General features: G+C 41.5%; 3 protein-coding genes across 4 annotated transcripts; 1 reads left to right on the top strand and 2 right to left on the bottom strand.

The window, feature by feature from the left end:
- Positions 1 to 22,139: 22,139 nt before the first annotated feature.
- On the bottom strand, positions 22,140 to 88,933 carry STXBP4 (syntaxin binding protein 4). 2 transcript variants are annotated; one of them, XM_086473677.1, is made up of 22 exons: positions 88,866 to 88,933; positions 85,340 to 85,413; positions 85,077 to 85,172; positions 84,012 to 84,081; positions 83,063 to 83,137; positions 80,735 to 80,820; positions 79,902 to 80,031; positions 79,201 to 79,333; positions 77,037 to 77,143; positions 76,428 to 76,611; positions 75,217 to 75,295; positions 72,343 to 72,425; positions 71,731 to 71,827; positions 70,175 to 70,287; positions 69,425 to 69,511; positions 67,822 to 67,887; positions 62,064 to 62,240; positions 59,882 to 59,998; positions 59,305 to 59,354; positions 58,061 to 58,194; positions 38,084 to 38,141; positions 22,140 to 22,251 (listed from the first exon to the last, which is right to left on the bottom strand). In XM_086473677.1, exons 1-22 carry the CDS (start codon positions 88,931 to 88,933, stop codon positions 22,140 to 22,142), a joined length of 2,196 nt encoding a protein of 731 aa, XP_086329803.1. The 2 variants fall into 2 exon arrangements, with proteins under 2 accessions (XP_086329803.1, XP_086329804.1); XM_086473678.1 differs by lacking the exons at positions 67,822 to 67,887; positions 71,731 to 71,827; positions 72,343 to 72,425.
- A 6,235-nt stretch (positions 88,934 to 95,168) lies between these two features.
- COX11 (cytochrome c oxidase copper chaperone COX11) lies at positions 95,169 to 97,534 on the top strand. The gene is made up of 4 exons (XM_086473468.1): positions 95,169 to 95,534; positions 95,644 to 95,799; positions 96,571 to 96,696; positions 97,208 to 97,534. Exons 1-4 carry the CDS (start codon positions 95,169 to 95,171, stop codon positions 97,388 to 97,390), a joined length of 831 nt encoding a protein of 276 aa, XP_086329594.1. The 3' UTR covers positions 97,391 to 97,534.
- Positions 97,535 to 100,709: 3,175 nt separating this feature from the next.
- Positions 100,710 to 125,169, bottom strand: TOM1L1 (target of myb1 like 1 membrane trafficking protein). The gene is made up of 15 exons (XM_086473467.1): positions 125,112 to 125,169; positions 124,822 to 124,906; positions 122,464 to 122,542; positions 115,134 to 115,283; positions 114,603 to 114,722; positions 113,031 to 113,138; positions 112,230 to 112,346; positions 108,577 to 108,710; positions 106,093 to 106,153; positions 104,552 to 104,669; positions 103,590 to 103,686; positions 103,024 to 103,084; positions 102,089 to 102,176; positions 101,729 to 101,801; positions 100,710 to 100,773 (listed from the first exon to the last, which is right to left on the bottom strand). The coding sequence occupies exons 1-15, from the start codon at positions 125,167 to 125,169 to the stop codon at positions 100,710 to 100,712; spliced, it is 1,413 nt and encodes a 470-aa protein (XP_086329593.1).
- Between the last annotated feature and the right edge of the window lie 1,822 nt (positions 125,170 to 126,991).

Below are 126,991 nucleotides of genomic sequence, written 5' to 3'. Positions count from 1 at the left end.
GAGTGCTCAGTGTTTAGAAGTAAAAGCTGCCTGAGGAACAGTTATGTTCCCCCCCTTACGTATCTGTCTACGATTATGTGCCCTGACTGGCACCTGGTCAAATGACCTGACTAAACCAAGCAACTAAAGTCCCAAGTACATTTAATTCAGTAAAATTGCGCTGGCACAACCAAAACCTGAAGACTGGCAACTGTAAGGGTCGGGCCCTTCAGAACCAGAGGCAGCCCGACGTTAACGTATGGGTGGCACTGAGCGGGGGGTCTGGAAGAGCCCTCCGGTCCTCCGGAGGCGGCAGGGTTCACGACTGGAGGGGCTGCAAGCGGGAATATGACAGTAGCAGCGCAGGAGTTCTGAAGTCACCTAACCAGAAGAAAGCACTAGATTATTAAATAATTGTACATGCAGCAACGTTGCCTCAGACGGCCAAATTGCTAGTTACTGGAAACCTTTAATTACAGAGGTACAGGGTGAGTGACATAAAGATGAGGGCAACAATTGGCAGTCCGCATGCAGATGTGGTACGGAATGTTTCTCTATGCGGTATAAAGAAAAAAAAAAGGATAGATTTAGGAGATTTGGTAAGCCACAAAGAAGACTAAACAGAATAGAAGATGTAGAAGTAATGGGGATATTGGGAAACACCACCAACAAACGGGATTAGCCAGGGATGTAATGAAAGCTCAGCTTGAGCAGAACTACTCATTTTTTTATGGTTATTGACCATTACAGACAAAATATTCTTGCCAGAAAGAAACAGCAATTTCAATGCAACAGAACGACAGGAAAACCACACTTTCACCACTTGACACCGAGTAGGATAAATTACATGTCAGTCTGTGCAAGCGTGGAACAAAATGAAGCCCCCAGCCACGGAGGCCTGCACAGCTACAGACCCTGCGTTCCCAGCACGCAGGAGCTGGGAATGTTCTGGGTGAGAAAGGCAAAACAACTCTTCCCAATACAAGGACCAGCCAGAAAAGCTGAGCAAAATACCTGGGTCCGGTGCTCGAGCTGTTGTTTTCCGTCTCGCCCTACAGCAGGAGCAGTGATTTAACTCCCCACTGAGGGGTTCCACACCAAGTGGGCTAAACTGCTGTCAGGGCACGGCGTTGTTTCGGAACACGTGTGCCGTGTGGGCCTATGAGTTACCCATTGCCGCTGGCTGCTCTTCCAGAGGTGCCCCCTGACTCCTTCCTGCTGGTTTGACCACTGCCTGGCCCCACACGCTACGCTCCCGGTAAGGCCGACACAACCGAAACAGAGCTGATGATACGCTTACTGGATTTCTATGTTTTCCAACCAAAATACTGTTTGTTGGCATGTATTCTTAGCTTAGCATTCGCCCATAAAATGTTTATTTTATGGCTTACGAAGGGCTATGACAGCTACTTAGTTTTTGTAGAGAAAATATCTTGATTGTTCCACAATTAAAAAAAAAAAAAAAATCTCAGCCAATGTTTCTGTTTCTGCCCCTGGTGTTTTCATCACAGAAATGTGATCAGTTCCATGGCCCAAAGATCCAATTTTTTTCAAACCACGTACACCGACGTTAACGTACCATTTTCCAAGATTTTTTTTTTTTAATGTTATTCTTTTCTTTAACAAAGACAATTTGAAAAGGCAATTTTAAACTCCAAAAGTCTTTACACTTTTAAGGGGTCCTTCTACCTACAGGCCAAGCATGCCAGGACGAGACGCCCCCGCTGCCGTCCAGAGCGCGGGGGCCTGCACAGCCGAGCCCCGGGGGCCACCCGAGCGGGGCAGGTGTTGCGGCGGTGGCTGACCGTCGGCGGGCACCCATGAATCGTAGAATCCCAGACTGGTTTGGGCTGGGAGGCCCCTGAGGGCCATCCAGTTCCACCCCCGCCATGGGCAGGGACACCTTCCCCGCGGGAGCGGGTCGCCCCAGGCCCCGTCCAGCCTGGCCTGGAGCTGCCAGGGAGGGGGCACCCACCGCTGCCCGCTATGCCCGCCCTCCCGCTTTGCTCCCCGCCAGCTTGCCCCGGAGGACCCCACCGGCAACCGGGGCCGACCCCCCGGCGGCAGCTGCGGAGGGCTGGCCGCGGCACCGACGGCAGCAGGCGCGGAGTGACGGCGGGCCTGAGGGCTCCTCCCCGCTGCCCGCCCCTGCGGGGCTGAGGAGGGCTCGCACGGCGGGCGGGGGAGCGCGGGGGGAGCGGCGGGCGCCACAGCGGCCCCGAGCACCGGTCACCGCCGGCCGCTCCCGCCGGCCCCGGAGCCGCCGCGCCGCGCCCGCGCGCCGCTGCCGTCACGCGGAGCTGGCGCGGGGGAAGGCGCGCGCGGGCTGACCTACTTTGGGCCAATGGCGAGGCCTGGGCGGCGGCGCGCTCCCGCGGGCAGCCCCCGCGCGTGGCCCGCTGCGCGGCGGGAGCGCTCGTGCCGGGGCGGGCGGCGGCCGGTGCCGCGCGGCGAAACCCGCCGCCGCCGCCGCCGCCGCCCGTTTCACCTCCCGTGACCCCCCGCTTGGGCGCGGGAGCGGCCCGGCCCGTGCGCCGGCACCGCCCGCTGCGGCTGAGGCCCGCGCGGAACGGCCCGACCGACGCCGCACCCGGCCCCGTGCTCCGGTTGCCCGGCGGCTGCTCCCGCACGGCTGCTCGCAGGGCGGGGGGCTGGGACCCGCCGGGCCGCGCGTTGGGCGCCTCCCGTGCGGGGATCTCCCCGCATCGGGTCTCCCGGCTGGGGAGGCGCGGGCGTCGCTCCCGGCCCGGTTCCGCAGCCGCCGGCAGGGCTCGCCGCTGGTCGGGCCTTGCGGCTGCGTCTGCCCACAGCCGTGCTTGTAGAACGGGACGAAGGTTTTATTTCCTCCACTGAAGTTATTTTTTACAGAGGAGGCACTGCTGTTTTAAGTAAAAAAGAAATAATCTTGAGCGCAGTTGGTCAGAAAGGTGTTTTCTCCCCTGTTTTGCTGCAGTTCCCTTTCTCTTGCCTGCTGCCGTGGCGCAGCTGGTGACGGCAGTCGGGAATCCTGTTCTGAAGTGATCTGGAAACAGGGTTGCAGGTTTTCCTCCCCACACAGAAAGCCTGAGTGGAAGGTTTCTTTAGGGATCCGCCTAACCAGTACCTCCTTCCTTGTATCTTCTCCGTAAACACGGATAAAAGCGGGCCAGGAGGCCTGTGCGATCATCCCAGCTCAGCATAAATGTCGATACCGATGGATGGGAGGAGACCCGCCCCCGTGCTGGAAGGCAGGTGTCTCCCAGCCGACTGGTGCGTACGTAACCACAGAAGGGTCTGACGACTCCAGTTCTTTCCTCTCACCACCTCGTTCCGTCTCAGGGTTAAAGAGGAGCCAGCGCTGTACGTGCAGTTTGAGAAATCTCTTGAGCTTGAGCAAAACTTCCCCTGATCGGGTCTGCATACGGTCAGAGCTGGACTTAATTCCTCTGTTGGGTTGCTTGCTTTTAAATATGTTCTGTCTGGAGAAAAGAATTGCAGAAGTAGGGGGGAGTTGAGGAGAGAGGATGAATAATGCAGGAGAAGAGGCTTTTGGATCAAGGCACAGGACAGATTGGAAAAGCAAATGGTTTGCAGTACCTTAAATGCCTCCCAGCTAATGCATAGAGCAATCCCCACCACAGCCCTTTAGGAGCCAAAACAATGGATGAAAGGGTCGAGTGAGATACATGAAAAACCAGAGGGGAGGACTTGAAGGGACTCAAGATTCAGCCTTTGTTTTGTTTCTCATTTGTGCTAACCCAGTGGAACGTCCCCAGGTGGTTGGGGATAGCAGGACATTTCCAGCTATGTTGAGTGACACATAACTTGGACGTGCGTAAAAAGCCACTTGAGTACGTTCAGCCACCCAGCCCTAACTGGGGCTAAAAAGCAGCAGCTTTTGGGGAGAGGGTTGAGAAGCACCAAGGAGCACAGCCTGCCCCCCACTTCCTTCGCCACGGTAGAGGCTCTGGCAGCCCCTTGGCTTGCCTTGCCAAGTGAAAGCCACTACCAACAGCACGGAATTACTTAAAAATCGATGTTTATTGTCCACATGGTGTGCAGCTGAGCGAGCTGCTGTGGCTCCTCGCAAGAGGAAAAATGCTTGAATGCTCGTTGAATGAACCATGAGCTGCCCCTGGGTTTTTTTGTTGTTGTTGGTTTTTTTTTGTTTTGTTTGGTTGGTTTTGTTTAACTGAATGTGGGAGAGACAGGTTTGGAACTGCTTTTGGATGATGGCAGAGGAACTTCTCTTAAGTAATCTGGGGTGGTTCCAAAAGGCATTCCAGTTCGCAGAAAAATAGGTATTACTAGTCATTGCTTATATGCTAGGAGCTGAAAGATTAATAATTTTCTCTGCCAAAGTTTACAGTCAGCCTTTACCATGACAGTAGATCAAATACATGGACTCGCCTGGGCAGCTGACCTGGTTTGAACCCAGCAAGTGTTACTCTCGAGGATGACGACATGTTTGGAACAAATGCTCTGCTATGCTTTTTAAAGCAACCTTAGCCTTGTAAAGCATTAACCGGCCCCCTCAAGCCCATTTCAAGCACCCTTGGTGAATCAGTTCGACCCCACAGGTATAGGCAGCCAGATGACCAAACTGTCCCGAGACAAGCGATAAGGGAGTGTTTGCAGCCAGACCTTCCCCGAACAGGGACAACTCCCAGCCAGTGCCAGTGGGAGAAACAACTCGATCCTTCCATTTATTCCTCTGCGCTCCATTCCTCTTCCTTTCTCGCTTCTGGCTCGCATGCTGCAGAAAGACAGTTAGAAATAGCTGTTCTTACATGCTCAGGCTGTTTGATTTTGGAAGCTGGCATTGGTTTTACTGGAGATGGAAGAGCACCCACGAGCGCCAAATAAAACAGCCCATCCCCAGGCAGAGCTGTAACAGAAGGGACGAGTGAAAGGTGCAGGAGCTGAGCATCTCCTCCTCGTTCAGAGTTTCTATTGAAGTCAATGACCCAGATTTCTCTGACTTCAAATGGCTGCTTTCAGAGAGCTTGCCGGAGGCATGGCGCTGGGGAAGGTCAGGCAGGATTTAGCCTGAAGTATTCTGCGTGCATGGGCTTATCACATCTGGATCTATAGAGCTTGATACTGAAACCCCGTGTTCTTCAATGAAAGAAGAACCCACGTTCTTATGTCAAAGTCACTGGATTGGCTGGTACCCTGGGCTTCAGGCTTGCAAGGCTAAGCTTGGGGTTTCTTTCTGTCCTGTACTTCTGCAGTCAGTTCTGCAACATCCACCTTGCTCCCAGGTTTCCCCTCTTAAAAAAAAAAAAAAAAAAAAAAATTGCAGAAAACTCAAACTAGTTTTTAATCCCGTGGTCTTAGATTATTAAAAACTCAGAAATGTGATAAAAACCTCTCTTCTCTTTGGCAAGAAAGCCTGACCTTCTGGGGAAAACTGGGAGAATTCCTACAGACAAAAATCAGGCCTCTAAGGATAAAGGCATTAAAGTCATGCTCTGGCTCTTTATAGAAGAATCGTTGTAACTGCACGTATTTGCAAAGAGCGGCAAGTAGTGCAGAAACGCACCTTGTTGATCTGGGTGCGGTTTCTCCCGTAGGTTCAGATCCATTAAGTCTTGCAGATGAGACCGGTTTGGGTTTGTTCCCCTGCCACCTGCCGCTTTTTTTCACTGTATCCCACTTCCAGTGGCGTGCAGCAGCAGAACAGGTTCCCCATACGCACGTCGGCCCGCAGCGCCCTTCCTTAGCCCGGCCTGGGGGGTTCTGCCAAATTATCCTCTCCCTTACGGCCCGTTTCATTCTCTTTAAATCTCTCATCAGTAATTTCAGTTGGAAACTAGTTGCGATGTCGGCACCAGAATATGCACCTCGGCTGTGTTAAACACCAGCGTACCAGGCTGCCCGGGGTTTGGGGGGACCACTCATGCACATACCGTAACGCAACGTAGAGACAGCAGCGATGAACCCTGCGTAAGAGGCAAAGGCACCCTGGATTCCGTGCGCGTATCTCCCTGCTCTGGTACAGAAAGTCTGATTAGATCGCTGAAGATTATGGTTTGAAAGGGCTTGGAGAAAATAGAGTATTAGTAACTTGGATTTTTTTAATGCATGTTCGAACATAGAATCAGCTTTTCTGACACAGAGCATCCCAAAGCTGGATTTCAGTCGCACGGCTCTGTGTTCATCAAAAGGAGAAGGAGGTGTTTTCCCGTCGTCATCTGTTGGCTCTGTCTGGCGCAGGGTCCAGGGCCGCCGCGCGCCGTGCCGCAGGACGGAGCAGCTGGACGCTGGGGACTGTGCTCCGAGGGAAGGGACAGATCTGAGTGTTCAAACCGCGGGTCCTCCTGCCTCTGCTTTCCACTGGGGTCAGCCGCTCTGCAGAAGTCCCGCTCCCCGTTTTATCTTCTGAAAGACTAAATAATTGCTAACGTCTCCTGCGAGGACAGCTGGGCACAGAAAAGGTGGACGCTGAAAGACACATAACGTTTGCCATTTGAAACAGTTGTTGTAAAGTTGGTTTTATGCATCACAGTGGAACGGGTAAGTTAATGGAGATGAATACAACGAGAGCTGGCAGCTCTGCCACAATAACCCTCCGACAGACGTACAGACACAAGGAAGCATAAAAGCACTGCTATTGTTTGTTGCTTTCTGCTGCCTTTGACTTTTTTTTTTTTTTTTTAATGCCATGATTTCTTTTAAAGTTATGTGCTCTGATCTGCAGTAGTGTGGGTGCATAATTGGCTGTGTTTGGACTAAAGAGGTTCTTGCCTGCGTGTTTTCCTGGCTGGGCATTTGGACTATAAGCTATATTGAAACCATCAGGCAGAAAGTTATACTGAGAACATCAGACATAACTAGTGGAATATTAAACTAGCTCTGTATTATTTTGATTCCCATTCATTTTTAAAGCCTTTAAAAAAGAAAATCTTTAATTAATTGCCTTGCAGAGTAAGTTGTTTTGAAGGCTCACAGCTAGCACTTTCATAGGCAGTTTTTTGGGTTTTGGTTCTTTCAGACTGCCAAAGGGCATAGGCATACTTAGAGTTTTCTGTAGCCATCTGACACGGATGCCAGGACAGAAGGATGCCCTCCTCCTTTTTGCCTTAAATGGTTTTGACCTGGAGAATACGTTACGCTGACTAGCATGAGAAAGAAGGCTGTGATCTTATTTTTGCTGTTTGTTATAGCGGTTTCAAACTTATCAAAGGAAGAAATAGAGGCTTTTCAGATGGCTGCTTGCCAACACCACTAATCAGAATTTTAATGAGATTCTTCTTTTCAAGGCCTAAATTAGGTCTAATTAGCAATATGTAAAGCAAATGTATAATGCCATAGAAGGGATGCAGCCTACTGCATATGGAACGTGTTTCAATCTCTTTACAAATAGAAATGTTGAACAAAACACACATTCTTTGCTGTTTTAAATATACTCAGCTTTTTTTTTTTTTTTTTTTTTACTGTTATGCCTTAATTAACAAATTGCCTTTATTGTGGTCCTAGACTTCTGTAAGAAGCTGACGCCTCTGAAGGGGAATCACGTGGGTGCTCTCAGCCGAACGCCCCGGTACGGTTCCGTTCACTTTGACGCAGGCTCCCGGGCCCCCAGCGCGACACCCGCCGCGGCCGCCGGGACGGCGCGAGCTGGGCCCGGTTACCTCCCCCGAGGGCTCCATCGCACCTTCGGACGGACCGTGTTCCTGTTGTTTGGGGGCTGGGTAACCAGCCTGCAGCCCCCATTTCCCAGCTGTCATAAAAGGCGTGGTTATATTTAGTCAACACACACAGAGTTTTCCTCCAAGCGTTTAAGACAGAAAATGGTTAACAACCACAAAACACCATCCTCCAAACACAGCATTGTTTCTTCCCCCAAAGTGTATTTTGTGCAAAGAGGGATAAAGCAAAAGGACTTTTCTCTTTCCCCCTTGCAAGATTTTGTTGTTATTTATGGTACCACAGTTTAGTTCTCTCCACGTCTGGCTTATCTGTTACATATGAAATATTTCAAAAAAGGAAAGCATCTTTAACCAGAGTTGCTCAGATGCAGCTTAATGCAACTAAACACCTAAAAGTACAGAACTGCAGCTTCTGCCTAAACAGACCATTTTATTCACATGCTGCTACCTTTAACCAGGAAGCCTCTTGCAAAGCCTTCTTCCAAATTTCCTGTTTAGTAAATAAATCTCATTTCTTTATTCCAGCTACATCAATATCTCTTCTGATCCCTTTAGCTCATGAAACTAAAGATGAATAGCAGCAGCCACAATGGGGGTAAAAGCCCGCTGAAGCACACCAGAACAGAACAAATATAACCCCCAAAATAAATACTCCCCCTTGCACAAACTCCGTCATCGTTTCTAGCAGTATTGGGCTGAAGGGTTCAGCACACTTGAGCAGGACTTTAAGTGTTGCTCTAGACCAGGTTTATCTGGAAAGCTGTAACTAGAGTTTATGCTAATTGCAACATCTGCAGTTAACAGGCTAGTCTGTCAGCTGACCGTTGGCTTTGAGCTGACATCAGGCCTACTCTAAATAAGCTGAAATAGCCATTTCAAATGTGTGTTTCTTGAAGCGTGTAAATAAATATATTCACAGTAATTTTAAGAAAAGAGCCAAACCACAGAGCAGAGTGAGCCAGAACCGTTTTGCATCTGTTACAACACTCAGGATAATGTTTTGGTTGATTTATAGTGGAAATATTTGTTTTTCAGCTGGAATTCGGGTAACTCGGAGCAGATGTTCACAGCAATGTTGGAATACTGTCTACCCATGCTTTGCTGTTAAAGCAAGTGCTGTTACACATTTAAACTAATCTAGGAAAAAATTAATATACTGTGAAATTACTGACCTTACGGAAGGTACAGATAATGGGATGCCAATTTAATTATCTTTCCGTTTTATCATCATCTCAAGACATACAATAACACATGCAAAATCTACCAAAGCTGCTAAATTTCAACAGGTTTGTGACCCTGGATGGAGAAGAAGTGCTCGCCTATCAGTATTTTTTTCAAAGCCTTCTAGTGTTGAACCAACTCAGCTTCCCGACTGTTTTCCACCTTCACCAAGCTGAGGAGTACTTAAACACGGGGAGAGAAGAAGGTTCTTCTGCTCTATAATGAGAAAGTTATTCGTATCACCTAAAACCCATTAAGAATTCAGTATATTAGTTTTAAAAAGTCCTATTTGTATCACTTGCAGACCTCTGACTACAGAGCAGCCACAAATGCCGCCCTCTCTTCCCCACTGCTTTGCTCGTGTCCCTCCACATTTAGGCAGAAAAGGAGAGGGGTGTATCTCCCCGCTCTTTAAATTAGCCGGGCGAGCGACCCGTTCTGAAATCCAGAGGCGGCTTTGCCCTCACTTCAGCGGCACCGAGCTCCTGAGCTCAGCAGCGAAGGGCACTTCTGTCCGTGGGGAGAGGCTGCCCTTTGCTCTTTTTCCTTTTTTCCTTAGGGGAGGCAAGTTACTGTCTCCTCTCCCAGCCCCAACATCCAAAGCTATTTGCTGATGCGAATTCCAGACGGTCAGTGGAGCTCTGCCTGATGTCTTTACCTTATGAGGGCTGTTGGTTCTTCTAGGAACTTTCAGACGCTCTTGCTGCAATGTTCTCGCTTCCCAGGAAAGATCCAAGGAAGCTGGCATGCAGCTGGTTATCCCACTTGCAGCTACCCGTCTTTCCAGGTGGCCTCGCTATATTCTTAATGGCTGGAGGCACCGACAAGGTCAGAGAGGAGCCACCGACTTGTTCCTGCGCGAAGCAAACATTTGGAATTGCAGTGACTGCATTAAGCTCTTGAAGACGTACACGGCAATGTTTACTCCATGCACTCATACTAACGCTTGGTAACGTGCTCAGGCTGGGGAGGACCGCCTAAGGTCAGTCCTTCGCGCTGTCAGCTCAGAAAAGGAGAGGCAGAGCGCGCGGAGCACAGCTTCTCTGTGGGCCCCAGCTGTCGCGCAGCAGCATCCCACCCCGAGAGGTGCGCTGTTAATGCTGGAAGAAGCGGAGCCTCAGTACAAGCTTGTTGTGCAGCTGCAGTACGAGCGCAGGGTTGACTGGAGTATATTCTTCGCAAGCGAGTTGGTATTTATAGCGGTGACATGAGTCACCTCCTTAGATACCATGGATACAGCATTTCAGCCGCTACCTCCATTAAGTACAATCAGCTTTTCACAATATTTTGCGCTTGCACTTGTACAGCCCAACGATTGTTTTGCTCCTTCGGGGCGCTCCTTCCTCTCAGCCCTGGCGAGAACCGGAGCCAACGGGCATTTGAAATCCCTCTACGGCCAAGAAGCTTCCACGCAACGGAAACAAAACTTCGGCTGCTGCAGGCTTTTAGACGAACTTTTCAGAGCATTTCTCTGATGCTTTCCTCAGACATCCAGCACCGTTATTTTATCTCAGTCATTATCGAACTGACTTGTCAACTGTTACATTACGTGAATTCTTCCTTGGAAAAGCTGTCCCTGCTGCCAGCAGGGCCATAGCATCTCCTTGTTTGAATTTCCTTGAGCAGCAGGCGTTAGACCCAGGCACCCCTGAGATACTGGAGTGCTGGGCTGCCGGCATCCCGTACTCCTTATCCTGGGTTTGAGAAATGGATTCACTCTTGGTCTGTTTACAGTCCCTCGTGTTTGGGTTTTTTAGCTACAGGGCACTTCTAGACTGAGGCCCCAGCTGGGTGGGAAGAGCTGTGCCACAGCACTGAAAGGCGCAGAGCTAAATCTGATGTTCATCTTACATGCAGTCCAGGAGTTTTCATTGCTGGAAATGATCTTCCGTGTGTTATCAGATAGAAAGTTCAGAACCATTTTTTTTTAATACTCGAAGAATAAAATTTTCTTCTAACTTAAACCTTTACACCTGATCTGCAGTCTGCTGTTATCAAGACGGTTCAGTACAGGGGTTAAAGCACTAGGCTGGTGCTCAGCTCTCCAGCCCCTGCCACCACTTGCTGTGTGACCTTGGACAACTCATTCCATTTCTGTCAGTGTTGTCCTGCTTATTTTTGTCTCTGTTTCCTGTAGGAGCAGGCAGGAGGATCTTAAGAGAGTATCGTCTGTATCCCAGGTGAATATTTGCAGCAGTTAACTATGTGATTTCGTATATGAATAAGGTAACAAGGTCTAATACGACGCTGACAGATTGCAAGCCTTTTGTACGCTACAGCTGGGTACTTGTTTCCAATGTGCTGTGTGTAGCAGCACATTGTATTTCTCTGAATCTCACACTAATATCCTCTTGTTGCTTTCCCAAGCCCTGTTAATGAGCTGCTCAGGGGCTGGGAGATGACATCTGCTTAGTAACAAAGTCAGTATTGATCTTGGTTATTGCAGATTTCTGCACTTTGGTAGCACAGACAAACAGTCTAATGATTGCCCGTTGTAGGGAATCCGAACTGCCTGGATCCCAGTTAGATCCTGAGGGTTTGATCCTGCCGGGTGCTGAACGCTTGTTGAGAGCTGAGCCATCCTCAGCCTGCCAGAGTGGGTAAAGGCACCCTGCGTGCTGCAGGTCCAGCCTGGCTCGGACAGGGAACTTGTGCAAGACACTGTCCCACAAGAAAACACCTTGATTACTTTGGGCTACCAGTAGACGAGACGAGTTTACTTGCGAGCTGCACTGAGGTCCTTTGGAAGTCAGTCAACGGCTTTATTATGCCAAGATTAGTAGCTCAGGAGTACTCCCTACTAGAACAATTCACCCTCACTAGGCTGTTGGTATTTCTGAGGTGCTGTATCTCACTGCCACATAGAGTGGCTTTTAAAACCAAGGAAATCTGTGGAAACATCGTATTTCTGGCATAAAGGTCAGAAAAGGGTCCGTGATGGTCCATGCCACTGTCTTTTCTGAAAAGGTAACGCTGGCTTTATTATGAACGTATAGGATCTGCTGTCATGGTGCTCGTAAAATTTAACAAAAAGTAAAACATGCGTGAGTGCACGGGAGAGGATTGATTCTGTACCTCTAACACTCATTGCAGCTACAGACACAAAATGTCACACTTTTTGGTTCATTTAGAGAATACACATTTCAGCACTCAGAGACACCCTTATGAAAGGCACCAGCACAGACAGCGCTAAGGAGAGCGTGCAAATCATCTGAGAAGAAAAAAAAAAAAGCTTTCCAGTTGTAAAAGACCACAGGAGATGCGATTTCTTTTCAATATTTATAACAGTTCCCCTTGAAATTAAAAAATCAGCCTGATTTAGCTTTTTTTTCCAGGTTGCTCCAGGAGAGTAACTTCTATTCTTTAGCAAGGGGACGTTGCACACAGGGAGCTGAGGGAGCCCTGGCAGCCTTTTCCTGGCCATCCCCGCTCACGGAGCGAGGGTGTAACAAAGGATGGCGGCAGCTATTCCGAGCTGGTGCCGCCCCAAAGTCTCTTTGCTTTCCTTCAGGCGTGTGGGCTTTTTTCTGCTCCAATAGCTGCCATCCCCTGTTGCAAAAAAAGATGTCAGCCAGGTTTCCTGCAGCAGAATTTTGCTCTGCTAGAGCCCTGCGTGAAAGCAGCCCACGTTTCCCTGTCCCTTGGGTTTTAGGCGCAGTTTTACAGCTGGTCACCTGGCTGCCGCAAAGACCAGCCCGGCGCCGAGCAAATCCATTGCAATATCACCAGAGGGGTAAAATTTCCTCTAGCTCTGGGTCTTACCAGCGTAGATGAGGCTTAGGGACTTCTCCTTGTGCCTCAGTGTTTGGACAATAAGGAGAATGTTTGCTTGCCTTGAGAACTACAGAGGAACCACGGCGTTCCCGGGAGCATCAGCTCTGCAGGAGAGCAGGCGAGGCTTCCCTGGAACTGTGGTACCACGTCGAGCGGTGACTCCAGGGAGAGGTCTGCCAGCAGCCTTTTCATCTTCTCTGCACCCCGGCTCATGAATAAACATAGGGGAAGAGGGAGCGAGATGAAAAGCAGCTAGGACCCATGTTGCTGTAGAGCTGTGGATCTTCCCAGGCATCAGCTGTAACTGGCTCCTCTCTTTCTGGGCTGGCCGGCGGTTTAGCAGGCGTTTCCGTGTCTCCCTGAAGGGAGGCAGAGCAGCCCATCGCGCCAGCGTGCTCAAGCAATCAACCTAAAATCCGGCTGATTTTAGGTCACACGAAGAGCAAATCAGAGGGAAGAGGCAGCCTGGGAGGGAGAGCTCTGCCCCTTCTACCTCGACTCCAGACATCAGCCCGCCTGGGATGTGGCTTCGAGAGAGGCTTGAATCTATTTGAATCCCATGGTTATCTATAATTTTAACGTGTACCCCACCTCCCAAAATTGTGTGAACTGGCACAGGGCTATCACAGCCCAGGTTCTTATCCAGCATCTGCATGTAGATTTGCAATAGTCTTAAAAATCTTGACAATCTTTCAAGAAAATCTGTTGTTAGGCAGCAGTCACTACTAGCAATTACCCTGCTTTTATCTGTAGCTGTCAATGCACTGTAAAAAATGGCTGTTACTCCCATTTTATAGAAGAAACAGATGTTCTAGGGACGTCTGAACAGATTTAATACAGAAATTGCATGCCTAAAAGGTGTTCTAGAAAATCCCATCATTATCACATGACTGATTTTATTCAGTACACCCAGGAATTCAGCAGATCTGCTGGTTGTGCTTTGCTTCTCTTCTTGTTTTAAAGCAATAGTTTTGGTTTGATGCTTTCATTTTACTCCCCTTCTGGGGCAGAGGAGAAGCTCAAATGAGACTATCCTAATTTTCTTTTGGAGGCAAACTTTCAGGTAGGGATTTATTCAAAACTTCTTGAGGTTTAACTTGGTTTTATGATCAGGAGACACAGAAGTCACATTTGTGCAATCCAATTAGGCTCCAGCCCTGGCGGGGACACATGACATAAGGCACGTACGTCCATCTGACTCCCTGTCCTTCCCTGCTCTTAAAGCCTTCAGCCTCCATGGCAGAGCCATGCTTCTTATCTCAGGTATTTGGGATTACCACAAACTCAATTTACCCGCTTGGGAGTGGTCAGAGCTGGAGGCTTTCCCTTGGAAACGAGGTAGACGACAGGGAAAAGGCAGCGAGAACCGCTTCACTCTAGGGAGTGATAGAACTGGGATGGGCAGGAGGAGAGCTACAGATGGATGTTGTCCTGGCATCAGTACCGTGAACAACTGCTGAAGGCAGTCAGTACAGAAAGAGGCGGGAGGCTGTGCTGTGGCCATGGTTTTCACAAGGCATTCCAGCCACTTCTGCGCACATCCCTACTCGTGTAACCTTCCTGCCTGGAGCTGGAGTTTGTCAGTACCTTTACAGAGCAAACGTATTTTTCGGATTGAGGACTTTCCGCTACAATGAGCTAAAAGTTGTTAGAGCAAAGGAGAGCTTACCTGGCAGCGATCCTTTCCCAGGAACCAGCTCTCACGCGCCCTGGATTCAAGGACGTGACGACGCGGCCGACGGGGTGCCGCTGCCTTCACCCCCAGCTGCAGCCCCGTGGCTTGCCTTGCCCTCCCGGCTGCAGCAAAGACGGGCCCTAGATACTCCTCCCTCCTTGGAGAGCAGCCCTTTCGGTCAGTCACATCAGAAACCAAACAGCCAATTACCCTGCTGTGCTGCTCCCCTCTCTGGGCGACAGTTGTCCTTTGCCTGGGGAAGTCTCTTGTAGCCCCCGCCTTGTGCCACAGCACAACTTCATTCCCGATGGCTAACGGGTTTTCTTAGAAGAGGGAATCTAGATTTTTATGAATGTGGTGAAGTAACTAAGGCCTTTTTCTTCGCTTCCCTGAAACTGTATTCACCTGGAAGTAGGTTAATTGGTGTATACATAACAGCCAGGGCAAGTGATAATAACAAATCCGGACTGAACCAGACTTCGGAGTTTTGTACCAAACAACCTCTGAGCACAGCAGTAAACCAGACTTTTCTGTCTCTTCAGCCAGCCACAGGACTTTCCTGTTAGTGTACATTTACTATTGATTTCATTTTTGGCTTTTATATTATCCACTGCGGGACTCTACATGGTTACTGGAACACCACAGCCTGTATTACCATGCTGCTTCAGCACCTGCAATCGGAATGGGCTAAGGACATACGTAGAGAGTTTAGGCTCAAGTGACTAGACTACATTCCCAAAGACGAGCAGACAGAGAAACGAGTAATATAGGATTAATTGCATTTACACATTTTCCTTTAAGAATAAAATGATTCCTTTTGGTTGCAGCTTTCAAAGAGCCAAAGAACAAGACAGTCAAACCGTAATGCTGTTGACATCCTCTTTCCTGTTCCTCTGCATCTTTATTATTTACCACACTTTGGTATTTAATTTGAAGGAATATATGATCTGAGAGTGACAGACAGCTTTCTTAATGGGCTTCTCCGCTCCTGCTCATCCCATGACATCAATTATGTACAGTTGTCTTTGACTTGGAACGTGTAACCCCCATGGTGACTAATTACAGTACCTAACGTTAGGGTCCCCAATGGCACAGACTGGAGATTAAAAACTGCAGTTCAGCCTGCTGCTCGGGGACCGCAAGCTTCACCATCCCTGGGGAGCTCAGTGCTCTTGGTTTTCTCAGGCCGTTGGGGTGGGAACAGAATGGTGATGCGTTACCAGGCTTTGGAGTAAAAATGAAAACTTTAGAAGGAGCCCCAATGCTTTGCCTTTCCCAAGATCCTTGCTCTTTCTCATACCAGTGCTATTGGTGTTATATTTTTATTTTAAGCCACAAACATACTTTTATTTCTTTTTCCATTTTAATCATAGGTTTTAACGAGTTCTCTTCACGTACAAGCGCAAGGATTGTTCTTGATGATAATAATAGTAATTGGGCCATAGGGAAATATTGACTGCTCCATAGCTAAAGAGCACGGTACTTAGAAAGAGATTAAGACATTTCTGATCGGTGTGTGGCTTTTGGGGGGGCAGGGTGAATTTGTGACTTATCCAAAGCGTCAGCAAAACTACTGATTTTTCATGCTTTGCTTTTAGCCCAGAACCCTAGCAATCAAACTGATATTCCCCACAATGACTGTCTTGAGAAACTGGACTCTTCCTCATCAAGAAAAGTGATCATTTCAGCAAACTCCCTCGTTTGCTGCCCCCCCCCCCCCCCCAGTGAATAACAAGGCATCGTACAGTTGCACTTCTGCATCTCTATCCTTCAAGTTACGGAGGAAGAACATCGCTTCTGTATGTTTTGGAAAAGATGCTGGACTAACTTCTGTGAGTCTTGAGTGCCATTGTCACTGCTAAACAGATCATCCTCCTTGCTGCTTCGCTGAGAATAGCTGAACCTAGAAGATATAAATGCTCTCATGCAAGAAAATATCCTTAGACAGTAGTTAACACTGTACATATTTACGTCCAGCTAATCCTGGAAGTTTTAAATGGAGATCCTTGCCATATACATCTGATCAAACATGGTCTTACGGCTTCAGAGACAGAACTTGCAGGGGACACACGAATCTGCCAAAACACAACTGGGAGCAGGAGGGATAAAGAATTCTTTTCATCGACTCTCTTTAAATGAACAGTTTTAACTAGTTTGAGTTTGACTCAGATACTGTACTATGGGGGCAGAAACAGTATTGGTTACTAGATTTCAACTCCCCATCCTCATACGTGGGAACATGATGCTCTATTTCTAGCAGATTTTGGCCCATTCGATTTTTTTCAACTGTATGACTTAGAAGAATGATACAAAACTCATCGCATCTTTGTGGGAAAAGAATGAAATACTATTATCTTCTAATAAAATAACTTATCTTAAAAGAGTGTTATGAAAATATCAGCCTATTAAATCTATGGCAACATCAGCCACTGTTTGGGGAAAAAATCTAGAATGAGCAACAAATAATCAAGCCACCCAAAAATACGAACAGAATCCGGATGGTACCAGCTGTGAGATGGCTGGTGTTTTCAGTATTACACAAAAACAATCCCCAGGGAAAGGCAAAGCTGGTTACAGAGGGCAAAGGTTAGGCTTTATTAATTAGTATTTGAGTTTTGGTACGCTATCATTGCAAGCAGTAAGGGGAAAGATTTAGTAAGGTATTTAGGTACCTAAACATGCCTAGCAGCATTTATAGCAGCATCTAAGTAGGTTAGGTGCCTAATTCCCATTAACTCCATCAACATCTTTAAGCTGCTAAACATCTTTGCAAAGCTGGCCTCAGCGCCCGAGCTGACCAGTGTCTCCACTGGAACTGGTGTGGCCGTGCCCATCTGCAGCAGCTGAAGCTCAGGCAGGTGCTCCCTGGAGCAGGGCAGTGAACCAAAGCTCCTGAGCTGACTTAAAAGTTTTGCTGCTGACTTAGGGCAGAGCCAAACAAAAGTCGCTCAGAGCAGTATTTGCAAAAAGGCCACTGAGTTTTGGTGATTGGTTTGGGGCAAGCATTAATGTTTCTGACTCGGTGAGTTTCTGGAGCTGAGTGTTAAGAATCCCATCAGCTGCCAGAAAAGCCAAGATTTCACAGTCTGAGTCACAACAGCATTTGCTGAGCTTCAGAAGAGCCTTTCCCACTAGCCCTGCACAGCCAGGCCTGTTCCACAACCACCACCATTTTTCCTAAAGGATTTTCCTTGCCTTAACTCAATGCCAGTAGACACCCTCCTGCATGGCAGAAACAGACTTCAAGAAGTCGACCAAAGCATTTGTTTCAGGTTCATTAAGCAGCCTGTCATGAGAAGCATTTAAGGAGATGGTGAACGTTACGTGGGATAGAACCCCTGCGTGAAGCCCTGCTTGACTGAACCCGTCTTGCTCTCGGCACTCCCGCTTGTCAGGTTTATCTTCCACAGCAAAACACGTGGTGAAACCCGGCGCTCTCTGGCAGCGGGTGCTTGAGGTAACTCCACTTCGTCCGAGGAGCAGATGAGGCCACCCAACAGATAGTGTCCATGAAGCAAATACATTCTGGAGTAAACCAGCCAGTTAAAAGGATAAATTACAGGAATTACGTCTGTTTTATATTGTATTTCTTATTTTAGTGTAAGCAATTTCCCTTAATTTACAGCAGAGGCTAAAGCCTCCAACTGATTTCTAGACTGGAGAACTTTACCTTCTCTTCCGTAAACCACAACCGTGGGGAGCGTAAGTAAAGCAGGTGAGGCTCCCCAGAGCCCGGCACAGGGATGGCAGCAAGCCTGATTTGCCTTTTTAGCTTCCTTTCAAAGTTGGGGTTTGGTAATTCTGAAAAAATTTATGTTAGAGCAGGAGAAGTGGGATTCCTTCTCGCTCTCTCCTTGGCTGACTGCTTGCCCCATCACAGGCCTACAACAGCTCTAGAAAGTAAGCACGAGCCGATTCAGCAACGTGCATAGCCCAGGCAGATGAAGCAGCGATTTGTGCTGTTTAATTGCACAGGAAGGCAGTGCTGTCCATCACTGACAGCTGTACTCTGAACTGCACAAGAGATTTCCACCACCACAAACGCTTCCGAGGAGAAGGAGGAAGGGCAGCCTGCATCAGCTACGGGTTTGAAGGGGATGCTGTTAAACAGGGGGCTTTCTAGCCCAAGGCCGAGTAGGATCGCCCTTTGAGAGTAACGCTGCTGGAGAACTTGAGTGCAATTCTCCGTACGGAGTCTGGCACCACTGCAAACCCGCCTGAGTCCTTAAGGCTCCAAATGAAACCGCTGTCAGAGCAGATGCGGTGCTGTGAGGTTGCGCCCAAGGTGGTTCTCGCTGTGCGTTCAACATCTGTGTGCGAACAGCAACTGTTGTTTTCCGCCTCCCCCCCCGACTGATCATAAAAATCTAGAGAGGCTTTATGCATCTGCTTACACAAGAGACGGAGCTTTTCTACAGACCTGACTGCAGAAACCCACAGCACCCGGCCGCTGCGCACCCTGACCGCTGGGGAACGTTTAAGCGATGGTTATGGAATGGCCAGCTCACACGTCTACACGTGCTCGTATTTAGCTGGTGGGGTTGACGAAAGGATCATCTAATTTATCGAGACACTGAGTAGTGTGACAAGGACGTTATTTAGCACCTGCGAAGCTGAGCATCTAACATGCCTGTGTAGGTATTTGCGTTGAGCCATTTGCTTTGATGGGAGAACGTGCCATTTTAAATTTACTGGAATATCTGCAGTATTTGAAGGGCAGTGTGGGGCAAGTATTCAGGTAAAGATTAACACCAGTGTGTACCAGAACAGTATTTTTCACACTGTCACCTCTACATGGAGAACAAAGAGGTACGGAAATCACTTATGGCCCCACGGCCACTCCCTTATAAAGCTGTGGTTTCATTATTTTAAAGGATGTAACACGTCTTTTCCACTTCATTTTTTTTTATTCGGGAATAAAAATGAAAAGTTGTTGTTTACAGTGTTGCATATTGTGACAACTGCTCTTTACAAACTCCTTTCAAGTTATCCTAGAACCATTTTCTCAACATACACAGTTCAGCTTAATCAAAGTAATTTCACAAACTATTTCACAGAAAGGAAGAGACAAGGGGAGATCGAGAGAAATAACCTAGGAAACAAGTATGCCAGCGTACAAAAATAGATTAGAACATTTGGAGATCGTAGGTATGAAAATGTAGTCTCAATAACGGAGAATTTGAACTAGTGGATGATCTGAAGAGGTAATGCTTACCGGAGAAGGAGCCAGATAGTTGCAGAGATCTATTTCTAACGTCTTTAATTTCTAGGCAAATTTATAAGAGAGGGGGAGAAACAGTCTCCAAGTTTCTGACATGTTCTCATCTGTGGGTGGAGACAGTAAGCAGAGCAGGCAGATTGCCAACATTTTGTCTCAATTTCTCCCCCTCTCGTGCGCAGCAGGCTGGGCACTGCATGCTCAGAGCCAGAGATCATTACCAGCTCCCCAGGAAGGACAAGCAGTATGTGCATAGCTGTCCTCCTCCCGCTGCTCTAGCAGGAGGACAGCTTTAAATTGCTCTCTGTAAAGTGTCTCTGCTCATGCAGCCTGCCCGATCCACAGGCTGTCCCTAAATAGCTTCTCCAAGTTGAAACACCCAGCTCGCTGTCACAAAGCCACTAGCAGAATAAATCAAGACTGCAAGGGTCAAGGGGAGATTCACACCTCTCCTCAGCACCCCTGGGGAACTCGAATCTAGATGCAACCCGGACAGCATGGCCGTGTGAACTGAAAGCGCCTGCCGTAAAGCACCCAAACAGCTCCTAAGGCTGCCGCAAACACCGCGAGGAATCAGAACGTTATCTGTCCTCTACGGGCCACGAGTCCGTGCCATTTTGAGCAAGGGGGGTTAAATAAAAATGCTTCTGCAGCGTCCAACCCTGAAAGTGAAGCACACGCTCGGTCCCTTCAGACTGGTCTCCAGGAACACAAAGGAGGCTGTGAAGCCCGTAGGAGCCACTGGAGCAAAACAGGGCTAAAGCATTTGCGTGTTATTGCTATGAGAAGTTTTCTTAGAAATGTAAGTTACTGTGGGTCTGCTGAGCAAGCGCTTCTTCCTAATCCACACCACCTGTGTCGATTCATGGATAATTTGGTTCTGACCTAGTTAAAAGTAGAAAACAATTTTTCCTGCTTGCTTATTCAATGTATCCTGACATCTACTTCCAGCAAAGCCAGCAAAAATCTCTTGTGAGCTGCACTTTGTTCCTCCAGGAAGAACATGTGGTGATGTGCTCTGCAGCTCACAGGCCAAACGCAGTAGATTGCTGCAATGCTGTTCAAAGAAGAGACTTGACTTGGGCTTTTAAAAAAGGCCTATTATTTTTGATTCAAAAGGATCAACAGCTACAGCGTGCCTGACTTGGCACAGCTCTGTAATGCTAAGGATGGAGAGTGCGGCAGAGCCACCAGAACTGCAAGTGAGTCTGGTCTTTATACCCATTCCTGAGTACAAGGATTTTTAAATCCAATGCCACATCTGCTGAAGACAGACCTAAAGAAAAAAAAAAAACAAGTGATTGCACAACCTCATTCTCTCGCATCAGCCAACAGAGGTGAGCTGGAGTGCAGGAGTGTGCCTGAACCTTTCCAGGGAGCTTCTGAAGCCCTTCAGTGTGTGGCTCAGCAAACGCAGATCGCAGCCTGGGCCCTCCGCACACCGTTACAACCCCGTTCTCCTCCTCAGGCTGAAGGTCAGAGGCAGGGTCTTCCTTTGGCAGAGTCATCCGTGCTTCTGCCAGGATCAGGGCTGTCTTTCATTCATGAGTCAACACCTACCATATATATTACACACACACACACACACTACAAAAAGCCTCCAGAAAAACGTAGCACAGAATCATATCTTTGACAAAGCTGACATCATACACTGTGCTGTGAGTAATGAGATTTAAAATATCCTGTTCTACTGAGGTACAGTGAAACCTGTTCATTAGCTTGCACTAGCACCCCCAGTCATTTTCTTTATCCTCTTTAAATCATTACCAATGTGTACAAAATTATTTTGTTCTACTTAAAGACCAGCTTTGAGGAGGTGACTGATTTCTGCTGATCCTGGAGGTGGTTTCACAGGTTTCATTGTACTTGAAACTTCACAGTTTCCACTGAAGTATTCGATGCGTGTATGTATCGGTTTAGCAAAGTACAAAAGTAGAATAATTTTCATTCTTGCCTCATATTGTTGACATATTTGGTCTCCTCTCTCAAAACTCTTTCTTTTTACTTGACAACTTATCGAAGACTCAGTTTTCTAAAGCTCAACCACCAATCTTAATAAAGTATTTCTTTTAAATGTCATCAGGGCTCCAAAACTTGTAGTAAGTTGCTAAATTTCTTTTAGCAAAACTTATTTGCAAATTTCTTCCATAAAAATAAAAATTTTCAGTAGCTAAAGAAAAGGCATCTACATTACACTCTCTAGCACTGGTTAAAAAAAGGAAAAAGCTCACCTTGCCTCTTTCAGTCAACCATTACCTGGAATTTACCATGTGAAATTACAACCAACAGTCCCACCTTAACTCTCATGCTGGTCAAAGGTGGGAAATTTTCACTTTGGGTCAGGGGAGATATGCCAATAGAGAAGTCCTGGAAAGACTGGATTGGGCCCTAAAATAAACCCAAACCCTGCACACCCAACTGGGACAGATTAAGGACTGAAGGGAGACTTCTGCAGCGTGTGCATCTTTCGTAGCACCCATCAATAAACCCACCCCCAAAATGGCAGGACTTCCTCCGACTTAAAGGGGAGAAACGGCATCAGGGACTACGAGACTAGAAAGTAGGCAGATCAAAAAAGTGAGCATCTTCCCGCTAACACACGGAAACCAGACAAAATACTTTCTGTCAACAGACATCCTCAGCTCTTGGACCCGGGAGGCTCTCTTATCCCATCGTCATCATCCTCGGAGCACAGCAAGCTTAGCGCGCTTGTGACGGGATGGATCCAGGACGTTGTCTGTGTCACATGGCTAACAAGAAACAGCAAAAAAAAGAGGTTTACCAATCTCAAAACAAGAAATACCAGAGAGAGTCTGGAGCTGTCATGATCATGACCACACTTTCAAATACAGAATTCTCTTTTTCTTGCTATGAGACTTCACAAACAAAACGTGGAGTCTTCTGGGTGCTAGCACCTGGACCGAAGGTCTCATTTCCCAACGTGTTGGACGGAATGCTTTTGTAAGAGACTCCTGTTACAGGCCAGTCTTACAAAACTCCCACAGGCTAACAAGGTATTGACATTGCCATCACACCAGTTCGAGCCTGAGGCACAGTGGTAAAGAGGAGGTTGACCAAATGTAGAATCACATCCTAGAAAGATGCTCCATTTGTTAGAACGTGCACCAACACCCTAGCATCATTAAGTCATTCCCCTTCTTGCAGAAAAAGGTTGGTGAATAAATCCAAAAAAGGATGTTCTTTACATGTCCTTCAGACCAAATTCTGGATGTGCTGCCACAGCCTTTACCCATGTAATAAAAGGGAGTCAGTACTACTTTTTAAGGCTTAAATGCTACATTTGACACAGTCTAAGCTGCTCTACAGTTTTTGGTAAGCTTTCTATATGAATGGAAAGAACCTGATCAAGGCTCAATAAGGACAGATAAATGGAACGGGCTTACTGTTTGTGGGTGAGAACAGTGTACACCTCATGATTGGTAGTATGCATGCTAGCCATACTGTGTGTGGGCAAGACACAGCCTCTTCTCCCTTCTGGAATAATGTGTTCTTGGTAAAGGAAACAGCTTCTTTTCGCTTAAAAAAAAAATCTTGCTAATAAATTCACAGTTTTTATAGTCAAGTCAGTGCAAAGATTAATTTTGTAATATAAGTTCATTACAAGAACTAGCTTGAAAAAATATTGTACACATAATATACACCATAAAAGACAAAACAGCTTTTCTCACAACTTCTAACACACGCTGTACCTAAAGCCCATGCCTATAACTCACCTTTCAGGTGCATTGGTTTCAGTAAACATGAAGTGCCATGGATTTACCTTTTCAAGTGAGAACAGATTTTGTCTTTCTGTCTTCAAGAACGCTCTCTTGATTATCCGATTATGGAAACTGATATGTTGAAGTGGGAATTTGAGTCAATGTTCCACTACACCTGAGTTATGGGTATGGGGATCACTATTCCAGTCCACATGATCGTGCTACGATCTTACCTTGTATTCACACCTTTCATTTGAGTCTACCGAGCTCAGAGTAAGTGGGATGTGATGAGTACAACAATACTGGTCACCAAGAGGTAAATATGATGCTCATGTAAATCACATCTTGAGCTGCATTAATAGATTAACCTCTCTCTGAACTGGTAATCTGTGAATTTAGCCACAACGCCTAAGGACCAAGCAAGAAAAACAGAATGTGGAAGATAAAGGCCATATCCTCCATTCTTATCCTTAAAAAAAAATAAACCCAAAAGCTCCAGTTATGTGTAAAAACAATTCATCAGTGCTTCTTTGGTCAGAGCAGCACTGGATGGACTCTGTTCCTTCATGAGCATGTTACAGAAATGTGCATCACCTTACTGGAGCGGCGCAGATCATCCTCACAGAAGTTAAAACAGAAGCGTAACCGAACAACATGTAGCGACAGAAAACACAAGGCAGCAGACACTGACCATTCTCAAGTACAGTAATCACTTCATTCCAAGAAAGTGAATGTACCATTCTTACTAGGAATGAGAGTAACTTTCTGAAAGTTGCCAATGTTTACCTTTAAAAGCCAGATGACAGCCAACATGAGGAATAGGAAGAGTCCTTTTACAATGTTTTATGAGAGATTTGTAAATAAAAATCTGTCTAATCAAGAACGTAATTCCCACTATTCCACAATGCAGGGAAACATATATATTCATATTTGTATTATGAATATACCTATATTTGTAAATACACTAAGGAAAATGTCTTTGCTGTATTTTTTTGCAATGTTTTCCATAATGTCAGGAAATGCCATATAGGTTTTTTTCAATTAAAAAATTTAGTCAATATGGCCTCATACTGAAGATAGCACTCTAAATTAAAGTCCCAGCATGTGATTTCATTTATCTGTACGACACAGAACCCATTCCAATACCTGCAGAATCCTGGGAGCTGAATGAACTGGATTCCATTCATTCCAGCTCTGCCAATGCAAGATTCATTGCCCGCAGTGCTATTTTAAGTGTTTATATTGCCTGCTTTTATCAAGCCATTTCTCAGCAATCCATTACTGAATTTAAATAAGAACAAAACAATTTTTTTTTTTTTTTTTTTCCCCATTTGAGTTCCCCCTGTAGCATGCCTTGACCTGCTGGGTACCTAAATCCTTAGCTCTGCCTTCTCATGAGCATGCAGTATCAGTCCTGTGAAACGGGAGAAACTGCACAGTCGTAGGAGAGTTACATGGAAAAACATTCGTGGGTCTTTGATGTAACCAACCCAAAACCTGTTTGTTAAGTGTTTATTCTTCACAAGATTTTCCCCCTACACACGTTAGGGCCAGGAGGCAAATGACAGCATGCCTAACCTCCTGCTGACCACAGCTGATTTTGTTCCCATACAAATGAAATGCAAAACTTCTCCAGATCTTTAACAGTGCAGAATTGCGGCACTGAAATCAGGATTACAATTTTCTGTATTCAGTGGCATAACGTTGTTTAATCACTGGTAAGAAGAGAACCAGTTGCCATCCATTTTCAAAACACATGGAGCCAAATTTTGCTCTAATGTCAATCTCCTGTAAATGCTTCTGATTTGAACCCAGTTCTTTTATACTTGCACTAGACTTTATCCCATGAACGCTTCTACTAGGACAGTTTGTTTTAAACCCTTTGCCAAAATCCTTACTAGGAAAAGAACTCTTATAAATAAACATTAAGACCAGATACCATGTCTCGCATTGTAGACGGACACACACAATACGCACAGATTATTTACGTACAGAATAAATGTATAAACCCCCCCCGCTATTTATTTTTAGCTCTCCAAAAGTGCTGTGGCTAAAGAGCTTTGACATAATCAGTCCGAAGAGATAATCCCAGATTTACTGGTTTGCAGAACATTCTTGTATTAGAAATACATCCTCTCCGATTTGTGTGTTAGGGCGAGCAATAAAAGTGAGAGGGAATTCAAATCTGCCCCTAGGTTTTGCTTAATTAATGAAACTGTTTTGAATATTAAAGGAATATTTGGAAAGACAGCATTAAAAATTCTAAATATAAGATGTTTTCCATTTGCAAATGTTCCCGTTCAAAAGACTAATTTCATATTTTCAGAGCAATTAACAATATTTAAGGATTTTAGGTTTTCAAACAAGACATTGCTATCGGAGGGTAGCCAAATTTATTGTCAGAAAACAGAAACATTTGATCTGGAAATATGTCAGTAGCTTATTCTGTCTTTTTAACATCAGTAAATTGCAGCACAAATTTTAGAGCTTGGAAAAACAAAACATGAGAACACAGGGATTTTTTTGGCAAAGGAATGGTAGAGAATTATTTCAAATACATTATAATGACTCTCCTTATGGCTCTTACTTCTTCCCATGGAAAATGATTTCTTTTAAAATGAGAACTTAAGCCAATCTTTTAAAAAAAGAATAATTCAAAGACAAAAACCAATGAAAAACTAATGGAAAAAAATGCCTGCATCTTTGCTAGATTTTGAGCATTATCAAGACATGCTTTCCACCTTACATCGTATTCTCCAACTCGGGCCAAACTCGGGAGCCTAACAGGGAGAGTCTTGCAGACAACACAACTGCTGCAGGTCACTGCGCGGGATGCTGAGCTACGAAGCAGTCAGGCAGAGTTCTTTGAAGTCGGGGGGTGTTTCTGCCTTTTGACGTGGGGTGACAGTCATAACACCTGGCTGAATTTTTCCAGTGCACCAGGGTTACTCGGCTTTCAAATGAGCAACCCTGTGCAAGACCCCTTTGTCTGAGATCTGTTCAGGAGACGAGATGCAGCCTTAAACAATTAGTCAAACTCTCATAACAAATAGGGGCTGTTACTCATTAAGGGCCAAACAGGATTTAGTTGTATCTGAACTTGGAAAGCCAAATTTTGGCCTCATATGAACCCTGTGCTTCTCTACCAACCAAGCAGTATTGAAGATGAAAGTGAAAGCAGAACTCTGCTCCCATGAAGTAACACAACCCCCAAGGCAGCTGTTTTCCTCCCTAAATGAACATACCCCATCATCTAAATCCACTTAATCCATAATAGTAATTTTGCTAAACTTTTAATCTTTCTTGTCTTTCTTTTTGATTTGCCAAACTCCACTTTAAAATGCAGCAATGCTCAGCTACAGAGTGCTGAAGCTTCACGGAGCTTTCACAGATCTGTGCAGAACCGAAAATTTTTGCAAAGCCGTTGTGGGAGCGTGGTCCTGCTGACAGCCACGGGGCTGAGGCACAGGAAACCGCACGCTCTGAAAGCTTTACCCTTTAGTGCTCTGACTGTAGATCCTGAAACGTAATCCTTCATCTAGAGGTTATATCACCTTCCCTGCTTGCTCTTGCACAGAGTCCGTGTAGCTGGACGACGCACACCCGTGCGAGATTTGCCTTTGCCTTTTGTTGCTGGGCCTTTCTGTTGGTGCTCCCCCTGTGCTGGGAACAGCCTTTTGCTTTGCAAAGATCCTTTTTCTCTTTCAAACCCACCGTCCCAAATCTTGCCCCTTTTTGAGAAGGTTCCTGGCTCTTTCATCTCTATTTTACTCATACTTCTCTAACTTGCTAATGCAAGTCTCTTGGGCCATGACCAATGTTCCTTATGCACTCCTGAAACATTGCATAATAAGAAAATATACCATCAAAACCAGATACTGCACAAAAATGGAGTAGTCCTAGCTTGCACCAGGCACCTTGAAGACCTTCCTGCCTCGGCAGGGCAAGGGCAAGACCGACTCACCTTTCCCCATGCCAGCAGGTGGCAATGGAGCATCTAAAGGAGTACGAGGGAGCTGCTACTCCTGAAGGCAGAGGACAGGATCATGGCAGACCTCTCCCATGATCGTGGAGTTTAGATAAAGGCCATAAAGCGAGGTTTGGTACACCGGATGGTGAAAATGCTGGAAGCGTGCTAATTCTGTTGCCCTCAAATCTCTACCCGATAAGGTTTCTAAACTGCTTTACAATCCGATCGGCTATAACGTGTAGTTACTGGTGCTGCACCTGGCACGTTTTGTGAATGCGTTCCTAATTTTATTTAGGATTGCACGATTTGTGGGAGCAGAATTATTTCTCAGCTTTCAAGAGCCAGTGCTTTTAACACTGTGCTGTTGTCCCTTATGAGTTTAAACTTCTTATTTTGTTTCTTCAAGGCCAATGTTTATCATGAAACAAGCTCCTAGAGCTAGCACACACTTGCAGACCCAGTCCTGATACCTGTCCTGTTTGGTTCTGCTTTGAAGATGCCAGTGGTTGGGAAGCAGATGTTGGGGATACCAAGGGGATACCAAGTCAAGCAACAGAAAACTCTTGCTATTTTGAAAAGCAAATGCTGGGAGGATCTGCAAGGAGTAAGTTATTCTGAACTGTAACTAAAGGATTTCAATTTAGTAGATAAGCAACTAGAACAAAACAAAACAACTGAGTGATGTTGACACAAGTATCAATCAATCCTGAGAGCATCTAGGGGAGACAGGTTCCAGACATGGAACCTATAGGCAGTTTGGGAAGGGTTTTTGTATTGTAATTATCAAAATCAGGTTATTTGAAATTAAACATTCCTTTTTTTCTTTCCTTTTTGTTACAATTGGTTTAACACTATACCCTCTTTCATGAAACATTTCAAAAGGAACATACAACACCTAATAGTACCCCAGGAGATGCTTGGCAGGTCGTGGAAGATGGCAGTGACGTTAACTTTTATTGTCTGTAATAAGATCGAGAGCACTTATCACCTCATGGAACTGTGTCCTAAGGCGACATAAATGTTCTTGTATTTCCCTCAGGGATCACAGATTTTGCTTGAGTATTAATTAAAGATTGAGGGATATAAAGTGAAACCCCAGAAGACAGTCTTGCTATTTATTCCTTGATTAAACACTTGTCTACTAAGAAAAAAAAAAATCTATGAGCAATTTCAGAAGGCAGTAATCACTAGGAAGAAGATTTATTTAGCCAAATAGTGTGCTGTATTATTAAAAATTGTCAATGATAAACAAAGGACCCAATGTAAAATAAAACCAGTAATAACAGTAGGATCTGAGCCAAGCCTGAATAAGCCCGAAGGTTTGACTGACAGGATATGCAAACTTTTCACAGTTTTAAAGCATCACCTGAAGTCTGTCTCACCCCAGTATAAGCCAACTGCTATTACTCTACAAGTGCTGGTTTAATATATGCAGTTACTCATAATCCTGTGTCTCTAAACGAACATCATAAAAATTCTGGTGCAGTTTATTTGCTAATGCATCAGAGCATGCTCAAGGCTTATGCTTAAACTACATGTGTCCTGAAATGAAATAAAGCTGGAGGGATGGCTCAGGCCCATGCTTCAGATGAAGCACATACTGAAAACCCCCTTGCTGTGCATTGTTCTGCTTCTGACGGCTCTCCCCACCCCCAGGGGGATCTCAAGAGAACGGACGGTGTAGAGCGGCTGTAAGAGTCGGTCCGAAACCAGCGTTGTCTCAACCTTGTCGTCAGGAATACGGACTCCGAAAGTCGGGCTAACACCTTGACATGAGTCTGCAGCGGCCTGCCTGAGCAGCAGTTGCTGATCCTGAGTGCCAGGCCTGTGAGGTCCTTGTGCCCTGGGCAGAGCAAGGACCAGAGCTGAGCAACTTGTTCACCTGGCAGAAAACAGCAAAAGGACAAGAGGCGTTGCTGTCTGCTTCTGCCTTCTAGAAACCTTGTGGGGGCAGAGAACAGCCGAAGGAGGGAGCCTTGCGGAGGCAAGAGGGCTCTGTTTTGGCTCACGAGGGCTGTGCCGTTCTCCGGTGCCAGGGACGAGCCCGAGAACCATTATCCAGAAGGATCGATCGGCATCGATGGAGCCAAGAAGAGGCGGAGATACAGAGGAGGAGCAAGGGGTGCTGCTGGGCATGAAAAGGGGCTCCTCAGCACCCGAACTGTGGAAGCTCCCCCCACCGAGGATCACGCCGATCGTTAGGACCGGCAGGACGCTGCCCGGACCTGGGACCACCGGGACGCCTTGGACCCGCGGCGGTGGCTATTGATCTCTGTCCTCTTTCCGCTTTCCCCTTTCCTTCCACCCTCTTTCCCTGTCGCACGCCGCTTTACGGGCAGACAATGAAGTTTCACTGTTGGATTGAAGCAAACCCCTTCGGCGTGGCCGCCTTAATTGTGCACTTGGAGATCACAGCAACTGAACCACCACGAGTGCACCGAGTGGACCGTGACAGCGGCGGACATGACTTATTCTACAAGTGCCAAATCCTGCCCTAACAAGGAAAATTTAGTAGGAATCTGAACTTTCACATTTCTAGTCCTACTCATAGAAGTAACTAGATAGGTGAGAATTAGACCTTTGGTCACATCAGTGTAAGAGTAAAATTACCCAGAGGAGGTAACAAAAATCAGCACACTAATTTCAGTGCAATTTGTAGGTCTAGAGCAAAAAAATAATTTTACCTTCATGTATTTTCTCACAGAAAAAAAAAATTAACAGCTGCCTGATACGACAGGCCAGAACCTGGACAGAGTGTGCAGTATCTGTGGAAGCTAAAAGAATGTTTCTCCATTTTGGTTCTTGATATTAAAAAACAAACAACCTCTGAGGAAAGAAAAATTGCCCAACCAAAAGCAGCTTAAGGTCTTAACATTCTTGTATTGCAAGCTCATGTTATCATAAAATCCAACGCCACGTTTCCTAGTTTTACATCTGAGATTATTTTCCTTAACAGTCATGCAAAATGATTTCAGTGAAAATCAGAGAAACTGATTTCCCTAGAACCCAAATATCTGGCAATAAACCATTTCTAAACCTTAGAAATTATTTGGAATTTTCATCTTATCCTGGCTATCTATAAGTCTTTTGAGTCAGCAAAATGTCTTATACTAAATCATTGCTGTGTCTTTTAGTAAGTCCTTCCGTTAACAGTGACCACGAACAAAAAGCAACTAGGGGGTACAATTTTCAGAAGAGGACTATTACTGATGGATGTATTTATTCCTCCTGACCAACTTGAGACACAGCAGAGTCACGTACCTCAGCGGGCAGGCGTTAACACTTTGTGAAAATAAAAGTTCTCAAGTTGGATATCCAAAAATCAAAAAGAAAAATGTCAGGATTACCCAAATTCATAAGGTTACATCCGAAAGTGTTTGAACTGATGTTGAGCTGATGGATGCATAGAGCTTTGGATTGTTATACATTAAGAAGTGGTAATAACAGTTAGCACTTGGTTAGGGCTGAGCCAGTTTTATTTAAACATTTGAAACTTCTTGTGACGATACAAACTATTTTTTCCTCTATTTTCAGATAGGAGGGCTTGAGGATGACAGGTAAAAGGCAACATTTTCAAAAGCAACCGCTATTTTTCAGTGACATGTAACATAGGAAAGGTCCAATTTTAAGAGATGCAAAGTAATTAATTGCATCTTGCTTTGAACTCAAAGAAAACAGAGCCTCAGAATACCCATTCCTACTCAGAAAACATCGACGTTATTGAGATGGGGACACCTACTATGATGATTTTGATAACTGGTAATTTTGGTGCAACTTGCCTACTGCTATACAAGGAGTTGGAGCAGAGCTGGTACTGGATTTAATCCCGGGGGATTTCAATTGCATGTTCAGTACAGCAGATCACGGGTTTTCTTAGTTGGATGCTCTGAACTCACTGAAACTTGAGTGGAACATACAGAAGTTTACTTCTAGATTAGCTCTGCTATTATTTGAACTTTATTGACTCGATTTCTTCTAGGAAGGACCACTCCAACCACTACTTAAATATACTACTATATACTGGAATGGGACAGCAGAGGCTGGGCTGAACGCACCTCAGTATGCCGGATTTTTGGTCCTTTATAGTGCAGTAGTACACTTATCAAAGGAACAGCATTGTTTTTTTCAATTTAGCATGCAGTAAGTAAAATCAGTTGTGATTTACTTTCCTTTTATGATACCTTTAGGTCTGGTGCTATAAAACATCAATGTTTATACTACAGAACTTCTTCATCTATCACACATGCTTTGCTATTCTTAGTTCAGTCATAAAATCATAAACAGTTTCTGAGAATGCCCAGCTTTCAGTGAAATTAATGATGGCTCCTTCCCAAGCGAAACCAAACAAACCAGGCTATTATAAAAGACGTAACTATGTTGTGTTGGCTTTCAAAGTGGAAGCCTGATTTGTTAGGCATGATTTCAAAAGCTACCAGAACATGCCATGTGTGGGTTTTATTCATCTGTACTTTACAAGTATCGACTTCAGGCTCCTCCTACTTAACATGAACCAAATTCTACACCTTCCAATGAAGGCACCTCCATTGTCTACTTTGTCACACTGAAGTACACAGTATTTCCATGTGAAACTTCTGATTTTTAGATAAACTGCTGAAATACAGCCTAAATCAAATATTACTGTTTTCCCTTTTTTATAAGATAGAAAACACCACAGGCCCTAACACATCTAAGGGAAAAGATCTCAAAAGTTTACAAACTTTTGAAAACTTTGCTTGTCTTTCAGGAAAATTTAATTTAAGATAAATGATCTTGAGGAAAATAACAGTTAACATGGAATAGTTGGAACCTAGTCCTATTAAAACGCTAGAAAAAGTGTTTACAGGGGCAAAATTCACAGCTGGTCCTTACAAACTGTATACATATGCAAGGAGTGGGTGGGAGTGGGAGGGAGAATAGCAAGGCCCTACCTAATTTTAGGTGCCAGTCTCATGATACAGAGCTGCCATATGTTAAAGGTGAACACAGTGGGAGGATGGAAGAGATTAACTATAATGGGTTTCCTGGGAAAAAAAATCAATGTCCTAGCTATAGCTTGTCACACTGCTCCTGTGTGATTCTAAACCACCAGTGTATAACTATTAATTAATTAGCATATAGGATACTTCACTGGGAGAGCCATTATGCATAGACTCTTTCTCCCATTTAAAAATCAACCCCAGAAGTTACTAATTCACAAAATCTGTTCAATGACAGAATACACTTTCTGTTTGAACTGCTTGCAGTGCTGTGACTTCCACGAGGACTTTTAATGCCAGAGCATAAAACAAAGACGAAATTTTGTTCTAACAGTCGTTACAACACTTAGTAAACTCATTCAGTGTTACACCTGAACTAAGCCTGGGCAAACCCAGCCAGACGACTAGCTTTAAAAGCGAACAAGATGCCCCTTCTCTTACTTCCAAAGCTTTTCCCATCCTAATGCCTCCCAGCTGAATCGTAAGTGCATACATGCACATCTGGATGTAGGTGATACTTTAGGAGGGCTCATTAGCCCCTTTGTGTTTCTGGGACTTACAGATAAAATGTCTATTTGGGACAGGAATTTCTATTAGAAAACCAATAATTGAATTTCTTACAACAGAACAGCCTTGATCATCTTGTAAGTAAAATTATTTAATATCAAACTTTTTTACCTTACTATGTGGGGTCTCTTCAATACACTGGTCCTCCAAGTTCAAGACAGACAATGGAAAAATTGGAGAGGATCCAGCGGAGGGTCAACAAGATGATTAGAGGGTTGGTGAACTTGGCACATGAAGAATCATAGAATGGTTGGGGTCAGAAGGGACCTTCAAGATCATCTAGTTCCAACACCGCTACCATGGGCAGGGACGCCTACTAGATCAGGTTGCTCAAAGTCCCATCCAACCAGGCCTTGTTGAAATGTTGAAGGAAAGCTGAAAGGGTTTGGTTTGTTCAGCCTAGAGAAGAGAGAGCTCAGGGGGTGGGGTGTGAGTGTCTAATCAAAGTCTTCCCATACCTAAAAGGTAGTTATAAAGAAAATGGAGGCACTCTTCTCTCAAAGATGTATGACAACAGACAAGAAGCAACGGGCACAAATTGCTTCAGGGGAAGCTCCATCTAGATTAAGAAAATATTCTTCACTGTGAGGGCAACTAAACACGGGAACAGGGTGCCCAGATAGGTGGTGGAATTTCCCTCACTGGAAATATTCAAGACTTGGTTTGACAGGGCTCTGGATAATTTACTTTTCAACAGACAGTTATACAAGATCCCTCCCAGACATCCCTTCCAACCCAGACTTTTCTATTATTTTATTCTATGATTTTGGAATGCGATGGACTGCTGAAAACCCCATTAGGCTATATTCAGTTGTTGCTTTGAGCAAATGAGGTCAGAATCTCAACTCTTCTTAACCAAACTGGCTGACAGAAATACCAAACATAAATTGGTGAGGAAACAGGCACCAGTAATGTGTTTCTATTACACGTTCATTGATGGGGCATGAATCTGGTGCTATGTATGAATGACTGATTGCATTGCTACATGCAAAATCAAATACAGCTTGCCCTCTCCATTACTTTAAAGTACACCAGGTTATCTTAAAACATATCTGGGGCCAAATTCAACCTTTACTCTCCAGCAGGAGGAAAGCACAGTTATACTAGCAATGAAGCTGATCCCTACCTTTTAGTCTACTGGTGTAATTTTTGTCCTTCTGATACCTGTTAATTTACATTATATTAGTACAACACTTGAACTTGCTTTTTTTTCCAATGCATATTGAGATGTAACTCAGAGAAGCTTACATTACTGCTCGCTATTTCATGGTAAACCTGCACACGTGACCTTAAAGCCTAACACAAAATCATGTGAGTTTATAACACACCAGCAGTCTAAAAGGTAGTTTCCTCACAGTTGCCAGTACTTTGTGACTGATCTTAGCAACCCGGTTGATTGAAATAATTTACTGAGAGGCTGAAATGATTTCCTGAATAAAAGAGGTGGTTTCAAAAATTGTCTTAAGGTGAGAATTCATGGACAAGATACAGATTTCCCTGGTAGGTATGGAGAGCTGGTCAGCCCCTTAGGAATACAGCCATGTAAATGTTTTATTCATGTCAGTTATTCACATACGTGGGCTTCACTTTGGTGTGTAACACAAGCCAGCTGGTTTGCTTCTTTTAAACTCTGATTTCTCATGCACTTCATATTGCTACACCCCCTTCAGAGATATTTATGGAAATCTCACAGCAAGCTCTCTCAAGCTTATGTGCTATTAAGATTCCATTCTGGGGTGTTTACTGCATTAGATTTATAACATAGAGATTTATGGACTCAGCTACTTGATGGCCCAATAAAGCACGTTGGAACTGAAAGCAGCTACTAATTAAAATAATATTTGATTGTCCTTAGCATACTGTAAAACTGCTGTGGATTTAAACAGAGCCATTGCAGCTTCTATATAGCCTCCCAGCCTAACTGCATAATAAGAAAATTGACAATTCACCTATAAGATCAGTTTAATTGTGGCTACACGTTGGGAATTATAACATGTTTTTCTATCTGTTTGTATACATGGAAGTAGGCTAGTGTGGAAATACTCTTAAGCCCCTCATGATTTTGGCTGTTCTAAACACCAGAGAATGAAAGGACTGAAATTCACAGCCAAAGAGAACAAGAAGGTTACAGCATTAGCACCAGGGCTGTAAAGAATCAACTATTCTGCTAATCCCCATTTAGACAATTAGATTAAATCCTACTGAAAGGATCAGCTGATAAGATGTACCTCAGGCTAACTTCCTCCTAAAAAAGGCTATTTTCAATGTTGGGTAGAATTTTCATCTTGAATTCTCTACCACTCAATGTTAGAAACGAGGGACTTACACAACCCCTGCTCCTTCCTCTAAATAGTTAAGTTTCTCAGACTGACTTCATGCACATTACAACGTGTAGTAAGAAGTATGAATTTTCAAGCATGCAAAAGCCTGGCTTACTCTCTGTAAAGGCATTTGGAAACAGCGATGAACGCAAAATAAGGAAATAGTTAAAATTAATATTAATTACTGTCTTATTGCACTGCTTAGTTAAATCCATTCTAATGGATGGCATTAAAAGCTCTTCAACACCACTTCAACGTGGTGGCTCCATTCAGAAGAACAGAAGCTTTTAGACAGTGGTCATGAAGGGTGACTTCATACCCTTCTCTGCAACTAAAATGGACAGATTTTCCTCCCCTGCCACGTAAAGGCTGATATGCAGAACTTTACAGCACAGATCACAGAAGGCAACAACGATGGAAAACCTGGGGCACTATCACTTGTAATGCTAGGAGCACACTAAGAGGAGGGAAGAACGTTCATGAATCATTAACAACCAAAGATCAGATATGCAAAAATTCCTGAAAAAGCTTTTTCATGAACTACTGAATTCAAATCCGTAGTTTTAGCAAGTGGGGATAACTTGCAAAACATCTGACGCTTTCTGCAAATTAGGCTTCCACCACCTAGACCAGCTGAGATTCTGCTGCTGCTAATATGCATCTTATTGTCCCATCTGCAGTAGCTCAGCATTCAAGTGCAGAACTTGAAAGAAATTTCTTGCACATATTCGGCAGATCTAGTTTTCTGCTGAGTCATCAAGGAAAGTACTTGGATGAGAAGCACAGTAACGAAACCAGAAAAGAAAAAAAAAAAAGAGGGGGAAAATTTTTCAAGAATGTGAGATTTCTTCTCTTCTGCTGCTAAATTTTATTTGCTATTATTGCTAGACAACACTATCATCAAGCTCAGTTTTCGATTAGGTAGGTACAAACCGAGAGTATTGCAGCTGTTTCACCCAGAACAGAATCCAGCATCCACCTTAACTTTCCAACTGTCCTGTAACGGCTCCCTTTATCAACAGATGGAGACCAAGGGAACAGTGCTCTATTTTAATAGAGCTCTTGTATTTATTTCCACTGCTATGAAATTGGCTTTTAATTCACTTTCATTTCCCAAGTTATTTTTCTACAATTTTTTTTGTTATAAATCCCATGCACTAACCTACATCTGTCTGAAAAGAAAAGCTGCCCTTTGATTAGAACTGGAATCCAGTATCATATACAGTGTGTTTGGAAACCTCTGCAGAAAAAACCATGTCTGCTTTAATACATCTAGCTCGAGGCACCACGGGGTGAGTCAAGGACAACAGAGCAGTATGTTTGAAAAAAAAGAAAAAAAAAAAATATCCCTGCTTTTCTTGGCTAGCTAATGCATAAACTTCAATGTTATTTACGTGACTTTTATAAGAGTTTGGGATAAAAGTAATTTTATCTCACTGCAAAGATTTATTTGCTGCCATTCCTGTCTTTTGGGAGGCTGTGGAAGTCCACCCACCAAATAGTGTCTTCGTGGCACCTATAGGTATTAAACCATATGCAAATTTCGGCAAATAGAATAACTAGCTATTAATTAAACAATGATTAATGACATATATGGAAGAGAGATTAATTATATTTTTCACCACTTGCTTCAATCTTTTAGAGGAATACTAATCCATTAGATAAAATAATTTTCACTATATTCTGGCCTATTCACTTCCTGAAGCTTTTGGAAATCTTACAGCTAAGCAAAGCCAAAAAGCAAGTAACAAAGGCCCAGGCTTAGTGCTTTGTTTGGGTTTTTTTTTCCCCAGATGATTACATCTTCAAATGAGTGCTGCTTTTAAAGCTTTTGCAGAGGTTTTCTTTATGCTTTAGACACCATGTTACTGTAGCATCTTATCAACGTCACCTTTCCTCCAGTCTCTGGAGAGTTTTGAAAAAATAATTTGTTTGCAATATCTTCTAAAAAAAAGAAAAAAAATCACAGGTAACTTCTGATACAGACATATTTTTCTGTCACATTTTTTGTGGGGGTGCATTACAACTGCTTGCTGTTGCAATGTCTGTCCTGAACACTGCTCAGTGAAACTTGCTATTAGTTAATATAAGTATTTCTAATAAACCAGCTACAAAGAGTACGGCTTTGTCAACCCCTTGAAAATGTAGAGAGCAAACCTTACAGAAACCTTAGGTATAATTTACATCGGGCAGAAATCAAGAACAGAAAATAGTATATATGCAGAATATGAGAGAAGGCTTTTGCACCTGGTGCAGGGTCAGTGGCATTATGAACGGAATAAAAGTTGCTTAACCTGCAGCCAGTGACACCATGGAACGTCAATACGCTCTGATACTCAGTAAGCTTCCATCTAGCATCTCGAGTGTAAAGTCTAGAGCATAATGACTTTTCTTCTAAATCAATGGTATGGCGGTTGGAAAGCTCTTGATCACTTTATAAATACAACTAAATGCTTTCAGTCCTGTTCCTTCACCCTCTTGCAGCAACAGAACAACTTATTGCCACACAAGGGAGCAGGATATGACATCAAAAAAACTCATCAGTAACTTCAGATTTAGGTGAAACCAGAGCATTACCTGCTAGAAATCTAAAAGAATTCTGAGAATTCTTACACCTCCCCAAAATATAAGGGCATTTAAAAAAATAGATATTTATACTCGTAAACTATTTAAGGGATGAGATTTATTTTTTTTTTTTCTTATCTCCTAGGTCCGTTATCGTGTCAAACACGTAACTCGGGAAGTTCTTAACATTGTAGACTGGGGTTCTCAAAGACATCTGAAGGACTGAGAGACACAGTACTCACTGAATTTCAGTTGGATTTGTGACTAAGCCCTCTAGGACCCTCTGGACAGCGAAGTCACAAAAACCAGAAAAGAACACGTGATGTTGGCAATAAAGATGTATATAGAACACATCACAGCTTATGTTATTTTATTAATTTTTCATTAATTCTAGGTTTAAAAACGTGTTTAGATTGTTGTGCTTTTATTTAAACTCTGACCCATTTTCCCCCAGAACTACTCACTTGATAAAGTATTTGATTCCATCTGCTGTATAAGCTTCTTCCCATCCATAAGGCAGACCTAAGATGAAACAAAGAAGTAAAATGTCTCTCAGAGCTTAGGAGACACAAAGAACGTTGTTTTGAAATGGTGTTGTAAGTCAGAATGCTGTTAGAATTTCAAACCATGTAATAAATAGATTATAAATTAATTCTTGCTATTTTTGCAATAGACAATAATACAATAACACTATTTAATACATATTTGCTGTGCTATGAAGCTATAAACCATTTGATGATACTTTTATTACTAGCATTTCTTTTTGTAGAAGTAGCAGTTAACTCTTTTTGAGTTTTTAATTGTCATTTACACCTACATGAAGTGACCAAAAAGCCCCTATGCCTGTGGTCTGCTGAGGTCTGTTTTACCGTTTGTAAAGCTATTACACACAGATTGCAATAACTACATAAGGCAGAAGTCTGGGCAGAATGAAATCCTCTGCTGTTTTGTTTATCACCAACTTCTGTATTTACACGTAATTCTTGGCGAATTTCGACACAACCTCCAAGACACTTAAGAGACAGATTCAGAGAAAATATGTACAAATATTTACATGTATACTTACCTAAGTCTACATCTCCTGACAAAGGTTAATTTACTAAACGCATTGCTTCATTTGGTGATTTACAGTAATATTTCTGGGAGTTAAAGTATTTAATATTGAACGTTTATTGTAAATGAAAATAATTCTGAAAAGGTGCCATTTTTACATGTACTAAAAAACTGCTCTCTTTTCCCCTTTTGTAATTATCAGTCACGCTAATCTTCAAAATTCAGTCTTGGATCTTGTTCTTAGTTTGAAAGTCCTGTGTATGAGCAAGATGAGCAATACTTTTAGGAGGATACTGTGCTGTATCACTTTAAAAATTCAATTTGCACAGGAAATCTGAACCTTTTTATTACCGTTTGTTCAAAACCTAAATGTTTGTAGCGTTTGAAAAGTGCTGGAGAAACAGGCATCAGTCAACGTGCAAAAGTGCTCCCAATGTATGCTTTTGTGATACTGCACTGTAATTTATATAAAAGGAAGGCTAGAAATACATATAGAATTAAAATATGCATGAAAATTGTACTGCAAGTGCTTTAGCTTGAAAGTCATCTTGAAACGTTAGTGTCTTAGGAGTTAAACTATTTTTGTTCAAGTTACAGCGTATCTCAAAGACCAGCTCATTAGAACCATCTGTGAGCCTGCTTTAGATTTAAAACTTTTATTTGGAAAATGCGCTGGACTGCACGCACCGTGTGATCCTTGAAAGCTGCTTCATACCAAGGAATGCCCTAAGTGCACACCACATATTTTTTGGAATTTCTTTCTTAAAAGTCTCATTTTCTTTTTTCCCCATCATCACACCTTTGTCTCTAGTGTGGTCCTTACTGCTTACAAACCTGGAAAGGGATAACTTCAGTTCTCAAAGATAAAGAGAGTTCATTACAGCTACTGAATCATGACTTGGTAAGTGAAGAGGTACAAACCGTCTGAGCAGTAATTACACCCGTAGGCACCAAGTGAGGAGCAACAGGTAAGTCTATCAAAACTCCCGAATTCAGGAACATGAGAACTGGTAATAGTAGAACAGCACCATTACAGTTTAATACAGCTTGGAAAGCAAAAAAGCACATTGGATGAATGTTTTTTCCTTTCATTTTTACCCCATATTAGTCACTTATCTCAGGCTTCTTCCATTTTCAATTTAGCATAGATCTATACAATCTGTTCCTCAAAACATACCACCTACTACCTTTGAGAGAGAATAATCCACAGCAACTTCCCTTTAAATACAAGGTAGTTGCTGCATAATGGTTTTCAGGCTCTGACTCCTATGAAGGAAAGGAAGAAAAGGATGTTTTAGTCTATAAATATGATCACTAGTTCTCCCTTCCTCTCCCATAAAAGATGGGACCTTTACTCACCATGGATATTTTCTAATGATTTAAATGGCAATAGCATTCATCCTTCAATTGCTACCATCTGCCCTGGCCTTTCCTCATTCCTACATGGAACATGCACATCCGAAATAAAGGACAACGGATTTGCTCAATTATGAATAAACCCCTCAGCATCTGCTCTGTGCTCACATGGATCCCCTACATCACCTGTGTTTCGTCCATCAGTGATAACTGCACTTTTTTTCACTAGCAATTTGACTAGAATTCTTTCTTTTCTTCTCTCCTTCTAAATGAAGGATGGCACGTAGGTAGCAATAATAACAGATGCTCTGCATTCTTTTCTTAACCTCGAAGGACGATGCTTTTCAAAAACAGTGAATAAATTTGTCAGCTATAACTGAGACTCTGGAGGTATCTCCACAGCTTTATTTGCCTTTTTGACTTTATATGCATTGGATTATATATGCTACCCGCTCTTTATAGGCTTCAAAGTTCCACCTACATCTGTAGGTCTTTTAATGCCTTTGTTTTCCACATTTTACTCTTTCTCCACTGGTTTCTCACTGCTGTTCCCATCACTCCTTTCCTTCACTATTAGATTTGTACTTACATTTCTTGGTATTTCCCATGGTAGCCAGGAGGCTCTCATGTTTTGCATTGTATTTCCCTAGACATCATCTTCACTTCCTTCAAGCTCACTTTCTCTATGAATCATTCATAAGTTGATCTACTTCCTAGTGCTCTATTTTTTTCACACCCCCCAGGGTCAGATTTGTCGCCTGTCCTAGGACTTGCTTTGAAAGACTGCTAAGCTCTCACCTGGAATAAGTGGGAAGTAAAGGAGCTCCAACAGTCAGAAATATAGCCTGAAAGATACAGGATTTAGCCTATATAAACTCCATCAATCTTAGGTTTCCTACATATTTATCATTTCTTCTGTGAATTGCTACAGTCTTTGATGAATAATATATCTTGGCTGCAGTTGTCTGCATATATCATCTTAAAAAAATACAGATTTACAATATTTAAAAATAATTTCTTTTCAGCAGAAAATACAGGGCTTCTTGCTACTCAAACATTTGTGATTATTTATCTTTTGCAAGGTAAGGAAAAGATAAAACTGCAAAAGTGATTATGCGTGCAAAAGAAATGAATACAGTCCGAGGCACCCTTTGCTCAAACAGAGCGGTCTCCTGAGACAGGGCAAGGTAGCCAAAATACATTATAACCCACCACTATTTTGTTTTGAATATCTGCATTTAATTAGGGTTAACGCAAAGGAGATTTCTGTAATTCTGCGCGGAAAGAAAACCCCCAAACAAACGACTTGCTGTGGTAGGTAGAGCAGTAGCGTTGCAGGCAGTCAGCGCACGAGGCAGTATCCCTGGTGACTGCTTGTCTCCTCAGCTGCAAGATGCCTGCTGTGATAACCACTACTGTAAAGTTAACATTATATAAAGCAGAAAGGAAATGAAACCCTAGGGCAAACAAAATTTTCCTGATACTTGATAAAGTGTGGATCTCATCGATCTTTATCACTTCTTTGGGTTAAGAGGACAAAGAAGAGGCAGCAGCACTGACACTTGGTTGGCTGCAGTAAGCAGGAAGATAAGCATCAGCCCAAATTATAAGCCTGTATGAAGCAACAGACACTGAAGATTGTGCCTACTGTTTCAATAAAAGCTACACGTAGCATGATCAATCAGAGTATGTCCCTAAAGGATGAAGGGGGAAAACACATATATTAGAAAAAAGCCTCAATTTACTGGGCAGTTACCAAAACTAGAAACTGCAGTAATGTAGTTGGGTGGGGTTTTTTTTCCCAATAAGTTAGTTTAAAAAAAAATTAAAGCAAAAGAAATGCAGAGCTCAGCAGATGAAACTAATAAAAGCAGATACCATAGCATGAATATTCAATTGACTCAAAGCTGACAGTTATTTCCCTAACATCTAAATACTGCAGTCCAAATATGCTTTATTTTTCTTATTTTCTGACAAAATTACTCAAAGGAAATGGGAGATTTAGAGACTACAGTAAGAATTGTTCAAAAATTTACTGTTCACTGGGATTCTATCTAGATTTGGCCAAAGTGGGACTATGCAAGATAAGCACGTCCTTAAGTCCTTAAGACCAGACTTTAAAACCCTGCTTCCATTACAAGTCACGCAAACATTACTGATGAATTCGAAAAGACTGCTTAGGGACAGCTACCAGAGGTGGTAATCCCACCCTGAAAATTCTTTTGTGAAGCACGAACTTATTTCCAGCAGTGTTCACAGCTTTGTCATCCGCCAAAGGATGTCTGGCTACAATTCCTTTCCTGTTAGGCCTAAACAATCTTGTGGCTGTATCACTAAACCACCTTGTCTGGAATTAATACGAAGTATCAAGCTTATGGGATGTGATATCTAGCTGGAATTCAAAAGCCACGTAGTACAAGTGTTCTGTTTCACAATGACCAACAGAAATAAGGATGCCTTTTTTACAGATCCTTTTACCTAGTTTGACTTTTCCACTCACACTTCTTTTTTTTTTAAAGTAGGAGAGCATGAGCTAGCTCAGAACCATCCTTTATTCACCTCCTTACAGTTTATTTATAGTCAGTATTAGATTCTCAAAAATGATGTTTTTTAAGAAATAGGCATTACCTGCTAAAAGTATTTCTGATAGACAAGATTTGGTAAAGGACGTTATAAACAGTTTTCTCCATCACTTGATAAATGAGGTTTTGAATTCCGATCTCTTTTCAATATCCACCAATTCAGCTCTTATCAACACTTAAACCTTCCTCATGTGGCCTCAATAATAATGCAAAATTTGTTAGCTAAGTTCCCCAATCCCTCTGGCTCTTCTCTTGGAGCTATCCAGGCAATGCAGAGGATGGAAAGCTGAAGATCTGACTTGCTGGTTCCAAGTTACCTGGTCTTGGACTCACGAGTGCTACTGGATTATGGGAATATCCCAGATACGAGACTAGAGGTCTCACGATGTGAGACGGCAGAGGAACTCCTCTGTGAGTTACGCAACCTGACACAGCTACAGCAAAACTTTGTTGAGAAATATCCTACCTTGTTTGTCGAGTGCGTTCAATGGGCGGAGGCATAAAATGGCCCTGTATTTTTTGGGGCTGTCAATAATGTGTACTGTATTTTACTGCTTATTTGTGAATTAAATATAAAAACTCAGGTTCAGAAAAACAGCTTTCAGAAGCGAGTGCCATTCTGGCATTTGCTTGTGTGCCACTTTATTCTTTAGACCATTTCAAGTGCTCTTCCCACAAACAAATGTGTTTCATTTTATGAATAATACTCTGCTAAGGGGACATTCCATTCCTCTCTTTCACATATCAAATTCCATTTTAAAGAAATTGTTCTTTTTCTTTTGTTGTTGTTAATTTAATAAAACAAAGATGGAGTAAGTAGTTTTCAAGTGGAGACATCTGGGAAATACTAGCAACTGAAATTTATGCTAATTCAGAGTATGGTTGGCAGATTGGCTTGTCTCCCCTCAGTCTAGTTCCTAGAAACCATGCTTCAGGAAAAATATTTTTCTTACTTTGGATATTGAGGGCATGGTGAAAGCTGACCTTGTGTTTTCCCATTTGCTACGGATCATAAGGTATTGACCCATTTATGTTGGCAAAGTCATTAATCTCTTAGTAAAACAATTAATGATATCAAGTTACAATTTAGAATGAGAGTTATGAAATAGTCTGCTTCTCGTGCTGAAAGATTATATGATCAACTTCTAAGATCTTTATGGTAATTTTGAAATTACAAACTGTTACAAATGTTTTTCTTCTATTCTAATACTTCTCTGTGAATAACTTGGTACAGTTAATTAGAAACAATATGGATACAATAGGAATTGTAATATATAAACAATGACCAGTCAACTAATTTAAGGAAAGAAGAATAACCTCAACCAGTACATGTGATCAGACATTGCTGTAGATAAACTGCTTTCCTACCTAACAAACAAGGAAATACAAATTTAGAACAAACTTTGCCCAAAAAGTGCACTTAAGTTCTTCAGAAATGAGTAAGAGCTATAGTCATTTGAGCAACGAAGTTGCTGCTCTGTGTCTTCAAGAAGGATAAAGAACTATCTTCCTGAAACATTACTTCAAAAAAAAACCCAACAAAGTACCTTTTCAGAAGCAGAATATTGGAAATACAACAAAAACCAAAACTACAGATTTTTCAATTAAAGACTAATATTTTCCTTTCAAATACAGTTCTAGGTACTGCAGGACCCAAGCCATTTGGACTGTTATCAACACGAGAAGCAAACAGTCCAGCTGATCCTCCTTTTTATCCACGCAGGTTACTAGTGAAAGCACAAAGTAAGCACAACGCACTTAACAAGGGCAATAAAATACTTCCTTCTGCTTAGTTGATGGCAACCAAACGTGTACACTCAATTACACAGAGATGGCAGAAGCCACGGGAGCTTGCAGCACGTACTTCACAACCACAGTACTATAAAACATTCAGACTTTTAAAGGGAGCGGAAAGAGTACAGCAAATTAAGTACGGAGCTGTCTGCTTCACCAAACAGAAGCTGCTCTAAGGCACACTGGAGAAGCACAGACTTTCATGAGAACCGGGTAAATAAGCCACTAGCTTGCCAACAAAAAAACCCATCGACCTTTGGGTAAGTCCTTGTTTTCGTCCAGAGGTAAAACAGAAGATTCATGCCACTTCCTACCGTCACAGGCTAGAATCTGAGCATCTACACCAGCTACTGATGTGAAACTGGGAACCTCCTTAAGCACACAAAAGGCTGAAAGCTGCATTCCTTGAAGTGCTGATGCGAAAGGAATTCAGAGTTCTACTGGTGATTATTATTTTTCTAATTTAATCACCTTCCAGAAAAAAAAGGAATTATTTAGCAACTTACCTCAGAAAAAAAAGCTTATTGTTTCAAGATGCTTGCAATACCATCAATACCTGTCACACTGGGCTTACAATGCCTTTTCACATACCACACGTTTGATGGTCAGAAGTACAAGAACGGATTTTGAGGAGGCCGAGATACCATTAAGCAGTATGTCCTTCAACATGACAGCTGTTGAGTTATGCATGCCACGTTTGTTCAGTCGTTAGGTCCGGAAAGTGCAAGCCCTCAAAGGAAGGGGTAATGAAAGCAGAGAGGAGTTTAAGACTAGCTCATTCGGACCAAACATTGAATTTTGCATAATCTACTGGTCATACTATTTGCTTTTTAAAATGCATTTAATGTACTGATTATCTGACAATTATTTTTGTATTTTCCATCTACACTGCTTCTTACTGAAATGCTGCTGGCTGTCCAGTGAAAATACCTAAGAACACAGTGATCAACCCCCCCCCCCCCAAATTCTTTGGTTTGTTGTTGTGGTTGAAGAATCTGGATAAGGTGGAGGCAACACAGAAAATCAGAAAACTGCAGAACGCAGAAATCTACCTCGTTCACAGAGAAGGCTGCAAAGAAAAAAGAAAAAATCATACCAGTGCTCCTTATCCTCTAGTGGCTCCCATCTGCTTTAGTTTGCCAACTCAAAGATGTTTTATTTTATTTTAATATTAAAGGCTGAAATAATAGAGCCTCAATTACTGACATAGCAAGAGAAATACAGTGCCCCAGTATAATATAGGTAGTAGTGCTCCCGAGAAGGTCTTAAAAATATGGTAAGCATGTTCCCCGTTACCTTTTTTTCAGTCTTTTACAGCCTTTAAAAAAAAAATTCCTTTCTGTGAATTAATTGCAGGCTTCTTTCTACAGTCTTCCACTATTGACTCTTAACATGATATTGTCTACTTGTGATTTGTCGAGAACACATTATTATTTCCGTTGCTGACAGAATACACTACAATTTACCAAGTAATTTTTGAGGAATATTTGCGTAAGTTAATTTGAAATTAATTTTGCTTATACCTACGAATCTCAAACTGCTGAAAAGAAGACGAGAAACACATTATTTTTTATAAAATTAGAGAAATAGCTCATAACTGGGGAGATCTACACAAATGCCATGTAGGCTAAAAAAAAATGTTAAATTCATGGAAGTAAGAACTCGCTTGAGAACATTCCTGTTCTGAATTGGTACAATCCACTTTCAGCTAATCAAACAGAATCTGGAATAACACATTCTTACTCTAGAAATACAAGCCTGTGCATACAGGGCATTCACCACCCGGTAATTAGGAATAACCTGGAACACTTCACTGTACGGCCCAGCAATAAACCCTTTACTTTCTCCTCAGCTTCCCTACTCTCTCGCTCCCCCGATTACTCTGTTCCGGAATTCATCCATCTCCTTTCCTTACTGGATCAACTCCTCTTGTCACCCTCTATTGTGTTATCCACCCACTTCCATCACTGTCATCTCACGTTGCTCACTGACGCATGTGATTGTTAAATATAAGTTTAATTAGAAAGCATTCATTGGTAACAAATTAAAATGACGGTCTAAAATTAGAATTGAGCAGAAATTGTCTGAGATTTAAAAAGCAATAGTATTACATGATATGCCTTTCTTGCTAAGTAATATCTCACTTTTTTGCACTGATGATGAAATTAAACTGCGCAGGGGGCTGGCACGAACCACCTACAATTGAGAGACACAGAACTACTCTCTGCTGAGCTCATTGCACAGTAAGCACAGACCAAAGTAATACTTTTTCCTTTTGAAGCAAGAATTGTAAAATACAAGATATCCCATTACAAAAAACCACTGTAGCTACACATAAACAAAAGAAGGGGTTTATTTACAGGAAGACATGACTTTAAAGGCAGCATATTTTAAAAACAATGTAAAAAGTTCTTTGAAACTAGGACAGATACCCTTCCTTTTTTGTTATAAATCTGAAGGGGAAAAAAAAAAACCCACCACGTACCCAAATTAGCGTACTTTATTTTACCTTAACTGTAAAGGTTTCAAACATAATACCTGTAGCCATCACTAATGCCAGGCAAATCTCCATCCTTAACTCCCTGCTAATGATACATATGCTTTACGGCACGGGGTAATAGTTCTAGTATGAGACTTATGCACATTTTGTACCTCATTTAGGTCTCCTTCATAAGCACCAAGCAATTAGGTTTTCCTCTTGCAAATTCTCCTTAAAACACACTTTTAAAAAGCTTCCTATATCATTCTTGGCAATCAGCTTTCTCTGTACTTCTCTCCATTTAAATTATCACACTTGTACACCATATATCTCTGAGGAACTCTGCTAGCCCTCAGCTTCTCACTCCTACCTACTGAAAAAAAGCAAAAAAACTGTGACAACTGAAGGAACTGACAGGAAAGCATGCCAACCCTCTTAGACAAGATGAGCACCGATAGCTTTAGCACACGTTGCCATTCGAAACAAAGGTCTGACCATTCCCCCCTCTCCCCGCCAGCTTTAATCCAGCTCTCTCAGGATGCTCACAGTTGTGCAGCCCCAGAAAATTCACTTGGCATTAGCTGCACAAAAGTACACACAGCTCCTCTGGTTCAGCTCCATACTGTAATGGTTGCTTTAATTTTTCGTACCTGAAATAACGAGACAGTCGCTCCCTGACCGGAGCACAGACGTACAGAGAGACACCGGGTTACCCACCTCTCCCGATAACCAGCCAACTGTGTCTGAACTGTGCTTGCAAATCACAAGAGGGATGTCAGCCCCGAGTCTGACTCTGATCTGGGCTTGAGACCTCCAGGTTCCATTCCTGTCTCACCTGTGTATTTCCTCTGACTGTGAGCAATTTGCATCTCCACGCTACAAAATTTGGAAATTTCTTCCTTCCCTCCTTATGTCAAAACACCACACTATAATTAAGGATTAATATACCAAAATTCTAAGCATTATGTCAACAGAAATTAATAGAGGGACAATTTAGGAAGTATTTACCGTCCAGTAGAATTGTTGATTCTGGAGAGTTTTGACTTCAGTCTCCATAGTTACCAAGAGCAAGTACAACTTGTATGGGAAGACGCACAAAGTCAATTAATTTTCATAGTGGGGTCACAGTGTGAACTAAACAAGTCCATAGACTTTTAAAGGTCTGCTCTTTAATGAAGTCTTCCTTCAAAGATGCTCGAAATTAACCTAATGAGACTGCACTAATCTTGTTAGCTCATCTGCATTTTAAGGTATAACAGTATCACTTACTTGTTTTTCATTATTAAAATGTTTTGATTTGAAAGCAGTATAGACAGTGCCTATTCAAAAGCTGACTCATCTTTTCTCATTAAAGGTAAGTTAAAGGAGAGAGAATAAATTGCTTTTCTAGCAGCAACAACAGAGTTCTGCAATCTAGGTCACGTTAAAGAACTGTCTTAAATACAGGCTTTAACATTGAATTGTCTTTTTCCTTGCTGTGAAACACTGGGAATAATGTACATGTTCAACCACCAATAAACTAGCGAGCAACATGTTCATAATTGATTCTTTAAATGTATTTTTCATTTGATCAGGCTATAAAATTATTCCATCCTTATTAGTGTCACCTTTTATCTAGCTTCTCTGCTAGCACATAATTACTGTAATGTTCTGATTCTCAGACATCAAATTAAACAAGTGGGGTCTAATTTCTAGGTCCTGTAACAATACCCACAAGTAAGACCAGTTACGTGAAAACAATGTCATTCCTCACTCACATTCAACAACACCTGGTTTTAGTCCAAGTAAAGGAAGTTCAGGGATAATTTGGGATTTAAAACCCATTTGTAAACGGTCATTTCTTCGATGTGTCATTGAAAAACAGGATTAGAACTTTGTAAGAGCTTGACTAACTCGATCAAATATTTGAAATAAATAAATTCAGTAAAGACAAAAGCAAAGTACTACCCTAGGTGCGAATAATCAGCTGCACAAAAGCAAGCGGGGTATGTCCAGCTAGCCTTTGGTTCAACAGAAAAGGCTCTGGAAGTACAGGAAAGCCCAAACTTCACAGGAAGCCTTAACACGGAGCTATCAGGGAAAGGGAACACCATTTGGGGACGTAACAGCTGATGTGCTATACATTAAAGCAAACAAACTTATTCAACTTTTGTCTCTCCCAGGAAGGTCTCAACTACAGAACTCAATAGAATGTTGATGAATTGGAGAGAATTCAGAGAAATACAAGGGTGATGAAATGGCTAGAAGACATGCTCGGTAGGGAAAATGAGCCAACTGGTATCAATTTATTTTGGGGAACAGAAAACAGAGTGGAGACACGATACAGTCTTCAATTATGTTAAAAGCTGCCACAAAGAGGAAAGTAGTAGGGTGTTTTCAATAACTATGGGGATGAAGACAAGCAGCAACAGGCTTAAACAGCAACCGGGAGGTCTTAGGCCAAAGGAAGATCTTTCTAATAGCAACGATAATTAAGGATGGGAATAGTTAGCCTACAGAAGCTGTGGGATATGTTAGACAGGTACCTGTTTGGATTAATGCAGATATAATTCATGTTGCTGGAGCTAGGTGGATGCGCTACCTAATGCCTGGAGGTTCTTTCTAGCCCAATCTTTTCCGATTCCTTGGTGGCAAAGTACTAACTGAGTACTATTTTTCTACACTTTTGTATAATTTACATTACATCCAGACATTTCTTCTGCTTCCCATTTGCAGGGCATTTTTACGTCCTGTGTTCACAGGAGTAGCATATTTTAATTATACTATGTAGGAACAACTCTTTGCTTGTGTCCTTCCAAGTATTTATTGTAAAACCAAACCAATCCCAGCCAAAGAAACAAGCTCTATAGTATGCTTTTTTTAAGCTTGTCAGACAGCATCTGAACTCACAGTCCAATAATAATCGAAACAAAACAACAACAACGAAACCACAGCCAAAGATGAAACCACAAAAGTATTTTTGCTGTCTGCTACCTGTCTAATAAACTCTTCAACCTTCAGTTGGCTTCACTGGCCCTATTTATGCAACATTATAGGCGCTGCTTTTAAATACAAATATGCCCTCAAATACTGCTGTTTCAGCAGTGATGACGCTGTACGTCAGTGGTCTCAAATTGTTTTGGGTCAGGCATCGTGTATGACAGCGTAAGGTGCTACTTGATACTGTTCCACGGTCAAGGCACCAACTGACATTTTTGTTCAATGAAAATGCGCTGCATAAATGTAACATACAGTGACGATAAAACAAAGTATAAATTACTAACAAACTTGGCAGTTATCTAAGAATGCAGATGAATATTATCTATATTGTAAGAGATTCTAGTAATAGTAGATTACTATCCAGGAAGAAAAAAAAAAAGCTGCTTTCAGGATTTCCTATCAATATGACACCCAGCCAGAAAAAAAATTTATTTAATTCAGGATATGTTTGTTAAATTCTTGGCTCCCCACCAACCCCCTCCCCGCCATGAATGAGCAAGTCAGCTGCTTCATGGCTCAAATTCCTCCTGAAACTGAGGATAATAATTTTAATCTAGGTGTGCAAATGATCAAAATAAACCAGATCATATTAGATCTACAGACTCAAGAGTGGACTTGTCTCACAGGTCCAGTGCTCAATTTTTAATTTAATATTCACACACACTCAATTTAATTTACATTGGAAATATTTTAAAAATTGTACACTAATTATTACATTTCTCCTGCGAACGCTTCCTTTCTGTTGCAATGAAACGTTTTCAAATTCTTGGATAGGTTTTCCTTTTGGAATTACAGTTCTTGAACACTGTTAAAATTACAACTCCATTCTTATTCACCACGCAGGCAAAATTGGAAATTTAAATGATTTGCAGGATATTCAAAGTCTTGCTGCAGTAAACAGTTATGTAGAATAAGCTGTTAAATTCTAGACTCTGTCCTTGTAAAATTGTATTAAATATGCTTGGATTTTTTTCTGATGATTATAGAAACCATTTTGCCTGTTATGCAACTTTGAATTTTCATTTTTCTGAAACTACATAAGTTGTTCACCTCTGGGCTTCTCATTGTGATCTGATTTGCAGTGTATCTAAAGAGCTGCTGAATAAGCCATTGATTTTTTAATGAAACATTCTCGTTTTCAGAACAAAGCAAAAATTCAATGTCTATATTACAGGGCAAAAGGCATCCACTTCTCATCTCATGTGCATTTGATGTTATGTATTGGAACAATTAAAATTAAGTCAAGGGTTATTCTCAGTTTACATCACTGAAGATGTAAAAGGAAAATTATTAAGTTTTATTCCAATTCCCAAACTATCTTCCTGTGTTGCACCAGCAAAGTTTTCAGATCAGTAAAGAAATGTGGGTACTCTGCAATTTAATCAAAATAACATTAAAACTTCTTGCTGTTTCTGCATAGTGTCACTCATTCACAGTGTGTGGTCGATAGCAGGGACCTACAATCCAGAGCACCCGTTGAACGGGAAGGCACCGATCCTAGTTCCTATAAAGATTTCCATTGAGCAGAGCTGGAAACCAGAAAATCGCTGCCCCACAGAGACCAAATCAAGTGGTGCGCCCAGCAGCAGCATGAAGCTCCTGGCCTGCTCCACCTTGTCTTGCCCTATGTTGTCTTTACGAGACGAGACTGAGCCAACAAGAAAGTAACTAAATGCTGAATTCAAGACCATCTGGGAGATGCTTCACCTATATAAGGAAGAGGTTTTATGTCTCATGCCACCTTTAAAACTCAGTGGAGGCCCGGAAGACATGCTACAGGCACACCTAACTCCTGCTCTCGTGTACGGAAAGACGGACTTTGGAGCATTGTTCTCGAGAAGGTGACATTTGGTATAGTGCCATGATGCTACATGAGGAATACAGTGCCAATATTCCGTGGCAAAAGACAGCCGTCCCCATGACCTCAAAATTCAGCATGATTCTGCAAGGAGAAGGAGCCACTGATGACCAGGTCATATTCCAAAATTAACAATGTGATTCTGGAATTTATCTTTTTTTTTTTTTTTTTTTTTTAAATGTCAACTCAGAAAGATTCAACAGTAAAAAGTTCATTTAATAACTTAATATTATAACTTTCTACAAAAATGAAATTACCCTCCCATTAATTATTTTTGTTTTGAGAAAAAATCTTCAACCTTCAGGGACTAGCGAAACTGTGAATTTTTCCACTGGATAAAACAGTTGATAAATTCCTCTTTTGGGAAACTCACCTCTTTTGTTGTTGTTGTTGTTCAAAGTTTCAAAGGAATAATAAATTTTAATTTCACTAAAGTAATATTTTCTAATGGAAGTGCTGACTCAGAAAATGTTTAACTGACAAATATAACCTCTTCATCTTGAAAGCATACAGCACCGACTTTAAGGTTTAAATCTTTCACTAGCCAAAAACTATTAAAAGGGGAGCTGTACAGATGTGTTCAGGATATACATTGTATAATTCAATAGGTCCCTTCTATTTCTGATTTCAGTAACTCCCTGAAAAATTTACGGCCTTGCCAGAACAATGAATACCCCGGGTTATCTAGTTATCATTATGCTGCTCCTTCCCAAACAGCTCTTCCAGTGAGGAAGCAAAGGTACGGTTCTAGTTTATTAGCTGACAGAACATCAAAGGTATGCTGTCCTCCCGATGCAGAATCGTCCCCACAAAGATGATCTTGCAGGAAATAATTTTCTGATACTAAAAATATAAAAAGACATAGCAGCATGAGTTTCAGCAAACACTAGCAATCAGACAATATTCTTGGGGTCAACAGAAGACTCATTTTTTGATATTCAGCCTCTGCAAATGCACCTTTACTATCACTAGCCTAATCAACAAAAGTCGAGTTAGCCAGGGAATGCCTACCCGTATTACAATTACATCTGGATTTTTAAGTAGAGACATAAACCAAAAATTGGGGGGGAGGAACAGCCCACACTTACATGTCAACTTTTTCAGAACTCTCCTGATGAACTACAGCCAATTATCTGCACAAAATTATAGCACGGTTGTATCTTTTAATTTCAAGAACAAAATGGTAATAATATACATGGCATTAATTCTGTTGTAATAAAAAACCACACCAGGGCTGCAACAAATAAATAAAAGAAATATGAATACTTAACAACATTAGCTCTCCTCAAAATAGCAAAATTGTTATTTGTGAAGACTTGCTACTCTACCTCATAACTTTGTTCCACCCCCCCCTGTCAAAAGAACGGGAAGAGACAACTAATGCTCTGCTGAATACGGAATAGTTTGGGCAACTGACTATAATATAGTTTAAAAAAGCTAAACCGAAGAAACTGATAAGATTCCATGTTTCAGCTTTTAATGCCCGAGATGTAAGACTTTGTTTATGGTCCAAAAATCAAAAGCAATTTAACTAACAAGAGAACAAGCACTAATGGATGCTGGCCACCAGCAGCTTCCATTACCCTCTTTTTATAGACAGTCAGCATACAAGGAATAGGAATACAAAATCCAGGCAACTAAACTTCTGCCTGTAGGTTCTTCATAATCAAATGTATAGTGACTACTGTGACTAGCAAGATCAGTATCAGTAAGGTAGGTAGGATTTTTAGAAGCTATACTAATTTGGAGATCATTTTAGTGAACTTCAGGCATGATTGCTGTGTCAGATCCCAGGCTGACAACCTATTAAAGGAACACGATGGGAAAAAACCAGTTCAAGATGCACTGCTTCAGTTCCTGCTGAGCAGAGAAGCAGGCTTCACAGCACCTCATGGATACTGATGACCGGGATTGTATCAACAAGAGCAAGATTGTATTTTTGGATAGAAATTTCAGAGGCAGAGTGAGGAAATCAGCAGTCAAAATACTTGAAAGCTGCATTATAATACCGCATGTTTCAAAATGCCGATTGCCTGCTATTTTGTGAAGAGATAAGTATGTTCCAGGGTTAATCAGATTTTGGCCATTATCAGTACCAAGTGTATTTCTTTTCTAGTTTTGTGATAGAAAAGAAGAAAATGCTCTCTCAATTCTTTTTAGCATGATTTGCACCATATGGTCTACTAAGTGAAGCCAGCAACTACTTTTACATACTACAGTTCTTTCACCGAGGCATTATTATCCTCTCTACGATGAAAGTAATTTTATGTCTTCAGGAGATGCTCATATTCAACAAAGCAGAAAGGCCTCTCTAGACTCAGTTTCTAAAAATAGCTTACAGTCTTTCAAGAAGATGAAGGATGAACCTTTCAGGGGATGAGCTTGATTATTCTGTTTATTACTTATCTGCATTTCTGGATCTTGAGGATCCTGTAGTAGTGAGCACTGGAAAATGAATTGTTTGGTGGTTTGGTTTTTTTTTTTTAAACAGAGCCCTCACTTGAAGAATCGCCAACTGTCATTCAACCTACAAAGCTGAAAACTGATCTGCAGCATTATCACGAGGCAATATGTACTGGGAGATTTTCAAGAATAAACCTCTTCCCTCAGGCAAAATGTCATGCTATTACAGAGGAAGAGGACAGTTCCTGTGGCTAATTCATAAATATGTCATTTTTGACCTGGTTGTCAAGGGTGATCTTTAACAAGGGAAGCAGTTTTCTTTTGGAAGAACACTCCACAACCTTGTCTTTGCACCTAGACTTTGTTTCACATCTATTGTAAATGAATCCAAAAGGTATTTTGTACAAAATGAAGCAAATAATGAAAGCGAATTTCTATTTAGAAAGTAAAATATATCACGATGGTTGCCCAGCTACACATTTTTATCCACTTAGCAATGTCAAAAACATTAACTCCAATTATCTAAGAACCCATTAACAAATTATTATGCTGTGGACATCTTTCTGGAAAAAAAGAAACCTTCAGGCTGCGATGTAACGTCTATCATGCTTCTTTCTTTGATGTATGATATTTATGAAACGCTACATGAGAGCCCCCCTTTTTATGGCAGCCCATCTGCAAGAAAACTGAAGATCACATGGGAAGCACTGTGAGAATATGGCACAGAGGACTGCAGACAGAATGCTATTAAATAGTTACTCTGCCTTAACTACTTCTGAGAGAGAGAGAGAGAAAGCCAGCGAGGTTTAAAGCTTTAATCTGATACACAAGCTCGTCAGAGCCCAAATCTATCTGTAATACTCTCCAAATCAGAATGAACTCAGAAGGATGACGTTCAATCTTTAAATCCTTCTCTGCAGAACTATTTTTAACTCTCAGGTTCATAAAATGGATCCCTGCTGTGGCTCTAGAGCTTTCTAACATGTAACCTACCTCTTATGCTTGACACAAGCACATGTTAGAATTCAGCTGCATTTAGAACTAAAAGTTTTCCTTGCATGATTTCCTGTCTAGCGTGACAGAAACAACTCAGTGTGACAGAACTCTACCATTGTTACTGGTGGAAAACAAATTATCTCCTCTCCTGGCCGCTGTTATTCTTTTCACTTCCATCAGTAACTCTAATTCTAATATTCTGAACACTTTTGAACAATTTTTTAATCTCCTTATTGTGCTTTCTTCTCCATAGAGTGAGGTAATAAGTAAGTGTTGCATAAATAATGTCAAATAAGACATTTTTCATACCTTGAAACATTTCCTTAAATATATTTATTCAGTCCCTTTCTAAATTAATTCCCAAACAATGCCAAAGGGATATTCAAATCTTTGATACAATGATTACTGTCAACTATAATTCACCAGCTTTCTAAAAACTCCTGTAATGAGTCAGGGCATTTCTGTTTTATTTTTTGCAAATCAGTCCATCTAAGCTGGATTAGAACTGACATGTCTGCTCAATTCTACGTCAATACGATCAAAATATACAATCATTTCGATTATCTGAACTGGGAATCATATAATAAGCCACAGTTGGTTCTTGGATTTCCAGCTGTGTGCAGTTCATTACAGTAAATGCTCATGAACTAGCACAATTTTTACCAATGGGAACGGATTTCTGTTATGACCTGAGGATATACACGTATAATATCCAAATGAAACTGCAGGCTATATTTGCTCCCTACAGCAATGAAATCTTCATTAAGACACTTCAATACATGTTCACGTAAATTCAGCAGAATAACATTTTGTAAACATTCTGGTATGAAAACAGAGCATTACAGTCAGGAAATTCTGCTAGTTTTACATGATTCTGGAAATCTTCACATTCTTCATTTTGGCATTAATTTTCTGCTTTAAGTTTTCCAGCAAATAATGTACTCTGGAATAATTTTATATTCTAATTATAGTTTGATGAAGGTGCATACTGAACTGACACTGAACCTGCACTGTCCTCCAGTGCTATGAATGATTTATTCTGCCAGTTCGCATCCAATTTTTAATAAAAATATCTATCTTCTTTGCTAACGAACTGATACCAGATTTAAAAGCTCTGGAGGATTTGTTTCCTCAAGGGCATTTCCCGACTTCAAAACTCACATTTAAAAATCCTTAACAACAATGCTCTGATTTTCTACAAATTTGGAGAAATCTTCTCATTCTGATGCATCCTTTGCATTTTGGCAGAAAGATCTACATCCGTGCGGTTTAAGAAACTGAGTTATTAAAGCTTATGTTCCAAAATCCTGTTGACTCAGACTGCATTCACTGATTTTGTTTAAAGGCCATCAAAGTCAATGGAAATACTCCCACCAATGAGTTTCAAGTGATGCCTTTTGAGACAAGGAAACCCAAGCCTCTAGAATCCCATGTGACACTTACTTCTGACTTCTTCCTCCTAATGTTTAGATCAAGATGACCTTGAACTACAGGAAGTCCTTGGTATATTGTTTTTGGAAGAATGATGAATGCTATTAACAGAACCAAAATAACTTTTTAACATTACACTTTCATTTTTCCTTTCATGAGGTCTTGGTTAGATAACCCAAAAGGAAAGAGACTGCGCAAGAGGCAAGTGAAACAGGAAAAACAGAAGTAAAAAGAAAAATTGAATCCACTGAGAGATCTCTCAATGATCTGCTCTGTGGCAGCAAATCACTGAAGTCTCCAGTACCACCCATCGGCTTTACTGCACTCTGTAACAGGCGACTAATTTCAGCTTGCATAGAACTTATCACTTGCCCAGTCAGCTCCTCCAGAATGGGATGAAATGCACCGTGTATCTCTGAACTATTAGGTCTCTGCAGAAATGACGACCTACTCCCAGGTTAAACCTCAGAAGAATACTTTCTTGATTTATTAAACCACCATATTCTTATTAAAAGCTAGCAAAAGAATAGTAAAGGAGGAACTCTCTTTCGCTTCATATAAACAGAAGAAATTTTCAACTGACAACAAAACAATGTACATGCTATCAGAAATAACATAAGGAAATACCCAAAGCATTTTCCTGGAAGAATATTTATGATCCAAAAACGTTCTGTGACTTCATTATAATTCAAAATACTCTTTGTTACAAAGATTTATTTAATTTACTTTTTTGTTCTTTGTTTATGTATTTTCTGTAAAAGTCTCACTATTACTTATTCCAGAATCTTCAGTGAATTAGGAAATATACCCAATTTACTTAAATAAGGTCATTATTACTACATTTGACACTGGTAAAACGCATGCAATAAATTACCCTGGGATATCTGCTTAAAGTTAAAGAGGACATGCACTCACTATTGTAAGGGCATTAATAGAGAAAACCACTTTTAGCTCTAGACAGATACTAGTTTTTCCTCATTCTGCGTTCTGTATCAGTCCTAGGAAGTACTGACTAAACCTTAAGTGGCCGAAAGTAAGGCAGCTCTGCAATCCTGGGATAAAATGAAAAAAAAAAAAAATGCAGTGAACAAATTCTACTGGGTGAAGCACACAACAGAGAAGTGGCCAAATTGCCGTATGAAAACAGCCCAGTTGTAGGAGAAGGTTCTGACCGTGGGTAGGGTAAGTTCAGGTGACAGTAAGGGTTAGTGTTAGAAAAACAAAGGGGGTAGCCCTGATCAGCAGCAGCCCTTTTCCTGCATTTGCAGGTCTTCCAGCATTTGAAAGACACTGGACTCTGGACCCCTTACCTATACCGCAGTCCCACCCCAACCCAAACAGAACCACTGCTCCGGATCCTTTTTCCACATTTGGGAAAAACCCCCACATGATGAGTACTTAAACAGGCTACTCTCAATTAGCAAGCAAGATGCTAAAGCCACAACATTTGATGGAAGAAAGGAAGTATTTATGTGCATGTAGGCACGCAGACACGCACACACTCACTCACAATCTACATCCAAAATGGCACGGACAGACTTGGCAAGGTCTCTGGCTTCTGCGGCAAGCGCTGTTGTGACAGTAGGTCCAATCCTTCCCAGCCGTGCAAGAAGTGCTTTAGTAGGCAATGTTGTTCTTCTGTCACTAAGAGAACAACACATAGTAAGTGTTTACTGTAAGACTATAAGAAATAGTTTCCTTTTAATAAAGTAAACTGGCGTTTCTAGATTTGGTCTCATTGTATGAACAAACCCGATTTACACTGCCAAATGGAGGAGCTTGCCTCAGAAGCAGTTCTATCTGTACAGTAAAGGTATGACAAAAGCTCAGTTCAAACAACACCCATGTCTCAAAATCTAGGGTCAAGAACTCAGTGGGTGTCAGTAAAGTAACTTAATGAAAAGTAATTTACATATTAGCATTTAAGAAGGGACAGCGCTTTAGGGGACCAAATTCTTATCTTCTATGCTGTTAGTGAGCCAGTTTGTCACCTTAGCTTTGTGGTTTATACTTCAACCCTTTTACTAAAATAAAGCCTACAAACTTTCTAAAACATGTAATATCGCTCTTGGACAGTGCCAATGGGAATTGAACTTAATTGATCAGGATTAGCATACGAGAACACAGACATTTACAATGTAATAGTTGATCTGATCCTGCAGATTTTTTTGAAATAGAGTTCCAGCTAACTTCATTTAAATAGATTTTAATTCTTTCGGAGCTTTACTGAAGAAGACGAGAGACCAAACAATTTTACTGTTAAATAAATATTAATGGAATGCTATCTGGAATATATAGGCACAATCATGCTGATATTCTCAAGGCTGCTCTAAATCTTGTTGAGTATTCCTAGGTACATTTTTAAACAAGAAAAGTAATAAAACTTCAATGCATACACATGTTACCAATTTATTTATATGTTATAAAAACATTATAAACCACTGTTAAGGTTCCTTGCAATTTTAACTACTCCTTAGCGCATTATAATTACTTTATAGAAACATCCAGACAACCATAGCTATGTAATTACTAACTGTTTTAATTTAATTCTGAAGTTTTTAATGAAGCTGTATTCTGAAAGCCTAATTTATAGTTCGTGCCATTGCCTCTACTCCAATAAAATGACATTCAGAAATATACAGGAAAAATATAGGAAAAACAGCTACAAGACAGCTTTTGGAGACTTTGAAATAGTAAGAGTTTTTCAATATTAATATTGCCATTTCAATATCCATAACTATGCCATTTCATTACCTTAAAACTGTCGAGGAAGTAGAGTTATCTGAAAGTATTTCATGCACAACCTGTTGGCCATAGTCAAGAAGTTAACAGTTTAGAAGTCGCCACAGTCAAAAACTTAGTATCTTATAATTTAATGTTCTATTTGGGTTTGGGGAATTTGATCTGCAATCAAAGACTCTAGTCTCTCCCAGCTAGAAGCATAAAAGTAAAAATCAAAATATTGTAACTCCTTTAAATGAAATAAATATAACAACATCACTTGTTCTGTTTTATAACATTTCAAAATATTATCAAATATTACTTTTTCTGCCTTTTTCCTCTGGGGAATTTCTCAGAAATTCCTATGAGTTTGTGAAAAAATAGGTGAAAAAAAAATTATATGATCAGTTTCATTTATTTAGTGTATAGCAAAACGTAAGGATTAAGTAAATTCCTACATGGATCTGTACACTTATACACCATCTGTATTTCTAGCAATGAAAGGATCTCTGCAAGCTAGTTTATAGTCAGTTTACTATGTTTATTCCTCAGAAACATCAACACAAAACTTTTCCAAATAAAATATCCTCGAAATGAAAGGCAAAGTTACCTCTACAAATTGTAGCAATTTTTCAGTAGCCACCTCAAAGGTCTTCCTAGCTGATTCAGATTTCCGCAGCTGGCAGTCGAGCACTGTAATTCTCTTTCTCAAGTCTTGGATGTTATCCTGGGAAAGGTATTTCAAGGCTTTTATTCTAATAATTTTCTCCCATGGCTTACACAGATACATGGTGTGAACTGCAATGGATGTCTGAAATGTTTATCATACACTCTTCTACGTTTCTGAGAAACATCGCTGCTCCTGAGGCAGGTATGTGTGATCTGCTACTAAATCAGCTCCCGAACTGCAACAGATATTGGCAGATGATACAAATGTAAATTGGAATTGGCAGCTAACAGCAGTGAGGGCGCCGAAACTTAAAAGACAGTTTAAACTGATTCATGAATGGATGAAAAATACCAACCTGATGGCGACAGTATCTGCCAGCATGTGAACAAACCCAGTCCACTAGTCTGCATCTGTACAGCCTTTGGCCAAGAGAGTAATTATGGCATATCCTGGAGAAAATGATCCCCTAGGATCTCTCTACACGCACTTGTATAACCTATTGATCAGTGTCATGCATCCCTCTGTACTTCTAACGTGACTCCCATTAGATCAAGTTCTGGAGGCACAAGGTTTCAGCTCGAGTCGCTGGCACTGTTCGTGTGAGAGGACCACGAGTAAAGTCTTCACACATACACGGGCACATTTGTTTAGCTAAGCTGCCTGCTGAACAGAAGATCTAGACCTAAATACTCTCCAAAATTAAGAAAATATCACTATGATTAAAACCAAACTTTGATATCACTGTAGGTGATCTTTTCCAAAAGCCCGCTACCTACTATAAAATGCTTGTTAAAAACCCCACTTATCTTCACTCGAAGCAAATGAGTACACCCATTTGTCTGTATACACTGTACAAATCAGCAGAATCATGATCACTCTGAATGTCAAAGAATCTGTTGATGAAAACACCTTTCTTTGGTAACCTCACTGTCCACTGCCGGAGAAGGAGCTGGTAAGCCCTCAGAGGGACCTCACTCTTACACTAAAAAATGTGTATTATAGGGTTGGTAGCTACTTGATACTGCTTCTTTTGAACGAGAAATGCAGAGAATCAAATCTCAGCTCAGATATTCGAGGGCTCACTCAGATTTTCAAGAATTCAAGCTAGCATCTCAAAACCAAATCTCTAAGAAAGCAGCCCACACATTCTGATTTTCTTAAAATTTTTATATTTGTTCAAGTCCTAGAAAACAAACAATGCTTCAAAAATACCTGACATAAAAGATAGGGCATGTCACCCAGACGTTCAGAAGGAAGAACTTCTAGGGTGTGATTCATCTCATCACACAGACTCACAATCAGATGAGAGGAATTCCTCCCTGGGAGTTACACGTACTTGCTATGTTGCTTCTTTGCAAGCTTGCATACCATCGAGGTCCATGTTACCTTTTAATACCTTGTAATGTTGAATTAATTCTCATGATGAAAAGAAGGCAATGTTTCAGTAGGTTTTCTTCATCAATTCATATGCACATCCATTTTTCATGAGAAAAACAAGGTAAACATACAAATGCCAACCTGCTTGCACTTGGTCAAAGTGCGTGTAGAAAATGGATCCGCAATTATGGGGAAAAATTTAAAAGTGCCTCAAATATTTCATTCCCTAGCATGTTTTGAAATGCCTCACTGGAGATGAAGCAGTTTTGAAATGCGAGGCTCAATTGAAAAAAAAGAAATTTTTTTTGGCAGGACACTGTTAGTAGCATTTAAATGATTATCTTGATTAAATCTAAATTTACTTAAGAACAGTACTGGACTTTATATTGTTATCATTTGCCTAACAGAAACACAAATATGAAGGCCACTTCTACATAAATGCAAAAGCACACAAATACAATATATCTGCAGTCCAGAAACTTTTCCATTCTTTAGTGCTTGAGATGTTTTGACCTATGACCCACATATGCTTCTAGCACCTATTTTTCCAGCCCAAAGATATCTGGAGAAAGGAAGACTCACACACTTCACATCACCCCCTTCACTACGCATCATTCCAGTTATTGAATAATACAAGACAAACAGTGACCTACTTTAGAAAAGCAGATGAAAAGAAAATGAAAACAAGATACATGACAAGAGCAAGGAAACCATGGTAACTACGACAGGCGACTGCTTTGCTTACTTTATTTTGGCCAGAATGATCAGCGAGCTGAGCCTTCAGCTCTACAATTTCAGCTTCTAACAGGCGAATTACTTCTTCATAGTCCATCTCCATCCCACGAGCCTGCCTTTGTGCAGCTTCTGCAAGATGAATCCTACTTCGCAGGGCTCTTGTCTCTTCTACCGCTGCCTTGGCTTCCTACAGATGATAGCATTTAATCGAAAACTTACAACTTCAGCTAACAAAGAAGTACAGATTCATCTCAAAAGTACTGCAGCTGGCATTAGGGCTACCTTTTATATTTATGGTTAGATGGTTCAATTGATGATTTTTAAATGTAGGACGTGCAAACAAAGAACAGGTATTTACAGACAGATAATTTTCCTAATAAATTAAATCATTAATTCTATGATTACTGTAACTCTAACTGAATGAAAGGTTTTATAGAAATGCACCTGATGCTGTTAATCTGCCCCATCACTTCCATACTAAAGAAGTACTTTAATGAGATGTTATTTCATTTTATTACTATTGTCTGAATTCACACTCAATTCAGAGTCCGCACATCATGTAGACAGACTTCCAATGCGAGCATTCAGTCCACACTGTGCTCAAAACAAGTGATGGTTTTTATTTTTCTGCCTAGTTCCTGCTCTTATATTGTTATCCTCTATTATCACAGAAGAGTGTTACATTAAATTTATATATAAATAATGTACAGAAAACAGGAAATTTGAAAATGTTAGCTTTTAATTCAGCTAAAGTAATCCCTAAATGTTGTAAAATCTGATTTTGAGAAGGATACTGCTCGATTCATTTTACTACTGAATATTAATTCAAGTGAACTTTGATTTGTAAATTTAGAAAGTCAAACTAAAGGTCTAGACAACAGATGAGTTTACACTAGGAAAAAAACCAAACAAACTGCTAATCAAATATGTAGATATACAGGCTCACGGCACCAAAACCAGTAAACCATCTTTCCCCTTAGCTTTCCATTAGTCTGTGGAAAAAAGTCACTTTATATGAATTTTCTGAATCATTAAAGTTATAAGCTTTAAACATACAAATTCACAGATCCGGCGAATCTTTGTATGATTCCTCAGGTAAGGATACTTAGGTGAATATCCTATTCCTAGTCTACCTATTATATCTTATTATTGTAACTGTATCCTGGTTGGGAATGGAACTAGAGGGGAAACAGGTAGGGGTAGAGGAGAAACACACTATGAATCTATAATAAGTAGGAAATAATCTTCTAGAAACTAGGCTTGAAATCACTGTTTCTGAAAAACCTAAATGGCCAAATCTTCCTATTTTTGTGGAAGAAACATCATATAATATTTAACAGGTATTATAATATAGGTGTCTAGAGAGGTCAGTTAAGCTTACAAAACTTAGAAGCATTTGTTCTGTGCAACCGACGTCCTTCGTCAGGTTTTCATATACCTTATTGTAATGTTTTTCTGCAAAATGATCTACCAATCTTGGTTTCAGGTGACTTTTAACCTGTACACTGTTAGTCTTAATAAACAACATATATTTATTTCAGGCTGTAAGTAAACTAATCTCAATGACATATATAAAGGACATCGTCTTCCTTGCATTCACAATAGTTTTGCAACATAATACCGATCCGGATGACTGCCAGGGACATTCTGGTCTCTTAGAAAATAAAGCATTAGAAGAAGTAATCACACATGTAGCAAACAGCAACATCATCGGTGCTACATAGTTTAGAGGTTCCTGTTATAGGACACAAGCGGTAAGAGATATGCTTCAATAACCTTTAATTTGACAGCAAGTATAATGATTTTTTTTTTTCTTTCGGAACATTAAAGCATGAGGTGAACCCGTTCTACGTGATGATCGTCTCTACCTGGAAACAGACTATTCAAAAGCTTATTGCTGTAGGTCTTTCTGTGATTTGGCCAGCTCGTTTTACAGCTGTCTGTTCGCACAGCACTGCAGCAGGGCAAGGGGCCATTACTGAAAGCACTCACTGCAAGACCACCTGAACAATCCACCCCTCCTGCAAGCTGCTCATTGCTGCTCTTTTTCCTAGAAACAATTCAGAGAACACAGGGGCTTCTAAGAAGTTATGAATCTACAGAAGTAGAGGTCAAAATTACTGCCTCTGTCCAGAGCATTTTCTTGCCACTGTAAGAAAGAGCGTCACTCAACAGCGAGGAAGGCTGGGCTCTACTGATACAAAGGATGACTGGGCAGCCTTCAGTGGCAAAAGTATCCTTCAGTAACAGGCTGGAGGTGGGAAAAAGGCTCTTGGAGACAAAAATGAAAAGATGCTCTGATGTTAAGTTTGACTAATATAAATGAACGCAGAGGCCTTGACAAAGGGTGGCACCTTAAAAATGTACGTGCAGGAATTTTTAAATAAACTGACACCAGAAAAGTCATGGGAAAACTGCTATAATGAAAAAGGAGGTCTTCATTTTGAAATAAGACCTCCTTGAGATAAAGGTTTAATCTCTTACAATCCAGAACTGCCTTTACTCCTCCATTATTCTTCCAGAACAGCAATTGCTAAATATTAATTTCTCTGTAATAGCAGACTAAGTACGACCAGATTTCAACAGTGAAAGACCTAAAGGAATAATTAACCAACAATGGATTCTTACATTACAATGAAATGATTATCCACACTACAACTGAATTAGCAAAATTTTCTGACAAAGCAGAGCTGTTTGCTAGAGCAGGGAGGCACAAAGGGAAACGATACCATCAGGTTTCCCCATTCTACAGGTAGTGAAGCTGCCACATGGTGGGTTCTCTTACTTGTGCAGGTAAGGGGCCCCCACCAGTGAGGAACAGATGGATAGCAGCATGCTTCAGCAACATTCTCTCTTGCCCCATTCAACTGCTTGTATGAAAGAAGATGCAACAGATATGGAATCTGGAGCTGCTGATATTTCATCTTTATAACGCCCATAGGACCGTTTGTCCTAATCTGGTACGAAGCCACTACGACAAATAAGAAACTGCAGACTGGAGGAGAGAAACTGAACCCTTACAGAATCAGTTTCAGGGTACAGGTTTCTTTCGAAGCCAGGTTCTACTTCTTCCTTAGATAAATTCAAGTGTCAGGAGAACGTTTCATTTGAGTAATATTCCAGCCACCACAAACACTGGAACAAAGGTATTCTTTTAAACTATGTGAAAAATTGTAGTTACAGTTCAATTATGTTTATTCCTTAATTTAACAAAAATTGCATGCTGAAAACATCCTTTAAAAGAACTTTGAGTATCTTTACTATATATTAAAATTAAAAAGCTAATGAAATAAAAATAAACCAAGGGTTTATTCAGGCAGGGTGAAATAAATTATATACTGCTTCCAAAACAGCAGCTATTCAAGTCCTGGTCTTCAAAGCACCTCTTTTCCCCTTAGAAAAAATAAGCATAGAATAGCAAATCTTAGCCCTAGGAAATAGAAGTCCAGCACTATGGGATACCACAAACTGTATCCTATCTTTACGACCTTTCACATTTACTATGTTTAGCTGAGGTGCTTCAGCTGATAACAACAGCATAATAAAAGCTCTAGTAAAGAAGGGATCATTCAGGTTGGTACGACCCAGCACTTCCAGGCAGCACAGTGCCTTTCTGTGTTTTGTGCCAATTTCAGCTTCCACAGGATGTAAAGGAAGACCCAAAGATAGTGCTATATCACAATCTCAAAAATATATCAATTAATATATTTTTTCATACACCAACAGTAGAAAATAATTACTACTTCATTTCAAATTTAGCACTATTTCTAGTCTTAAGAGTTTGTTTATCCTGTTAGCTACTGATTCAAGCACTGTTTAATGAATCAGTACTAACAAAACATGTTCATCAACCAGAATATTTGTACGCCTGTCCTAATTAAGCTGTACTCTCTGCAATTCACAATTAGTAGACAATGGAAATACCACAAAAGGTTCTCCAATATATGACTGGTAGCCTATAAACTAATTTAAAACCTTATTTTTTCAGGAAAGGAGTGGTTAGAAAAAAAAAAATCTTTAAAAGCTGTTGAATTCAGAAGACCTTAAGCATATACGTAAGTTGGTTTGTTTGTTTACTTTTCATCAGGCCATTAGGGCTCATTAGTGTACTCATTAACTCATTTCACTAACTTCAGCTCAAGCAGGAATGCATCATCGTAAGTTAAATGGCAACTTGCACTGGAAGTAGCCTATTTTTTTCTAAACTTCGTATCACCATGACTCTCAGTGTCAACATTGGTTCTGAACTAACAAAATACATGTAAAACACTGGAAAATGCACCAAGTATAAGCAGAATGAACATTTCCATTAAAAGCCTGCTTGTATCTCCTAAAAATAGGTCGCACAGTACTGTAACCACATGTAATTTACCATTTCTCTTTCATTTCGCTATATGGAACCTTTTCAACAGCAGCTACTTAAAATGCTTACTAGAAAATCAGAGAATTTATGCCCTGGAGGTTTGTGCTGCAAAGCTGACCTTCACCACCACGTGACAGTACTTGAGAGAAAACTAAAAGTACGAGGACCTCGCGTGGTGGGAAATGGGCTTTGCTGCCCCTTGAACCAGCCCATCTCAAACCACCGCTGTCCGGCCGAGCCTACCTTCCCAATCAGAGCAAGTGTGAGAATCGAAACACTCGATGCTGAGGACCTGACGTCCACACTGTTCGCATTTTGGGGGTTGTACTTCGCACTAGCTTTAGTCTAGGCTGATGGACTGAGCATCAGCTCTAGCCTAGAGCAACAGACCAAACACCCACTAGTGAATGGAAACAGGAGGTGCACTACTGGAATATACTTCCAGTTAAATTTTATCCAAAAAAAAGAACCCAATGTATTTCCTTGCTGTCCCAAAGCGTACAGATGGCAACAACACAATACCAATGGAAAAAGCTTTCGAGCAGCTCTCTTACATTCTAGGAATAAAAGGTGATAACGAAGGTGCTGAACAAACGTACATATACAAGCAAAAATGTAAAACTAATCTTAATGTAACAGTAGGTGGAAAGGTTTTTAAACTGCACCTTGCATTTTTATGTATGACATCTGATGGAACAGGTAGCCCTGACAAACCTACAAGGAACACGTGCAGCAGCACAGGAGAGAAGAAAGGCAGCCAGCTCATAAGAACAAAACAGCTGATGGGGTGATGTTCAGTAAAGCATGAAACTTGAAAGTTACTTGGTTTTGAATCCAGGCTATAAATGATGTGAGGCTTATGTATAACCGGAAATTTCCTTTGAGAGACACAAGAAGGCTAAATTTCATAAGAAACTCTGACTTCTTCTCTCATAATTACAGATAGATATGGAGACAGAACACTTACTACCATTTTTTTTCCTGGTAAGTACCAGGTAGAATTGTCAAGCGTGTCTATTTTTTCACAGTTAAAACTCTGGCTGACATGTAAGTAGCAAACGTTAGGACTGCAGATTAGGTACATTGTTCCACAATCACTTCAAGAACACTTAAGACCAGAAAGGTACTACTACATTATTATCCAAATGATAATAATTACGGTTCCTACCTCATTTGAATAGCAGAGAATTATTACTGCTCTAAAAACTTAAGGATCAATATTCTCTAATTGTAATCAAAAGCTTTGTAGTAACAGAAGAACCCCTTTGTGTTGAAATCAGTGTCAAAGTATAGTCTCTATAAAAGCATCAAAAGAGAAGGAAGTGCTTCCTTCTCCCTCCCACAAAAAAACCCATTAAAAACCCCCAAAAGGTAATAATGATATTTTTAAGAAACTTCAACATACTTGCTTTACTACTTGTAGCTCCTCTGTTAACTGCTTCTGTAAATTCACAGATTCAGACAATTTTTCCTGTTTAAAAAAAAAAAAAAAAGGAAGAAATAATTAATATTTAGGTCTGAGAGAGCTTCTATTCCTAAAACCCAATTAGCTTTTTCAAAACTACAGGCAGCAATACTTCTATCAATGTACATACTGCCTTCTGTACAACTGCTAGGTTTCTGGGTCACAACAATAATGCTGTCTAATCAGAAACACAGGATTAAAAAATTCTGGTGGCAATGATAAATAATCAAGAGCTTTTATAAAACCTTTGACAAAACCAAATTTTAATCTCTAAAAGCTAGTTTTTCAGGAAGTTCATTGATACTGTTGAAGTTTCTTGAGCACCTGAGGATTATTTACTGAAAATTTCTGCGACGTAAGTAAAATACACCTTTTGAAACTCTTGTTACCTAAACACCTACAAATGTGCAGAATAAAGACATTTTTGGGGCTTTAACAGATTGCTGTACAACCTAATATTCACGTCAAGTTATTTTCAACACTGTATGTTTGACCATTCTTTCACTCACCTACTTATACCAGAAGCCTGCATATAAACCACTTTCAGAAAGTCAAAAGTTCTAACGAAGTTTTTTTTTTAAAAAAAAAAAAAAAAGGGCTATAAAAGCATAAAGATTCTCATCCCGAGTCAGACCAAGGCTGTTTCTCTCTCACTCAGTATCAAGTATTTGACTGTAGTTTGTTAAGGGAAGAGTGTAGGAAATGAGACAATTATAGATTGATCATTCCCAGTTTTCAACATCAGCAATTTAGGGACTCATGGTAAGTGTTCACCACTTCCATGTAAATCAGGTTCTTCCATTTCAGTACAAAGTTTTCAGAAAAAGAACCTTTGTGCACAGAGCAAAGAACAGATTTTTTGGGCAGGTCAACCCAATGTTTTTGTAACTTAGAGCAAGAAAGAATTTTTTTTTGGATGAGAAGGCACTTTGTAGAATTGCCTGTACCCTGGGATCAATTTTCCAGCCCTGTCCAAGAACAAGAGTTACGTATGCTGAACAGAGAACTGGAATTTTTTATCCTTTGAGTTGTCAAAAAACAGATTAAGGAGCATAGGACTGTGGTTGTATTAAGAAACGATATATTTGTTGCTTTAGGTCTTACGTATTTTGTAAGGTCTATGAGAATATGCATTAATTTTGAAAACAGATTAATTTATCCTCCAGTTCTGACTTCTTCCAAAAGTATTAGCATATGCTCAGACACTTCAGTTACTAGGATCACACATTTCTAAATAAACTTGCTATGCAAATCAGTCACTTCTCCAAATTCACTTTTGTGAAACGTCTGCTTAGGCTTATTTCTCTGTGAATCAGCTTTAAAAATGTTAGTATTCAGTATAACAAATAAAATTCTCCGTCTCCAGAAAGATATTGTAAGCATACAATCTTCAAACATAATTAGGACTGTTTGCTCTGCCTTTTTATTTATTCATCAAAAATTGCACACAAAAAAATCAAAAGAAAAATAGTAAATTACTATATACACTCAAAAAGAAATTAGTCTCTTGAATAATTTAAAGCAAATAAAAATTAACTATTACCTTTAATTCACTCATTTCTTTTAAAGCTTCATTTCTTTCTTTCTTAAGTCTTTCCATGTCATCCTCCAAAGAATCACAGGTTACAAACTGTGCATATTTAAATACGTAAGGTTAGAATGTGTTGCTAACTGTATATTCCACAATCTTTAACATCTTAAAAGGTCTTGTTAATAAAATGAGAGGATTATCTTAATTTTAAAATAATTTAAAGCTCTGAAAATACTAAAAATGCTTAAGAAAATTCTGACCAGCTTATCATCTAAAGGAATAATTATTTTTCCTGTTAAAAAAGATCAATAAAAATATTTTAAAAGTACCAAGAATACAACACTCAGAACCCCTGTGTTCTGCAATATTTTAAATAATTCGTAATTTAATTTTAGTGTTCCTATGCCGCAAATGCTCTTTCTTAAAGTCACCTCTAGAATAAAGTGATTTTCACTGTAGCAGTAGTTCAAATCACTGGGCCCAATAACTGTTTATCGCTCACACAGGTAGTAGCAATGTGTGTTCCATTAAGAAACCTCAGCAAATCACTGTTGTCCACACAAACCACAACATAATTAGACGAATTGCTTTCTGCAAAGTAGGTTGTTTTAAAAAGCTTCACAGAAACTAGGTTACCTTAAAGAACACCGTGATATGGAGCTGTTCTAAACATCTGCCCAAGATTTGGAGTAATCTTACACATAATAAGCTTTCCAACCATCTCCTCCCAACAGTTAAACACTGTACAGGCACATGTTATACCTGGGAATCCAGTAAGCCAGCAATTTCATTGATCCCAAATGTTACAGATTTTTGGCCATCATCTGTTGCATTCAAACGCGTAGCGAACAGGCTCCTTGAAACTTCCATGAAATCTAAAAAACAGTTTAGATTTTGTTGCTGCGGCCTACAAGTTGAGCTCAGTAGCACTATCACTAGCTGTGACACAACTACTAACGTCACAATGGACGGCTGCTCTTGTAAATGCAGCATCTACCCTCCGTAAGCTTTCTAAAGGAAAATATGAAAATCAGACACATCTCTTTGAACAGAGACATTTGATAAAGCTGGTAAAAATAAAAATGTTCAAAACAGGTCTTGGGATGAAATATCCCTGAATCAAGCTGTGAAGCAGAAAAGGACACAAAAGGTGGCGTGAAGTTCACCTTCAAAGTACCGTGTTAGAGCTGCTCTACATTTGGCAGACCCCTGTGAAAAATCAGAAGAAATCTGCACACCTGTTATACACCTGCCTGTCCCAAAGAATCGACCTTACTAGAGGAGACACAGTGTCTCTGCAGGAAAAAGGAAAAATTCCGTGCTAGCTCACAGCTCATAGTTTCCATTGCAGGTCCTTTAAACCCCTGACAGAGACCTGGTAGAAGTGATGTTGATCAAGTTGAAAGTTTTAAATACAAACACTACAGCATTCTCAATCGATGTGGCTTGGATTACCCATTCATTCTGAATGTATAAAAAAAAATTCTGCTACAATATTTCCACAATATGAAAAGTGGAAATACAAAGGTCAGTTTGTTTACACCACACAAAAGCTAATGGAAGATCCAGTATCTTTCTTGGAAGGTACTTGAAAATCCAGCGTCTTTTTGCATGGTTAAGTACAAGAAACTAATTTTCATATATTAATGTTTGATACCGGTTTTCATAAACTTTTTTTGGATGGCTAAATACAAGAAACTAATTTTGATATACTCATGTTTGATTCTGTTTTTCATAAACTTTAGGAAAAGTGAAATTTCCATCAGTTTTAGCATCAGAACTATCATGTCTCACATTTATGAGAAAAATTCTTAAATTGGTACCAAAATTGTCATAACCAATAGAAGCAACTCATCCCCATCAGAAGTAGGTTTAGCTAGAAGAATCACGATGGTCTCTATGCAAATCTCTTTCTAGATGCACTAGTTGAAATGTTCTTGCTGCTAAAAAACTAAACCAGTTAAATAATCTGTCAGTTCAGCTGCTTCAAGAAGTCTCTTTAACCATCAATACTCTCCCAAGTCATTTTTGGAGCAATTACAGTACCCTATTGTCAAGGCAAAAATTTATGAATTTGTGAGCACAAAATCAAAACTTTCTCAAGGCTGCTCTTAATTAGATAAATTAGTGATTTGCTTTCTAATGAATTAGTTTCAGAATTCCAAGCTTTTATACAGCAAAATAAGGTTCTTGCCTCAAAATATCATTCTATTTGCAGCAGCAATCCAATACTGACAGAAAAGATATTAATGGTTGTTATCTATCATTTCAATATTCCTACATTTCATTATTTTAGATAGTAATTAACAAATTATTACCTCCAAAAGACACTGTTCCTTTAGAATCTTTCTGAAGTTGCTGCCTTAGGGCTTGCTGCTGTTCATCTGTGGGCTGAATCCCGAGATAATTCAATGCCTGGAAGGAGAAAACTTATTTTGGAGGAAAAAAAAAAAAAAAAAAAGAAAAAAAAGAGACAAGACTAGGGATAATGACTACAGGGACATGGGGGAGTAATTAAAGAGCTATACTTCAAAGAGCCTTTGTATCATAGTATACTCTCACTGACAACACTTTTATTCCAGAGACACTCTGTAACTTTTCCTTCTAATTGAGAGATGTTCAGATATTATTTAACCTTGAATACAGATGAGTGTAGTAAGAAAAACCCTTTGTCCTTAATAACTGCCTTAAAAATCCTGAGAGATGTTCAGATTCCCAGAAGAGTTAATCAGTAATTAGATTAACAAAAACAGTAATTTGCCCAATATATAAAATGAAATATTGGCCTGCAACCTGAAAGATCTAGACTAGTATAAAATTTGGTGCATAATTTATACCTTAAAGTTTGTCAGCCTAGAAATATTCTCCAGATGTTTTACATGCATCATGAAGGGGGAAAAAAGAAAACTCAAAAGATTGTAAGTATTTACCCTCTCCAGCTTTTCTGCTTTGAGACGAACAGTAGAGTTCCTTCCTTGCAGCTCATAATCATCATTCTGGCTAGGTGCAAGAACTAAGAAAAAAAAATTAAAATTAAGTAACGATATAGTTCTAACTATTGCTTTGAAAAATTTGTTCTGAAGCTCTGCTCATCAAATGGCAGCTAAACATCCACTTGCCACAAATACATGCTAATATTTAGATTGACTCCTTTTTTTAAAAGGACATAACGGTAAAAACCAAAAATTATGGGTCTATCAATCACTTAAACTATTTTTTCACATTAAAAAGTGACAAGTAGCAAATTAGCAGAAAGAAACCAGGAACAACTGAGCGATCCATCAAGCATATGGCTTATCCTTGTGGTATTTTCTCTTTTCTCAGAGATACACAGTTACTCTGGAAACAGAAGAGGAAACACACTTGTGAATTCCAAGAAAGACCTTCAAGACACACCCTCAGCATAAGCAACAGCTCCCAAAAGCATATCTAGGGATCTAGAAAACACTGTGGAAAGAGAGGGAATGACCTGTTGCCAACTAAGGGCTGTATGAAGGCAGCTGAGACTGAATTCCAGGAGGCTCCTCAGTACTTTTTTCGTGGGGAGGAACTCTTTTCCAAGAGCTCCCATCCATTAAACCATCCCCTCCTCTCCAGCCCGTATAGTCAGGAATACAAATCTGCATAATTTTAGCCAGTTGCATTAATGACTTATGTGCATTTATTTTCTTTCCAACATATACAAATGATTAAACTGAGGAAAGGAAAAGAAGGTAGCAGGACTAAGCAGTCCACACACAAGATTTCAGAATACTGGCACTTTTTTTTCATGTGTTTTGCTTAGTTTTAATGGAACTTGAGAAGTGCAGTCACAGCTTGGTCATTTCAGCCACGCCTGTGGACACAACACCAGAAGCAGCAACCTTTGGAAGCTTTTGATCACAGACAGCAGGCAAAAGCAGCAGTTCACTATCAATTTCTTAGGATTTCAGGTGTATGTAAATAGAACAAACTCATTGACTTGTGTTTTGCAGAAGAAAACTAAATTCTTGTTTGCATACATCATTTATAAATGTAATTTAGATCTTAATTCATGATTTCATTAATGGACTAGAGAGGTACTGAAACCAAAACCAACATTTGGAAACTAAAGGATCTTGCACTTTGAGACTCTCTCTAAAGGAACAGAAGGAATTGCACAGAATTTTTTTTTCCGTTTCACAGCATATCTGTTTCCAAGCTCAAAGTAATTTACATTCTCTTTATATGCCAAAAGCATAAACCAAAACATCTTGAAAATCTTTAACACTAACACCTCTCACATGCTATATTAAATTCTGAAGGCAGTGGGCTAGAACCTCAGCTGAATTGGCACACTTCCTTTCAACTCAGAATGAAAAAGCCTCGTGTATGACTTTGTGCAAGAATTTCTCAAAATTACACTGATTTTTCTTACAGCGTTTAAAAAAAAATAATCTAAGAGCCTCTTTAATTTTTCAAGGTTATCTTTGAAAAGTTATCCTTAAAAAAAGGGCAGCATGAGAGAAGTTGCCGCTTTGATTAAGGAAGTGCTATTAAATAAGACTAAAAAGAAAAATGACAAGAAACAGCACAAACTGGAGCTGCGAGTATTTCTGCTTTCCACTCCACTACCTACGTTATTCAGATATGTTAAGAAACTGTGGCCTTCTTGGACTCTTTAAGCAACAATGAAGCTCCTGCATCTTGCATTGTATTAACCAGTATAATTATATGTATTATAATAAATATAAATATTAATTTATACTCTAAATATATTCAAAAATAGCCTTTTGTCTCGTTCCTCTGATTTACTTGTGGCATTTTTCATGATAAACGTGGAAAAACTGTGTGATCGTTAAACTCCAGGTGTATTCAAGGCTACAGCCTTTCCAGTTTCAAAAGCTCGCATGCAGTCAGCTCACCCTTCAAGGAAGGAAGCCAGCTGGTCACATTTGGAGGCTGTTTCATTTAAACTAGGACATCCAATATGGGCCATAATAAATGCAGGTACAATTTAAATTACAGCAGCGGAGCAACATCTAGAATGTATGTTTGTCCTTCCTCTTCTCAGTGTATCAGACGTCAAGTTGAGAAGCACGGGTTACACTTACTTACTACTGCCTCAAGAAAAAGAATATCGTTCCAGTCTTCACATAGACTCTCATTATTATGTCAGACTGCTGCACTTTCACTGTTTGTAAATAAAACTCGTATTTGTTTCCCCAAAGGAAGCACAATTGTTCAGTTCAGATTTGGTTCTGATCAAGTTCCACAACCTCTGTTTTTCCTTAGTGTTGTTTTCAAAATACATATTTAGAGACATGCTCAAAGTGACTACAGTCGTTGTTTGGATGTCACGACTCTCAAAGACAAATATACACACATACATTCTATTTGTTATTAACGGAAAAACTGTGAAAGGGGTCTGCATATTATTTCTATGCTTCCAACCTGCTGCCCTGATTTAAAAAATAAAAAGTGCAAGCAGTACACATCCACATAATGTCATCAAATCAAGAAAGCACAGTTTCTATGGCAACCTGATCCCGATCTATACATGAGCCTTTATTATCTGGTTTCTACTAAGTCTATTACCATTACTGCTGTACAGCAAATGTTGTGATCACTCACTTTTGTTTGGTTTCAGCTGTTTGTTAAAGACAATCTAAGTTATATTTGACAAAAGCTACTAAACAATCCATTGATCCCAGTTCTTTATTTAGTTCTACAGAAATACTGCAATATTCCTTTTTTTAAAGATTATTGAGTCTCACTATGTTCTGTTTTCTGTATGACAGTTATTGAAGAAAAAAATGGTGGCAAGGAATTAAATCAGCATTTACCAGTGGCAGACACATCAGTAGGACTGCTGTCTAGAGAAGTAACTGGAGATTGCTCTCCCATCTTTACTCCTGTTTCCATCTACGAAAGAAAATCAAAAGTCATGAAATACCATTTCTAAAGCAGATCACAAGTCAAACTAGAAATACACATGAATGTAAAAGAGAGGGAGAGGAAGGAAGACCAGGGGGAGAAATAGGGCTGGGTAGATCAAAACAACCTTAGGAGAAAATGGAAGGCATGGAGGGGAGGGGTGTGAGAAGGAATGCCATTAAAAACTTGTAAGGGCCTTATCAAAACCTTGGTTCGGTTTTGAGTATCTTCACAGATTAAGATAGCACAGTCTCTCCAGGCAACCTGTTTCAATGTTTATATCTCTACTAGGAAAGAAAAATGGACAAGAATTTTAAGTACCAACGTGAGAACAATTGAGAATCACCTGGTTTGACTTCGTGTTTGATGTGGAACATTTTATTCTTCCTTATTCAAAGAAAATGACTTGTATTTAGTTTTAAAAATGCGATAAACGGAAACTGTTTTTTTAAAAAATTGAAACAATAGAGTAGTTTTTAAATCTTCTTTCTTATGGTCAACATTACCTCTTTACACTAATGGTGAGCTGTATGAATTAAAACAATTGTTGCACAGTCAAAAGGGGGAAAACCCCACATTCTTCTAGGACTCTGATTTTTAAGCAAAAATCTCACCATCATGGAGGAAGCGTAACTTGTGCTATTGTACTGTGCTCACACATATGCAGTCATCAGAGAGTACTTTATCTCTGGAATATATAACTATGTGTATCTAATTCTGAAACTTTACTTCCTAGAGAAACAGCAAGGAGAACTTTGTATCTAAGAACACGGTAAATGCTTATTTTACTTGATTCGTTTTCTTACCACAACTCAACTAATTCCTCTCATTGGTGTGGTTTACTCTACTGTTAAACAACAAGTTTTCTTGATACAGTGTATATGTATATATATATATACACACATACACACACTATATATATATATATATACACATATATACACTACATATATCAAGTCTTGATATACCAAAGAATTAATACTGTGCAGGAAAAAGAGCCCATCATTTTCTTACTAGAATGGAAACGGAATGAAAATAACCCTATACCGAAATTCCAATAAAATTAAGAAAAACAATCATTTGCTTGCTTTACACTAAGAGCAGTAACAAGTATACTCACAGCATTTGGAGCGAGCGTTGAAACAAGCTTCCCGTTAGGAGATGCAAGAGAACTAAGTATTGCAGCCTGTTGCTCTCCATATGCTATGGAAGACGTTAAGAGGCTGGAAGGACGCTGCAGATTTTCTGAATAACTGGGGATATTTTTTTGCCTAATGAAAGCTATCTCCCAAAAATTTTCAAACCTAAAATTAAATTTTAAAAGTTTCAACATGTTGTAGACTATGCTGGTTATAAGATTAGAAGTTACTCTTGCAAAAACTACATTTCCCCACAAAAACTACATTTTCCCAAACACTGTAAGTTATTTTATTCATTATTTTTCTAAAAGGATGTTCTAATTCCCATCATTAAAAAAGGCAAATATTGTGGGTTTGGGTTTTGGTTTGTGTCTTCTTTTGAAAGGAATGAAAGTATCATAATTTTACAGGTCTAAAAAGGTGCATTTGAGTCTTTTTCTATGAAATAATATTGCACTTGAATATTTCAAAAAAATTAATATCCCTTGCATTTCCTCTACGTACACAACAAGACTAATCACAATAATCTGATCATAAATATCATACAATAAACCATTTTGGAAAGTTAGCTGTTTGACAGTAACAGATACCTCATCTTTGTCCGGTTGATTATACTTTTTGCCTCTTCATAGGAGACACCAATCATTGACTCTTTGTTTATGGACACAAGTTGATCTCCTGGCTTCAGTCGTCCATCCTAGCACAACAAATAATAAAAAAAAAACCCCAAACCAAAAAAACCCCCACAAATTTTATATTAATTGCTAATGCTATAGAAAGAACTGTATAATCAGAGAACTTTAACATGCTGCTCTGGATCTGTTAAGACGAGAAATATCAAGAACAGCTATATGTTTTGCCTGACAATCGTCCAGAAATGAACAGCAGATCAAGCGATCCTTCAATGACCACGATAGCAGTCATTACAAAAGCTTCATCACACAGAATGGATCTCAGATTCTGTGTAAAGACTTGGAACCAGATACATATTTCTGTTAAAAACCACAAACAAACCACAGACAGTAATTCTTCCATCAAGGATACCAATCCATCTGACTACAGGAAGCTTCTTTACTAATTAATTCAGCAGTGAGCTGGATTAATTTGTATTTCAAACCCCCATGTTCTTGGCCATACTTGGGACTCTTCAGGCACTTATTAGCCATATTAATCTTAAGAAGAAAACCAGATTAGTCTATTCGGAATTCACCAGTCAAAACCACAACAGAAATAATACTGTCAACTTTGTGCTTCTGCTGAATTCATTGCAAACTTTATACCAACACAGCAACATATCACATCTCTGTCTCAGAGACTGTAAGACAAGACTTTAAACACTCCAGGCTAGATTCTTCACTAAGATAAAGCTTTCTTTACTCACATTTTAAAAGAGGCCTCAACAATTCAACTGAAAATTCATGTAATTCAAAATTACACTTAACATGTCTGTGTTCTGCAGCTCTTAAGAAATTAATCACAGAGTCAATCTGACCATGTGAAACAAACTGTACACAGAAGAAGATACACAGGGAATAAGTAAAATACCGTTTCAAGACCAGTATAATTTTACATACTCAATACCCACATACCATAACTTTAGCTATGTTATTTCAAACCTATGATTGCACTTTACTACATCTTTTGTCACTGAGTGTTTTGGTTTTGATTGAAGAAAAATGTACATCTTTCACGTCGCTTGCAGCCAGCCTATCAAAAGATACCCGTGTCAATGCTGCCCTCGTGTGGCACCGATTTAACACACGCTTGCTACTCGGGTTTCTCAAACGGGATACCCAGCATTGGGAAAGAAACTACCTCTACTATTGCTAATATGAGAACCTACTGCAAATAGCCTCAGTCTATCGACTATGTCTGATAGGCTTCAAATTATACGTTTACAATGAGAAAAATGTTTTAGCAGCCAGAACAAAACAGGAGAAAAAAAGGAATTATTACCATTCATCTATTAAAAGAAGTCCTGGAGAAACATGGCATTTTTTCCTCCCATCTTGACATTTTAGGATTAACCTTAATCTACAAAAATTCAGTCACAAATAGTTATAGACTGTTTTGGCGCAAAACTCATTGCTCGTGAAAAAAACTTGTACACTTTTTCTTGGCAAGAGACAAAACCTGCTTATCTACACATCAAAGTAACCATAACAACTCAGGATGCAAAAGGAGACACTTGGATAAACAGTTTTGTGTACTTGAACCAGACAGTTCTGTTCTTTTTTAAAACTGACAAGCCCTCCTGATTTACATATTGCATTTGTCATAAACAAAAACAGTAATCAGGACTGATTCATACATTTTATTAGTCTGCACTGTGAGACTTTTTTTTTTTTTCACTAATTCACCTACACAGTGCTTTCCAACTGCAAGGACCCATCTAAATTAAGTCTAAGGGAAAAATGTCCAAGACAAAAAAAATGATGCAATCTGCACCTCTGTCCCATCCTTGCTGATTTACCTTGCATCATGCAACCTCTTAAAGAAGTTGACTTACTTTCTCATTGATAAATTGGGGAGTAAGATCCTCATTTACCTCAAACGAACTCATGAATAATTTTAATTACCACGTAACCATGCTATGGTGCAATGAGATAATTCTGTTTAAAGAGAAAGCAAGGAGAAACACAAACACATTTTTTATTTAAAATACAAAATACATAAAACCCACTGAAGTAGCTACTAAATGAAGGCAAAAATACAGGTCACCGAAGCGGGAGGGAGGGGAAAAAAGGTCTTTACCTTATGACAGTCACCACCAGGGATAATTTCTTGAATATATACCAAAGGCCCTTCATTTCTGTTAATTCCTCCTACAATATTCAAACCTAGGCTCGTTCCTTTGCAAACGGAGATTATCTGAAATGCACTATCCCTATGAAGAGAAAGAAAGGTAGAATTACTTCACAGAACTACATACTCAATAAAGACTCAAGTGATAGAGTATCTTTATCTTACTGGTTTCACAAATACGTGTTACAGCAACCAACAGAAATAGCAGACAGTTAATCTCAATGTTCAACCATCACACTGCCTACTTACTACAAACTAAGCACCTTCAGGTGTTACTTTTGGCAATTACAAAGAGACCCAATATTTTTTTTACAAAATAAAAGCTCCTCTCTACTATACGTATGCAAGGCTTACGGGAGGACCTAGGTACACACAAACCAGAAGAATTAATTCATTAGGACACACTAAGATCAAAAGTCAACCTGATTAATCTACTTCTACCATGCAAGCAATAAAGAAATGAGAAAAATAACTTATTAAAACTGAAACTGTGCAGTACCAATGGTATTATAAGTTACAGGATTTAAAAAAAAATAATAATAATAAAAAAAGTTTAACACTTTGTGCTCAACCCCAAGTTTTCCCAACCAGTCAAATACGGCATTTTCTACAGCTCACACAAAGAAGTTACAGTCAGTTTTGGAAATTACTTTGCAAGCTTTGGGGATGGTGCTGGGACAGAATTATTTTTGCTGATGGTGGTGATATTATCCTTCGGATGCAACTGAGGACTCTGTGACCTTGAGGATGACCCAGAAGAAGGGCTGTCTATAGATTTTGCTTCAAGAAAAGCAATAATGAAAAAAAGAAATAAAACACATATTTGAGAAAAAGCACAAAATTTCACTCAAGTAAGTAAATTCAGTAGGATTATTTTCATGTTAGAAAGCAGACAAACTACAAGATATCAGACAACCAAAAGCAAGCTTATGTCTACACAGCTAAGACTGGCAAGCCGCTCAGGGTTCCAGAAATAATTCTTTGAAATACAGGAAGTGAGGATTTTTTTTTCTAACTGAGTGCAAAAAAAAAAAAATCTCAACGGACTTTCCTAAAGAACAATCACTCATGCTGTATAAAGACATCCTAATTAGGCACAATTCCATGAGGATTAGGATTTATGGTATTCTAGCTCAGAATTTTTGCTTAGGACTTTGAAATTTTATGGCATAGTTCATCTACAAATATCAAATATTTTGCACATTATTCATTAATTAAAATTGCTGAAAGTACGTGGTAGTATATTTATTTTAAGAGTTGGGGAAACTGACACGCAAACCCCTCAAGTTACATGTTTAGATTGCAAACTAAACGTTACAAGGCTAAGTAAATGGGTTTTGCCTGGCTTTCAGTCCCTTCCTCCAATATAAACACACACCCCCCCCCCCCCCAAATGAGAAGAGTTTGAAGTACAAGCTTCTACTCCATCGAAGTATGACTACTGTCCTACAGGATTACGTCAGGCTAGGAAGCCATCTCTCACCAGCTGATAGTTGTGTTGGAGAACTCCTTGCAGAGTTGGTGTCACTGTGAGAGCCATACTTATCCATCAGGTCAAGAAATTCTTTCCTGCAGCAATAAAAAGATCCTTTTTGTCAGGCTTTGGCATTAATTTAAATGCACCCTTCGAAACCTGCCACTGCAGTTACCTTTCCTCAGAGAAGGAAGCTCAGCCTCGACTGAGAGAGGAAAGCCCTGCCCAACGTTCAGAAGAGGCAAGAAAAAGACAATGTAATACAGGAGGATAAGGGTGGAATAGCAATAGACTATGAACGCAAGGGACGACTGGTAGAAAAGCTTAATTATGACCTCTCTTTTCTCTGGATTTCAAAACTTTAAAAACTTGTAATTCAAGTCAACTACAGATAAGACGACAGTGGTGTTACCTGGGTGCAGAGCAAGTTATTTATATTAGAAGGAATCAGATAATACACCTATAGCATACTCATATTTTTAAAGAATGCTTTTAGTTCAAGTATACTGAACAAGAACCCAGAAGAGACTGGCAAACAAAAATGTGGTGCCTCAAAATACAGGCTAGAAGAAATATTTATTAATTACTCAAAAATCAGTAAAACAGATGCAAATTTTTCACTTCTATTTAGCTTTCTCAGAAATTTGCAGTCTATTTTATCTGAGGTAGACAACATTATATATTGAATATTGTACGTGCTTGGGGTTTGCTTATCCTTTTCGTCATGAAAACTTTTTTTAAAAAAACCAACATGAAATAAAAGGCAGTTCTTGGTCAGACACACTGTTGAAAAATAGTAATAAAAGATAAAAGCAGAAGTTCTTTGCAGAAACCAATCATATCGTAACAAACTCACGATAAAACATCAAAGACTTACATCCTGTATTACACGCATTCAAGAGAAAACAAAACCCCTTGATTAATCTAACACTGAATGCAGCCTAATCTAAAAAAAAATGTCTACAACCTGAGCTATGATTACCTCAGTGACAACAGATTTCAAAAATAGAAGTAATCGAGAATGATGCAAGCCAGAAACATCAGCAAATGAATATCACAGAATTAGAGAGAACATAAATTAACTGATTGCAGGGAACATAATTCCTGAGTAACTCCAGTGACTGCAGAGGGTTGTTGAAATCTGCTGGATGCATTATTTTTTAAAAAATGACAAAATTTAGTGAACTAATGCCAGACCCAGGGACCACACATAAACACAGTGGACTGTAAATTAAATCAGCTTTTAGCCCAGGAATGTACAGTCACAAGAAACTGATTCACAGGTGTCTGACTGAGGGACTGGATGTAGTGGCAAACTCTGCACAGGCCACTGGGTGTACCACCAGAACGGTAAAAGGACTGATGGATTTTAATTATTCAAGGAGTTTAGAGGAACTAGGTCAGTATGCTTTAGATAAAAGCAGATTAAGAGTGGACCTCGCATATATCTAGGCAGTCTGAAAAAAGGAGAGATTAGAGGCTCCAGAGTGATTTAAATGTCTGTCGAATACAGGAAAAAAAAAAAAAAAAAAAGGAGCAGAAAGCAGCAGCTTAAATCGGACAAAAGGCTAAAGGAATTTAGAGAAAATTCCTTTATGGAGAGATTAGTCTGTAAGTGGAACATCCCAGGAAAGGCAAATAACAGCAGGGAGTGTTGCAATGATTATCAAATATAGTTACATAACAGCCGTTTCCTCCAGAGATTTAAGCCAGAAGGGGATACAGACCTGGATCCCAGCATTTCCAATGAATCTCTGCCAATATTGGTTTATATGCTTAACTTTAAACAGCTTAACTTTTAAAGTAATATTTAACATAAAAGTCCTTATAATGGACGTATTTTGGACTACCTGCTGCAGTGAACAGTTTAACCTACTTATCCAAACTAACTCAAAGCTCATTAAAGACTGAAAAGCAAACTTCTGACAGGAAACAATAACTAAATCTGCCTTTTTTCAGAAGGCAAGACCAGCTTAAATCCTACAGTTTCGTGGTACTGTAGGTCTAATGGATTCCTCATTTTCATTATTTCAGAATGTGAGAAGTATTAAGAAAATTATCACAGCAAACAATTTTAAATGGTATTAGCTGGTAACATAAGATTTCATTCATCTTCATTAAACTGAAATTGGCCTGAGCTTGCTACTTTATTGATGCAAATGGTCTCAGAATGAATTTGTATCAAATACTACACAGAAAAACGTGACGTGTGACGCAATTTTGTGATTAAAAGTAATCTGAAAGAAAAATACATGCAAACCTGCCCACCCAACCTTAGATGTAGCGCTGGCTTTTTATTAGTTTTGAGGTTAAAACAATGCTTTATTTTTCTCTTACTTTGCTTCTTCATCTCTAGCAACCAGCAGAGACATGTGATTAGACGCTGATGCTGTTCGCAAGATGTCAACAGCCCTAGAAGGGGGGAAAAAACAACCAAATAAATGTAACAGTGCTGTCAAGAGGTACACGGGGAGTATCGCTGAAAGAGCAGGAAAATGGACAAATTCTTCATGTAGTTAATCATTCTGACTGCCAGATACAGACAGAAAAGCTTGCAGCAGCATAACCCAAATCAAGCATTGGAGATCTGAGCGAAAGACAGACTGTGGGGAGTCTGCGCTTGGTGGACGGAATGAACTGGGATCGCCCTCTCTTTCCTTTCCCTTTTGTCCCCCTCTCTGCCATCTCTCCTTGGTCCATCCTACTGCCTTCCTGGACGTCCTTCAGGATTAACAGCCTACACCAGAGAAAAACCACTACTCAGGTATGCTTCACTGCTCGGGATTTCCCTCAGCAACATATACCGTAATTTTTCCTTGTATTTTAAATTGACGTCTCCAACGCTAAGCTGCATTGATCTCCGGCGATCCAGCTACAGAAACCATCCAACACGTTCTCCAGATTTTTTGAAACAATTTCTCCTTCATTGTCCCATTACAATGATACTTGTTACCTGCATCATTTACATTCATCGGTATTGAACCAACAGACAATTGTAAAAATATTTTAACAGCTTAATATGTTTTAATGCTGTTTTCACATACATCCTGTAATCTACATCATTAAGAAACGAGCTTATTCTGTCATTATAAAAGCATATAAAGTCTTGTCACTTTTCCACGATAGTTTTGCTGAATTAGATTTGCAGGATAAATTCATCACCAGCTGAACTCCAAGGACCTCAGTGGAGTTGGGCTCTTTCAATCAGATGTCAGTAATGTTCAAAAAGAATCTGCATATAATATCCCAAGCTCTAACAAACGTTTAGCAATCAGTACCAACTCACCTTTCATTGGTTACTCCAATTAAGTTTTCTCCATTGACATCCAAAATTAGGTCTCCAGTGAGCAAACGGCCTTGTAACGAAATCAACAGGAAAATGGTGAACAGTAATAAATACCTCACAGTAATAAAACAGGGCTTCAGGGCTTTTTTCTTTTAACTTTACGTGACCTAACGCAATAAACAACCTTATGACTTTTAGCAGATTAGGTTCTGATCCTAATTAAGCTAGGTTACTATAATAAGGCTAATAACTATCAATCAGTCTTATTAAGCACAGAATAGCCACTGAAAATAAGTGTTAATTAGCTATTTGTATTATTTACACATAGCACAAATATTTGTGGGACTGGAATTTATATTTCACAGTTGTGGAACTAACTTTCAGCTGCATTTTGTTCTAAACGTACGCGTCAGTTACCACCTACAGATACATTCATGTTTTATACATTAATAAAGACATCCAAAATTTTTTTTGGAACGAATTCTATTTTTAACCTTCTGCAAATCTCAAGTTTAAGAACTCTCACTTTTGAAGTAGATTATTTTAAATGATCATTCCGCACAAGACCAGATGGAATCTCAAACAACCCCATATATAGAATATACTTCTGTCCTAGGTCTGTAACTTTATTACTGCAGACTCTACCTAGCATAATTTCTTCTTTCCACACCAAAAATCTTAACTACCACTTAAAAAAAAAAAAAAAATAAAAATTATCAGAACTCATTAAAAACACTAGTTCTATAAAGGAAAGGCCACTCTTACCCCCTATGAATTACAAGAGGTTCGGTATCTCAGCACTTATTTAGCAGTGCTGAAAGCTTGCCAGTTGCGTTCACACCAGCCATACCTCGATCTGAAGACATTTTCAACAACCAAGAGTATTAAAATCTTTTCCCATGAAGGGTCCAAGATTCATTTCTCTATCTTAAGGTAAGCCACAACATCATGAATCCTGACTAAACCATGCTACTTTGAATAGCCTTATCCACAAAGCAAACCAGACTTCTTTGGACAGATTTTTATATGCAGTGTGTTCGTAACAAAAATTTTAAAATTACTTACTATCTACAGCAGCAACCCCTCCAGGTAGAATTCTCTTTATGAAAATCCCATAATCTTCTGCTGTTTGTGCCCGATAACCTCCAATAATTTTAACTCCTGCAAAACAAACAAAAGAAAGAGTTTATTCCACCTACTGTGCTAAATGGATTTACAGTCAAATCCATAAAAGCCAGATAAATTAAACTTCTACTAATGACAGTGTGAACTGCAAAAGCTCACCAGGTGCTTTTCGATTTGGGTTACAGAATGTGCAATCTAATTACCTAGTCCATTTTGACAATCAGAAAAAGAAATGCGGTGAACAGCTCGATTGATTCCATGAGGGCCCATAATAGTCCTAAGGAATAAAATAAAAGCCATTAAATCCCTAATGACAGAAACATATGTAAAGATACGTTACCATAAAGGAAACTACAGTGACCCTGTTTTTAACTCTAATACAAACCAAAACCAGTTCTCTCCACTGACAACCCCGTATTGTTTGATACCTCTGCGCCACCCCTTCCCCCAATGAAAAGTCAATCTCCTCATAACAAGTATAACATGGTAAGATAAAATAAAGTATATGCAGTTTATTTCCTTTTCCCCAAAAGCATTTCAGGCCGAATTGTGAATCCCACTTTGTTTATAATAAGAAGGTTATGACTAAATAGAAACAAAATCCCACAACCTGGTCCAGTGCAGCATTTAGGCAAGAAAAACACATCATAACATCTTAGGTCAGGTAGTGAATATTAAAATAAAACCACAGCTAAGATACTGTATACAAAAATATTTATTAAGAGATATAACATATAATTGTGTGGTTATTTATGAACGTAGACTTCTCCCTAACATCTCTTGTTTCTTCACTCAACACTTTTCTTTCTGTTTTAAAAAACACTTCTTTCCAAACTCTATTGCTTGCTCCCCTGTGCACCCTCCCATACCAAGACAAAATACCAGGATAGCACTACAGCACTTGAAATTGTCTAAAGGCAGATGAATATTTTGGGAGGCAGTTGACAATGCTAAAGAATTAAGGAAGAATACCAAGTAAAATTAAGAGTTTTGAAACCTAAATTTACAGTTCCATTGGAAACATGACCGGCTTACTGCTCTCAGAATGCAAACTGGTAACAATCCTTATAAATCCATTGCCCTTTACCATTTATTTTTATTTAGATGAATTATTACAAAAATTTTCAAGTTGTATCATAGCTCCTTTGTCCTCCCACTGTACCATTTTTGGAGAAGGCTCACCAGATCCCTTCTAGAAAAAGGCAGAAGCACCACGTAGGTTTCTCTGATTTGACCTACATATTGTTCTATATTAGACAGTGAGTTGCATTTTCTAGAGCATGATGTTAAAATGAAATGGAACAACTAGAATTCATTAGCAGGGGGGGGAAAAGAAGATCAAAGTGGAGGACACAGTGACCCAAATCCTCCCACGCAACCAAATCCTGCACGCAGCCTGAACTCCATGCCTGAAACAGAGTATTTCTGCAAACACCAGAGTACATCATTCAAAGGTGCCGTGCCAGAGGGACGAGAGAAATCCAGAAGGTCCAAACGGTCCTAAACTGTAGCACCAGGCAAGAGATCCAGCTTCTAAAGAACAGCCACAATTCTTTTGGTTTTGTGTAAGAAAACTGGACGTGTTTTTCATCAAGGGATACGCGCTTGCGCTGAAAAGCAACGCTTTATTCCACAACCTCAAATTCCCAACTATTCGCAAAACTAACCTGTGTTTTAGAAAGGCTGGCCGTAAGAACAGACCTAATGATTCATCTTCAGAAACAAACAGGAAGCCTGTGCTTCAAACATTGTATAGTTTTCCCTGTAACACTTCTTGAGGTATTTTGTTTCACAGGCTAAAAAGAAACGATGAAACCTTGTCAGTGTATTTGGCCACCAACAAGACTGCGTGTGCCCTTGCTACTACCCGACCGAGCGTAAGGCGCACTCTGTAAGGCCAAAAGGGAACTGAACTGCTTTTACGCAACCAGAGTCTAAAAGGAAGAATAAATCCTTAAGTCTGCTTTTTCTCTAACAAATCTTTGTGATAAACTACTCCTACACTACAACAGCAGAGTCGTTTGCATTACCACCTAGTACTGTCACTTCAGTTACGTCACGAATTTAAATGGTTTTGAAAGACAACATACTAGTCACATTCTTTACAGGTCAGTCCTGATTTGCATCTATCTTTGAAAACCTGAACAAGGTACGCTGATCTTTAAAATAAGGAGACAATCATTGTATTTTTTTCTGTCTTCCCTTTTGCCACCACTGTTGTTTCTTGCCCAGCCATGCTCTCAGCAGTTTTCACATAGCAGTTGTTTATTAAAATAAAAGAGCAAGAACAAGTGTTACTTCAGCCTCACACAGAAGTTTACTTTTGTCAAGTCTGAAAAGATCAAATCTCAGACTTGAAGGCAAAAGTTCAGAGTTCACCAGAAATCGCAGAACCTATTTTTACACTACCATATAAAATGATCATGAAATACGATCAAATCTAGGCACAGAACACTTAACAGGATCTACATTTCTAGAAGTAACAGGCAATACTTTCAAAAGAGAGATCCCAACTCACACGAAATGGATTCTGACAAAGAGGATACAGAGAATATTCAAACTAACAATTCACAACGGAGAGGAACTGGGTATCTCTGAAACAGTGAAAGTGTCATGATGTTGCACCAACAACGAGACAGAACTGAGACTTTGAACAGACACCTTTACAACACATTCAGTTGGGCTTACGCTCTAAAGACTAAATCCCTCCAACACATGCCGTTTAAAGTTACTTTATCACATAAAAGCAAAGACAAGGATCTTCAAATGCCCCAGATTTGCTTAGTCTATCACATCTTGCTGACTTTCAGCGTTAGTTTTTCTCCCATAGAACTTCGAGATGGATCTTCAAGTCAAGCTACTTGTCATAGTTCTAATAAAATAAACAGGGCTTTAACAGTTTCACTATAAAAGACTTGGACTTAGCACCCATCCAACATTTATTTCATATTAGCATTCTTTAATATTCATGAAATATTAGAACACTTCCTCCAAAAATATTAGAAATATGCTCCACAGTATAAATAAGGAAACAGGCTTCTAAATCAATTGGCAGTAGTAACAAAAAATAATTTCAATGTTTTTTGTAGAAAAAGATGCAAATTAAATAACCAGACGTCACTGCTCATTCTTTGAGAAGTCATACAAAAATACTGGTAGGCAAGCTTTTACCGTACAGAGAAGAAAAGATGTGAGGCAATAGATGAAATAAAGAAGCAAGACTCTACCAAATGTACACTACAGCTTTGTCACACCAAAAAAGTACTAAACTCGACACTCCAACTCAAGTCCTGGAATGCTAAGAGACTGAGTGCGTTTAATTTTGTATAAATGTTCTAGTAAAGGCAATCAAAATGAAAATTTTCACACTTTTTTTTTCTATTACTTTTTAGCAGCTTACACAAGGAAGTTCAACAGCTTTATGGTTTATATCTTCCAGAGATTTATCAGAACATACAGCTGCGGATATTCTTCTGATCTGTATTCCGGAGAAAATATTAGTCAGTTATGTGCACAAACAAAACATTTATCTAGGTTCATCAACGGAAGAATAATAGCCTTCCCCCACAAAACAGACATTACCTGACACTTAAACAACAACCTAAATTATAAACTCTGGCTGCTTGCGAAAAGAAGCTGAAAATGTCTTCAGCTTTTAAATTATCTTTACTGTACTTTTCCCAATTACAGACTAGAAAAATGCCATCAGAATCTAATAGTTAAGCATACCAGTATAAGAGAGAAAGACCATCAAAACGCTCTGGTTCATCTTCATCTCCTGGTGAGAGTAAGGACATTCTTCAGCACAGCAGCAAAGCAAATGGCAAAGCGACCAAAACACACTGGAGGTTTCCAGTTCAGCCAGATAAAGGTTACGTGCAGGACAACTTCTGCCACTAACTAAAAAACCCCACAAACCAGACAGAGCTCGAAACGAGTGTCCCTGCCTACTTAATCTCCTCTGAAACCCTCTGCGTCACATGGACTAATTCACCTATCAAGGTAGCGGTTACTTTTTCTCCATTTCACATGGCAATTTACAGCAACTTCAGTGTCTGACCAACACAAAGGAGAAAGATTACTTGCATTTACTACAGCTGTGATTGTGCAATCGACATCTAGCAGCCGAAGGCAAGCGAAATATTTAAAACAAAATAAACTTATTTTGTCATGTTCTACCAATAACGTACTTACATGCTCCCTCCAAACAAGGTCAAAAGCAGTAACTCGTGACCTTTCTAAACCAATCTCCCCAGCAGACTTATGTACATCCACACACAAAAGGGAAAGCCAACAAAGCAGACAGACTGGATGAAACAAACGCCATCATGCTTTTACTTCACATTCTCAGTCACGGTACTGACCCACATCACGCTTTAACTTGGGTTTTGGTCTTTCAAGACACAACAGTCAGAAGTTAACGCAGAACTTGGGTTACATATTTTCTCTAGAAACGGAAGATGACACATCTGTTCTTTGGTGAGGGGAAATAAAAATGGTGAATTTCTGTCATTACACTGAGAATAATCTAGTCGAAAAAGTAAAAAAATATATCACTGTTCCCAGACAGAAGACTCTCTTCTGATACAAGGCTTGGTCTTGCAAAGATACGTGTGTTTTCGCAAATTCTGACTTCAGTTTGGTTAACTACTATTTTCTTCCAGGCTTGCATCAGAAGACACACTCCTATTACTCCTCCTCTTTCTAAAAGATAATAAAAGGATCGCAGCTTAAAACGAAACCCAAATATTCTGTGTTCACTGAGGGCTTTGTTTAATTAGAGGTGAATCCTCTCTAGCAGGAAGTAACCCTGTGACGAGACAGCATCTGTCAGCGTCTGGAGCTGCGCAGGAGGACAGCTTGGCTCTGCCAGGAATGCCCAGGCTTATCTCTGGCACCTTTTTTTTAATTTAAAGTTGTAGTGGCAGTGGTTCCATTAGCCCATGATTGTTCCGGGGAAAGGATCGTTCTGCTTACAGGCAGCGTGCTCTGCAGTGTTCAGATGCACAGAGGTCGGTCCCGAGAGCCTGCAGCCTGCCCACGAGAGGGGCAGCAGGGTAAAGTGACCCACCACAGATTAAGGAGCCGATCAGTGATGGACGTGGGACCATAAAGCAGCCTCCCCAGCTCCCGAAATGTGAAGAGCCCCACTGGCCTTGTTTGGATTGCTCACATCCACTCAGCGATGAATAACCTGGCCCTTTGCAGCCCTTTCTCAACCAGCTTAACTCTGCTGGTGTTACTGGTGTCGCAGTGCGACGGAAGAAGAGCCATTGATACTTTAAGCATCACATCAGTTCGGTTTGTGCTGGGCAAGGTTACCCATGGAACACCAACAGCCCTTCTCCAATAAAACTGTCCTGTTCTTAACGCCAGTGGAATTCCACGTCTGGTACCAGTATCGGGAACATTTGTCAAAACAAGGCACTAAGCCAATAACAGCTGGTTTCCAGTGTCATGTTTTCTGCAATAGAAACAAGCCCCCCCAGCTCCAAGTACGGCTCAAGGCTATGTGCTTCCCTTATTAACAAGGAAAACAATTATTCTTATTAAAGCAGGTGTGACAAACCTCCGAACAGTTTAAGCAGCTATAAAGCAGTGTTAAGCTTAGTGCCCCACCTCTTTTGTATGTTATTATCAGTAACACACTGCTTGTTCAGTTGCTCCTCCCTCCCTTCTTCAAAGTAAACCATGCCCTTCAGCTTCCTGAACTCACCCCCTAAGCTTCTGTCCCTTTTTACCTTAAAACTGTGCTGCTGTGCTGGTTTTAATGTTTTTAAAGGATTCACACAGAAAAATGGTATTACTGCTTCTCTTGCAAGTTCTCTGCCTTTCAAGAACATACTCAGGGGAACAGAAATTATTTTTTACTTCCAGAAAGATCTAGGAATACTGCACAACATAAACCTCCACAAAGTCTAGTACCAGTTAGTAAGACTGAATTTTCAAGAGACATCATTTGTTATTTTATGCAGCAAACAAACTAAGATTCTTTTTCAAACAGCTTATTCAAACAGAATAGTAAACTATTCTGTTCTGGCAACAGTATTAATTATGACTCACCTTTCCCAAAGGGAGTTTTGTAATGCTTTAGCAACTGAGCTGGATTACAGGATAATTTAGCAGATGACAAAAAGATTTGCAGAATCTACGGAAGCACGATTCACAAGATCTTTTTGTTATAAATAAAACAAAGACTTTTTCAAAAAAATCCTACACATGTCAATTATGCAACTATAGCCTTTTGGGTTCACTAACCCTAAAAGGTAAGAATTCAGTATGATGCTAAGGACCACAGCCGAGAGAATACTGTCCCATAGAGCGTGAACAAACACACACTCCTGATCTATCCAAACCCACTAATTATTCAAAATGCACTTTGCTGATTAGGTCATGAAGATTAAAAGAAAACGTATGCCATTACACAGCAACTGTTAAACATGAAAAAAAGCCTGAGCGACACTGTAATTGTGGAGAAGCATGAATGGTTTGAGGCTAACCCCTTGTGCAGAGAAGAAAGGTATCATTTAAAGCTCAGGTAAACCTCAATTAACATATAACCAAGTACATTCTTGAAGCATTGTGCATTGGTACTGTCTCACAGAAAAAAAGTTAAATAAGTAAGTACAGAAAATTATAGTCTTCCATCATCACATAGCTGAAGTGCAGTTATATGCACCTTTCATGTTCAGCTCTTAGGAGAAAAATTGCCTCTGGAATACAGTGATCCAGTAACTACGCATCTGATACACCCTCCACAGGGAGCCAGCACGCCACAGCTGTCCTAAAGATGTAGCTTGGCCTTACACACCCTTATTTCTGTTGGACAAGCAGTTTGCTTCTTCAGATTCCAGGAAAAAGCAAGTTAATTTTTTTAATGTTTTGTGGATTTTTTTTTTTTTTTTTTAACTAAGTTATTTATGAGGTGGCATAATTCAAAATCTCTACTAAATTGTTTGACAGTACTTTTGAATACTATTTGCTGGGCTCTGTTGCACAAGCACAGCAAACATGCTAGTCCAGCAAGAGCTGTCTGTGCCTGTTTTCCATCGGGGTTTTGTTGATAGCATTGGCATTTGCCGTTTGGGAAGGGTCTGGAGTCCCGATTTTCAGTCACGACTGAATCCATGTTTGCCATTCAGACTCTGATCCAACTTGAAGTGCACAACGTCACGGTTTATAGAATGGTTATAACTACCATTAGACATGCCATGGCTCTGCTAAAAGCCAAGGTGGTTCCAAAGCACCACACACAAAACATTCAAGGCATCCAGACGCAGTGTTCTGAAAAAGTAATGCTCTGTAACACGTCAGCTCCAGAGAGCGTCTTATGTTACTGCAGGTGCCCTCCACGTGGAAGGAAGGAATTTGCTACATAGCTTTTGTCTTCACTACACATTGAGGAATTTCTACGTGGGGTTTTGTCTCTACAGAACCAGTCCCAACCAAGTGCTGATTAACTTATTGAGAGCTATTTCTTCCCTTTATGCGTAAATTGACTGGTGGTACTAGCTTTTCTAAGATGTTGCTTCAGACTGTTTCAATATCAAAGTTATAAATAAGTCTTCATCAAAACAAGATCCTACTAATGGACTTGCAAGAATTTTCAGTTTACTATCCAGGAATTGGTGTATTCCTGTGCGCGGGGGAAAAAAAGTACTTACTTTTTCTCTGTATTTGTTAGGGGATCGGCAGTGGACATCTTCTTAGGCGCACTATTTTAATAAAGGTTCAGAATGAAGAATTCTGACACATGAAGCACTGGCTCGTAACCAGGATAATACTTGCTGTAAAAAAAGGAGAAACCACTGTTTGCAATTTACATGTCTGTGTTTATTTTCAGACACTGACAACCACTCTTACTACCAACTAGCTTTCATGAAAACTTTCATGATAAAACAGAACCCTCCATTGCTGAAAACAAGCAAGTAGTTAACAACCCAGGCTTTGCTGTGTATCGTACCAAAACATCTGATATCCTCATTTCCTCAGAATTTATGAGGTAGGAATTACAGTAAATCAGAATGCCCTGTGGTTAAAATCTTCTAAAAAATGAAGTAACTGAGATTACAACTCCAAGATAAAGTAACTGCTAGAAGGCAAAAACAATCTCCTTGTTTGCCAGAGAAGGTTACTTGGGAGCGAATGTTGTTTTGAACATGATAAAGTGTTTTGTGTGCCTCGTTTTCTCACATTTTTCTAACTGGCTAGTATTCAGTGCCTAGAGAATTCTCACGTGAAGTTATGTAAGACATAGGCCAAAACGCACACAAAATGGGGTTGTGTACCACTAACATAGCAAAAAACCCAGTAATTCACACTGTATTTTTATTTGCATATATAATAGGCCAACAAGAAATAAAATCCTAAATGAACGGAGGTACAATAAATTGAAAAATTATTGTGAAAGCACTAATGCAAAAACATCCGTTTGTATCAGTAGCAAATCTTCTTGACCTCATGAGCTGTACGGCTAAACGCTCACATGGCCGGGAACCAGAACAGGTATTACTCCTAAGGCACCGTACAAGGCGGGCAAGGAACTCTCCGAACAACGCACAGGCAAAAGATGGCCACGGGTGCTCGTGGCACCAGGGACACGCTACACACCTAGGCTAATATAAAGCAGGGTCCCCACAAAAACACACTGACCGATTCCTGCAGGTCTGTATTTCTGCATGAAAAAAAAAAAAGTTAAAATTCACTTTGGAATACCACCAATTTTCCTGCTGTAAATGTTTTCAGATCTCTCACTTAAGGATCAAAAAACCGCCACGTAAATACAGAGGAAAACATCACAATATTGCTTCGCTCCGGGCTTTATCGTTCTCTTACTCAACACATCTAAACGGAAAATGAAGCAGCATCAGGAGCTGCCAAAGCCAGTGGGGATTCACATTACAGGAACCAGCCCAGGAGCAGAAAAGCAGCGCTCCAGCGCATCCCCTTCAAGCCCTGGTACAGCCAAGGCTGCTGCAGTGCAGGGGGCCCGTCCCGAGAAGAAAGATCAGCTCGTGAATTCGCCTGACCTTGCCCGTCCCGAGGTGACAAACAGCGCCCGGTCACTCTGCAGCGCGCCAGTATTTGTGCCTCAACAAAACCAAGTCAGCACACGGAGAGAGGAAACTCAACACGAAACAAAGCACCGCTGGGGAAAAAAAAAAAAAAAAAAAAAAAAAGTAACGACGGGTGTCGGTGTCCACTAGGCAGGGAGACAAAGGGATGAAGGCTCCCTCTCCGTGAAAACACCCTCGCACCAGGCAGCGGACGGCACCGGGTGCTGCCTACAGACGCGCAGCGCTCAGGGGAGCCGCCCCGGGCACAAAGGCCACTTTGAAGCCCCTGGTCGTGCGCTCACAGCCCCGGAGGAACCGGCCGGGAAGGTCCCGGGCCCCCCACCCCCGTCCTGCTGCGCGGCGGCGCCCTCCTCGCCCGCATTAACCCCGCTCGGGTGCTTAGCGAGGATTATCACCCCCTCTCGCCGTGCTTCGCTCGGTTAACCCGCTTCGGGCGGCCTTTTCGCTGGCCCCGCTGCCGTCCAGCGCCAAGCCGCGCCGGCACCGCTCGGACAAAGCCCGTTCGGCGCGGGGCGGTGCGGGGCCCGCTGCAGAGCCCGGCGGGGGCGAAAACCCGCCGACCTCAAGGGCTGCGACAGTTACCTCGCTACCGCCCGAGCGGCCTCGCTGGGGAGGGAAGAGACAACCGGCGGGGTCTGGCGGGAAACGCCCCCCCCCCACTCGCCCGCGCCTCAGCGCCGCTCTGAGGGGTCAACGACGGCCGACCCCCGCCCCCCCCCCGGCAGCGCGCCCTCCCCTCAGCGGTGCGAGGGCGGCCCGCCCCCGCCGCGCAAGCCCCCGCCCCTTCTCGGGGAGGCGGCGCCGGGCGCGCGGCCGCCCCTCCGGTCGCCGCAGGGGGCACCGGCGAGGCGGGACCGGGGGGGGGGGGGGGGGGGGGGAAGGCGGGGCGCCGCCAGCGCGCACTCGCCCCGCCGCGTCTCGCGAGAAGAGCTGCGCCCGCAGCCGCGCGCGCGGCATGGGGCTGTGCGGGCGGGGCTGGGCGCGCTGCGGGGGCCTGCGGCTGCCCGCGGGGCCGGGCCCCCTCTGGGACCTGGCGCTGGGCCGGGCCGTGCCCCGGCCGGGCCGTGCCGGCGGGTGGGCGCCCCCACGGCCGGAGGGGGAGGTTCGGTACGGCCTTTGGGCGGCGGCGGCGGCGGCGGACGGGCGGGCGGCGATCCCGCGGGGGACCCGCGGGCTGCGCAGCTCCAACCCCTTCACCCGCAGGCAGGAGGAGGAATGGCGGCGCCGGAACCGGTCGGCGCTGGCCTACATCGCCGCCGCCGCCGTGGGCATGGTGGGCATGTCCTACGCGGCCGTGCCGCTCTACCGCCTCTACTGCCAGGTACCCGGGAGCCCCGCGGTGCCGCTGCCGGCTCCTTCCCGCCCGCGAAGGCCGGCGGAGGCGCGGGAGGAGGCCGGCGCGGCCGTTCACTGCCTTTCCCTCCTGCCAGGCCACGGGGCTGGGCGGCACCACGGGCCAAGGCCGCGGCTCGGAGCAGATCGAGAGCATGGAGCCGGTGAGGGACCGCGTCATCAGGGTCACCTTCAACGCGGACGTGCACTCCAGCATCCAGTGGAACTTCGCACCCCAGCAGAAGGAAATCTACGTGAGTGGCTGCGTTTTCACCCTCACCGGGCACCTTTCGCCTGGGCCGCCGGTGTCCCCGCGGGGCCGGCCCTGCTCAGGGTGCCGCCGCGGCACGGCCGCTCCGGGGCTTCACGGCGGGTACCGGCTGTAAGGCGGGGCTGGTGCCTCCCCTGCCCCGAGGTGCGTTGCCTCTGGTGGAATTCCAGGCCTCGTAACCAGTATCGGGAAGTTGCGGAGCTGCTCCTCTGCCATCCCATCCGGCTACCAGAACATTGCTATCAAAAATATACTTGTATACACCAGACTTTCCCCCTTGTACTTTCTCTTCTTGCCCCTATTGCTGTAGGGCTGTTGCTATTTTTTATTTAAAAATGATCATTTTAATCTAACTTTACTAAGAACTAATTTTAAACAGTAAAAACTGTACAAAAGGAGTCATGCTGCATTAATTGGTTGCCAAGTCCAGCACTGAAAGAATGATAACCTCACAAATTAAATGTACACCATACATAAACCTGCATATTAAAAAAGCTCTCTGTGCTGCTAAGCTGAGAATGAGTCTCGGTGGCAAACTGGTTAAGGTTAAAAAGGCACGCATCAAACATTACCGATTCTTTTAATTTTGACTGAGGGTGAACTGTGTAAGCAAAATACGTGTGAAGTGGTGAAGTAACCAACTTGAAACAGCAAAGAGAAAACTTAACTAAATCTAGCTAAAGTCTGAAGAACGCTGATGAAGGGGTGGAGGGCTGCAGCGGATTAAAAGTCACTGTGCAATCACTTCATACAGGTGGTACCAGGAGAGACCGCGCTGGCATTTTATAAAGCAAAAAATCCTACGGACAAACCAGTAATTGGAATCTCTACCTACAACGTAATACCCTTTGAAGCAGGACAGTATTTCAATAAAATACAAGTAAGTGTGAACAAAGCAAAGATTACATTTTCCTTTACAGGAATGAGAATCATTATCTATTAATTAACTTTTTCTCATTTTAATCCTGGGGACCGTTCTTTGCATGCTAACGTTCTAAGAAGGTATCTTGATTTTTTCAAATGTCAGTACATCAGTTCATTCAGCCTCACTCTGCTCGTAACAAGCTGCAGTACAGGTCAGAGTAGGGTGGCTCCCAAACAGATGATACTTAGTACCGCGGACACCGAGGGCAGGTGGTGGCAAGGCCAGCTCGCCTGCCCAATTTGCACATTTGGACACTTCATTAAAAGCTAATTTTTTTCCTGTAACATAAGAGGAACAGAATTACGGGCCGTGGCTCCTATGGTTGATTCTTCCCAGGATTTTAGGGATGTACAGGGCATGAGAGTTGATTTTAAGAGATGAAGCTTTCTCTCTTGTGGGCAGAGATAAAGTGTTCACCATAGCTATTGATGTCCTAATTTTTTTTTTTTTTTCCTCCCCCCTGCAGTGTTTTTGTTTCGAAGAACAGCGGCTAAACCCTCAAGAGGAGGTGGACATGCCTGTCTTTTTCTACATTGATCCAGAATTTGTAGAGGACCCTAAAATGGCTAAAGTTGATTTGATCACCCTTTCTTACACATTTTTTGAAGCAAAGGAAGGACAGAAGTTACCGCTTCCTGGGTATCAGTAACAAGCAATCTCTACACAATTTGACTTCTGCTACCTGACTACCAGTTTTGAAACCATTTTCCAACAGAAAGACAAACTGTAGGAGTACTGTGCAATATGAAATTATATCATTAAACCACCGTGGGCACATGCTGCTGTTATGAAAGGATGTATTGCTATTTTTTTTATAAAAAAAACCTTCTGTAGTTCAAGTATTATTTCTTAGGGATAGTATTTCTTCATCAGACAATAGAAGGGAACACACTGTTCCTGCAAGAAAGAGGGTTTTCTCAAGCCATCTTTTTGTAAGATGATACGTGTTACCTGAATACCGAGAGGCAAATTTTTAAACCCAAGTGTAAATCGAGATCTTCATTTAAATACAGAGGAACACATCAGTTTAATAAGCATCTAGAATTGCATTGCTGGCTCTGAAGAATAACTTCCATGTAAGTTACTTCATAAAAAGGTAAAACCAAGTAATCAGTTCATAACATCTGAAAACTAAACAAAGACTGTATTGCTTTGTAACCCTCCTGTGGCACAGGAGGGGGGGATGATTCAGAAGATGATGCACCCTCTCAAGTTATTACTGAATCAGTAGTTCATTTGGTAAGAGCAGACTGCTCTGAGCTGTTATTTGTGTGAGGAACAGTAATTTAAATGTAAGCAGATCAAATCTGTGGCGTAGCTTCCATTTAGAAATACCATCTTCAAGTTTCAAATGTGTTCAACTCATTTAAAGTTTTATCTCTGCTGCTAATGACTGACCTTTCACTCTGCAGAGGGCTGTGCACGGGGCACCTCTACGGAGACAAGCTCAGCTCTGCAGGAAATGCTTTGCAGGGGAAGGCAGTACATAAACAACTGCCGTCAATTGCAGGGGAAAGTAATAGCATGGGAGTCTCCTCAGACCCAAGGTAATCAGCCCCAGTCAGGGGTTAACTCCAACGAAGCCTGCCCAGGATGTCTGGAGGTACTCCTGGGTACTCTGTTTACCGTGGAAAACGTAAGCCTAGATTTGTGTAACTTGGTCATTATCTGTGGGGTTGGGGTCACGCCACCTAAACTTGCTCTGCAGCTCCCACTGCAAAGCTACGATCAAGTGCCCTACTCGCCTTCAGACAGGAACTGATCTCGGCCCAGTATCTCATCTGCTAGGCCAGTTCTTCCTGCCCCTTTCAGCAGATGAGATGAACAAAGACAGACTAATGCTGGTTTGTTTGGACTCTAAGGAGGGAAGGGGTGTATCAGAAACAACTTGCAGTTACTTTAGTCTCAATTAGGCTTGCATACAAGGATTTTAAAAAGTGCTTTTTTGAAAAGAAATGGATGCTACGTTTAAAATGCATTACTGTGCCAATTACATGTGTTGTTAAAATGGATTCTGAATGACATGTCAGGTCTTCACTGTGTATTTATTAAAGTTTTAAAACTTTTAATTCTTTCATCTGTAACATTTTATCCAGCAGAACATGTGGGGCCAACACAAGTGAAACATCTGTATGAAGGCAGCAGCAAGCTTAAGCTAGAATTGTAGTGATGCTGCAGGAAAAAAAACAAATAAAAATCAAGACAGCTCTTTGAATCCAGGCTAGAAGAAAATTTCTTACCTCAGTTGTCTTTAGTCCATTGTCTTTTTGAAAGTTGAACTGATTATGGGAGTTTTCCACACATTGCTTTATTCCAGCCACGTGCTTCAAAAAAGGATCCTGGCAAGTGCCAGTTTCATCCAAACGTGGGTTTTCCCCACCGAGTTTGAAAGCCCAAGTTTGCACAGATACGGAGCGCAGTCCCACTACACAACAAGCTCTCTGACCTCAGTAATTAGCCACTTCCCTTTCATCTCTGACCATTTTGCTTCTTTAAATAGGTAGAAGTTCAGTCAGACATCATCCGTCATGGATCACAGCCTGTTGTCATTGGTTACACTTCATGTGCCAGGGTTCTACCAGTCCAACCGCAGGGAGAAATCGATCCACCTCAAATCCTGTGTTCAGCAGTTTCCTCAGGCTGCTGTGCGGGCCATTGCAAAGAATACAAGAACAGTAACAAAGCAGCCGACCTTCCCCCCTCTCTCACCAAGCCCCTGAACTTCGGGGCTGTGTTTTTGCAGCAGAGGGGTGTTCCAGCGGTCCTGCCGCGGACCGCACAGCTGCTGCCCACGTGCTGAGCGCCGCGGGCTCACAGCACAATGCCTCCGGTACTGCCTACGTTTGGTGTGTCACGGAGTACGTCATCCAGTAAAAACTCAGAAGTGATGGGGGTTAGCTCCTCAGTAAGGATTTGCTTTTATTTGGAATTTTATGCTACAAAAGTCACAAAACCAACTGGGAACTTCTTACCGCTTAAACAGTTAACATAATGAACATTTAAAATGCAGTATTCACAAAAAATTAGCTTATCAGCTAGGAACATGAACTAAGTTCTCAAATTTTATATCAATTATAAATTCAGAGAACTATACCTGTTAAAGTGCACATTTTACACTCAGTATTAAAACAGATAAGGCACTTCAGTGATTACAAGATAAAACTGTTATTAACAGGGTGAAACAACCTGACTAAAACAAACGGATAACTGTTGCTCATCTGCATTGTAGATGATAATTTTTTTCCTTCACCAGAACAGCACTCTCTGCAGGGCAGGAACATTGAAAGAAATGATCGATCCCCCTCCAGTATTTATGGAGTAAAAAAAGCAACAACGCCACAGGAACAAGCAGGGGTTTTCTGTTCTGTTAATCGTGGATGACAGCACCTCATGTCCCAGCTCAGGTTCTTACCAAGACAAAAATCCAACTATATTATCAAGAGGCCTGATTTTAGAAGAGTCCTACATACCAAAATCCCCTTACAGATTTCTAGGGAGGTTACACAGACAGCAATGAGGCCAAAAGAGAAACTGGATTCTGCAGTTTCTGTAAACATAATGTTCCGCTTTGTTTGCTGCATAAAGGGGTAAAGCAATACAAAGGAGGAGTTAACCTGGAAGAAAAGGTTTCTCCTATGGTTGCAGGAGTCCTTTTTGTTTGCTTGTGTCAGGTGGCAAGTGTTACTTCATACGCAGGTGAATTTGGAAATCGTATTTTAAAGGCCCTAAAAATACTTTAAAAACAATCGTACAAGTCACCTTGAAGAACGCACAGTTGAACACTTCGGACAAATTGCAAGGTGTGGATCCAAGTAACTTCAACTTCCACACAGCTTCGTATTCCAGCACTTACTGTGTTGTGTCAAAACACAAATCCTGCCCTGTTATTCACTCGTACATTATAGGAAGCACTGCACAGGACCAGCATCAGAGAATAACGTGTCCAGTAAATGAGTTCACCTCCACCTTCAACATTCTGTATTCTTTTTATCAGCTGTCTTCAGCACGCCATCAATGTCTTCATAAACAGCTCTGCAAGAAGAACAGGGTGACTCCCACATCACAGCTGTTTCATTTTAACAAAACGCACTAATGAAATCCTGCCCAAGCACCAACATGTTTATAGCGTTTGCCTAACGAAGTAGCATCAGTCACAGGATGCCCAGGTTTCCATGGAAACCAAGAGCCAATCCTGTGGCACATCTGTGATGACACATTTAATGAGGTATCTCTGGACATCGGCACTTTTGATGAAATAAGTTTGGGAACAGGACTGCAAAAGGCAAATGGCGAGCATACCATGCGGCATGCAATTATTGCACTAGTTGGAAAAAAATGAATAAAGCTTCATTGAGGTTTCACTACCTCAGAATTCAATGGTTCCTCAGAAATAAGTTTTGTGTAGATGACAATTTTTTTTGCAATTTCCTGGTAGAAAGGAGAGTTCTGCCATCCATTTAGTTTTGTGTTAGTTTTCTGTCTGATTACTCGGCCCTCTGGAGAGTCCCACATCCATTCCCTTTTGTAGCTTATATTTAAATTGAGGATTTTCTTGATAAGCAGTAGAACAAACATTCTTAAAACTCACAATTGCTGTGAACAGGAATTACTCTGATTATCTTGCTCCAGAACTACCTGTGTTGCAGTGTCAATCAGCTTCTCCACCAGGACCCTTACCACGTGTTATTCCCCTTTATACATCACCGGACAGGATTTCAGTAGGTCCCTTCTGACATAGCATTCCTCTACGATTTTTACAGAACACATTACAGGCGTTTATTCCTTCACTGGTTATGCCAGAAATAGTGGAAGAAAATGTAAAAAAATGCAGCCACACTCTCATTTACATTAGCGATCCAGCTGGTCAGCTAACTCAGTCTAAATAGCGTGGTCTGTTTTCTCACTCAGAAGAAAAAGCCATCTCAGAAGCCTTCTTGCCTTTGACATCCAAGAAAACCATATATTATTTATTTTAAAAGTTACTTACTCAGTGGGAGCCAAGGGATCAAATTCCATTATCTCATAGTAACGAGGCGACTGTGACTTGTTCTTTGATGCAGCTGAAGAATAAAGACAGGCAGATAAATCCAGATTTAAGTGTAAACGAAAAGCGTGCTTACTGCATGTTACTTTCTTGTACTTTCCTGAAAGCAGCAGCTTATCTCCTATGTGCCTAGTTGCTTTAACGCCAAAATGGACGGATGCGCCTAAGAGAAGCCATGAGCAATGAGATTTTGTCCATGCTTGTTGCTGCTGCTGGTCTCTAACAGCCGTTACGTCAAGCCCTCAAGGTCCAACAACAAAACTACACCTCCGTGGAGGTCAGGCGGTCTGCAGTATTTGTTACCTGCTGGTGACGGTCTGTTTAATGACGTCGTAGGTCCAGTCTGCAGATTTACTGGATTCAGAGGCACTGGGCTCAAAAGAGTTGCCAACTAAGGACATCAAACAAAACAGCGCGTAAACAGATTGTTCTGTGAGAACTGGTTTGACTTCACTCATGCAACTGCGGCCTTATCTTTAGGCTCTCGGACTATGACAAGTGAGTTCTAAGGTCAACAGCTGCCAATCTAGTTCATCTCTATTATGCACACAGAGTTCAAAACATCTTTTAGTGTTACCTAGAGCACGTTTGTATGCTTTACTTCAGTGCAATCTGTTACACTGCACAGACCCAAAAGACAGCAGTACTCACAACACAGATACCTGCTTTCCCTTGTGGTTTAAAAGAGGGAATATGCCTGTGTGTCCGGGGGCTGCTTCTCCTCTTTTCTCTTTCATACTGCCTACCACCAAACCGCATGCAAATTCATAACGTTACCTCAAAGCCCCTTCAGAGCCTCTGCATTCCTTCTGTCACGGGTGTTTTGTCTGCAGCATGTGCCATTCGTCCTACACTGTACTTTGGTTTTAAGTGGTTTTTTGGATTTTTTTTTAATGTCTTATTTCAGATGGAAACCAGACCAGAGTAATGGCAGCAGAGGAGATCTCAGCTTGCTTCACACAGCAACAGATTAAACACAAATAATACAGCAACTGCTTTCTGCAAACTCCCCTGAAATTGTGCTGGACCCAAGAAAATAAGCTTTTGTATTAGCATCTGTGGTATCAAGAGGAAAGCTGGCCTGGGCTCCAAACACGGAGTGTTCCCCGATGTATGGAGAGGGGCCACCTGACAGATCTTTGTATCCCATTTGGCTAGCAGTGGGGCTAAACCCAAACAGTTCTCATTTTGACAGCTGCCAGCAGAGAATGACTATTCTGAGCAGGAACGTCACTCACATTGCTGTACGAATGTCCAGCTGGGCTGCTCACACCGTTGTTTTGCGCTTCAGTGGCAAATCTAGGAAAGGGTGTGAAAGTAACCGAGAAATTATCAAACCCGTATACTCTGACTGTTACATTATTTTCTTGCTGGTGCGTCTTTAACTTATGTCCCAACTGAGAGCAGCAGGGGCCGGCGGGCCAGGTTCCCCTTCACATGAAAGGAACCTCCAAGGTCACCTCCCCCATCCCAAACCCTTATCGACCCGTACAGCTCATCTGTTTCTCCTGCCCGCTGCAGCGCTGACCACACTCAAGCAGAAAGTCGTATCTCCAGTGCGTTTTGACTGCTGACGTAAATTTATGTCTATGACTAAACAGCGCTGCAGGAGTAGTGTATGCTTAAGCACGTCAAGCAATGTCCAGCACACAGGTAGTTTTCACTTGTTTTACTGGACTAACATGCAGAAGTAGAAAAATCTGTGTTCTCAGAGCTTTCTATAAACTCATTGGATGAATTACAGAGTACTAATAGTTCTGAAGATCTGTTATCTGCTACCATTTCTTGATAAGAGATTACTCACAGGAATTGCTGAGCTTTTGTAGTAGTTACTAAATCCAGCTGTGGATAAATGGATGGATGATGCCTCTTTTTATCTTCAGGGTGTACAGATATGCAATCTGAAATTCAAAGTAATAATTAATGATCATTTAAACCTCATTAAGCAAATGTTAGTTACTTGTACTGTGAACATGAAAGGGTGAAATTTTGTTTGGAAGGCATATAAAGAGTCTGAAACAAATTGCTGTTTATCACATGAAAGGCAGAATTTTAATGTCTCTGAGAAGGTTTTAGGTGCAACATATTTATCTCCTTAAAATGTCAGAACAACATCAGCAGTGCTGTACATGGTAGACACCATTTAAAATTCACTATTTCTAAAAGACTAAAATGGAACTATAGGCATTTATTCCTGGGGGGACATTCACACCTTTAAGGTCAGTACACAGACTCCCCTAGAGCGGATAAAGGAGGGGCTTCTGCAAACAGTAATTCAGGGTATCAAAGTCAGGAGCTTTACTCACTCCTCTGACTATGAAAGTAGTCTAAAGTTAAAGGAGATGAGTGTCTTTCAGAATGAACCATTTCTAACACCACGAGCCTCCTGGAAAAATTTGGGGCACCAAGGAGTGAGAAAAGCGTATCTGTGTTTCTTTCTTCCAAGCCTTCAGAACAAGCACTACCAGACTGTTTCACAGGCTTCATTGCAATAGCAAACAGCATGTTCTACTGTTCAAATTTACATGAAGGGGGAGAAAAGATTACTGCTTCCAGTGAAAACAAACTACAGGGAACCTTACACTATCTTTCATTTTTTTCTATGTACACATGTCAATTCTCCTTTTAAGGAGATGTAAGGAACATCCTTTAAGTTAAGGAGTATCTTTGTCTTCTTTCTTACAAGAAATTTCTTGATTCCTCCACTAAACTCTTGGTTTGCTTTAGGAAACCAGATTGCAAGGGAAATGTGCATTCATCACTTACTAAGGCCTGAAGGCGACACTGCAGAGTCAGTTTGCACCACTGTTGACACGGGAGATGGAGAATCTACAGAGAGGTCAAGTAGGTCACTTGAAGGAGCAGATGGCTGTTTCCTGTACAGCTTAACATTTGAAAAGGAATAAAGTTGTTTGGTGGTTTTTGTTTTGGTTTGTTCGTCTGTTTTTTTTTTTTTAAAGGAACTTGTACAGTTTTAAGGAAATTGCTATTTTTCTCAGAATATAAACTTTTAAAATCATATTAAAATTTGGCATCTACGAGAAGACCAGGATTATTATTATTGGGGTGAAAGATAGCTAATGAAACAAAACATGCTTTCCAGAAAAGATCAGTTTCAGCAAGGTTGCTATGTCAAAAACGTAATGAAAACAATTCTGAAGTAGGAAACAGAACAGACTCAATTGTAAAAAACAATCGTGAGTTGTTTTAGATACAGGTTTGATACCGATCTTCTGATTGATCCTCTACAATTATCTTCATACTACTTATTTGTGTTGTGGAGATTTGATACATACTCAGGAGATTGAACTTTTCCTATCCAAAACAGGACTGAAAAAAATCAGAATCACAACAGCGTTTCCTAGGACACAGAAAAGGGTTCCCTTTGTTTCTCCTGTAGGTGTGTTAGAATTCAAAATGTAGCCAACCAAAGACTTTAGTAAAACCACAGGCTTGAATTGTATGGGTTTGATCACAGCAGATTAAAACTACCTAAAGGATGAGGCATTTTAAACTTGGAGACTCCTGAAAAATATAAAAACGCACAGACTGAACCATTTGGACTAGTAACTAATCCAACAGTGCATCCATCAAGCAAGAACATCCACTGACAAAACCAGGATGCAGTAACAGTGGCTCTTCAAGGAAAACAAGATTGTCTTCTACCTTTTTTTAGTAACTGACAGCTGTATTTCAGCACGCACAATGCAGTCATTTTCATACTGAGTCTTAGATGACTACGCAATTATGGCCTAGCAGAAGCTGAAACATGTGCAAAACTACTTTGGGCAATATAATTAACAACTATAATTATCAATCAATAAAGCATAGTCATTAAAGATTTGCTACAAGCCATTATTCACAATTCAGAAAAAGCTTTGACTCAGAAAAAACCCATCAGTAATAGTGAATTCTGATGGTGTAATAGTATTTCAGCCTATAAATGCTTAACAGAGAACAAATGAAAAGAAACATTATGGTTCCTCATTTAGTTTACGGCAGATAATAGTGCTGAGCTGTAGAGGTAATAAACAAGCATTTGGACAGATCGATCTCTCATTTTTCCTGTCCAAGCTTCCATCTTAGATTTGACATTATTTGCTACTTTAGTTACATGAATTCGCATGAAATTCTGCAAGTCAGACTTTAGAAAAATCAGTAAGAGCAGTATCAGCCTGTTGTCTCCTGTACCTCTCAACTAGAGAATAAAACTCTGCATATATCAAAAGTGTATTTTTCGCAATGCATAGAAAAAGGAATGTTTACAGTCCTGCAGTTCACGAGTTCATCTATAATCAATCACTCACCTCTGTGCGTTCACGTTGTATTCTCTGATTCTCCAAAAAACGAACTCTGTTTCGAGAGAACCTGTTGAAGATGTAGAGTGAAATGTTCATTCTCACATTTCTGTGATGTCATCCATAAGACTATCAAATTAGCGATAATCAAAGTTTGATTATCAAGACTCCAGAGGTGCCAAACAAGCAGTACAGTGCTTTTCTCTGAGGCACTTCTCTCCACACCAGCAATTTGACTCTCTTCTCCAGCACCGCGGTCCTCTCACCACCTACACTAACACCAGTTAGTTTGTTCTTGGGCTCACGTTTGGAGACGGCCACCTGTTTCTTCCAAAACAAAGCTGAGGCAGAGCTGACAACAAAGTTTGACTCCATTCATGCCAAATAGGCAGCTACAAACACGCACTGTGCCAAATCTGGCTCCCGCCGACCAGAACACTCTTCCAACTGGGTTGCAGGAAGCCTTCTGTCCTCAGAGGTCCCCACATTCCCTCATGTCATCCCAGGACAAACCACTTGCTATGCTGGTGCACAGCCCTCTCATTAGTTCAGGCGTTTGAAACAACTTAAAAACAAACAAACAAACAATCCACCTGCATAAATATTTATGTACTAGGGCTCACGACAGGGCTGCGTGGGGTCCAGAGGAGACCCAGTCAAGTGATATTCAGCATCCATAAGGTCAGTCCGCTTCAGAAGCAAGAGCCCCAAGTGCTACGGACATGAGGCTGTCTATACAACTGCATTTGCTAGTTAGGGTTACCATACCGGTGAGCCCCATAAAGACAGTATACAGGCAGGGAGAAGAAAACAAAACAAAAACAAAACAAAACCATCTTTCCAACTGCAGAACGTAAAAATATCTGAAATACAGGGAGAACGGCAAAATTGCTAGAGCCACTAGAGGGAGTCATCGTTACACACAGGAGGCCAGTTCACTGCGCAATGGTGATTGCTCCCGATTTAATTTGGACTCTAATAATCAGAAACAGAGAATGCAGCATGACTTGTCTTCAAACTATACCCATGGTATGAGCCCGATGCAGCTAGTTAAAATCAGTTAGTCCTTTACACATCGCAGGGGGAATTCCAAAGAACAAATCTTCCGCAGCAAACATTAACCAAATACATTTTGATACTTAACTCTGACGTGCAACGCATCTGCGCCCAGGAACGCCCCTTACATCCCAACTGTAACGTTATAGTACTAAACACAGTAGTTTTCGGTCCAGTTTTGCAATGGCCAATTAATTGCTCCTTCAATCACCAGGTGAGGCTTTCATAAGGAATTTGTTGAATTATACCCACAAGCTACTATTCACAGAGCAAGAGGTTCTTGGTCTTTTATTTCGTATGCTCATCAGTTGTAACAGAAATGTAAGCCCACATCTGACTTCAGCAGACTTACAGAAGCTGAGCAGAATTTTATTTTTGCTTTACTAAAATGAAAAGCAAGAAATGAGCACACGATTCTTTCAAGGCAGTTACTGTAAAATACGCCAACACTGCTGTAGTCATAAGATTTAAGGATAAATGCAAAACTAAATGTTGTCAAGATTAGGCCCAAAGTTCGTTCCATGACACTTAGAGGAATTAGTGATATTTCCAGTGCAGCATTCAGAACAGGATTAAAAAGATGACCCAATTCTCTAAATCTGCTAAATTTAATCATGAACCATTGCACTCAATACAGAATGATTTCTAGAACATTTCTTAGCCATGAAGGAGATCAACTGCAACACAGAAAGCTAGTTCCTATTAAACCAGAATACTCTCCATGAGCATAGTCACGTGCTATTTTGTGGGATAACACTGGAATTTTGAGCTTAAAATTAATTTCAGTTTTGCTAGTATCTAGTCATGCTACCACTGACATAACAGACAAATACACAGGATGCCAACACGAGCACTGCGGTGCTTCCATGTGTGAAAGAAAGAAACATTTTCAGCTGTGAGACAAGTAGAACAGCGTGTTTCAACCCAGCTGAGAAAAGCAAGCGACTCCCTTAAGCATGCAATGAGGCAGAATGCCATTCCATGGCCGATTTCTGCAGTAAAGCTGTCAAAGTTGTTTAGAAAGGAGAACAAGTATTCTTCCCTGATAGCATATACGCTTAACAGTGATAAAGACCATCGCCTTTGTAGGGTTTGTAGCAGACTGATGACAAATTCACTGTGCGCTGCCAAAAAGGAACATCAGATTCCAAAATGATTTTTGTTTGTGTGCCCCCATCAGATTTCCTGTCTATGCTGTTAACTTGTTTTACTCCGTTCTAATGGATTTCTACCGACCTTTATGAATAGTTTCCGAAGTGTTTAGGAGAAGGCAAATACATTATTTTCTCTTTTCGCAATCATGTTTCTTTTCTGGATTTAAGAACAAAGTCTGCCTCCTTGTGGAGAATCAGTGTTAGACGGAGGGACCATCTGTGTCCATGGAGTGTGCTTATTCAGTCAGGATACCACCTGTGGGGAGAGAGGCCCTGTACGTACCTTTCATGTCCCAGGAGGACATTATTCAGATCTTCATTTACTTGTATTAACTCAACTATCACATCTTCATTCTCCACTGTCACCAACAATTCCATGATCCTCTCCTGCATCATCCGACAGGTCTTGTACAGTTTCTGCTTGAGGCAGGAGAAGAAGAATTAAAAAAAAACCCCACAAATCGTCACTGTGGTCTCCCAGTCTGTCAGTTCTGGAGAAGAATGACAAGACACTTGAGCACTGCAGACTCACAGGTAACTCTCCTTAATTTACACAGACTGCACGCGCGCCAAACATCGCAAATAGCGTAATTTTCACGTCTTTGATCTCTGCGAGGCAGGCTGACAACAACCATCACCACAGCCAGCACTCTGCCCAGTCCCTACCGCTTGACCCACCTTTACTTCTAAAGACGCGATCTGTCTCTCAAATCTAAATCACAACTTGCAAAATAACGATGACCCCTCTAGGTGATGCAGAGCAAATCTGATCCTGTTTGAAGCTGATTAAACTCAGCAGGATACTTCACACAGATGTAATGATGTGATCCTGTCCAATGTCCGCTTGCAGGAAAGACAATGCTGGTCTAAAGGACAGAAGGGCTCTGTGACGTGTCTCTAGCTCCAACTGTTCCTCCAAGTGGGGAAGTTTGGATGCGCTCAAGCTACGCCCTTTTTGAGAAAGTCACACAAACCTAGCAGGGCCCGCTCATAGGGCGCTGTGACAGTTTACTGAGTAGAGTTTTGCACTGTTGACAGTTGAAATGGAAGATACGTTTATTTCTGTTCCTCTCCACTGCAGATTTTGCATGCTCAAAGAAACAAATTCTTTAGCAACAGGAACTTCAACTCAGTCAATGTTCCCCCCCCCCCGCCCCCAGCGCATTTGCAAATGTTGGCTGGCTCTGCGTACAGGGAAAAAAAGGAGGAGGAAAATTACTCTGTTTGCACACTGCTATTCAGAAATGGCTCCGGCATTATTTTCAAAGTTGATCTGATTTTTTCCTCAAAAAAAACATATACTTCACGTAAATATATAATTCTATTTATGTAAAAAGAAATTTTGCATGCCTTTGCTAAATCTGCATAAGGATTACAGAGTACTGTGTCTTTCAGTACTGTATCTTCACAGCCCAGGATAAAACACACAACAATGTATTTAGTTTAATGTCTGTAATTAAATTTAAAACCTCTCCAACTCCACACTTTACTACCTGATCCACATTTAAAAGCCTGTATTTCTTATGGCACCATTACACAGGCAGCCTAGCTCCTTTGCAAATATCAATATTCAACAGAGAAGGAAATTGAGCCACATTTCAGGCAGGGATTTGCTAGGCTTTGCTCCTTCCCGCAGTGAGCTATGCGCTCTTATGTTTTGAAAACTGGAGTTTTACAATGAAGGCGTAACAGTCACCAGTGATTCCAATGAATTTGTGCTAATTCTCACCAGCTGATGATCTGGCCCCAAATCCCTGCATGTCCATCAAGTATGTCTGCTCACTATCCAGTACAAAAGTTTGCTGCTGCTCTTCTTGGCCGATACTGAGTTTTAGCTATTCTGTAACTATTGTTACTGGTCAGCACAGTATTTCCAGTGAGATCTGCTATCTTAAGCTTTGCCCAAAACAGGGTGGAGAAGGGGAGGAGCCTTGCCACTAATGAAGCTACAGAACTGAAAATACGTTGCACTGATGAAGTTCACCCTGTTACAGTTTTTATTGAGAGACTCCAGATAATCAGGACTGAAATTAACGTCTCCAACTCACTCCTAAACAAGCAGCTCTATTAATAAAGGATTCTGTTCTGACAACGAAAGCCTAATCCAAGCAATCCAGGTAGAGCCACAAACAAAAGGAAACATTAAACATCGTTAAAGCAACAAGCTAGCCTTGCTTGATGCTTTATACCACTCGGCGCACAGGGGAAAAGAACAGAAAGAGCAACAGTGAAATTAACATAGAAGGAATGAGTTTTCAGTCACTCTCCCACAAATGGCAACTCCACACCCTGTCCTCGAACTTTTGCCAACAATTTTATGACTGGGCGTGTCAAGAAGAATCCACTGGTTTACTGTGGGCAACCTAATCCGTGCACCCACATGCAGAAGGGCCACAGCAGGAGACAGGAAATGAAAGACACACTTTTCCTGTTTCACAACCAGAAACACTTGTCGTGGACCGGACAGAGGTGGCCAAGTGTATTCAAGAGGTGGCCAAGTGTATTCAACCAGTGCACTCTCCTACCTCGGGTGTCTTTCACTAGCTGGTTAAATCATCAGGGCCAGTTTGCACCTTGGCAACCTCCCTGGTGACAGCAGCACTACCGGAGCAAAGTATTGTGCATAGACCAGCCAGAGCTCAGCTGCTGAGGTGGTGCCCGTGGCTGGAACAACCTACACGCCATCCTTCAGCGCAGGCACAGCAAGCCCTCTGCAGGCTACTGCAACAGCTCTTTGCCAGTGTTTGAAGTCTGCTCTGCTCAGACCCTTGCTTCGCAGGCCCTTCCTCCTTGGACTTGTAGCTCCACAAATCTCTGCAAAAGAGATACTGTTGGAGACGCGGGGAATTTCCAGGGGGGCAAAAGCCACCAGGAGATTGTGACTGTCTCCACTCTGGTTCCCCCAGATCAGCAGTGCTGCCTGTCATAAAAGATGAGAGACAGTGGCAAACCCCCGCTACCTCTCTGTATCTCATCTTCAGTTGTGAATCAACCCATCAATGGGCACAGCTGAACAGCACGACCTTGAAGGCACCCGAACAGCACCCAATAAGGGCTCCTGGCAAAGGAAAAATTCTCCACTGGGCAACAGAAGCACGCTGAAGGCTTGCCAAAATTAGATCAGTTCTCCAACACATTTAATGCTGACAAATAACCAAGAATGCTTCCTCACCACAGAAGTTCAGAGGTAAGTTTAGAAACAGAAGGATGTGATAAAAGCTATTAAAGTTCTTGCAGACAATACGAAACAGAAAAACATCCAGTGACATAGTGGACGTTACCAAAATGCTAAAGTAATACTGCATGTTTAATTTTTAAAATAGGAAATACAGCACAAGTAGAAGAAATGACATCACAGAAAGAATGCCTCCATGTTCACTGTCAAATCTAAACTAGACTATTGCAATACACTTCCTTCAGGCTACACTTTAAGAGCACGTGATTCATCTATAGCGCAGCAAGTTCCCAATCTTTGGGGTCATGCACATAAAACAAATGCTTCATATTCTCCACTGGCCTTCAGTCTGCCTTTAAGGTACTGGTAATAATAAAGAGCACTGAAAACTCCAAGACGGATATGAGAGCGAGCCTGTGTCATCATCTGTTTTCCCACAAGGCAACTGCGTTCAACTGGAATGTTCTCAGGGCTGTTTGACAGAACATGCTTAACAGAGAACGCTCCATTATGAAATTCCTTTGCCCCTGGAATTCCCTAAAGCTTAAATCTGCATTGCAAGCTGTATTGTCCTTTCCTGACTATCTAGATGTCAGGGGAAGGTGAAGGAGACAACAGAAAGCTGAGCAAAACCAGAGATGGAAACCTGTTGTTGGATTCCATTTGGCAATCTGAATCCAGATGTTAAAAGAAAGGATACAACATACTTTAAATTCAACTTTGACCAAACCAATATAACCTAGCAATGAATTATCACATACCTGTAAAAGATTCATATCATCCGGATTTTCAGAGCCAGGAACATTTTCTTTTAATATTGATGACATGACTCTCACATTCATTTTTGCCATATCGAGCTCACTGTACAGTTTCCCAACCTGTTGAGTTCAACAGGACAGAACGTTGTGTAGGTGAACAGAGTGAGCAGAACAATTCTTACCTCTAATACATACTTTCTCCCCCATTAGGTATAATACGGGCCTAATTAGCATTATTTTACTCCGGTGACATGCCGTGAAAATGAATGGAATCAGCTCAGCTTTCACATGTGCAATCAAACTAAGATCCAAGTCTGATATACCCTTGTTTTCCTTACAGTTAATCCTTCTCACTGATGTGACTGTTACTCTTTTTAGTTACCTACAGGCGAAGGAGAAGTAGAAGTGAACTGTCCTTTCCTTTCCTTCCTGCTTTTTAGAATAATCTCTTCACACAAGCCTTACGCAAAAGCATTCGGCTTTCTCACTTATCTTTGAAGCAACTTTTATCAACGTGCTCAACAACATTGTAAGGCATCATCAGATAACCTCATGCTTGAGTAAGCGATTACACTTTCTGGCTGGGGCACAGCCTGGCATTTATTGAACTCACTTCTGCCTCCTTTGCTTGGCAAACCACCATATAAAACATCTTCAGGAGAATGAACCTAAAACCATGAATATAGCGCTAAGCCACTGGAACTGACAGTCCCTTCCAGCGGTCTAGGCACCCAGGCTGCTGAAATCACACACTCACAGTACATTCCGAGTGGACCACCCTCCTCTAAACCTGTAGTACTGCACCTGCTCAGGAGTCAACAACAATGTTGGGCCTGTGGGCAGAGGCAGTGAAGAACGCTTTGCAGGATTAGCAGAAGATGGTGATGACCTTGCAGAAGGCTGAGATGAAGTCTGTGGAAAGACAAAAGAGCAGAGCTTGGGTTTAACAAAAGAACTGAAGCTGACATCCAGATGAGAAGGCTACAAAACATCTTTGTCAGAGTAGACAACTGGGCGTCAGCTTGCTCATAATCAATGCTCCCAGGGAATTTGTTGAGCAAGGTCTATTTACAAGAATAAATGTAATGGCTATTTTATCATGAAACGAGGCTTGAAATTCAGATATCTTTTAAACAGGTTTGCAAGTAAATTCCATCACAGGACAAAGTGGGAATGGCTAAGAACAGGCTAGCTCCTTGAGCTCTTAAGCCATCTAAAGCCAAGAGTCCTTCTCAAAGTGCCACTGCAATTTTACAGCGGACAGTTTAGAACGTGATCCCACTTGGAAGCAGCGGAAAGGCTGGAGGGTTAAATCCAGGTCTCTGCAGAAGATGAACTACAAAGGCCTTCGGGATCAAAAAGCTGGAACCCTTCGTTCGCAGGAAGCTTTCATTGCATTGCATTTGAACCGACAGCTAAACTGACTGCCACTGATTTTAATTGGCACATACATGTGGTAGACAGAATTGTCTCTACTGCACCTGGTGAAGAAAAAAAAACCTATTGTCTATCGAGAGCATTCTCCACACAGCTTGTTCAAACAACCTTCCAGTACTTTTGTGCACTCCACTATTCAATCATCAAATCAAACTCAGGATAAATCTGAATCATTCCTGTCTGCACTGATTATAGACATTTAATTCTGTAATTGCAAGGTTCCACTCAGTGGTGGATGGCTTTCACACTTCCCAACACTCTGGTGAAAACTGTTCTAATAGAAAAAATAAAATCTGGAAAGAACGGCTTTAAAACATGTACTGTATTTTCAGCTGATGTCCAATGCTCAAGCCATGCTTATATTTAATGTCCTAGATGCTACACAAAGCTATCCATGACATATGCTTAAATAACATTTACTGTTTACAGGCTGCGCAAACAGCTGGAGAGATATATAGACAACAGTCTTTTCTTATGTACTTCTACCTCTCTTGGTTTAATTTTAAAGATCGATAATGCTCATGTTCTGAACAGTACGTGTTTTTGTGAAAATCTTACTCGTTTTAGTTGAGACTTTCAGAAGCTCACAAGTTTGGAGCACACAGCTCTCATTCGTCTTGAGGTGAACAGCATCCCCAAATCCTTTACAGACTTTGAAAGTCTCAAGAGAGAGATGCTTCCTTTTTGAGAACATCCCCACTAATCTGTGGTTTGAAATAAAATAGACTATTATAAAGGTCAGGTTTCTTTGTTGTTATCTTAGCTGTTATAACTGAAACAGATTCTTGCTCACGTGCTTAAGTAGGTTGGTCATATTCTGCCCTGGAGCATTTAAATAAAACAAAACAAACACGCCTTCTTTGTCTACAGAGCTCATACAACTAACTCATCCTGTTTGTGATTTACAATGGTTAATGACGTATCCGTGTGCATTCCCACCTTAGGTCCCCCTCTGCTGGCGTCAGAAGATGGAAACTCCACTCCTTTCTTCAGCAATTCTAGATAAACTTCTTTTACTTCGCTCACATCCACCATTCCTTGGAAGCCTCGGGCCCACGTCTAGTTTTGAAATAACAGGAACAGTAACAGTCACAGAAACGGACAGTCAGTGGGTCAGACAAGCACTTCCAAAACAGGTGGTCCTAAAGGCAGGTCATTCCCTCCATCCGGTCCAGCTGACTCCATTCAAAGCAGCAGGAACCACGAAGGCTCCCAAGTTACCTCTTGTCCTGCTTGCTAAGTGCAACCACAGAGGGAGCACACACACAGACTGGGAAGGGAATACAAAAGGCAGACGTTGACAGTTTTCCAGGTCTCTCCATTTGTCATTCCAGCATGAAGCAGGAGCAGCAAGAATAAAGTCTGCTTTAGGAAGAGGTTCCCATGAGTATGTTACCGTACAGAAACGGGCTGCATCATTAAAGGTTTACCATATAGCAGAGACACCAACACTCTTGACTCTAGACTTACCATGATAAAGGTCAAGATTTTCTCCTGCATGTCAATCGGCAGATTGTATCTTGGATTCAGCAGCTTCACCAGCTTGTCTTTACAGAAATCTTTCTTCACAACTAAAGACTGGAACCTCGGGCCACAGTTCTCTATACACATGTCAAGCAGCTGCACACACAAAAAGCTTCTGTTACACAGATACTAGGGAAAAAAAAAAGCCAACTTGACTGCTTTTGTTTCCTTTTGTTTAATTTGTTCCAGGGTGTTATGGGGAGGAGTACAAATGGATAGGAACAGATTATTCCCAGCTATCTCACTAGAATGTCTGATGAGGTTACCACAGGGAAACAGCAGCTCACTGTGCGCGCCGTTACACCTACGCAATACAAAATGAGATGCGTTAGCTGGAGTTATGCTATTTTTAACAGAGAACTATGGTCACACTTGTTTCTTTGTCATAGCAGTCACTGAACATGCAGTACCTTAACAGCATGAAATCTGTCCATAGCTTAAAAAAAATGACTTGTACAGGTTTATTTTACAGAATTAGTTCACTGCCTAGCACATTGGTACCCTGGTCTGACAGATTCTGAAGAGCTCTACAAAAGAAGAAAATAAGATTACTAAATGCCTCTCTTCTAATCTGCCCTGTAAGTGAGAGACTAATGAAAAAAGAGAAAAGAACAAATGCAACAACTCTGAGTACAATTTCTCCATGCGTTTTAAAGGTCACATTGATTTGAAACAGAATAGCTGAATTGTTCCAATTATCAGATTCATCTTCATGAAAAAAGTCTACTTCCAAAACTCTGCTTGGAATGCTCAGAGTAGGATCCCTGCAAGCAACATGTCCACCCTATCAAATATCGCAGTGTGCGATAACGACGAGATACTTCTCCTGGTACACCTGGAGGTGGCTGCCTACAATTCCCATTTTACAAAAGAGGTATCAAAAGCTGTCGCTACACCCCAGTCACCTGCAACCAGGTCAATACAAGCCTTGACAGGAAACTGGGGTCAGTCAGATCAGGTGCAGAATCAGGAACAGAACTCATCTGGCCTGGCTCAGAGCTGGAGACTGACCATAGGACTACGATGCCCCACGTAGAGAAAAATGGTCACTCTCGTGCTTTTTGCTCTTCAACCGTATCTTTACTTTCCTTCCCAATTTAAGAGGGAAGATGGAAAGGTGAAATCAAAGGGTAGAAATTAACAGAAGTCTGCAAAATTTCATGGGTTTTGAGACAAAACTTCCCCTAAATCATGCGACAGGATATATTCTCAAAAGCATACAAAGATTTTAAGAGATGCTATTGTAATTTTGATAAAAGTTAAATATACTTTCCTATTCAGAGCAGACTATATTTGACTAAGTTGAAATCACTTTAGTAGCTCATTTTCTAGCCTCAGGACTTGGGGATTTTTCTCCCAGAGTGATAAGGAACTTATGGGAAAACAGGTTTAAGACCAGCAGAAAAATATATTGCTGAAATGAAAACAGGATAGAACAAAGAGACCCTGGCAGACTGCTGTGCAAAAAACTAACTGAGAGATAATTACAAAAAAATCTTGGCTCGAATCATTATTTTTCATTTGAAAGTGTACATGAAACATATGCTAATAAGCCCAGTCATTTGCCTGTGCAGTACTTCAAAGATGGTCTGTAAAACATTTTCAACCCAGTGCATGGGAAATTTGGTATGCTACTCCCTATTATTAATTCCCTACTTAAGGGACTGAATATTTACCCTCTGAATGAAAGTACTGAACTAATGGGCTAGATCCTCTGCTCAATTATGCCAGTACAGCCCACTCACTTAGAGCAAAACTAAGCTGGTGTAAGAAAACGAAGAATTTGATTCAATTATTTTTAACTGGACCATTCATGAACAAGCCACTTCCATGCTAGTAACACCTTTCATTAGAATTTAAATTTATCATTGCAAATAAGTGTTCACCTTCCCCAGCAATTCCACTGGAATGAACAGATCCAAGGTGGCCAAGTGAACCACTGCTCCACGTCGCACAATGGAATCTCAATAGAATCACAGGATGGTTTGGGTTGGAAGGACCTCACAGACCATCCAGTTCCACTCCCCTGCCATGGGCAGGGACACCTCCCACCAGACCAGGTTGCTCCCAGCCCCATCCAGCCTGGCCTTGAGCACTGCCAGGGAGGGGGCAGCCACAGCTGCTCTGGACAACCTGTGCCCGTGTCTCACCACCCTTGTAGTGAATAATTTCTTCCCAATATCTAATCTAAATCTCCTCTCTTTCAGTTTGAAACCATTACCCCTCATCCTACCACCACACTCCCTGATAACGAGTCCCCCCCCCGCAAGCACTGGAAGGCCACTATAAGGTCTCCCTGGAGCCTTCTCTCCTCCAGGCTGAACACCCCCAACTCTCCCAGCCTGTCCTCGCAGGGAGCTCCTCCAGCCCCCTGAGCATCTTCATGACTCTCCTCTGGACCCGCTCGAGCAGATCTATGTCTGTCTTGTGCTGGGAGCCCCAGAGCTGGACGCAGCCCTGCAGGGGGGGGTCTCACCAGAGCAGAGCAGAGGGGGAGAATCACCCCCCTCAACCTGCTGCCCACACACTGCTCTTGGTGCAGCCCAGGATGCCACTGGCTTTCTGAGCTGCCAGCGCACGTTGCTGGGTCACGCTCAGTCTGTCATCCACCAGCACCCCCGAGTCACCCTCCCCAGGGCTGCTCTGGATCCGCTCATCTCCCAGCCTGTATCTGTGCTTGGGATTGGCCCGACCCAGGGGCAGGACCTTGCCCTTGGCCTTGTGGAACTTCATGAAGTTTGCCCAGGCCCACCTCTCCACCCTCGTCCCTCTGGATGGCCTCCCTTCCCTCCAGTGTGCCAACCGCACCTCTCAGCTTGGTGTTGGCGAACCTGCTGAGGCTGCACTCGATGCCCCTGTCCTCATCGCTGACAACGACGTTAAGCAGCACCGGTCCCAATATCGACCCCTGAGGAACACCAGTCGTCACTGGTCTCCACTCAGACATGGAGCTGTTGACCATGTGACTCTGAGTGCGACCATCCAGCCAATTCCTGATCCACCGAGTGGTCCATTCATCAAATCTCTGTCTCTCCAGTTTAGAGACAAGGATGTTGTGCAGGACAGTGTCAAATGCTTTGCCCAAGTCCAGGCAGGTGACATCAGCTGCTCTTCCCTTACCCACCACTGCTGTAACCCCCTTGTAAAAAGCAGCCACATTTGTCAGGCACAACTTGCCTTTAGCGAAGCCATGTTTCAATAACAGAACTGTCCAAGCAACTTCAACCAAGCCGTTAAGCTTCCTCTAAATGACAGGAAGGACCTGAGAACTGTTGGAATCAACAGAGCTGCTATGTTCCAGGCTAGCTAATACCAGACATTCAGATGAGTGAAAAGGGGAGCAAAATGCACAACCAAAGCCCTCTGCTTCACCTGACAGCAACACAAAGCTAAAAAGATGAAAGGCAGCTGAAAAGAGGTGAAGACAAACTGTAAGGTGGAAACAAAAAGGGGAGAAGCTGTTAGGTATAACAAAATGTCAACTACATTCCTTATCAACAGATACCTCACTCAGAATTCAGTAGGACCATCTGCTCACCTAAACCAGCCAGATATGGTCCCTAAAGCTGTAATGAGTGGATGTAGTTTGTGATGGATACTCCTCAGACTTAAGGTGAATGCAAGAAAACACAGATGAACAGTTTGCTGCTTCATACTTTTGACTCAAAGGGAACAAGTCATTAATCCAACTCCAGGATTACACTCTACCAAATATATACTGATGTCTACCCAGTAGAGTTTTTGAACAGCAAGACAATATTTCCAAGTGCCAACATTTAGAAGAAACCTGTACAAGCAGCTTTTTCAGCTGCCATTCATCAATTACAGTGTAGTGGCTATGTTGACCAAGATTCTGCATTTCAAAAATATTAATTTTTCAGACGTCCTGGAATTTTTAAGGGGTATATATATATATATATATATATATAAAAACAGTGAAATATGGATTTATTTTGCTCCCACCCAATGTCCTTTTCTTTTCCTCTTTGCCCATATATACCATAAAGTGTAATAAAATTGACTAGGACTTTTTTGATTGATGAACTGGAGGGCTCTCTCATGTTTTTGTATTTTAGATCCTCTGCTTTGTGAAATGTTTATTTAACAAAGGAAAATCTGAAGGCCACATTTGCCACACTAATTTGTTTTTTTGTTGTTGTTGTTGTTTGTTTTGTTTTTACACCTGAAAACTTACAGAATATTAAAAGGAAAACCAGAAAAAAGCCAAAAGCAAAAAACCCCAAACTCCAAAATTGAAATCCAACCAATTACTTCCTGTAAAATATCTTCCAACAACGTAATGCAGAAATGAAACAATAACTCCATCTTAAATGTCTGCTCACTGCTTTGTATGAAGAGTGTGTGTGTGCGGACACAGGCGCAGAGAGGGACACTCAAACCACTTTCCCCACGTGTTCTTCAGTTCCTAAGACTTTTCAGAACAGGAGCACTGCAGTAAATGCTTCACAAAACCAACGGAGATCTACAGAGACAGCTGCACAGATGTCTCAGCATTCACTACGTAAACACAGTTTACGTATCCAAAGTCTAGTAGTAATAAGAAGTCAAATAACACATACACACTTTGCTGGATTCCTGCCTAAGAGTTCTAATCCTCTTCACTGATTGCAAAATCCCCACCGCCAAGCCTGATCACATGGCTTTATCAAAGACTGTGCATGAAGCAACTTCATGGCCTGACACACATACACCTCGATCCACGTGACTTCACAAGCACCAGGTAACTTCAGTAGATCAGAGTACATGAAGTCAAGCCATAGCCAACACACCGTACAGCTAGCACTCACCCCTCTTCCTCCAACTAAATAAATAAGCATCTGTGAGCCAGGGGGAGGAAGACATTGTTCAGATTAAACACATCTCAATGACAGGATCAGGGCTAACACATGCAGTCGTGCTACTTCAGATGAAGACGTTCACATTTCACCCATGTGTATTCTCTGGGAATAAGCTCCTTAAGCAGCTTCATTAGAAAGATCAAATTCCAGAATTCAAGGCTGAGTAAATAAAAGTGGATCAAAGTACATTTCAAAAGAAAAGTGATTTGTAGATCTGGTGCCTTCTTAGTTGTATCTAATGTAGTCAGGAGAGACAATTTGATGTAGAGTCTCAAAAGGCAGAGGACCACATTTACTGCAGGAAATGCAGGCAATAACTTACACTTCATCAAAAAATAGCCCTTATTTTTGTAGAAATTTGAAAGAAAAACAATTTTTAAGAGTTGCATGGGGAGGGTGTGGGGCTCGGGTTTCAGAAATCGAAAATTATTTCTGTTTTTCCATTTGCAATGATTTGCTGTTCCAGTCTACACATTTCAAAATGTGAAACAGGAACAATTTCATTAAGGCAATCAAGAACATAAAAGCAGAAGATATAACACATAGAAAGCCTGATTTGGGAACAAAGGAGATAAGAGTCATACACGATCAGCGATGAGGTCAAAGGAAAGGATTTACACATGCTAAACTGATGGCAGTACCGGTAGAAAACCAGCAAACAGAAAGGAGCCACGGGCAGAGGGAGAGGCAAAAGGCGGAAGACCTTGCATACGAACAACGGCAGGAAGACAGGGAGTTAGAGGAAAGGCTATTGATTTTAAAAAAAATAAAGGAATTCAGAGAGAAAGAAACCTGCAGTCAGAAACAGAAGCTGGGCCAGAAGGATGCGATTGCCTGGCAGGGACAGTTACATGCCTACAGGTGAGCGGGTGAGATCAGACATGGAGAAAAGGGCCTGGAATGGTAAAGAGACTGTGAGAAAGCGTGGAACTACAAGCACAACTGAAACCCGGTACGCACTCCATCTGCGAGCACATGCAATGAGCTTCCAGGTCAATGTGCTAAAGCTCTTCCTTGGTTACACCCAAATCAAGATCCTTCTCCCACTTCTATGTTCTTCAGAGCTAAGCTATGGTGTCACCTTGGGTATATCTGCAGAGTAAATACCCAAGGAAAGGCTCCTAAATCTAAGCACTGGGTTATCATAACTCCAGTTGACTGTATCAGGTATTCAGAAAGGGACCTAGGTGCACAAAGGCCGTAGGAGAAAGAAAGAAGATCTGATAGAGGGATTGCAATTACAGCGGAAACCAAGTGTTTCTGTTATGCAAACACACAGAATACACAAAAAGGTGACTCATGAGACAGTGGAGGAGGAAGCCAGGAAAGAAGCGCGGAAACGGAGTGAGCTGAAGGTATACATTGGTATGTTTAACACATTTATCTGCATCTCTAACTTGTCAGGAGACACTTGGGCAATTGCTAAATGACCTACAATTTGACACTATCCATCACCTATCTTCCTTAATCACTTCTCAGCACATATTGATATAAATAATGATTTTGCACAACAAATACCAAGCCCATGAGTAATAGTACTCAGTGTAATGCAGACAGGCTTCTACAACCTCAAAAAATGAAACTGTGAAGAAAACACTTCTAGACAAGCGGTGGAAGACACAAAACCCCAACAACTTAAAACACGAATGGTACGATTCTTCTCACAGTTGCACTGTTGTTAGTCAATGGCAATTCAAGTCGGGAACTCTCGACTTAGGACAGCGTTAGGAACTTCCAGCTACTGCCTGCATTATCAGTGTAGTAAATCTGCAACTGACTGAAATCTCAACACCTCCTCAAACTGTGGGGTAGGTCAGAAACACTGACAGATTCTGGAGGCCACGTTATCTCAAACGAGGATATTCCCAGCCACTCCAACCTTTAGTCATAACATCTGCATCTCACGTGATTTACCCTGTGTCTTGCTGCCTTGCTTAACTCGCCACTGTTACCCCTTCATTCAAGTTTCTCATTTATACGTGGTAACGCTCACCTTTACGAACAGGCACGGCACTTCCCACCGTGCTGCATACCATGCTGTTTAACTAAGATCAGCGCCACAAGGTAACAGAAGGGTCAAACATAGCTTTTATCTAACACCCCAACCTTTCACGGCCAGGTGGGGCACTCACAGAGGGACAGTCACTGGAGTAAATAAGAACTATGCTGCTTGTACAAGAAGTTTAAAAAAAAAAACAACCCCAAAACACAACAATACATTTAGGAATTCATGTCATCCAGGACTCCATGGAATGCCAGTAGACCATCTGATCTGCACTGCGGTAGTGCTGTACACACAAACAACAAAGACAGAAAACATCCTGGAGAGTTGTGTCAGTGATAATTTGCATGCCACCTTATCGTTTAAAATGTTTTCCTTCTTAGTGTCTAATTAATATAAATACAGCTGTACTTACAGACAGGGTAAGCCTGATCTCCTTATGGTTACAGTTTTTTGAAAGCTTTTTCTTTAGTGCTTTAACTGCATCTTTCGGCCTGTGACAAGAAATTAAGTAGAAGAAGTTAGCAGTGAAGTTCAGACGGTTTTTCTAGCTTGTATCTTCATCCAAGAGCCAAAAATACAGGACCAAATTAATCCCTGTATTTACACCCACATAAAACTAGAGCAATTGCCCCACTGATTTCAGCAAAATCACTTCAGCATTGAGCTAGAGCAACAAAGCAGTGAATCAGGTTTGTTATTGCAGACTGCATTACTCCAGAGACTTGTGCAGGGAAATAAAGTTATTCTCTTCTGCAAAGTCTCCTCCAAAATGATATTATTTCACTGTCATACAATGCATTTACTTATCTAGCTGTTATTGCTATGAAAGGGAACAGCAATCGCCAGCTGTATCAAGAGCTGACTGGTACCTATTTTTCATGTGTGATGCAATTAAAAAATATTCTCCTGGGAGTGCTGTGAGGAGTAGGGGTGTCTTGGCTAACTTCCAATGTTAATTGCAGGATGCTTCTAACTCATCTGAGTAATTACCATGTATGGATGGACAACCCATTCCACCCCAGAGATAGTGGCATTTCTAGCTCAGTCATTTTGATTTCTCTCTCTCTATATATATACACCCCATATCTTTTAACTATCTATGTAGGAGTAAAAGGGTGGAAGATGGCATCAGGCTTATCACATGTGGGAAACAATTTTGCCTGATTAATATGGGCTACCTATACTGCACAATTATTAGGGCTTGCTCATGGCTCGTGATCAACAAAAACAAGAAGTCTCTTTAGGATCTCTCTAGAATCTAAGATGGAGCAATAGGCACAACTACAATGTTCCAATAAGAAAAAGAGAAATCTTTGTTGAAAATATTTTAAAGCCAATGAAATTGAATGGGTATTTACCATCGCTGCACTTTTCGGTTTGAAATGTTGTACTTCATCAGAAAAAAAGGAAGGGAATTCTCTATTTTTCTTAATCCTATGCCATAGCCAGTCATACCAGAACATCAAGCGATGGATGGGAGCATGAGAGCAGAGAAGAAAACTTCCCCTTGCAGAATGCTGTACTACTACTATTGCACTCCTGCTTCTTGCTTCTCTCGCTGAAGCATCTGGAAACGCTCTGGTCAAGAGCTGGATATTGCATTAAAATAACCATTTGCCTAATTAGATGCAGCAGTTCTGCTGTTCATAGTATCCTGTTACAGACTGTGACTAGTAGTAGTTGCCCAAGAGGAAGTTATAAGGAGTTCCTCCGTGAGCGTAAGCTGTGCACAAGAGGAAATAGTTTATTAAAAAAAGCTCTGTTACATAGAAGCTCCACGTAAAAACTAACGCTGAGGGTCAAAGCATGCTGTTGCTTATGGCAACGACTTGAAGGGAGTTACTACTGACCTCCCAAAGTCTAAGAGCCACAGCTGAGAGTGTGGGATCCAAAAAAATGAAAGGAAGGAAAAGTCGATATAAAAAAAAAAAAAGATACTTGTGCAGAAACTAAGGCATACCTCATTCTCCTGGCAAAGCTCTCCAGTTGGTGTTAAACTATGCCGGTGCTAGCAGCGAGCTCTTGCAATGCAATGCTGAAGCTGATCTTACATGAGAAAAAATGTCCTTCTCCCACTTTTTAGGTGAGAACAAGGAAGTACAAAGCAGCAAGTGGCTGAGCAAACCAGAACGTGGCTGTTCAGTGCAAGAGGCCACCTCTGTCCTGGGAAGCCCTAGGTTCATGCCTTGATACGACAGAGCCCACCGAACAGAAACCCAGCCACCCCTTCATCATGCCTGCTGTGATGTAGGTTGGCTGAGAAATCGCACAGTGGGGAACTTTGATTAAGTTAAAACCACACAGTTTTAAACAGTGCCGTAGGCAAACAAATGCTCAAGGTCTTTTTCCAGGCTGGGCTTTGCAGAGCACTTGTTCAGCCTGACAAGCGGTACAGGTTATACAAAACACACCAGACTCGGGCGAGAAACCTACGTTAGGGCCTTCCTCCAGCCCTCGTCTATGGGGAAGAGCCTGCCAGCCTAATTCCCCACAAGTCCTGACGGCTGAGCCAGCGGCACTGGGACAGGCAAGACCCTTCCCTAGGAACGAGAGACACCCGCTCCCCGCTGCTAGTTCGTTTTGGTCCCTTCACATGTGCGTCGGAAGCCCCCGGCTCGATTTTGCCCTGCCCTGGAGCAACGCTGGTGCTACCTCCGAGACGAGAAACCGGCCGCGCTCCTTTCCCGCGGGAGAAGGGGCCGCGGCGCTGCCGGTCCCTCTGACACCGGGATGCCCCCACCCCGCGCCCACGGCCCCCCGCCCCGCTCACCCCTCCTCCGTGGCATTGATCACGTCGCAGATGTGCATGAACTGTCCCCACTCTTCCGTCTGCAGCGCTCCGTAGGTCGCCCGGTCTGAAAGGCCAAGGGGAGCCGCCGTACAGCCGGCCAGGGACCCCGAGCGCCGCCGAGCAGCGCCGGGCCGGGCGGGAAGAGCGGGGAGGCGCCGTCCCGCCGCGCCCCTCACGGCGCCGGCAGCGAGGCGGGAAACGGCGCCCCCCCGGCTGCCCTGAGGCGGGCTGCGGGGCAGGGCGGGACGCGGCGCCCCCTCGTTACTCACCGACCAGGCTGCCCACGGCGGTGCCGAAAGGGTCCTTCGGAGCCTTCCCGAAAGCCATGGCCGCTGCCCGCGGAGTCGCGTGGCCTCTGAGGGGCGGCAGCCCCGTCCCGTCCCGTCCCGTCCCGTCCCGCCGGATCCGGCCGCTCCCCTCCCGCCCCGCCGGTCTCTCCCTTCCTGGGACTAGGGCGGAGCCGCCTCCAGGTGCCGTCGCGGCTTCTCGTTGCTGATCACGGGCTGGGCGGGCAGCGCCGCCCCCGAGGGTCCGGGGCTTCCCGGGGCACCTGCGAGGCCTCCCGGTTGTGTCCCCGCGGGGTGAGGGCTGACGGGGGCAGCCCGGCCCCGCACCTCAGCCCCGCACCTCTGCCGTGGACACGGAGCACCCCGGTGACTTCCACGCGGGGTCCTGTTCTCGCTCCTCGGCCAAGGTTTAACGTGGGGGGGGACACCCCGCCCCGCTCGTCGCAGAGGTCCCTCAGCCATCCCCTAAATGGGGCCGAAACCACGAGAAACTGGTCGTTTCGTGAGGCAAAGCTCAGAACAAGTGGGTCGAACCTACCCAGGGCCTCCAACCTGCCTGCCGGCAGCTGGGGCTTGGAAATCTATGCTAACTTGAGTGGAAAGGGGGAAAAAATACCTGCCTTGCAGCACCCACTGCCACGGATCTGTTCAGTGGCACTGAAGACCATGGCAATTTTGTCTTTTCAGGTATTTCGAAGAACTTTTAATAGAAGAACTGACTTTAAAGGACCAGCTTTATGATACGAGCGTTAAGATCTTCTCTTCTGGTATGAGACCACAGAAAATCAGGCTTTTCAAATGCAGCAAAATAGAATGTACCCTTTTAAACCAATACCTGCTGGTTAAATTGATTACACAATTCATTCATTTTAAAAGACAACTGCAAATGCAGTGAGAGTGACAACTTCTGCTGCACCGTACTGCACACGATGTGCAGAAGCGTTTCAAAGTTTAGCATCAACCCCTAGGAAATCACCGGGGCTGACCGCTGCTCCTGGGACGTGCGTACATGTTTTCTCAAACCTGTACGTTCTTTTCTGTTTCATGGATTTAACAGGAACAGATGCGCAGATCTCAAAAAAAAAAAACCCCAACCAACAAAGCAGTGCATGTAAGTTGCATTGCTAAAGTCATCCTTTGTTTTATGCAGGAACCACTAACACGTTCCTCTCGCCTCATACACGTTTCCACATGTGGGACTTTCTTGCTACAATTACTGTCAATGATTTCCACTGTGTCACTTCACCACAAGTCTGACTGTATCTTGCATCTCTACAATACTTGGGAGCGTGAATGAAAATTAAAAGCTCATCTGTAATTTTTATTGACTGAGAGTTGTAATTACTTCAGTATCAAACAAATATGGGATCATATTAACCAGCATTTGAGTACAGCTTAATCAGTCATACAGTCAGAACATGATCTAAAGGAATAAATTGTTTGCCCGACATTAGAATTTCATGAATTAACAAAGCTCTGGTTACACTGATTATGATGTCGGTAGGATAAACACGTTTTACTGTCTTTTGCATTTTGTATAACTCTGTGGCCCCATCTACTGGATGGTTTTAACATAAAGGCTGGAGAAGAACATACTTTTTTGTGTACCTGCAAGTATCTCTACAAAAAGCAGGTTGTTACAAGAACTTGTAGGCAAGTTGATCACATACAGTGAATGTGGGAGCCGTGTCTTCTTCCTACTCTATAGTAAATGGGTGGAGTTCATCAGCTTGGTGAGGTTCCGTTTGAGACTGTTTCTCACGAACACATCTCAGTTTTCCACACTTGTGTTAGTCTTGTCCTTTGGGTATAAGCCAGACATCATCTGTCAAAACAGTAGTTTGTTTAATTATTCTTGGTTG

Source organism: Leptosomus discolor, chromosome 15 (genome assembly GCF_034619465.1).
Source record: "Leptosomus discolor isolate bLepDis1 chromosome 15, bLepDis1.hap2, whole genome shotgun sequence".
Classification (NCBI taxonomy): Eukaryota; Metazoa; Chordata; class Aves; order Leptosomiformes; family Leptosomidae; genus Leptosomus; species Leptosomus discolor.
The sequence above is the reverse complement of the archived record's forward strand: the minus strand, read 5'-3'. Positions and strand labels throughout refer to the sequence as shown.

Coding starts and splice junctions, on each gene's coding strand:
- STXBP4 (XM_086473677.1), bottom strand. CDS start 88,933: ATGTCCTTACTCTCACCAGGAGATGAAGATGAACCAGAGCGTTTTGAT. Junction 84,082..85,076: donor AGGGGTTGCTGCTGTAGATA/GTAAGTAATTTT, acceptor TTTCGTTACAAG/GCCGTTTGCTCACTGGAGAC. Junction 80,821..83,062: donor GCTAGAGATGAAGAAGCAAA/GTAAGAGAAAAA, acceptor TTATTGCTGCAG/GAAAGAATTTCTTGACCTGA.
- COX11 (XM_086473468.1), top strand. CDS start 95,169: ATGGGGCTGTGCGGGCGGGGCTGGGCGCGCTGCGGGGGCCTGCGGCTG. Junction 95,800..96,570: donor CCCAGCAGAAGGAAATCTAC/GTGAGTGGCTGC, acceptor CACTTCATACAG/GTGGTACCAGGAGAGACCGC. Junction 96,697..97,207: donor AGTATTTCAATAAAATACAA/GTAAGTGTGAAC, acceptor TCCCCCCTGCAG/TGTTTTTGTTTCGAAGAACA.
- TOM1L1 (XM_086473467.1), bottom strand. CDS start 125,169: ATGGCTTTCGGGAAGGCTCCGAAGGACCCTTTCGGCACCGCCGTGGGC. Junction 124,907..125,111: donor CGCCGTGGGCAGCCTGGTCG/GTGAGTAACGAG, acceptor TTGGCCTTTCAG/ACCGGGCGACCTACGGAGCG. Junction 108,711..112,229: donor ATGATATGAATCTTTTACAG/GTATGTGATAAT, acceptor TGCCTCAAGCAG/AAACTGTACAAGACCTGTCG.